Source organism: Oncorhynchus keta, chromosome 21, assembly GCF_023373465.1.
Source record: "Oncorhynchus keta strain PuntledgeMale-10-30-2019 chromosome 21, Oket_V2, whole genome shotgun sequence".
Taxonomy (NCBI): domain Eukaryota; kingdom Metazoa; phylum Chordata; class Actinopteri; order Salmoniformes; family Salmonidae; genus Oncorhynchus; species Oncorhynchus keta.
The window spans coordinates 32,573,485-32,695,380 of NC_068441.1; the positions used below are offsets into that span (position 1 = coordinate 32,573,485).

At 44.2% G+C, this 121,896-nt stretch overlaps 2 protein-coding genes across 13 annotated transcripts; one reads left to right on the plus strand and one right to left on the minus strand.

Annotated features, from left to right (window-relative positions):
• The first annotated feature begins 23,604 nt into the window (after positions 1-23,604).
• LOC127910527 (uncharacterized) lies at positions 23,605-46,088 on the plus strand. Its single transcript, XM_052474569.1, has 2 exons — positions 23,605-23,667; positions 45,312-46,088. Exons 1-2 carry the CDS (start codon positions 23,605-23,607, stop codon positions 45,945-45,947), a joined length of 699 nt encoding a protein of 232 aa, XP_052330529.1. The 3' UTR covers positions 45,948-46,088.
• A 6,528-nt stretch (positions 46,089-52,616) lies between these two features.
• LOC118400493 (SLIT-ROBO Rho GTPase-activating protein 3-like) lies at positions 52,617-121,488 on the minus strand. 12 transcript variants are annotated; one of them, XM_035797414.2, is made up of 22 exons: positions 121,026-121,487; positions 103,658-103,853; positions 92,766-92,928; positions 88,748-88,810; positions 83,012-83,197; positions 82,532-82,660; positions 82,034-82,255; positions 81,626-81,727; positions 78,509-78,706; positions 77,101-77,185; positions 75,139-75,166; positions 72,556-72,706; positions 69,198-69,258; positions 68,802-68,879; positions 68,185-68,319; positions 67,590-67,695; positions 59,696-59,923; positions 59,196-59,450; positions 55,955-56,122; positions 55,420-55,720; positions 54,957-55,072; positions 54,387-54,529 (listed from the first exon to the last, which is right to left on the minus strand). In XM_035797414.2, exons 1-22 carry the CDS (start codon positions 121,090-121,092, stop codon positions 54,523-54,525), a joined length of 3,045 nt encoding a protein of 1,014 aa, XP_035653307.1. In that variant the 5' UTR covers positions 121,093-121,487; the 3' UTR covers positions 54,387-54,522. The 12 variants fall into 12 exon arrangements, 8 of the variants coding, with proteins under 8 accessions (XP_052329680.1, XP_035653306.1, XP_035653305.1 ...); XM_052473720.1 differs by lacking the exon at positions 54,957-55,072 and having other exon boundaries at positions 52,617-54,529; positions 82,532-82,654; positions 121,026-121,486; XM_035797413.2 differs by lacking the exons at positions 54,957-55,072; positions 72,556-72,706 and adding an exon at positions 71,545-71,575 and having other exon boundaries at positions 52,617-54,529; positions 121,026-121,486.
• Between the last annotated feature and the right edge of the window lie 408 nt (positions 121,489-121,896).

Sequence of the window (121,896 nt, forward strand, 5' to 3'; positions counted from 1 at the left end):
CTATTTAAAGCTTGTGGCAATGTGATGTCTGTCAGGTGCCATCCAGAGTCTTAAACTGTATATAGAGTGTTGGGGCAATGCGATTTCTGTCTGATTCCTTCTGAGAACACTTTATCTTCCATAGCTGTTGCTAAGTGATAATTGATGCTTCCACATTGTGCTGTTTATTTTTGATTGTTTTCCAAATCTATGAAAGCAGATATACAATTTGTTGACACCCCAACACAGTACAGACTTGGATACACATTATCCAGAATGCCTGTCAATAAAAATGTCTGTTACATTCACTGGTCTGTTTAGCTTGGTTCCAGCAGATCATTTCATGCAGATTTGTTCGAAGCGCTCTCGTATTGTTACATCACCAACATTTCAAGAATAAGCCGTTCTAAAAACCTGGCCAAACTCTCTAGACTTTTGGCTCTAATGCAATCCCAATGCAATTTGAGGTTTAATGAGTGTCAATGGGGAGGACAATGTCCCTCAATTCCTCTTCCATCATGGCCGACAGAACTTTTTTTGTCCTCCCGCTAATGTAACAGTAAAGTATTCAGACCCCTTGACTTTTCCACATTTCGTTACATTACAGCCTTATTTTAAAATGGACCAAAAATCTAATAATCCTCAGCAATCTACGCACAATACCCCATAATGACACAGCAAAAACAGGTTTGTAGAAATGTTTGCACATTTAATATAAATTAAAGACAGAAATAGCTTATTTACATAAGTATTCAGATCCTTTGCTATGGGACTAGGAATTGAGCTCAGGTGCATCCTGTTTCCATTGATCATCCTTGAGATATTCCTACAACTTGATTGGAGTCCACCTTTTATTGTTTTGTAGAATCTAAAGTGGTAAAATGTAACATACACAAGTATTACTACTAAAACTAAGCTTTCATCTTACAACCGAAGTCCTGAAGATAGTTATTCTATAAAACATAATGTTGTTGATCCATCCTCAGTTTTCCCTATCACAGCCATTCAACTCTGTAACACCTCCTCCTGTTTCCATTACCCAGTCACATCCCCTTTTCCTTGGTTTAAAAACCGATTCAGTTGTTTTCTCTCTCTCTCTCTCTCTCTCTCTCTCTCTCTCTCTCTCTCTCTCTCTCTCTCTCTCTCTCTCTCTCTCTCTCTCTCTCTCTCTCTCTCTCTCTCTCTCTCTCTCTCTCTCTCTCTCTCTCTCTCTCTCTCTCTCTCTCTCTCTCTCTCTCTCTCTCTCTCTCTCTCTCTCTCTCTCTCTCTCTCTCATACATACATACATACATACATATAGCTCTCTCTCTCTTCGGATTGAGCTGTCTTTTGTTTTTGTAACTACATGTCACTTTGTCCCCACCTGTGAGTATTGTTTTGTTATGGTGTTTGACGGTGGGGAAAGGGGGTACCAAGACAAGTCGCCCATGGGCATACACTACCCGTAGGAATACTTTGTCTAAATAACCTAGTTAGAACTGGGCGGACCAGTTTGGTTAGTTAGTTAGTTGTATTGAAGTAGGCTAGTCTAGTTTAGGGGTGTTTTTGGATATTTGTTTCTTTCCTTGGGTCCAGCTCAGACCCTTTTCCTGCCCCCCCTTTACCGTGTGTGTTTAAAAATAAACCATGAGTGTTTGACGGTAATGTAGTCTGTGGTTTTTCGTTCTCACTGTTACTTTGTCACTATTATACTTTGCATGAGTTATGTTACGGGTCTCGTTACCATCCCCCCTAGACTGCCGGGCCAAAGGGATTCGTAACAGCCTGTTTTACAGTCACCAGCGGCTTCCTTCCTCTCCAGCAACTGAGTTAGGAAGGATGTCTGTATCTTTGTAGTGACTGAGTGTATTGATACAAAATCAATTGTAATTAGAATCTTCGCCAAGGGATATTCAGTGTCTGCTTTTCTTTTACCCATCTCACAAAAGGTGCCATTCTTGGAAAACCTCCCTGGTTGAATCTGTTTGAAATCCACTGCTCAACTGAGGGACCTAACAATTATGTGTGAGGTACAGAGATGAGGTAGTCATTCAAAAAGCATGCAACTTATTATGTGACTTGTTCAGACAATGTATACTCCTGAACTTATTTAGGCTTGCCATTATAAAGGGGTTAAATAGTTATTAACTCAATACATTGTATTTTCATTTCTTATTCATTTGTAAATTTTTCAAAAACATTATTCCACTTAGACATTATGGAGTATTTTGTGTTGACCAGTGACAAAACAAGTATACAGTACTTAATCCATTTTAAATTTGGGCAGTAAGACAACAAAATGTGGAAAAATTCAAGGAGTTGAAAACTTTCTGAAGGCACATACTGTACACAATATGTCTAAAAGTTAGTGGATACCTGCTCGTTGAGAATCTCATTCCAAAATCATGGGGATTAATATGGAGTTGGTCCTGCCTTTGCTATTTCCACTAAATGTTGGGACATTGCTGCGAGGAATTGTTTCCATTAAGCCACAAGAGCATTAGTGAGGTCGGGCACTGAAGTTGGGTGATTAGGCCTGGCTTGCAGTCAGTGTTCCAATTCATCCAAAGGTGTTCGAAGGGGTTGAGGTTAGGGCACTGTGCAGGCCAATCATGTTCTTCCACACTGATCTCGGCAAACCATTTCTGTATGGAACTCGCTTTGTGCATGGTGGCATTGTCATGCCGAAACAGGAAAGGGTCTTCCCCAAACTGTTATCACAAAGTTGGAAGCATAAAATAGTTAAATGTAATTGTATGATGTAGAGTTAAGAGTTCCCTTCACTAAGTGGTCTAAACCAAATCATGAAATACAGCCCCAGATAATTTTTCCTCCTCCACCAAACTTTACAGTTGGCACTATGCATTCAAGCAGGTAGCATTCTCCTGGCATCCGCCAAACCTAGATTCGATGGTGAAGCGTGATTCATTACTCCAGAGAACGCGTTTCCACTGCTCCACAGTCCAATGGCGGTGAGCGTTTCACAACTCCAGCAAACGCTTGGCATTGCGCAATGTGAACTCATGCTCGTGTGCGGCTGCTCGGCTATAAAAACCCATGTCATGAAGTTCATAACGAACAGCACATGTGCTGACGTTGCTTTCATAGGCAGTTTGGAACTCGATACCCCATCTGGTTTGTGCTTAATGAGACTATAATTTGTTTTTCAACAGGACAATGACCCAACACACCTCCAGGCTGTGTAAGGGCTATTTGACCAAGGAGAGTGATGGAGTGCTGGACCAGATGATCTGGCCTCTACAATCACCCAACCTCAGCCCAATTGAGATGGTTTGGGATGAGTTGGACCACATAGTGAAGGATAAGCAGCCAACAAGTGCTCAGCATACGTGGGAACTCCTTCAAGACTGTTGGAAAAGCATTCCTAATGAAGCTGGTTGAGAGAATGCCAAGAGTGTACAAAGCTGTCATCAAGGCAAAAGGTGGCTACCTTGAAGAACCTAACACTTTCTGGGTTACTACATGATTCCATATGTGTTATTTCATAGTTTTGATGTCTTCAATATTATTCTGCAATGTAATATGTATATGTAATATGAATAAAGAAACACCCTTGAATGAGTAGGTGTGACCACACTTTTGACTGGTACTGTAAGTATACAGACACTTTGCTATGAAACTCGAAATTGAGCTCAGGTGCATCCTGTTTCCATTGATCATCCTTGCGATGTTTCTACAACTGGATTGGAGTCCACCTGTGGTAAATTCCATTGATTAGACATGAGCTGGAAAGGCAATCACCTGTCTGTATAAGGTCCCTCAGTTGATGATACATGTCAGAGCAACAACCAAACCATGAGGTGGAAGGAATTGTCCGTAGAGCGCCAAGACAGGACTGTGTTGAGGCACAGATCTTGGTTAGAGTACCAGAAAATGTCTGCAGCATTGAAGGTCCACAATAACACAGTGGCCTGCAACATTCTTCAATGGACGAAGTTTTGAACCACCAAGACTCTTCCTAGAGCTGGCCGCCCGGCCACATTGAGCATAGGGATGTTTTTCAGGGACTAGGAGACTAGTCAGGATTGAGGAAAAGATGAATGAAGTACAGAGATCCTTGATGAAAACCTGCTCCAGAGCAGGTCAGGACCTCGGACTGGAGCAAAGGTTCACCTTCGAATCGAACATCGAGATCAAGTAATGACCCTAAACACAATTACCCTAAGCACACGGCCAAGACAACGCAAAAGTTTCTTTGGGACAAGTCTCTGAATGTCGTTGAGTGGCCCAGCCAGAGACCATACTTGAACTCAATCGAACATCTCTGGAGAGACCTGACGATAGCTGTGCAGCAACGCTCCTCATCCAACCTGATGGGGCTTGAGTGGCTCTGCAGAAAATAATGGGAGAATTTCCCCTAATACAGGTTTGCCAAGCTTGTAGCGTCATACCCAAGAAGACTCGCTGCTGTAATCTCTGCCAAAGGTGCTTCAACAAAGTACTGATTAAAGGGTCTGAATAAATTACCAAACATTTCTAAAAACCTGTTTTTGCTTCGTCCATTATGGGGTATTGTGTGTAGATTGATGGGGGAAAATGTGGAAAAAGTCAATGGGTCTGAATCATTTCCGAATGCACTCTGTCTTAAAGATCACTCTGAACATTGTGAATAACAATTGATGTCAAGTGTGTGTTCCAGTTGCACCCTATTACTTTTGACAAGGGCCCATAGTGCTCTGGTCAAAATCAGTCCACTATAGGGACCCTGGTAAAATGTGGTAACCTATTTGGGGAATAGGGGTCATTTGGGACCTGACCAAGTGAGTTCAAAATAGTGTATTATAGTCTTTAGAGTTAGTGGCAACCTTTTCAATAGTAGCATTTATCTCAACTACTGTATACTGAAGATACGTGTCTGTCGGCACATTGGACTGGGGAAATACACAAACATCTAACCTGGTCTCAGATCTGATTGTGCCATCTTCGGTCTGACAATGGCCATTATAGGAGTCGGCAAGAAGGACAAACAGATCTGGGACCAGGCTAAGAAAATACTGAATGTTGGGATGACATAAGCTTCTCCACACTTCTGAAAATATCAGTATCATCTCTAACCACTGAGCATATCTAGGAGAAGGGCCTTCCTTATTGTTCTCTCAAAAACAACACTAGAAAGGAGTCCCAAACCACACTATTTTAGTGCACTACTTTTGACCAGTGGTGACCATAGTGCTCTGGTCAAAAGTAGTACACTATATAGTGATAGGGTGCAATTTGGGACATAGCCTAGGACTGTCTCATTACTGCAACCGTGTCTCACAATGTGCTCTCCTCAGCACACATTCCTGATAAAATAAACATTTTGATTGGAAAATTAAATTTACAGAATGCCTAGTGGGGGGATAAGATGTTGGGTAATCTCGAGCCTTGTAGTCATATGGAACACAATACAATTCCCATTTTCCATGTTTTACACATTCCCCTTTTTAATTGTACTGTAGCTAAAAGCTGGCTGAAGCTTATTTCTTCCTTCATCCTGTCTATATCTAACAGGTAGTTAACCCACTGTTAGATAGGCCATCATTGAAAATAAGAATGTGTTCTTAACTGACTTGCCTAGATAAATAAAGGTAAATAATAATGAACAAAGTCAAAGAAAATGTAAAAATAATATTTGCTTAATATATCTTTCAAATGGTCCAGGCCAGTGTTTCCCGCATTCGATTCACTTAACAATTGAATACAGTCCTAGGGTGATTCCACACCACGATAGTAGCTGTGAGTGTGTACAATTATTGGGGAAGAAAAGCAATTAACAAATTGTCATATTACAACCTAAGTGTTGTGATAATTGCATTGTTTGCTCTATAACCTGTTAGTTCATATGCCTTGCCACCATGATATATAGGCCTAAGGCCGAGACAATAAGAAGACACAGTGGCAGAATAAATTCAACCACACCTTTGTTTGATCACAAAACTGGAGAGCAACATCCACATAGCATATTGCATGTAACAAACAGTTACAGTGACTTACTAATAACTACAGCATGGTCAAGCAACATTTTCGGACTTCTAAACAAGCATTGTTTCAGAACCACGGAGAGTGACCGCAAGTCGCAAATGAAACAGGAGCATTCTCACTATTCCAAGCACCATTTCAACTAGAATTTCAACTAGAATTTCAACATCATCACCTATGCTTAGTCTATTACAGTGACAACTAAAAGATACCCCAAAAATATTTTGTCCAATCAACATAAGGTAAATGTCCAATGAAACTGGTGTGTGTGTGTGTGTGTGTGTGTGTGTGTGTGTGTGTGCTCATGCTAGCTAGGTCCTTTAAATACATTTTGTTTTTCCATATTCCCTCTATCTTGTCTCCATCATCCCTATTCTGCAATAAAGGTTCTGTTTTAATGTCCTCTCGAGGAGGTTCAGGGCACTTGGAGCAAAAGATAGACATTTTACAATATATGACAGGTGGGATGCACATGCATCAGGTGCACATGGACTGCATCCCAAATGGCAACCTATTCCCTATATTGTGCACTACTTTAGACCAGAGACCTTTGGGTCCAGGTCAAAAGTAGTGCACTCTAATTTGCCATTTGGACACAACCATGATGAGTACAGCAGCTCACTGAGCTTTACTCTTAATTTAACACATTAACCTTTGATGCCTTTGGCAAACCCTTGCCATAACAAATAAACACATCTCTGGAGGGGCAGTAATGACCACTCCTCCAGGGCAGCACGCCTCATTAGTTGCTTGAGACAGATGGTAAACATAATGGAGTAGATAGCTAGCACACTCAAGATTTCATTATAAGTTACTAGATTTAAAATCATAATTTCTTAATGGAACCACACTGAAGACCACTGTCAGGACCTTCTTCGCCTGCATTGAGGATAACATAGTGCCACCGACGCGGCCCGCTCCCAAAGAATGTGGGCTCTCATTCTCTGTGGCCGACGTCAGTAAAACATTTAAACATGTTAACCCTCGCAAGGCTGTCAGCCTAGACGGCATCCCTAGTCGCGTCCTCAGAGCATGCGCAGACCAGCTGGCTGGAGTGTTTACGGACATATTCAATCTCTCCCTATCCCAGTCTGCTGTCCCCACTTGCTTCAAGATGTCCACCCTTGTTCCTGTACCAAAGAAAGCCAACATGACTGAACTAAATGACTATTGCCCCGTAGCATTCACTTCTGTCATCATGAAGTGCTTTGAGAGGCTAGAGGATCATATTACCTCTACCTTACCTGACACCCTAGTCCCACTTCAATTTGCTTACCGCCCCAATAGATCCACAGACGATGCAATCGCCATCACACTGCACGTTGCCCTATCCCATCTGGATAAGATGAATACCTAAGTCAGAATGCTGTTCGTTGACTATAGCTCAGCCTTCAACACCATAGTACCCTCATTATTAAGGTCATCATTAAGGTCAGGGTCCTGGGTCTGAACCTCGCCCTGTGCAACTGGGTCCTGGTCTTCCTAACGGGCCACCCCCATGTGGTGAAGGTAGGAAACAACATCTCCACTTCACTGATCCTCAACACAGGGGTACCACAAGGGTCCATGCTCAGCCCCCTCCTGTTCTCCTTGTTCACCCATGACTGCATGGCCACGTACGCCTCCAACTCAATCATCAAGTTTGCAGACGACACAACAATAGTAGGCCTGATTACCAACAATGAAGTGACAGCCTACAGGGAGGAGGTGCAAATAACCTCTCCCTCAACGTCAACAAAACAAAGGAGCTGAATGTGGACTTCAGGAAACCAAACCTCGTCCTCAGAGGGAGCATGCCCCTACCCACATCGACAGGACCACAGTGGAGAAGGTGGAAAGCTTAAAGTTCCTTGGCCTTCAAAACACTGACAATCTGAAATTGTCCACCCACACAGACAGTGTGGCGAAGAAGGTGCAACAGTGCCTTTTCAACCTCAGAAGGCTAAATACATTTGTTTTGGCCCCTAAGACCCTGAGAAACTTTTACAGATGCACAATTGAGAGCATCCTGTCGAGCTGTATCACCACCTGGTATGGCAACTGCACCGCCCGCTACCACAGGGCTCTTCAGAGGATGTTACTGTCTGTCCAACGCATCACCAGGTGCACACTGCCTGTCCTCCAGGACACCTACAGCACCCGATGTCACAGGAAGGCCAAAAAGATCATCAAGGACATCAATCACCCGAACCACTGCCTGTTCAACCTGTTATCATCCAGAGGCAAGGTCAGTACAGGTCAATCATAGCTGGGACCGAGAGACTGAAAAACAGCTTCTATCTCAAGGCCATCAAACTGTTACATAGCCATCACTATCCAGTCTCCACCCAGTACCCTGCCCTGAGCTTAGTCACTGTCACTAGCCAGTGACCACCCGGTTACTCATCACTGCACCTTAGAGGCTGCTGCCCTATGTACATAGACATGGAATCACTGGTCACTTTAATAATAGAACACTGGTTACTTTAATAATGTTTACACACTATTTTATCCATTTCATATGTATATACTTTATTCTAGTCAAGGCCATCCTATTCAACTATTGTTGTACATATAGTATTCTATCCACATATTCTTCAGATATAGTATATATTCTGTCCACATACTGTCCATAATGTTTATACATCCCATCATATATTTATACTCCAACTCCGACATTGCTCGTCTTATTATTTCTATATTTTTTAATTCCATTCTTTTACTTTTAGATTTGTGTCTATTGTTGTGTATTGTCAGATATTACTGCACTGTTGGAGCTAGGTATACAAGCACTTCGCTACACCTGCAATTACATCTTCTAAATATATGTATGCTGCCAATAACATTTGATTTGATTTAAATCGCCCAGTAACTGACGTGAATGATTGCAGTTGCTGATTTCACTGTCATTTTTTCAGTTACTGCAAACATGACACCCCATTTTCTCCAAAACACAACACAGTGGACGCAGGATATTTGTCCACATGATACAGCATGTTTTTAATGATTCAAAACTGTCAACACATTTTTGACCAAATGTGCAGTTACTGCTCTTTTGCTTTGTAGGGTAATATTATATATATATACAAAAATGTTTTACTATGGTCACGGCCAGGTGCACATAAGCCTGTTTTTTTTTATTTGATTTTTGTGCTATTTCTCTGTTGTCATAATCGTCTATTTGGCTGACGAGAGGGCAACGGCCAGCCCCAGATTTTCTGATGGGCTGAGCTGGGGTGGCACAAATTCAGATTCAAAATTAAACCTGTATCGTCAAAGAGAGTGAAACCTGCTCTGACTCTGTCAATCACTCAGTCAAAACAGAAAAATGGAAGGGTGGTGCCGAAAAAGAGAGACCAAAAAAGGGATGTTAACTGTGTGAAAATAAGCTACTTATTTGGTAAAAGTTCTGGTTCTGCTGGTCCGAGTGCTGTGTCTGTGAGAAATGACAGATCAGCTGCTGTGGTGCAGTCAAGGTAGGAAGAAAACAGAGAAATAAGGTGAATGCACCAATTTGTAAGTCGCTCTGGATAAGAGCGTCTGCTAAATGACTTAAATGTAATGTAAATGAGAAAGACATGCTAATGCTCTGATACGCAGCCTACCAGTTATGCCTAATATTTTGGCTGTATATTGTATTAAGTATATTTCATAGTAGGCTAATTAGGGAAGGGGGATTCGGGGGAACGTTTTGACACTAGGCTACTTGCAATATAGCCTAGCAAGTCATTAGATGGGAACAAAAACACACAAGAAAAAAAATAAGAAGAAGAACACGAGAAAGTAAGGAATCATACTATAGACAGGAATACTGATATGGTGATATATGTGACATAGTCATCAGGATATATGATAAACAGAGTAGCAGCAGCTTATATGATGATTGTATGTTAGTGGGGGTGTGTGTGTAGAGTCAGTATAAATGTATGTACATATTATGTGTATGATCAAATTATGAAATTAATGTTTGTGTGTGTTGGAGTGTCAGTGTGCGTGAATGTATAGGGCCCTGTGAGTGCGCATAGAGACTGTGCACATTTTTTAAATAAAATACAAGGGACAACTCAGATATTCCGTATAGCCATTTTGTTAGCTATTTAGTTAGCTATTTAGCAGTCTTACGGCTTGGTGATGGAAGCTGTTCAGCAGCCTGTTGTCAGAATTAATGCACTGGTACCACTTGCTGTGCGAAAGCAGAGAGAACAGTCTACCGGCTTAGGTCGCTGGAGTCTTTAACAATTTTCCGGTCCTTCCTTTCACACCGCCTGACATAGAGGTCCTGGATGGCGGGGAGCTCAGCACCAGCGAAGTACTGGGCTGTCCGCACCACCCTCTGTAGCCCCATGCAATCGAGGGTGGTGCTATTGCCATACCAAGCAGTGATGCAGCCAGTCAAGATGCTCTCAGTGGTACAGCTGTAGAATTTTTTGGAGGATTTGAGGGCCCATGCCAAACCTTTTCAACCTTGCTGTCATGCCTTCTTTTATGTCTGTTCGCCTTTTAAGTCCTCAGTGACTTGGCTCATCGCGCTCTAGTGACTCCTTACCCAAACCATTCGGATGCTACAGAACTTTTTTTGTGAGAAGACCAATTTTCGGGATGTCTCACGGTTTGATGTCTCTGATCTTAATGTTTTTCCTCATAATCCTGGACTATCGGACCACCATTTTATTACGTTTGCAATTGCAACAAATAATCTGCTCAGACCCCAACCAAGGAACATCAAAAGTCGTGCTATAAATTCACAGACAACACAAATATTCCTTGATGTCCTTCCAGATTCCCTCTGTCTACCCAAGGACGCCAGAGGACAAAAATCAGTTAACCACCTAACTGAGGAACTCAATTTAACCTTGTGCAATAACCTAGATGCAGTTGCACCCCTAAAAACTAAAAACATTTCTCATAAAAAACTAGCTCCCTGGTACACAGAAAATACCCGAGCTCTGAAGCAAGCTTCCAGAAAATTGGAACGGAAATGGCGCCACACTAAACTGGAAGTCTTCCGACTAGCTTGGAAAGACGGTACCGTGCAGTACCGAAGAGCCCTTACTGCTGCTCGATCATCCTATTTTTCTAACTTAATTGAGGAAAATAAGAACAATCCGAAATTCCTTTTTGATACTGTCGCAAAGCTAACTAAAAAGCAGCATTCCCCAAGAGAGGATGGCTTTCACTTTAGCAGTGATAAATTCATGAACTTCTTTGAGGAAAATATAATGATTATTAGAAAGCAAATTACGGACTCCTCTTTAAATTTGCGTATTCCTTCAAAGCTCAGTTGTCCTAAGTCTGCACAACTCTGCCAGGACCTAGGATCAAGAGAGACGCTCAAGTGTTTTAGTACTATATCTCTTGACACAATGATGAAAATAATCATGGCCTCTAAACCTTCAAGCTGCATACTGGACCCTATTCCAACTAAACTACTGAAATAGCTGCTTCCTGTGCTTGGCCCTCCTATGTTGAACATAATAAACGGCTGTCTATCCACCGGATGTGTACCAAACTCACTAAAAGTGGCAGTAATAAAGCCTCTCTTGAAAAAGCCAAACCTTGACCCAGAAAATATAAAAAACTATCGGCCTATATCGAATCTTCCATTCCTCTCAAAAATGTTAGAAAAGGCTGTTGCGCAGCAACTCACTGCCTTCCTGAAGACAAACAATGTATACGGAACACTTCAGTCTGGTTTTAGACCCCATCATAGCACTGAGACTGCACTTGTGAAGGTGGTAAATTACCTTTTAATGGCATCAGACCGAGGCTCTGCATCTGTCCTCGTGCTCCTAGACCTTAGTGCTGCTTTTGATACCATCGATCACCACATTCTTTTGGAGAGATTGGAAACCCAAATTGGTCTACACGGACAAGTTCTGGCCTGGTTTAGATCTTATCTGTCGGAAACTTTGTCTCTGTGAATGGTTTGTCCTCTGACAAATCAACTGTAAATTTCGGTGTTCCTCAAGGTTCCGTTTTAGGACCACTATTGTTGTAACGGTTCTCTTGTGGTGAAGGAGAGTCGGACCAAAATGCAGCGTGTAGATTGCGATCCATGTTTAATAAACAAAACGTAAAACACGAATCAATACAAAATACTACAAAACAAAGAAGGTAAAGAACGTAACGAAAACCGAAACAGCCTATACTTGTGTAAACTAACACAGAGACAGGAACAAGGACACTAAGGACAATCACCCACGAAACACACAAAGAATATGGCTGCCTAAATATGGTTCCCAATCAGAGACAATGATAAACACCTGCCTCTGATTGAGAACCACTTCAGACAGCCATAGACTTAACTAGAACACCCCACTAAGCTACAATCCCAATACCAACACACCACATACAAAAACCCCATGCCACACCCTGGCCTGACCAAATAAATGAAGATAAACACAAAATACCTCGACCAGGGCGTGACAATTGTTTTAACATTTAACATTTAACATTTAAGTCATTTAGCAGACGCTCTTATCCAGAGCGACTTACAAATTGGTGCATTCACCTTATGACATCCAGTGGAACAGCCACTTTACAATAGTGCATCTAAATCTTTTAAGGGGGGGGGGTGAGAAGGATTACTTTATCCTATCCTAGGTATTCCTTAAAGAGGTGGGGTTTCAGGTGTCTCCGGAAGGTGGTGATTGACTCCGCTGTCCTGGCGTCGTGAGGGAGTGTGTTCCACCATTGGGGAGCCAGAGCAGCGAACAGTTTTGACTGGGCTGAGCGGGAACTGTACTTCCTCAGTGGTAGGAGGCGAGCAGGCCAGAGGTGGATGAACGCAGTGCCCTTGTTTGGGTGTAGGGCCTGATCAGAGCCTGGAGGTACTGAGGTGCCGTTCCCCTCACAGCTCCGTAGGCAAGCACCATGGTCTTGTAGCGGATGCGAGCTTCAACTGGAAGCCAGTGGAGAGAGCGGAGGAGCGGGGTGACGTGAGAGAACTTGGGAAGGTTGAACACCAGACGGGCTGCGGCGTTCTGGATGAGTTGTAGGGGTTTAATGGCACAGGCAGGGAGCCCAGCCAACAGCGAGTTGCAGTAATCCAGACGGGAGATGACAAGTGCCTGGATTAGGACCTGCGCCGCTTCCTGTGTGAGGCAGGGTCGTACTCTGCGGATGTTGTAGAGCATGAACCTACAGGAACGGGCCACCGCCTTGATGTTAGTTGAGAACGACAGGGTGTTGTCCAGGATCACGCCAAGGTTCTTAGCGCTCTGGGAGGAGGACACAATGGAGTTGTCAACCGTGATGGCGAGATCATGGAACGGGCAGTCCTTCCCGGGAGGAAGAGCAGCTCCGTCTTGCCGAGGTTCAGCTTGAGGTGGTGATCCGTCATCCACACTGATATGTCTGCCAGACATGCAGAGATGCGATTCGCCACCTGGTCATCAGAAGGGGGAAAGGAGAAGATTAATTGTGTGTTATCTGCATAGCAATGATAGGAGAGACCATGTGAGGTTATGACAGAGCCAAGTGACTTGGTGTATAGCGAGAATAGGAGAGGGCCTAGAACAGAGCCCTGGGGGACACCAGTGGTGAGAGCGCGTGGTGAGGAGACAGATTCTCGCCACGCCACCTGGTAGGAGCGACCTGTCAGGTAGGACGCAATCAAGCGTGGGCCGCGCCGGAGATGCCCAACTCGGAGAGGGTGGAGAGGAGGATCTGATGGTTCACAGTATCGAAGGCAGCCGATAGGTCTAGAAGGATGAGAGCAGAGGAGAGAGAGTTAGCTTTAGCAGTGCGGAGCGCCTCCGTGATACAGAGAAGAGCAGTCTCAGTTGAATGACTAGTCTTGAAACCTGACTGATTTGGATCAAGAAGGTCATTCTGAGAGAGATAGCGGGAGAGCTGGCCAAGGACGGCACGTTCAAGAGTTTTGGAGAGAAAAGAAAGAAGGGATACTGGTCTGTAGTTGTTGACATCGGCGGGATCGAGTGTAGGTTTTTTCAGAAGGGGTGCAACTCTCGCTCTCTTGAAGACGGAAGGGACGTACGTAGCCAGCGGTCAGGGATGAGATGATGAGCGAGGTGAGGTAAGGGAGAAGGTCTCCGGAAATGGTCTGGAGAAGAGAGGAGGGGATAGGGTCAAGCGGGCAGGTTGTTGGGCGGCCGGCCGTCACAAGACGCGAGATTTCATCTGGAGAGAGAGGGGAGAAAGAGGTCAGAGCACAGGGTAGGGCAGTGCGAGCAGAACCAGCGGTGTCGTTTGACTTAGCAAACGAGGATCGGATGTCGTCGACCTTCTTTTCAAAATGGTTGACGAAGTCATCTGCAGAGAGGGAGGAGGGGGGGAGGGGGAGGAGGATTCAGGAGGGAGGAGAAGGTGGCAAAGAGCTTCCTAGGGTTAGAGGCAGATGCTTGGAATTTAGAGTGGTAGAAAGTGGCTTTAGCAGCAGAGACAGAGGAGGAAAATGTAGAGAGGAGGGAGTGAAAGGATGCCAGGTCCGCAGGGAGGCGAGTTTTCCTCCATTTCCTCTCGGCTACCCGGAGCCCTGTTCTGTGAGCTCGCAATGAGTCGTCGAGCCACGGAGCGGGAGGGAGGACCGAGCCGGCCTGGAGGATAGGGGTCATAGAGAGTCAAAGGATGCAGAAAGGGAGGAGAGGAGGGTTGAGGAGGCAGAATCAGGAGATAGGTTGGAGAAGGTTTGAGCAGAGGGAAGAGATGATAGGATGGAAGAGGAGAGAGTAGCGGGGGAGAGAGAGCGAAGGTTGGGACGGCGCGATACCATCCGAGTAGGGGCAGTGTGGGAAGTGTTGGATGAGAGCGAGAGGGAAAAGGATACAAGGTAGTGGTCGGAGACTTGGAGGGGAGTTGCAATGAGGTTAGTGGAAGAACACCATCTAGTAAAGATGAGGTCGAGCGTATTGCCTGCCTTGTGAGTAGGGGGAAGGTGAGAGGGTGAGGTCAAAAGAGGAGAGGAGTGGAAAGAAGGAGGCAGAGAGGAATGAGTCAAAGGTAGACGTGGGGAGGTTAAAGTTGCCCAGAACTGTGAGAGGTGAGCCGTCCTCAGGAAAGGAGCTTATCAAGGCATCAAGCTCATTGATGAACTCTCTGAGGGAACCTGGAGGGCGATAAATGATAAGGATGTTAAGCTTGAAAGGGCTGGTAACTGTGACAGCATGGAATTCAAAGGAGGCGATAGACAGATGGGTAAGGGAGAAAGAGAGAATGACCACTTGGGAGAGATGAGGATCCCGGTGCCACCACCCCGCTGACCAGAAGCTCTCGGGGTGTGCGAGAACACGTGGGCGGACGAAGAGAGAGCAGTAGGAGTAGCAGTGTTATCTGTGGTGATCCATGTTTCCGTCAGTGCCAAGAAGTCGAGGGACTGGAGGGAGGCATAGGCTGAGATGAACTCTGCCTTGTTGGCCGCAGATCGGCAGTTCCAGAGGCTACCGGAGACCTGGAACTCCAAGTGGGTCGTGCGCGCTGGGACCACCAGATTAGGGTGGCCGCGGCCACGCGGTGTGGAGCGTTTGTATGGTCTGTGCAGAGAGGAGAGAACAGGGATAGACAGACACATAGTTGACAGGCTACAGAAGAGGCTACGCTAATGCAAGGAGATTGGAATGACAAGTGGACTACACGTCTCGAATGTTCAGAAAGTTAAGCTTACGTAGCAAGAATCTTATTGACTAAAATGATTAAAATGATACAGTACTGCTGAAGTAGGCTAGCTGGCAGTGGCTGCGTTGTTGACTTTGTAGGCTAGCTGGCAGTGGCTGCGTTGTTGACACTACACTAATCAAGTCGTTCCGTTGAGTGTAATAGTTTCTACAGTGCTGCTATTCGGGGGCTAGCTATTTTACCTCTTGGGGATATCATTCGAAAACATAATGTTAACTTTCACTGCTATGCGGAGATCTTCTGTTGAATCTGACAATTAATCTTAATGGTTGTACAGTCGTCTTAAATAAAACTATGAAGGACCTCGGCGTTACTCTGGACCCTGATCTTTCTTTTGAAGAACATATCAAGATAATTTCAAGGACAGCTTTTTTCCATCTATGTAACATTGCAAAAATCAGAAACTTTCTGTCCAAAAATGATGCAGAAAAATTATCCATGCTTTGTCACTTCTAGGTTAGACTACTGCAATGCTCTACTTTCCGGCTACCCCGATAAAGCACTAAATAAACTTCAGTTAGTGCTAAATACAGCTACTAGAATCCTGACTAAAACCAAAAAATTTGATCATATTACTCCAGTGCTAGCCTCCCTACACTGGCTTCCTGTCAAAGCAAGGGCTGATTTCAAGGTTTCACTGCTAACCTACAAAGCATTACATGGGCTTGCTCCTACCTCTCTCAAATCTCTCAGATGTGGTCCTGCCGTACATACCTACACGTACGCTACGGTCACAAGACGCAGGCCTCCTAATTGTCCCTAGAATTTCTAAGCAAACAGCTGGAGGCAGGGCTTTCTCCTATAGAGCTCCATTTTTATGGAACGGTCATATGATTGAGTGTAGTCTGGCCCAGGAGTGGGAAGGTGAACGGAAAGGCTCTGGAGCAACGAACCACCCTTGCTGTCTCTGCCTGGCCGGTTCCCCTCTTTCCACTGGGATTCTCTGCCTCTAACCCTATTACAGGGGCTGAGTCACTGGCTTACTGGGGCTCTCTCATACCGTCCCTGGGAGGGGTGCGTCACCTGAGTGGGTTGAGTCACTGATGTGATCGTCCTGTCTGGGTTGGCGCCCCCCTTGGGTTGTGCCGTGGCGGAGATCTTTGTGGGCTATACTCAGCCTTGTCTCAGGATGGTAAGTTGGTGGTTGAAGATATCCTTCTAGTGGTGTGGGGGCTGTGCTTTGGCAAAATGTGTGGGGTTATATCCTTCCTGTTTGGCCCTGTACGGGGGTGTCCTCGGATGGGGCCACAGTGTCTCCTGACCCCTCCTGTCTCAGCCTCCAGTATTTATGCTGCAGTAGTTAATGTGTCGGGGGCTAGGGTCAGTTTGTTACATCTGGAGTACTTCTCCTGTCCTATTCGGTGTCCTGTGTGAATTTAAGTGTGCTCTCTCTAATTATCTCTTTCTCTCTTTCTTTCTCTCTCTCGTAGGACCTGAGCCCTAGGACCATGCCTCAGGACTACCTGACATGATGACTTCTTGCTGTCCCCAGTCCACCTGGCCGTGTTGCTGCTCCAGTTTCAACTGTTCTGCCTTATTATTACTGGACCATGCTGGTCATTTATGAACATTTGAACATCTTGGCCATGTTCTGTTATAATCTCCACCCGGCACAGCCAGAAGAGGACTGGCCACCCCACATAGCCTGGTTCCTCTCTAGGTTTCTTCCTAGGTTGTGGCCTTTCTAGGGAGGTTTTCCTAGCCACCGTGCTTCTACACCTGCATTGCTTGCTGTTTGGGGTTTTAGGCTGGGTTTCTGTACAGCACTTTGAGATATCAGCTGATGTACGAAGGGCTACATAAATACATTTGATTTGATTTGATTTGACAAACACTGCTGTAGCTCGGCCACCTTCCACCGCAGATGCGGAAGACCGACATGCAGTGGATTGAGACACAGCCCATGCTAAACGTGTTAAAATCAAACACAACTGTCACAGGACTATGTTTCACCAGTCACTTGTATAGTAAAAGTTGAGAAACACTGTACTATAGTTGTCTGTGTTATGTGTCAGTAGCACATAACATAGGCAACATGTTGTTTCCATTTAAAAAGCAGTCTCAAACTACGCCTTGTCAATGCTATACGTCCTGGCCCTTGTTCAAAGCATTCCACTTGATACTGTCCTTTGAACCCAAAGTCCAACTCATAGTGTCCAAAAGGCCTTAAAATGAATGATTTTACAATGTAGTTTGAAGTTTTAAACCATCAACCTTGACACATAAATATTCCATCCAGGTTCCAATCATGATTGTGACAATCAAAGAACGAACTGAGTTGATTCAGTCAGTGTGATGTGTCTGAGGCCATGCCTGTGTCCCAAATGTCACCCTATTATCTATATTGTGCACTATTTTTGACCAGAACCCATCCTACTATATAAGGGAATAGGGTGCCATTTGGGAAAGATCCCATGTCTCTGAGCTGATCACACAGTAACCTGGAGGTCAGTCTCGTCTCGGCTTCAATCAGCCTCTTTCCTTTGATGATGCAGCTTGCTAATGCATGCAGAGAAACACACTGAAACAGACTGGTATCCCCATAGGTTAATCATAAAATGCCCTTGAATTTTACAGCTGAGATGTCCATACCAAATATTGCATGGCTGGCAAAGATTTGTTAAGGAGTGAGACCATTCAAACGTTCTACCAAAGGCAGTAACCTTAGAGAAGAAAGTTACATTCAAAAGAGCTTAAGGAACATTGGAGAAGTGCATGCTGCCCTTATGTCGACTACTTTGTTAATTCATGTGAATAAAATAACACAGCAGTCTTGTATGCCTAAAGTGTAACACGAACCCACAAATATTGTGTGGCTTTGCAGCGGAACAAGGTGTTGAGAAAATTTAAGAAAGAACTGAGAGGAGAGAAATTGATTTATACTTGCCACTTAATTTCAATCAGTATACGATTACCCTTAAAAACGTAGTTTTTGTTGTACTTCCTCTCTTTCTAAACTCGTCAGTAGAACATCAGAAAATAGAGAGGGATATATACAGTGTACAGTGTATATACAGTATATACAGTGAGGGGAAAAAGTATTTGATCCCCTGCTGATTTTGTACATTTGCCCACTGACAAAGAAATGATCAGTCTATAATTTTAATCGTAGGTTTATTTGAACAGTGAGAGAGGAAAACAAAACTAAAATCCTGAAAAATGCATGCCAAAAATGTTATAAATTTATTTGCATTTTAATGAGGGAAATAAGTACAAGTCTTTAAAATTTGTTTTTCAACCACTCCAAATTGTTCTTGTTAACAAACTATAGTTTTGGCAAGTCGGTTAGGACACCTACTTTGTGCATAACACAAGTAATTTTTCCACAATTGTTTACAGACAGATTATTTCACTTATAATTCACTGTATCATAATTCCAGTGGGTCAGAAGTTTATATACACTAAGTTGACTGTGCCTTTAAACAGCTTGGAAAATTTCTGAATATGATGTCACGGCTTTAGAAGCTTCTGATAGGCTAATTGACATAATTTGAGTGAATGGGAGATGTACCTGTGGATGTATGTCAAGGCCTACCTTCAAAATCAGTGCCTCTTTGCTTGACATCATGGGATATTCAAAAGAAATCAGCAAATACCTCAGAAAAAAATGTAGACCTGCACAAGTATGGTTCATCCTCTGAGAAATTTCCTGACGCATGAAGGTACCAAGATCTGCTCAAACAATAGTACGCAAGTATAACACCATGGGACCATGTAGCCGTCATACCGCTCAGGAAGGAGACGCGTTCTCTCTCCTAGAGATGAACGTACTTTGGTGCGAAAAGTGCAAATCAATGGAAACAGGAGGAGGTGGAAACAAGAGGAGGTGTGTCTTCTGATTGATGACTGCATGGTGACTGATGATTGCCACCTGTGAGGAGGGGAGAAGGAGAGAATACACACACATAGGGTACCTGTATCCGTAACACAGGCGAATGGCAACTTCAAAACAGTTACAGAGTTGAATGGCTGTGCCTTGCTTGTTAGAATAATGTGGCCTGTTGGGAAATCAAAATCAGATAATTAAATCAGAACTAATGCTTCAGTGTATGGAGTGCATTACTGAACAATATAATGCTTAATGTAACTGTCCAGTTAAAATGTAACTTTTAGAAGTTCATAATGTTGTTGACTCATCTTATACTTGTATTTGTGGCCAAAGCATGAATTGGAGAAAAAATGATTGGTATATGCCCACGCCATTCTGTTGTTGGCATACACCACACCATTCTGTTGTTGGCATACACCACACCATTCTGTTGTTGGCATACACCACACCATTCTGTTGTTGGCATACACCACACCATTCTGTTGTTGGCATACACCACACCATTCTGTTGTTGGCATACACCACACCATTCTGTTGTTGGCATACACCACACCATTCTGTTGTTGGCATACACCACACCATTCTGTTGTTGGCATACACCACACCATTCTGTTGTTGGCATACACCACACCATTCTGTTGTTGGCATACACCACACCATTCTGTTGTTGGCATAAACCACACCATTCTGTTGTTGGTATACACCACACCATTCTGTTGTTGGCATACACCACACCATTCTGTTGTTGGCCTACACCACACCATTCTGTTGTTGGCATACACCACACCATTCTGTTGTTGGCATACACCACACCATTCTGTTGTTGGCATACACCACACCATTCTGTTGTTGGCATACACCACACCATTCTGTTGTTGGCATACACCACACCATTCTGTTGTTGGCATACACCACACCATTCTGTTGTTGGCCTACACCACACCATTCTGTTGTTGGCATACACCACACCATTCTGTTGTTGGCATACACCACACCATTCTGTTGTTGGCATACACCACACCATTCTGTTGTTGGTATACACCACACCATTCTGTTGTTGGTATACACCACACCATTCTGTTGTTGGCATACACCACACCATTCTGTTGTTGGCATACACCACACCATTCTGTTGTTGGCATACACCACACCAAAACAGAAAAGCTGCTTTTCGACATACTTATACTTATTTTAACATACTTTTCAACATACTTACTTATTTTAACTAGGCAAGTCAAGGACAAATTCTTATTTACAATGACAGCTTAGGAACAGTGGGTTAAACACCTTGTTCAGGAGCAGAGATTTAATCTTGCAATCTTTTGGTTACTAGTCCAACACTCTAACCACTAGGCTACCTGCCACCCCAAAGTTAATAAAATATTTTTGAAAGGAAAACTGAAAGGAAAACTCACTCATATTGTAATTAATTATACGTCATATACTGCATCATGCAGTATCAAATTCTAACTTAAGGCTATAGACTTCTTATTTTGCACTGCTGAGACATACATCGTGTGATAGAATCGGTTGAGTATTTTGCAGGGTGGTAGGGAGGCACCATACCAATGAGCATACCTATGGTGTGGTCTTGTACGGCTCAGATGGTAAAGCATGGCATTGTTGCAGCCAGGGTTGTGGGTTCAATTCCTGGGGCCAAACAAGTCAAATGTATTCACACATGACATTAAGTGGCTTTGCATCTGCTAAATGGAAATTATTATATTATGTGACCATGAAAACAATCAGCTGAAACTGACCTAGATGACTAAACAGACCACATTATCAGATGATTCCATTGTTTTGTTTTCACCAAACAATCCACATGGAAAGAATTTTCAATAACAACCAGTTCTGGTGACAACATTTTTTTTCTTCTATAGTTTCAAGTGCACATGCAAAACTGTATACTTTTCTTGATTGCCTCATGAGAATTAGTTTTCTCTAAACAAGAAAACCACAGAAACTAAATCTGACACAAGCTCAACATTATCCCTCTGGATGACAGCAAATACTGAGGATCAACTACATTAAACAATAGAGCAAAGACTAAGCCCTACATTATAGCAAGGGACTGAAAATGATGGAGACTGTGTCACCCCAATAAAAAGTTATACATTAACTGACATTGTCAGGGATTTGTAGAACAAAGTAAGGGATTGTGAGGATATTGTCTAGGCTCTAAGCCTAATATATTTAAAATTACATTTGAAAGATTAAATATAGCAAGTGAATGTGTTGCATATTGCCTTCAGTCAGTGGACATACAGCACAGAGCTTGTAGCTATTGATTCAGTGGTAAACAGAGAGATGATTTCTCTGTGTGTCTGTGGTTAGTTCCCATAATTCACGTCACAACTCAAAGACAGGGTGGTGGATTAGGATAGCACATTTAATAAATAACCTGTGCCTGCCAGGTTAGGGTTAAAACAAAAATGTGAAACGTTTGGCGAGGCCAGAGGAAAGGGTTGGTAAACCCTATGTAACAGTATAACTTTAGACCATCCCCTTGCCCATACCCGGGCGCGAACCAGGGACGCTCTGCACACATCAACAACTGACACCCACGAAGCATCGTTACCCATAGCTCCACAAAAGCCACGGCCCTTGCAGAGCATGGGGAACCACTACTTCAAGGTCTCAGAGCAAGTGATGTCACCGATTGAAATGCTATTTAGCGAGCACCACCGCTAACTAAGCTAGCTGTTTCACATCCGTTACACCTACTCTATGGCTCTACAGCTGGCACGTGCCTGGCAGGATGAGGGGAGGGGGGGGCGACAAGGAAGGAGGTGACAAGTGTCAAACACACCTGTCACTGTGCCAGACTCTCTACACAGGGGAACACATGGCACAGAGTGCAGAACAGAGAGCAACAACAGGAAGTGATTGAGAGCTACAGTGTCTCTCTAAAACAATACTTTCCTCCACCATGGTGCATCGCTTTGCTGTATATTTTATGTTTTACATTTTTTTTACCTTTATTTAACTAAGAAAGTCAGTTAAAAATAGCGGCACAATATTGTTTAGAATTAAGGGCAATGGTGACATCATTAAGGTTGCAATGACACATCTATAACCTGAGCGGAAACCAGATTACATACCCGAGAGAATGCTATAGACATCAAGAAAGACAGTCAGTTGATTATTGATTATGTTGATCAAGTTTTTCCAACACTTTTGATAAACAGGTCAAAATAGAAATAGGCCTATAGTTAGCGTCAGCTTGAACTCCCCTTGAAATAAAGGATGAACCGTGGCTGCCTTCCAAGCAATGGGAACCTCCCCAGAAAGGAGAGACAGGTTAAAAAGGTCAGAGATAGGCTTGGCAGTGATAGGGGCAGCAACCTTAAAGAAGAAAGGGTTTAAACCATCTGAACCAGATGGTTATTTGGGGTCTAGTTTAAGGAGCTCATTTATCACCTCGGACTCGGAGAAACTTTGTAGAGGGGCAGGGGGAAAAGAGTGAGAAGCATCGGGGATAGTCACATTAGAAGGGGTGGGAGATGAGGAAATGTTGGACGGGCAAGGAGGCATGTGTAACAGTATAACTTTAGACCGTCCCCTCGCCCATACCCAGGCGCGAACCAGGGACCCTCTGCACACATCAACAACAGCCACCCACGAAGCATCGTTACCCATCGCTCCACAAAAGCCTCGGCCCTTGCAGAGCAAGCACTTCAAGGTTTCAGAGCAAGTGACGTCACCGATTGAAAAGCTATTTAGAGCGCACCACCGCTAACTAGCTAGCTATTTCACATCCGTTACACATGGCTGAGTCAAATAGGAATCCTGACTAATCAAGTGGTGATTAAAGAGCTCAACCATGTGCTTCTTGTCAGTAACAACCTCATAATCAACATTAAGGGACATGGGCAGCTGTGAGGAGGAAGGTTTATTCTCCAGGGGCCTCATTTATAAAAATGTTCTTAGATTTATACTTGAACTTAGTCGTAAGATCATTTCTGACGGTGTGCTTGCGTTTCGATTCATAAAAGATACTGAGCATGAAAAACCTTGCTTACCCAGGTTCTAAGAAGCCCATTTATAACTTATGCACCTGTGATCTATAAATCTCAATTAACTTAAAATTGACGGCACCTGAAAGTGCCTAACAATCAGCGATTTCCTCTTACAGAATGCTTGCACAAATTAGGGTTTAGTCAGGAATAGCCATGGACCAAAAGAGAAAAGAAAACTTTTTGTAAGACGAGATCACGGCGATGGTAGAGGAGATTGAAGACAAGCAACACGTATTATTCGGTGGACTAAACAAAGCCGAACAGGTAGCTTGGGAGTGTGTTGCCACTGCAGTGAACGAGGCAGGGCAGCAAGACAGAACTGTGGCTGATGTGAAAAGTAAATGGTCTGACCTTAGCCATACATAACCAGCAGAAAAATCACTTACGTTAAGTCTAGACTTTGCATAGAGATAAGATAATTTCCACGTCAAAGTAAGGTTTTATAAATAACAACTTATGTGCTTTTTTGAGTAAGTCATACTCAAGATCAAAATTAATTTGTCCATTTTATAAATGAGCCCCCAGGTCTTTAGGCATTTTCCAGAACTTCTTGGGGTTAGACCCACAGAGAGAGCTGCTCCTTAAAGTAACTAACATGGCCCACATGATATTAGCATGTCAGCATTGTGTGCAGTAAGTTACTTCTCACTTTATTTGCTGTATTAAACATTTTGGCTTTATCTTCATTCAGTTGAAGATAGTGAGTTGAATAATTAATTCAAACACAAGACTGTATAAGTAAGATATGGTGATGCAGGTACTACTCTCATTCACTGGAGGCTGGAGGGGGTAGCTATAGAAGGATGGGCTCATTGTAATGGCTGGAATTGAATTAATGGGCCAGTATCAAACACAATCATTTGGAAAGCGCATGTTTGACTCCATTCCAATTATTCCATTCAAGCCATTCCAATGAGCCCGTCCTCCTATAGCTCCCCCCACCAGCCTCCACTGGTGTCATTCTTGTTTGATTATTTGTTTGTTTGTGGTTTAGGGAGATTTCGCATTCAGGACATCATTGTGACTGGTGGCATCTTAGTTGAGAGCAGCGGACTGCACTGGAGTAATTTCATTCTATCGCAATAAGCTTACAGCAGTCAAAAACTTGTTTTGGGTAGCAGACAATATATTTAGACATTGTTTTAATGAGACCGTGTTGGTTTTGGGCTTTCTGTTTCAGTGTAACCTTGTAATAGTGTCACGGTTTTCTTCTAACTCCTCCTCTGATGAGGAGGTGTAGCAAGGATCGGACCAAAATGCAGCGTGGTAATTTTGATACAGGTTTAATAAAGCGAATAAACACAAACAATACAAAACAACAAACGTAACGTGAAAACCTAAACAGCCTATCTGGTGCAAACTAACACAGAGACAGGAACAATCACCCACGAAACACTCAAATAATATGGCTGCCTAAATATGGTTCCCAATCAGAGACAACGATAAACACCTGCCTCTGATTGAGAACCACTTCAGGCAACCATAGACTTTTCTAGATAACCCTACTAATACACAATCCTAATACCTACAAAAAACCCAAGACAAAACACACCACATAATAAACCCATGTCACACCCTGGCCTGACCAAAATAATAAAGAAAACACAAAATACTAAGACCAGGGCATGACAGAACCCCCCCAAGGTGCGGACTCCTGGCCGCACACCTAAACCCATAGGGGAGGGTCCAGGTGGGCGTCTGTCCACGGTGGCAGCTGCGGCGCTTGACATGCACCCCACTCCAACAAAGTCTTAGTCCACCTGCATCGCGTCCTTTGATTGGCGACCCTCGCTGCCGACCTTGGCCTAGTAACCCTCACCAAGGACCCCACTGGACTGAGGGGCAGCTTGGGACTGAGGGGCAGCTCGGGACTGAGGGGCAGCTCGGGACAGAGAGGAAGCTCAGTACCGAGAGGAAGTTCAGTACCGAGAGGAAGCTCAGTACCGAGAGGAAGTTCAGGCAGGTAGTTGGCTCTGGCAGATCCTGGCTGGCTGGCGGTTCTGGCGGATCCTGGCTGACTGGCGGATCCTGGCTGACTGGCGGATCCTGTCTGACTGTCGGATCTGGAAGATCATGGCTGACTGGCGGATCTGGAAGATCATAGCTGACTGGCGGATCTGGAAGATCATAGCTGACTGGCGGATCCTGGCTGACTGGCGGATCCTGGCTAACTGGCGGATCCTGGCTGACTGGCGGATCTGGCGGATCCTGGCTGACTGGCGGATCTGGCTGCTCCATGCTGACTGGCGGCTCTGGCTGCTCCATGCTGACTGGCGGCTCTGGCTGCTCCATGCAGACTGGCGACTCTGGCTGCTCCATGCAGACTGGCGGCTCTGGCTGCTCCATGCAGACTGGCAGCTCTGGCTGCTCCATGCAGACTGGCAGCTCTGGCAGTGCTGAACAGGCGGGAGACTCCGGCAGCGCAGTAGAGGAGGAAGGCTCTGGCAGCGCTAAACAAGCGGGAGACTCAGGCAGCCCTGTAAAGGAGGAAGGCTCTGGCAGCGCTAAACAGGCGGAAGACTCCGGCTGCGCTGGAGAGGAGGAAGGCTCTGGCAGCGCTAAACAGGCGGGAGACTCTGGCAGCGCTGGAGAGGAGGAAGGCTCTGACAACGCTAGACAGACGAGGCGCTCTGTAGGCCTGATGCGTGGTGCTGGCACTGGTGGTACTGGGCAGAGGACACGCACAGGAAGCCTGGTGCGGGGAGCTGCCACCGGAGGGCTGATGCGTGGAGGTGGTACTGGATGGACCGGACCGTGCAGGCGCACTGGAGCTCTTGAGCACCGAGCCTGCCCAACCTTACCTGGTTGAATACTCCCGATCGCCCTGCCAGTGCGGCAAGGTGGAATAGCCCGCACTGGGCTATGCAGGCAAACCGGGGACATCGTGCACAAGTCTGGTGCCATGTAAGCCGGCCCAAGGAGACGCACTGGAGACCAGATGCGTAGAGCCGGCTTCATGCCACTTGGCTCGATGCTTACTCTAGCCCGGCCGATACGAGGAGCTGGTATGTACTACACCGGGCTATGCACCCGCACTGGAGACACCGTACGCACCACAGCATAACACGGTGCCTGCCCGGTCTCTCTAGCCCCCCGGTAAGCACAGGAAGTTTGTGCAGGTCTCCTACCTGGCGTAGCCATACTCCCTGTGAGCCCCCCCAATACATTTTTGGGGCTGACTCTCCGTCTTCCATCCGCGTCGCCGTGCTGCCTCCTCATACCAGCGCCTCTCCGCTTTCGTCGCCTCCAGTTCTTCTTTGGGGCGGCGATATTCTCCAGGCTGTGCCCAGGGTCCTCTTCCGTCCAATATCTCCTCCCAAGTCCAGAATCCCAAGTCCTGTGATCGCTGATCCTCCTGCCGCTGCCTGTCACCACGCCGCTTGGTCCTGTTGTGGTGGTTGATTCTGTCATGGGTTTCCTCTAACTCCTCCTCTGACGAAGAGGTGTAGCAAGGATCGGACCAAAATGCATAGTTGGTGTTCATGTTCTTTAATAAAGGAAAAACTCAAACATGAACATAATACAAAAACAAAAAACGTGAAAAAACCGAAACAGACTATTTTTTATAAAAAATCATTTATTATCTTCAATACCATTCATTCTTTACAACTCATAATTTACATACATACTCAAATGATGGAATTTTAATTAAACTAATTAAACTAAACATAAACCCCAAACAAAACCCCAGGGGAGCATCTTCCCTCCCCGTCACCCTACAAAATACCTTTCCCTATCTCCCCGTCCTTAATCTATCCCCTTACAAATCTAAATGACACCCAGCCCTAAACCCCCCTTCCACCTCTCCCGAGCAGCATGCTGCCCCCACTTCCTCTCCTCCCTCTTCATACTCCCCCTCAAATCTCCTTCCACCCTCCTCACTAACCCTTCCACCCCTCAATCTCTCCCTGTCTTCACCATGTTCTGCCTTGCTTCCCACAGCCCCCGTTTAAAGAGACTCATGAGAAGCCAGAGCAGAAACCTGTCCCTATCCGCCCCTCTCGCTCTCCCTACACCCCTCTCTAACCTGGCCCACGTCAATACAAAATCCCCTTTACCAAACCTAACAACACCCGTGCCCTAGCCCATACTACTCCGGCAAAGGCACAGTCCCAAAAGACATGGCGCACAGTCTCCTCCCTGCCACAAGAGGATCTTGGACAGGTGGGGGATTGCACCAAACTATACCGGTACAAGATGGAACGTACCGGCAAGCACTTATGGAGGCTCAACCCCCAGGTCCTTGAGCCTGTTGTCCAGACCCCGCGCCTGCACTCCCTCCCAGACCACTTCCGAGATGCCCACTACAGGCGCCGGACTCCCTGCCTTTCTGACCTCCTCGTACAGGTGCCTGTGATCTAAACCTACTCGGGCAACTTCAACCTCAGGGTGCGCACGCAGCCACTTGGCCGCATGACCAAAGTGCCACGGCAGCTGTTCCGCCCGAGGACCCGTGTTAGACCACACCATTATGCTTCTCGCCTGATACGAGAAGAACACCCGCAGGAGGTAACCGGACGGGTGTATCACTGGCTGAGCAAGCTCCGTTAACAAGAAAGAAACAAAAATTGTGTCCTGGTACCCCCTACCTCCCTCCCCAATGGGACAGATCATGCGTGCCCTGGCGACCCACTCGCACCTGCCACTCCACATAAACTGAAACACAAGCCTCACTAGAGGCCTCCTCAGACATGCCGGCAATGGGTAGATGTACGCCAAATACAAAAGAGACGGCAACACATCCACCTTTAGGACCAGGACTTTGCCCATAAAAGACAAATACCTAGCCTTCCACATTGCTAGCTTCCTCTGTACCACTGCGATACGCATGTTCCAGTTTAGCGTCGCTGAGCCGGAGGTCTCAAAATGGACCCCGAGAATCCTCAGGGCCCCCTCACAGAGAGATAACCCCCCAGGCACATCCGTTCTACCGCGCCATCTTCCGAAAAACTTGACGGAAGACTTTGCATGGTTCAGAACTGCTCCCGACGCTCGGGTGAAATCCCCAAAGATGGCAAGGGACCTTGTCAGGCACGAGTCCTTGCACAACAGCAAGGAAGTGTCGTCGGCGTACTGCGTCATCTTAACACGCAGCCCACCACTTCCAGGGATCAGCAAGCCTTCCACCCCTCTGTCTGCCCTAATGGCAGCCCCCAGAGGCTCCATGTACAGAACGAAGAGGAGAGCCGAGAGTGGGCACCCCTGCCTGACCCCAGACGAGAGGTCAAAAACGTCACCCAAGTGACTATTTACACTAACTCGGCACCCCGCTCCGACATATAATGTACGAATCCATCCTATAAACTTCTCCCCAAATCCTAATCGACCTAACACTCTGAATAAAAAGGATCTATTCACGCGATCAAAGGCTTTCGCCTGATCTAGCGCTGCTACCATTAAAGGCAGTCCTCTATCTTCAATCCAAGCGATGAAGTCCCTGATTAACTGTAGGTTCCATCTAATAGAGCGGCCCTCTACCCCGCACGTCTGATTCTCATGGACGACGTAGGGAAGGGCTGTGCGCAACCGGTCTGCTAAAACCTTTGCTAGTAGCTTGTAATCTACACACAGCATGGTCAACGGCCGCCAGTTGCCAAGGTCTGTTACTTCCCCCTTCTTATATAAAAGTGACAGCACACCAACAGCCATTGATCCCCCCGGGACCCCCGTCTCAAGGATGGCCTTCAAGACTTCGAGGACCACTGGTCCAAGTATACACCAAAACTTGAGATAAAACTCAGCCGGCAGCCCATCCATCCCAGGCACCTTCCCCTTTCCCATTCTCCTAAGAGCGCTCTCAACCTCTTCTAGTGAGATCTGGGCCTCCATCACTTCTCTAATGTCCTCCGGCAACCGCCTGGACAAGTGTTCTAAAAACACATTTCCCTGCTCTACATCTATTTCCCTTTCCTTAAATAAACCTTGGAAATGATCAGTTGTCACCCTGACCATATCCTCTGGTTCTCTAACTATACTACCATTTTCTTCCATAACACCATGCATTACCTTCCTACTCTGTCTGGCCCTAACCAACTTAAAGAACATAGCAGAACAAGTCTCATTATGTTCTAAAAAGCCACTATGCGCACGCTGCAGGAAAGCTTGAGCCTTCCGCTCCTGCAACTCCCTGAGCTGCGCCTTTAGGGTTGCGGATCTCTCCCAGTCTCCGGTTGCCTGCCTCGTATTCGAGTTCAATTAACCTTTGGATACGATCCACCTCCCTCCTCTCCTCCCTTTTTTTCCTCTTGCAATACCCTATTATAAAAGCCCTAATCCTCACCTTAACTAAATCCCACCACTCTAACACCCCCTCGCACATGGACCGGAGGCCTTCAAGCCTCCAAAAGAAACCATAAAACCCGTCAACAAAAGCCTGCTCCTCCAGCACATCCCGATCTAACTTCCAGTACCCCCTACCAAAGAGGCAGACTGGCGACCCCACCTGCAGGAGCACCCCGTCGTGATCCGAAAAGAAAACAGGCAACAGCCGCCCAGACAACTCAGGTGAACCTCCTGTAAAAAAACAAAAATCAAACCCCACACCCTCCAAATAACTAAAAAGTGCCCTCCTCTTAACAAAATCCCTTAAACCCCTTACATTTAAACTAACAAAAGTAAAATTAGACCCAATGAAAAAATAAAAACATGTAATACACTCAAATTCTAAACCCAGACAGAAAAAAAAAGAAAAAACAGGAGACTCACCCGATGCTCCCCTGCTCCATATCTACCGGTGAGAACACCATCCATACTCCCGACACCCCCCCTTCTTTCTCCATCTCACCATCCCAGGATGCAGGAATAGTGTTTGGCTCCGGGGTGCCCTGCACCCTGGGTCTACCCCCACCATCCTCCCCCTCCCCAGTGTTGCAGCTGGTTTGGAAAAAAAATCGGGGAGGCTGAGTCCCCAAACAAAAAACTCCCCACCTCCTCCTGTACCCAGTCCTGAGTCTTGTTAGGTGTGTCCCCACCCAACAGAAGTTGAGGGCCTGGGGAAACCAGCAGCAACCCAGAGGTTTCTCCCACCCCCATCACTCTCTTGGCCATCCCTCCCTCTCACTGTCGGCCAATCGCACTCTCCTCTTCATTCTCTTCTTTGGTGATGGCGGCAGTGGAGAGATACCACCCTCCCCCCGCCAGCTCCTCCACCATACCCCTCATCTCTTCCACCAGGGCACTTTCCCCCAGTCCACTTACTCTTCCACCGTCTCCTTCTCCACCACTCCTCCTCGCTTTCTTCTCTCTCACGCTCCTCCACTCGGTTGCCTTCTTCCGCCGCTTTTCCTGGTTCTCCTACTCCCGTGCCTTCCGTTTCCTTCTCTCTTCCATCTGCCGCTTCTTGCTCCTCCTCCTTCCTTGTGGCCTTCCCCTCTGGACCTGTACTCTGGTCATGAGACGTGCTTCCTTCCCCTCCTCTTCTTCCCCCATACCCCGCCCCAGCTCCCCCCCCAGCCGCAGACGCATATGACCTCTGACGGGCCGGGCACCCCCGCTACAGGTGTCCTGACGAGCCACACCCATGGCACGTCTTAGGCTTGTCACAATCCCTCGCCTCGTGTTCCTCAGATCCACAAAATCTGCATTTTCTTGTACTGCACGAGGCGAATATGTGACAGTAGGCCATACAGTGCCTGCAAAATGGGGGCTGACGTGCATAAAACAACGTCCCCCTGTCAGCCCCTAGGGAGAACATAGCAGGAGGATGGAGGTAGCCACCATGTCCCTTTGGGTCCTCTCTGAGGAGGGCCTGGAAGCCTCTCCTCCCATTCCAAAACCCAAGGGAGTCTTTGAGGTGCCTTGCTGAGGAGACGTAATCCATGTATCTCCCCAGAAAAGCCTCACCTTCGTCCTGTTGACAGTTACAACCCTAAAGTTATTCTTCGCCAGGCTTGTTATTTCATAGTGGCATATCGGCCTCTCACCTCCCACTGCTCTTGCCCTTCTCAGGATATCATCGTGTTTTTCCTCTGTATATAGTGCCACGTCGTATGCTCCCTCCAACGAGTTGCCTTGGAAACAAAACACGTCCTTCACCGTCAGCTTTAGAATCCCCATCAATATTATCCTTCCAAAAGTTTCCAATCCTAAAGGCTCCAACTCCTTTTCCTTCCAAGCAAACCGAATCGTGTTGGCCAGCCCAATCCCAGGGACCGACCGTGTTGATGTATTTAGCACCATCTCCGCAAGGAGAATGGAGCTCGTTCTCTTCTCTTCCAAAACAAGTAAAAAGGAAAAACCAAAGTGACCGAGCCTATTCTGGTGCAAACTAACACAGAGACAGGAACAATCACCCACAAAACACTCAAAGAATATGGCTGCCTAAATATGGTTCCCAATCAGAGACAACGATAAACACCTGCCTCTGATTGAGAACCACTCCAGACAGCCATAGACTATGCTAGAAAACCCCACTAAGCCACAATCCCAATACCTACGAAAAACCCCAAGACAAAACACACCACATAAAAAACCCATGTCACACCCTGGCCTGACCAAAATAATGAAGAAAACACAAAATACTTAGACCAGGGCGTGACAAATAGAGAATAGACTTCATCCCTGTCAAAATTGTTTATCAGTTTCTCCTCACATGTCTCCAAAGGTTCTAGAATAGACGTGTCTGTCTCTCTGACTGCCTTGTCACCCCCATTCTTGACATTTTTACAGCAGGAAGTAAAACAAGAGAGACAGCAGAGGACATACTTGAACTTTGCAACCTTTTGCCACATTTCAGGCTTCAAACATAAAGATATAAAACTGTATTTTTTGTGAAGAATCAACAACAAGTGGGACACAATCATGAAGTGGAACGACATTTATTGGATATTTCAAACTTTTTTAACAAGTCAAAAACTGAAAAATTGGGTGTTGCAAAATTATTCAGCCCCCTTAAGTTAATACTTTGTAGCGGCACCTTTTGCTGCGATTACAGCTGTAAGTCGCTTGGGGTATGTCTCTATCAGTTTTGCACATCGAGAGACTGAAATTTTTTCCCATTCCTCCTTGCAAAACAGCTCGAGCTCAGTGAGGTTGGATGGAGAGCATTTGTGAACATTACTTTCAATCAGTTTCATTATACTTTCAAGCTTAAGAAACAAACACGTAGCTTCCTAGTACATGGGGAAATTAAAAAAGGTTTATGAATGACTTTTTGGAGGGTTACATTCAAAGGTTGTGGGCCTCACCACCTTGTAGGGGCTTCATGGGTGTCCGGTGTGCCAGTGCAGCTGATGAGCTTACTCTACTGTACTGCACCTGGTCATTCACATGATGTAACCATCCCAAAAAATGTTTTAAATTTACTGGAAGCATTTTCTCCTGAATTATCTAGCAGTTGCAGATTATGCCAAAGGCATGAACTGTTTTTAAAACTGTGATTTATTTGATATTAATCATATATCTCCTGACTCACATCACACATATGTGGCTTTACCTGTATTTTAAACCTAAACTAAACTATAGTCTGAAAGACAAATGAGATGTCAAGCTTGTGTGTGTATCCCTAAGAATCCAAATCCAATCCATTAAGTCTAGTGGGAGCTTTCTCAGAAAATATAAAATATTAACCCCGAATGCTTTGGTAGAGCAAAGCCAAATACAAGACACCGCAGGGCTTATAATTTGTTTAGTATTCCAGTCTTGTTCTTTACATATGAACTAGCCTACATTAAACACAATTTTTCTTGAACAGAAAAGTGATTACATACAAGTCTTGAGTGTGTGCGTTACCTTCTGGAGCAACACAATATTTTGTGCTTGGGTGGCTTCTATACTTTAGCTTCCAGTGATGTGTGATACCAGACCTACAGCCCCTTAGGCACTTCCTGCTCTACACAGGTACCTCTGTGCACTGCCTCTGCCTTGAACAAGTACAATTGCAGCTTTGAAGCATTGAAGCTGGTTGGCTTTGGTTGGCCTGTCCATTGACATGGCCTCTGTCCCTAATGGCAGCCTATTCCATTTATAGTGCACCAGTCATAAGGCTCTGGTCAAAAGTAGTGCACTATGTAGGAAATAGGGTGCCATTTAGGACCCATCTATGATCTGTGTCACTACATGCCAGAGCAATATGGTTCTGGCGCTGTAGCCACAACACTCTGGACAGTGTCACTGGTGAAATGCATAAAACTGCTGCTAAACAGACTTATATAAGAGATGGTGAGAGATAGAAAGAGAGAGAGAGAAGGATGGAGGGTGAGACAGAGGGAGGGAGAAAGAAAGATGAAGCGAGAGAGTGATCGGGGGGTGGAGGAGAGATGGAGAGAGATGTACTGTTGGGAGATAGATGGAGGTAGAGAAAAGTCCACATGCATTCCAAACAAAAGTTCTGGAATGCAATGAAAGGTCAGAAAAGATTGTGTTTATTGCTGCTGTCCAAGTAAATATGCCAGAGAGAGCCTTTGATCTCGAGACTGTTCTTCTACGTATTTATGAGAACACTAGCTTTCACTGCTGTTTACCTATCTTTCCTAATATACTGTTCCTAAACTTATGCAATCTCAATGGTGATAATGCTTAATCATCCAGACAACCTCTCTATCAGAGGTATGAGAGAGGAATGACGTCTGACTCATCTCAGCCCGGACATGATACCCTACTTTGGTCTGCTCTCTGCTGCTTCACTGATAAACCCTTACTCTGTATAGACCTGGGCCAGTTAAATGGAGATGACCTGCTGGTTTTAGATGTTGATTACTGTCCTCTCAATAAACCAGTGCTCCCGCTTCACCAGAGGAACGAAGTAAGTCTGTCCCATCCCAGCCATGATGATGCCCTTTGTGGTCTGCTCTCTGCTACTTCTCTGATAAGCTCCTATGTTTATGGCATCCTGTGGCCTCCTGTAGATGTCATGCTGGGTTTAGGATGTCGATTACCATCCGCACAATTAAGCAGAAGTTCATTAAGTGGTTGAAGAAGTCGGAAAGTGGATTGTGGAATGAATAACGTTATGGATAAAGGGGCATCATGTTATATTATTCATGGGGGATTGTAATAGAATCAATTGAGTAGGTGTGTGTGATGGAAAGGTCACACAGGTCAGTTGATCACAGGTTAAGGTCAGGGGTCAAGGGTCACAGGTTAAGTGATGTTTTATCTCACAGCCATACATGGTTCAATCCAGACAGACAGGTAAGGGCACAACCACTCAAACGATTTAGCAATGGATGAGCTGTCTCACCTTGTTATCCCACATTCCAGTGTTTAATTGCTAAATTGTAATTATTTTGCCGCTATGGCCTATTTATTGCCTTAACACCCTAATCTTAAAACATTTGCACACACTGTATATAGACTTTTCTATTGTGTTATTTACTGTATGTTTGTTTATCCCATGTTTGTTTATCCAACTCTGTGTTGTCTGTGTCACACTGCTTTGCTTTGTCTTGGCCAGGTCGAAGTGGTAAATGAGAACTTGTTCTCAACTGGCCTACCTGTTTAAAAAAAGGTGAACTTTAAAAAAACATTTAAAAAAATTATTGGTTTGTCTCTGGGAAAGGTAATTTCCCCCCCGCCCCTGACAATCAAACTTTCAATTCTGCACACCTTACCAGACACAGGCATCTGTTTTCATTTACGTCACAGTTGACGAAAATAAAGGAGTTCTGGAGTCTAAAGAGATAAAACAAATGGTTAGCTTTGTGTTTAATTAGTGTCAGTAGATTTGAAAGAAAAGTTTTGAAAGATAATGCAAGACATGAGCACGGGAGGATTAATGGACAACTCAAATGTTTTGGTGATGACAGGAAACTTAGTCCAAATAACATGTTTTTCAGTTCGCTGACATTTCTTAGATTCACTTAAAATGAACATACTTTGTCAAATGCATGAAAGTGCTACTATAAAAACACAAATACTGACATATCTGAATCAGAATATGAAAACTTCAAAAACATTGTAATGAATTATTCTGTGAAAGCAGCTGCAAAGCCAAACGGTTAAATCAAGGAGACTTCATGACTTCATATAATAATAAAACAGAATTGAATAATATCTCTAAAAGAAGGGTGAACAATCCTAAATGATTGTAATGTAGAAACACACATTTTCCCTTTAGTGTGTCGTTATTGCACGAGCCTGGAGTAGATTCATGAGAAGCAGTGGTTATGGGTCAGTAAGGGGCATAGGAGTCAGAGTTCAGAGTGTAATGGGACTAAGTGTGTAACCATATTCTGATCTCTCATACCTCAACCCTACTGTCCTTCTCCCATCCTCCCATCCGTGGGGCTGGAGTCACTGGACTAGTCTGGTCTGGTCGCAGATCTGTTTGTACTGTCGTGCCAACTCATGTCCTAAAGTCAAGAAAAGGCGAGTGTGTGAGGTGTGTGTGTGGTTTATTTTAGAATGCATTGTTTGGAATTATAATGACCCAAACGAAGCTGGGCGGGTGGTTAGTCAGCTTTGACGCCTTGCTCAATTAGAACGTAATATTTTTTTGCAATTTATTGCTTGTACTGTAATCACGTGAAATAATAACAATGTTTGAAATGGAAGAGGTAAGGGTTGAGGCTTTACCATACATGCCAAATTAGACTGATTCATCCACTTATGGAAACAACATCACTATCAGCGAAGATAATTGGAGATATGGACTATCCTGCTAGCATACAGTCACTGCTCTACATGTCCCGTCCTTTCCACCCGCTTCGCTCTGCTTGCTTCACCCGCTTCTGTTTTCCGCTTCATAATATGTCTTGCCAACTCCTATCGTATGTCTTCCAACTCCTATAGTATGTGTTGTCAACTCCTTTAGTATGTCTTGCCAGCTCCTATAATACGTCTGGTCAACTCCTATAGTGTGTCTTGCCAACTCCTATGGTTGTTGTCATGCCATACATATGAGACAACCACCATATAGAGGTGGTATATAACACAAACAGATCTGAGACCAGACTAGTGTCTCCAGTCACACGGATGAAAGGACTGAGGTACAAGGGATTAGTACTGTTTAGACACACATTGTCCAATTACACTCTGCCCTCTGATCGCTATGACACTTGACTCTTGAGGAATGTACAGTAACAGATCTGGGACCTGGCTATCACTAGACTACTGCAACCTGATGCAACACAGCACAGGCCACTGTCTATCGCTCTGCTACCCATACAAAGGAAGGGGGACAGAACAGAGGACAAACAAACATCTCATAATGCTTTCATAAGCCAGATGGAATTCCCAAGCAAATGTGGGAAAGGGGATATAAACTTCCATCTGCATTTGATATAAAATGGCAGAGACAGACGATACCCGTGAAATCAATGTGATGCAGGGGACTCTCCCATCACTATGACGTGGTGACAACATGTGAAACTGTATCCGTATCAAATCTAAACCCTTGTGTGTTTTTAGCTCTACATAGCTGTTTATGTAGAAAAAGTATGGGTCCACGTGATGTAACCTATATTGTAAACAGAGCACAGAATGTCCATTTTACATTGGAGCCATCAGCAGACACTCTTATCCAGAGCAACTTACAGGATAAAATAGGGTTAAGTGCCTTGATCCAGGGCACATCAACATATTTTTCACGTAGTCGGCTCAGGGATTCAAACCAGCAACCTTGTGGTTACTGGCCCAACTCTCTTGACCCCTATGCTGCCTACCACCCCATAACTTGGACAGGACACAAACTTCACAGTTATTAAAAGATGGAGGATGGGGTTGAGGACAGTGGTTGAGGGCGAGGTTGAGGACGAGGGTTGAGGTTGGAGGTTGAGGTCAGGGGTTGAGAACGGTGGTTGAGGTCGGGGTTGAGGACGAGGGTTGAGGATGGAGGTTGAGGTCAGGTGTTGGGGATGGGGTGAGGAGGTTAATGAACTGTCAAACAGGTAAACACTTTACATTAACATGAACTTAAAAGGATTTAGGAAGAGAATCATGAGAACTATTAATTATCTGATTAGGCCCGCAGTTGACATTCGATGGGGTTGAGGTCAGGGTTCTGTGCAGGTCAGTCAAGTTCTTCCACACTGATCTCGACAAACCATTTCTGTATGGACCTTGCTTTGTGCACAGGGGCATTGTAATGCTGAAACAGGAAAGGGCCTTCCCCAATCTGTTGCCATAAAGTTGGAAGCACAGAATAGTCTAGAATGTCATTGTAAACTGTAGCATTAAGATTTCCCTTCAGCGGAACTAAGGGGACTAGACTGAACCATGAAAAACCGCCACAGACTAATATTCCTCCTCCACCAAACTTTACAGTTGGCACTATGCATTGGGGCAGGTAGTATTCTCCTGTCATCCACAAAACCCAGGATCGTCCGTCAGACTGCCAGATGGTGAAGTTTGATTCATCAGTCCAGAGAACGCGTTCCCACTGCTCCAGAGTCCAATGGCAGCGAGCTTTACACCACTCCAGCCGACGATTGGCATTGCATATGGTGATCATAGGCTTGAGTGAGGCTGCTCGGCCATGGAAACCCATCTCATGAAGCTCCCGATGAACAGTTATTGTGCTGACGTTGCTTCCAGAGGCAGTTTGGAACTCTGTAGTAAGTGTTGCAATCGAGGACAAACAATTTTTACACGCTACGCTCTTCAGCACTTGACGGTCTTGTTCTGTGAGCTTGTGTGGCCTACCACTTGATAGCTGAGTTGTTGTTGCTCCTAGACATTTCCACTTCACAAGAACAGCACTTACAGTTGGCAGGGGCAACTCTAGCAGGGCAGAAATTTGATGAACTGACTTGTTGGAAATGTGGCATCCTATGACCGTGCCACATTGAAAGTCACTGAGCTCTTTAGTAAGTCCATTCTTTCAATGTTTGTTTATGGAGATTGCATGACTGTGTGTTCGATTTTATACATCATTCAGCAACAGGTGTGACTGAAATAGTCATATCCACTAATTTGGAGGGCTGTTCACATACTTTTGTATATATAGTGTACGTTGTGTTGTATGTTGTGTTGTATGTTGTAACTAAGGACAGGAGTTGAACATTAGCTATATATATGCTGTAGAGCAATGCATCAGATTACTTTTTATTCAATTCATCAATGTGTTGTCCCTGTCCAAATAATCAATATATTCAATAAATTAGACGTGAGGGATACTGGACATATAGACATGCTGATGCCCCTGTACTGATCCTTCTGTGGTTCCTGCAATACGCTACTGAAAGGAAGTGTCACGTTAACTCCATTAACATGACACCTGACCTTGGGCTCACACTGGGTTAACACGCCCGAACACCGCCCAAACAAGGAGGGGAGCCGACTTCAGCGACGTCGATCGCCGAACACCACCCGAACAAGGAGAGGAGCCGACTTCAGCGACGCCGAACACCGCCCAAACTAGGAGAGGAGCCGACTTCAGCGACGCCGAACACCGCCCAAACTAGGAGAGGAGCCGACTTCAGCGACGCCGAACACCGCCCAAACTAGGAGAGGAGCCGACTTCAGCGACGCCGAACACCGCCCAAACTAGGAGAGGAGCCGACTTCAGCGACGCCGAACACCGCCCAAACAAGGAGAGGAGCCGACTTCAGCGACGCCGAACACCGCCCAAACTAGGAGAGGAGCCGACTTCAGCGACGCCGAACACCGCCCAAACAAGGAGAGGAGCCGACTTCAGCGACGCCGAACACCGCCCAAACTAGGAGAGGAGCCGACTTCAGCGACGCCGAACACCGCCCAAACTAGGAGAGGAGCCGACTTCAGCGACGCCGAACACCGCCCAAACTAGGAGAGGAGCCGACTTCAGCGACGCCGAACACCGCCCAAACTAGGAGAGGAGCAGACTTCAGTGACGCCGAACACCGCCCAAACTAGGAGAGGAGCAGACTTCAGCGACGCCGAACACCGCCCAAAGTAGGAGAGGAGCAGACTTCAGCGGAAGTCGTGACAACTGTTTCAGCAACATTGAAGGTTTTAAATGACATCCACAGAATCTGTATGATTTAAAGCTGGTTCCATATTCGGGTAAAACAAAATACATGGTATTTTCAAATGCCAGGCATGTTACTAATCATGTCATTGCTACATTGGCTGGACATACTATAGAGCAAGTTAAAGTGTACAAATATTTGGGTGTGTGGGTTGATGATAAGCTGAGCTTCACTGTGCATGTAGAGAACTACACACCCTCCTTTTGGAAAAGCTGACCACGACTCCATGTTGTTGCTCCCAGCCTATAGACAGAGACTAAAACAGGATTCCACGCTTCAAGATTGCTTCAATTACGTGGATTGGGATATGTTCTGCAATGCGTCCAACAACAACAACATTGACGAATATGCTGATTCGGTGAGCGAGTTTATTAGCAAGTGCATCGGCGATGTCAGCAACTATTATAACATTCCCAAACCAGAAACCGTGGATTGATGGCAGCATTCACGCAAAACTGAAAGCGCGAACCACTGCTTTTAACCAGGGCAAGGTGACCGGAAACATGACCGAATAGAAACAGTGTAGCTATTCCCTCCGCAAGGCAATCAAACAAGCTAAGCGTCAGTACAGAGACAAAGTAGAATCTCAATTCAATGGCTCAGACACAAGAGGCATGTGGCAGGGTCTACAGTCAATCACGGACTACAGGAAGAAATCCAGCCCCGTCACGGACCAGGATGTCTTGCTCCCAGGCAGACTAAATAACTTTTTTGCCCGCTTCGAGGACAATACAGTGCCACTGACACGGCCTGCAACAAAAACATGCGATCTCTCCTTCACTGCAGCCGAGGTGAGTAAGACATTTAAACGTGTTAACCCTCGCAAGGCTGCAGGCCCAGACGGCATCCCCAGCCGCGCCCTCAGAGCATGCGCAGACCAGCTGGCCGTTGTGTTTACGGACATATTCAATCAATCCCTATACCAGTCTGCTGTTCCCACATGCTTCAAGAGGGCCACCATTGTTCCTGTTCCCAAGAAAGCTAAGGTAACTGAGCTAAACGACTACCACCCCGTAGCACTCACTTCAGTCATCATGAAGTGCTTTGAGAGACTAGTCAAGGACCATATCACCTCCACCCTACCTGACACCCTAGACCCACTCCAATTTGCTTACTGCCCAAATAGGTCCACAGACGATGCAATCTCAACCACACTGCCCTAACCCATCTGGACAAGAGGAATACCTTTGTGAGAATGCTGTTCATCGACTACAGCTCGGCATTCAACACCATAGTACCCTCCAAGCTCGTCATCAAGCTCGAGACCCTGGGTCTCGACCCCGCCCTGTGCAACTGGGTACTGGACTTCCTGACGGGCCGCCCCCAGGTGGTGAGGGTAGGCAACAACATCTCCACCCCGCTGATCCTCAACACTGGGGCCCCACAAGGGTGCGTTCTGATCCCTCTCCTGTACTCCCTGTTCACCCACGACTGCATGGCCACGCACGCCTCCAACTCAATCATCAAGTTTGCAGACGACACAACAGTGGTAGGCTTGATTACCAACAACGACGAGACGGCCTACAGGGAGGAGGTGAGGGCCCTCGGAGTGTGGTGTCAGGAAAATAACCTCACACTCAACGTCAACAAAACTAAGGAGATGATTGTGGACTTCAGGAAACAGCAGAGGGAACACCTCCCTATCCACATCGATGGAACAGTAGTGGAGAGGGTAGCAAGTTTTAAGTTCCTCGGCATACACATCACAGACAAACTGAATTGGTCCACTCACACAGACAGCATCGTGAAGAAGGCGCAGCAGCGCCTCTTCAACCTCAGGAGGCTGAAGAAATTCGGCTTGTCACCAAAAGCACTCACAAACTTCTACAGATGCACAATCAAGAGCATCCTGGCGGGCTGTATCACCGCCTGGTACGGCAACTGCTCCGCCCTCAACTGTAAGACTCTCCAGAGGGTAGTGAGGTCTGCACAACGCATCACCGGGGGCAAACTACCTGCCCTCCAGGACACCTACACCACCCGATGTTACAGGAAGGCCATAAAGATCATCAAGGACAACAACCACCCGAGCCACTGCCTGTTCACCCCGCTATCATCCAGAAGGCGAGGTCAGTACAGGTGCATCAAAGCTGGGACCGAGAGACTGAAAAACAGCTTCTATCTCAAGGCCATCAGACTGTTAAACAGCCACCACTAACATTGAGCGGCTGCTGCCAACACACTGACACTGACTCAACTCCAGCCACTTTAATAATGGGAATTGATGGGGAATTATGTAAATAGCGCTCTGGAGCAGGTTTTCATCAAGGATCTCTCTGTACTTTGCTCTGTTCATCTTTGCATCGATCCTGACTAGTCTCCCAGTCACTTTACTTTTGAACAGATTGCCTTGGTACAAAGACCTTTATGTTGACAGAGTGAATTAGAGGGATTAAGGGTGTTTCACACTAATAACCACCACAATGTTGTCAGTCATTTATCACTCGATTTAACCCAGTGTGATTTAACTGTTTACATAGCTCTAATCACACACACACAGACAGACAGACAGACAGACAGACAGACAGACAGACAGACAGACAGACAGACAGACAGACAGACAGACAGACAGACAGAAATTGAGCATAAAGGAGAGAGAAAGAGCACATGACAGCCTGTGAGTGGATATCAAGGGGGTAATGCACGACAGCATGGACATAGACAGGGGTTAATGGGCCTGAACCTTAATGCAGCATTCCATCACAGCTTGCCTAACATGTTGTTCCAAGGCCAGACTTTTTATTTAAAAGTTGAAATTTCGGTTCCCAATTTGTCTCATGATAGTGAACAACAAAAAATATCTAGTTAACAGAAGAAAGGAAGACAAAATAAGGACAAAAGAAGGACAGAAGAAAAAGGAAAAGAAAGAGGACAACAAAGTGAAACAGTCAGCACTTCTATTGCAACTTCGTATTTCGTCGTCCTAACGTAGTCTACACTGCTATCTGCCCAGCAGCTAGCCAGCTAGCAAACGTCCACTGTCTACCGAATAGCAGCACTGTAGAAACTATTACACTCAACTGAACGACTTGATTAGTGTAGTGTTAGCTAGCTACATAGTTGTCTTTGCTGTCTTCGTATCCAAGATAATTGTGTAGTTTAGAGCGTGTAGTCTTAGAGTGATTATCTTAATTTACCGAGGTTAGCTAGCCAGCTATTTGTTGTCCATAACGTAGGAGACACTGCTAGCTAGCCAACAGCTAGCCAACGTCTACTGAAAAGAACTTCCGCACTCAACAACCCGGTCGCATTCCGCTTCGCTCCACAGGTAGTATCACATTTTCATTTCATTTCATTTCAGCACAACGGTTTGATTTGTTTGATCGCAGCTAGCTACATAGCTAGCTACATAGCCGTCTGTGTATCAAAGATAATTGTGTAGTCTAGAGCGATTTTCTAGGTTAGCTAGCCAGCTATTGTCGTTCTTTTAACGCAACGTAACGTAATCAACACTGCTAGCTAGCCAGCTAGCCCCCGAATAGCAGCACTGTAGAAACTATTACACTCAACGGAACGACTTGATTAGTGTAGTGTCAACAACGCAGCCACTGCCAGCTAGCCTACAAAGTCAACAACGCAGCCACTGCCAGCTAGCCTACTTCAGCAGTACTGTATCATTTTAATCATTTTAGTCAATAAGATTCTTGCTACGTAAGCTTAACTTTCTGAACATTCGAGACGTGTAGTCCACTTGTCATTCCAATCTCCTTGCATTAGCGTAGCCTCTTCTGTAGCCTGTCAACTATGTGTCTGTCTATCCCTGTTCTCTCCTCTCTGCACAGACCATACAAACGCTCCACACCGCGTGGCCGCGGCCACCTAATCTGGTGGTCCCAGCGCGCACGACCCACGTGGAGTTCCAGGTCTCCGGTAGCCTCTGGAACTGCCGATCTGCAGCCAACAAGGCAGAGTTCATCTCAGCCTATGCCTCCCTCCAGTCCCTCGACTTCTTGGCACTGACGGAAACATGGATCACCACAGATAACAGTGCTACTCCTACTGCTCTCTCTTCGTCCGCCCACGTGTTCTCGCACACCCCGAGAGCTTCTGGTCAGCGGGGTGGTGGTACCGGGATCCTCATCTCTCCCAAGTGGTCATTCTCTCTTTCTCCCCTTACCCATCTGTCTATCGCCTCCTTTGAATTTCATGCTGTCACAGTTACCAGCCCTTTCAAGTTTAACATCCTTATCATTTATCGCCCTCCAAGTCCCCTCTGAGAGTTCATCAATGAGCTTGATGCCTTGATAAGCTCCTTTCCTGAGGACGGCTCACCTCTCACAGTTCTGGGCGACTTTAACCTCCCCACGTCTACCTTTGACTCATTCCTCTCTGCCTCCTTCTTTCCACTCCTCTCCTCTTTTGACCTCACCCTCTCACCTTCCCCCCCTACTCACAAGGCAGGCAATATGCTCGACCTCATCTTTACTAGATGCTGTTCTTCCACTAACCTCATTGCAACTCCCCTCCAAGTCTCCGACCACTACCTTGTATCCTTTTCCCTCTCGCTCTCATCCAACACTTCCCACACTGCCCCTACTCGGATGGTATCGCGCCGTCCCAACCTTCGCTCTCTCTCCCCCGCTACTCTCTCCTCTTCCATCCTATCATCTCTTCCCTCTGCTCAAACCTTCTCCAACCTATCTCCTGATTCTGCCTCCTCAACCCTCCTCTCCTCCCTTTCTGCATCCTTTGACTCTCTATGTCCCCTATCCTCCAGGCCGGCTCGGTCCTCCCCTCCCGCTCCGTGGCTCGACGACTCATTGCGAGCTCACAGAACAGGGCTCCGGGCAGCCGAGCGGAAATGGAGGAAAACTCGCCTGCCTGCGGACCTGGCATCCTTTCACTCCCTCCTCTCTACATTTTCCTCCTCTGTCTCTGCTGCTAAAGCCACTTTCTACCACTCTAAATTCCAAGCATCTGCCTCTAACCCTAGGAAGCTCTTTGCCACCTTCTCCTCCCTCCTGAATCCTCCTCCCCCCCCCCCTCCTCCCTCTCTGCAGATGACTTCGTCAACCATTTTGAAAAGAAGGTCGACGACATCCGAGCCTCGTTTGCTAAGTCAAACGACACCGCTGGTTCTGCTCACACTGCCCTACCCTGTGCTCTGACCTCTTTCTCCCCTCTCTCTCCAGATGAAATCTCGCGTCTTGTGACGGCCGGCCGCCCAACAACCTGCCCGCTTGACCCTATCCCCTCCTCTCTTCTCCAGACCATTTCCGGAGACCTTCTCCCTTACCTCACCTCGCTCATCAACTCATCCCTGACCGCTGGCTACGTCCCTTCCGTCTTCAAGAGAGCGAGAGTTGCACCCCTTCTGAAAAAACCTACACTCGATCCCTCCGATGTCAACAACTACAGACCAGTATCCCTTCTTTCTTTTCTCTCCAAAACTCTTGAACGTGCCGTCCTTGGCCAGCTCTCCCGCTATCTCTCTCAGAATGACCTTCTTGATCCAAATCAGTCAGGTTTCAAGACTAGTCATTCAACTGAGACTGCTCTTCTCTGTATCACGGAGGCGCTCCGCACTGCTAAAGCTAACTCTCTCTCCTCTGCTCTCATCCTTCTAGACCTATCGGCTGCCTTCGATACTGTGAACCATCAGATCCTCCTCTCCACCCTCTCCGAGTTGGGCATCTCCGGCGCGGCCCACGCTTGGATTGCGTCCTACCTGACAGGTCGCTCCTACCAGGTGGCGTGGCGAGAATCTGTCTCCTCATCACGCGCTCTCACCACTGGTGTCCCCCAGGGCTCTGTTCTAGGCCCTCTCCTATTCTCGCTATACACCAAGTCACTTGGCTCTGTCATAACCTCACATGGTCTCTCCTATCATTGCTATGCAGACGACACACAATTAATCTTCTCCTTTCCCCCTTCTGATGACCAGGTGGTGAATCGCATCTCTGCATGTCTGGCAGACATATCAGTGTGGATGACGGATCACCACCTCAAGCTGAACCTCGGCAAGACGGAGCTGCTCTTCCTCCCGGGAAGGACTGCCCGTTCCATGATCTCTCCATCAAGGTTGACAACTCCATTGTGTCCTCCTCCCAGAGCGCTAAGAACCTTGGCGTGATCCTGGACAACACCCTGTCGTTCTCAACTAACATCAAGGCGGTGGCCCGTTCCTGTAGGTTCATGCTCTACAACATCCGCAGAGTACGACCCTGCCTCACACAGGAAGCGGCGCAGGTCCTAATCCAGGCACTTGTCATCTCCCGTCTGGATTACTGCAACTCGCTGTTGGCTGGGCTCCCTGCATGTGCCATTAAACCCCTACAACTCATCCAGAACGCCGCAGCCCGTCTGGTGTTCAACCTTCCCAAGTTCTCTCACGTCACCCCGCTCCTCCGCTCTCTCCACTGGCTTCCAGTTGAAGCTCGCATCCGCTACAAGACCATGGTGCTTGCCTACTGTGAGGGGAACGGCACCTCAGTACCTCCAGGCTCTGATCAGGCCCTACACCCAAACAAGGGCACTGCGTTCATCCACCTCTGGCCTGCGCGCCTTCCTACCACTGAGGAAGTACAGTTCCCGCTCAGCCCAGTCAAAACTGTTCGCTGCTCTGGCCCCCCAATGGTGGAACAAACTCCCTCACGACGCCAGGACAGTGGAGTCAATCACCACCTTCCGGAGACACCTGAAACCCCACCTCTTTAAGGAATACCTAGGATAGGATAAAGTAATCCTTCTCACCCCCCCCCCCTAAAAGATTTAGATGCACTATTGTAAAGTGGCTGTTCCACTGGATGTCATAAGGTGAATGCACCAATTTGTAAGTCGCTCTGGATAAGAGCGTCTGCTAAATGACTTAAATGTAAATGTAAATGTGAAAAACTCACAAATCAAATCAAATTATATTGGTCACATACACATATTTAGCAGATGTTATTGCGTGTGTAGTGTAATACTCCTGTGTCCTGGCGACTCTCAGATCTAATGGCCATATTAATGCAGTGTAATAAGTCAATACTGCATGAAGAAGTTTGAAGTTTACTGCTGCCTGTCAGACCCGCGTCAATAAGCTCCTTATCAATTAATTACATGTAAAGTGCCATGTGCTGACCTTGTGGAGGAGGAGGGGTGAAAGAGGAGGACACGGAGGAAGAGAAAGATAGGAAGAGGAGATGAGGAAGAAGAAGAGAAAAAGAGTAAGAGGAGAAGGAGGATGAAGACAGTACTGACTCATATTAGCAAGCAGCGAGGCCCCTGGAGCCAAACAGCCCTGGGACCGTGTAGTAGGGAGGGCACAGAGGACAAACCTTATCAAGATGTGAAAGGGTGAAAATATTGGAGCTTTAGAAGGGGCAGAGAATGTGATGTAATGCTGTTTTTTTCCCCAACTACAATCCACAAAAGATTGTAAAGCCGTAACTGGCTTTTCATAGTGTGCTGCTAATAATGCCCTGAGGTTTGTCCCCTAGTGCTGGGGTCTATCATCAAATAGAATATTCACTTTCTAGAGAAGAATGTTGTAGATGGGAACAAAATATGACATCTTGTGGTTCTGCTGAAACAAGAAAAATAGAATTCTCAATATCTATCAAACATCTACTGATCTTTGATCTTTGAGAACAGTAGAACAACATGAGTAGCTCACAGGGACGGGACCACAATTCAATTAAACACATCAGAGGTTTGATATTCACTAAAACAATCTGAGAAGAAAAATGGTCGTCCATCGAGAAGTAATCCTTTGAACTTTTATCCACTTAAAATATGAATAATGACGTCTCTCTCTCTAGCAGTCACCATGTGTTGTCAAAACATGGTTGCAAAATCCCTCTAAAATCCCATCCCTCTAGGACTGTTTCATATGAAGAAAGAACATGATGTATCTCTTTAATATAATTTAAAGTGGCATGAGATTCAAGATATAGGGTTATTTTCCTGCACCAAACCTTCAAAACTGTGTATGAAATCTTAAATCCCATGGCGTGACATGCCACCTCACAACCTGGCTGAGAAGTAAATCGGGCACAGGCAACAGTATTAGTGATTCCTAAATTGAGTGTCAACCAGACCTGGGCTCAAATACTTTGAGCATTTTAAATACTTTGAGCATTCACTTGAGTCTGCCTGAAGTGCCAAATGGGCGGGGTTTGCAGTTTGGGGACTTTTCTATTGGTTTACCCCAAAGCCAATTCCTCCTTTGACCGCCTTTCCTTCCATTTCTCTGCTGCCAATGACTGGAATGAAATGCAAAAATCACTGAAGTTGGAGACTTATATCTTTCTCACTAACTTCAAGCATCGGCTGGCAGAGCAGCTTACAGATCGCTGCAGCTGTACACGGCTCATCTGTAAATAGCCCATCCAACCAACTACCTACCTCATCCCCATATTTGTTTTTGTTTGTTTTTTCTGCTTTTTTGCACACCAATATTTCTACTTGCACATCCTCATCTGCACATCTATCACTTCATTGTTAATTGCTAAATTGTAATTACTTCGCCACTATGGCCTATTTATTGCCTTTCCACACACGGTATACAGATGTTATATTGTGTTATTGACTGTACATTTATTTATCCCATGTGTAAATCTGTGTTGTTGTTTTTGTCACACTGCTTTGATTTATATTGGCCAGGTCGCAGTTGTAAATGAGAACTTGTTCTCAACTGGCCTACCAGGAGGAATGATGACAATCTGTTACAATCTGTCAATTAACCTATCAATACATGCAGGAGATATAGGTGAGTGTCAGCATATGAGCCTGTGTCTGTGTTCACTTAGTTTAGATGATCGTGGAAGAGATAGGTCTGGACCACTGTCTCCCCCTAGAGTGCCTCAGGCGGATTGAATTCAATTAAATGAAAGCTGTAATCTGTAGTGGTGAAACTGCCACATACATTTGCAATATTTCAACGAACACCGTTTTTCCCCCAAGGAGAACATTGCACAATAAAACAGCAGAGTATGTTCTATGATTTTTTTGTATAACCATGACGCAGGATGCTCCTCTGCCCCGTTTCATTAACAGAACAAAAACAATAACAAATGCGCCTGGGGTGAACAGTGGCGCTGTTTTACCAAATGCACCTGGGGTGAACAGTGGCGCTGTTTTACCAAATGCACCTGGGGTGAACAGTGGCGCTGTTTTACCAAATGCACCTGGGGTGAACAGTGGCGCTGTTTTACCAAATGCACCTGGGGTGAACAGTGGCGCTGTTTTACCTAATGCACCTGGGGTGAACAGTGGCGCTGTTTTACCAAATGCACCTGGGGTGAACAGTGGCGCTGTTTTACCAAATGCACCTGGGGTGAACAGTGGCGCTGTTTTACCTAATGCACCTGGGGTGAACAGTGGCGCTGTTTTACCAAATGCACCTGGGGTGAACAGTGGCGCTGTTTTACCAAATGCACCTGGGGTGAACAGTGGCGCTGTTTTACCAAATGCACCTGGGGTGAACAGTGGCGCTGTTTTACCAAATGCACCTGGGGTGAACAGTGGCGCTGTTTTACCAAATGCACCTGGGGTGAACAGTGGCGCTGTTTTACCAAATGCACCTGGGGTGAACAGTGGCGCTGTTTTACCAAATGCACCTGGGGTGAACAGTGGCGCTGTTTTACCAAATGCACCTGGGGTGAACAGTGGCGCTGTTTTACCAAATGCGAATCTCAGTTTCAAGAAACGTTAATCTGATGCCAGGTTATGGGAGATTTCACTGATCAGATAAGTGTGATTGTTTTGGACTCAAATGAACTTAGAAAACCAACAATAAAAGGATCAGAATGACAGAAGTGGGGAACAAAAACAACTTTGCATAGATGACGTTCACTATTTGTCGTATGGGATGAGCCCCCTCCTCTACTCCTCTGTTCTTTATACACCCCACCTCTTCTCTGTCCTGTCCTCCTCCCATCTCCTCTGACCTTTCCCAACCCCACCTTTCCTCCCCATAACTGTCAGAGATTTCCTTTTTTGCTCTGTCTGTAATTTCCATGGCAACATTTCTAATTCTAAGAACCTAGTAAATGCCAAAAAGCAAGTGAGAAATCCTATTTTCAAAGAAAGACCTTAATCACTGATGCCATGTCAGTGTTACAACGTGACGAACGGGTTAACAGTAGGCCGGATCACAACACATGCTTAAGAACACAACACTTAAACAGTACGTGGATAAGACCCAAAGCCTAGACGTTTCACTTGGCATATCGATTGTGCCTTGGCCGATCATACCCCCTCATCAATTAGCTAAGTCCTTTGAACTGTGAGAGCCACACACAACCGGTTGGAACAGCCTGGTTGTATACTACCTGGGTGACGGCTCAGTCTTCGTCTCTCTGGGTGGGTGGCCTGCGCCTTACAGCTCTCACACACACTGACCTTTCCTCTGGCCGGGACATAATCTGATTGGTTCCTCACAGTCATCTCCGTGACCATACATACAGTGGGGCAAAAAAGTATTTAGTCAGCCACCAAATATGCAAGTTCTCCCACTTAAAAAGATGAGAGAGGCCTTTTTCATCATAGGTACACTTCAACTATGACAGACAAAATGAGGAAAAAGAAATCCAGAAAATCACATTGTAGGATTTTTAATAACTTTATTTGCAAATTATGGTGGAAAATAAGTATTTGGTCACCTACAAACAAGCAAGATTTCTGGTTCTCACAGACCTGTAACTTCTTCTTTAAGAGGCTCCTCTGTCCTCCACTCATTACCTGTATTAATGGCACCTGTTTGAACTTGTTATCAGTATAAAAGACACCTGTCCACAATCTCAAACAGTCACACTCCAAACTCCACTATGGCCAAGACCAAAGAGCTGTCAAAGGACACCAGAAACAAAATTGTAGACCTGCACCAGGCTGAGAAGACTGAATCTGCAATAGTTAAGCAGCTTGGTTTGAAGAAATCAACTGTGGGAGCAATTATTAGGAAATGGAAGACTTACAAGACCACTGATAATCTCCCTAGATCTGGGGCTCCAAGCAAGATCTCACCCTGTGGGGTCAAAATGATCACAAGAACGGTGAGCAAAAATCCCAGAACCACACGGGGGGACCTAGTGAATGACCTGCAGAGAGCTGGGACCAAAGTAACAAAGTCTACCATCAGTAACACACTACGCCGCCAGGGACTCAAATCCTGCAGTGTGAGACGTGTCCCCTTGCTTAAGTCAGTACATGTCCAGGCCTGTCTGAAGTTTGCTAGAGAGCATTTGGATGATCCAGAAAAAGATTGGGAGAATGTCATATGGTCAGATGAAACCAAAATATAACTTTTTGGTAAAAACTCAACTCGTCGTGTTTGGAGGACAAATAATTCTGAGTTGCATCCAAAGGACACCATACCTACTGTGAAGCATGGGGGTGGAAACATCATGCTTTGGGGCTGTTTTTCTACAAAGGGACCAGGACGACTTATTCGTGTAAAGGAAAGAATGAATGGGGCCATGTATCATGAGATTTTGAGTGAAAACATCCTTCCATCAGCAAGGGCATTGAAGATGAAACGTGGCTGGGTCTTTCAGCATGACAATGATCCCAAACACACCGCCCAGGCAACGAAGGAGTGGCTTCGTAAGAAGCATTTCAAGGTCCTGGAGTGGCCTAGCCAGTCTTTGGAGGGAGTTGAAAGTCCGTGTTGCCCAGCAACAGCCCCAAAACATCACTGCTCTAGAGGAGATCTGCATGGAGGAATGGGCCAAAATACCAGCAACAGTGTGTGAAAACCTTATGAAGACTTACAGAAAACGTTTGACCTCTGTCATTGCCATCAAAGGGTATATAACTTTTGTTATTGACCAAATACTTATTTTCCACCATAATTTGCAAATAAATTCATAAAAAATCATATAATGAGATTTTCTGGATGTTTTTCCCTCATTTTGTCTGTCATAGTTGAAGTGCAGCTATGATGAAAATTACAGGCCTCTCTCATCTTTTTAAGTGGGAGAACTTGCACAATTGGTGGCTGACTAAATACTTTTTTGCCCTACTGTACATAAAGTGATTACACCAGGCCAGACTCCCTTTGAGTGGTGCGAGGAACCACAGCACAGCACAAGAAGGGGAACAAGACAAAAGCCCAAAAGCACAACCACAGTATTTCTTTGATCAGGATGCTGAAGGGCAAATTAAATGCCTCTGATTGCTTTTTTTTAGGTAAATTAGTATGGAAATATGAGGTATTTAACTTCAGAGTGTGGAACAATCTCCGAAATGGTTTCCTTTCATCCTCCAACTTCATTTTAAGCCATTTTAATTGGGTTCTTTGAATGTCTGAGTAGTTGGTAGATACATTTAGATATTGTCAGCACTTTTTTTATGGGCATTGACCTCCACATGGAAAGTCTTATCCATTTTTACATGCCTGCTTCGACCACTTCATAGGGAGAACTGATCTGAAATTGTAAGGACCATTCCCGGACATGAGAAGCAGGTCAAACATTTAATCTGAAAAGACATGGAACAAGACAGGAACAGCATCAGCACACAGGTATACAAGGACATAAGACAATCAATGCTGAAGCGGGGAGAGTAGCGGGGGAACAGACAGATATAGGGGAGGGAATGACAGAGGTTATTGAGTCCAGGTGAGTCCAATAATCTCTGATGCGTGTGATGGGGGAAGGCAGGTGTGTGTAATGATGGTGGCAGGAGTGCATTATGCTAAGGAGCCTGGCGCTCGAGGCAAGAGCGGGAGCAGGCGTGACAGGAATAAGTGAACCAAAGAGGATATGTCATCACTAGCCTACGTACAGTATGTAAACATGATTTGATTTGCTTTCAAACTCCGGAAATATGTTGCTGTTCAAGTGTATGATTTGTTATGGAATAATAGTCCAATACCAATTTCTCAAGTTGATGAATCTACAGTAAGATTAGGACTACATCCCAATTATCTCTTCTTCCTCTAAAAGTGTGCACATGTTCACTTCCCTTCACTGACTCTGGATAAAAGTGTCTGCTAGATGACAAAAATGTAAATGTAAATTATTTGAAAGGAAATGACTGGTATAAGATATATGGTGGAAACTCCCACAAGCCAACACACATCCACCAATCCAATGCTTTTAGTTTTGTTGGAAGTACTGACACGTCAGGTTTAGTTGTTCTGGGATTTAGCTGGACTAAAATCTTTGTGTAACACAGTCGCCACCTTGTGACAGATAATGAGACATGGGACAATGCAAATGCCTCAAATTACTATGGGGGTAAAACACTAAGTGTTTTTTCTATCTTCACCACTAAGAGGAGCTACAAAACCATTTACCAATTGGATTCTGCTGTACTGTTAAGACAGATAGATATACATGCAACATTTTACCACTAAGTGTCAGTGTGTTAGAATTTCAACAAAAGAGTACCAAAAGGGCATTTCGGATACAGATTCCCCACATTTATTATCTTGTTCTGTTCCTGCCTTTGCAAGGTTAATGATAATATATATCCTGTTTCTAGCATACCATGTTATTCATACATACAGGTAGTTTTCAACGTTATGCATATTATTTTCCATTCAAAATATCTATAACACTTTAAACATGTGTTTTGCTGAATAATAATCCCTCATATAATACATACAGGAACACATACCACCAAGCAAGCAAGCCCATCTACATACTGTATAACTCCAAAGCAGGACTATAATAAAACTGTGGTTACACACAATGTGCCTGAATTGAGAATCCAATCTAGTTCACCAAGTAAGAGATCCAGTCCACATGTAACAGCACAACTAACCCTGTCAGGGGTTGATTCTCCTATGTCTTCAAACATGTAACTGTATATATATATATATATATATATATATATATACAGTATGCAGGATCAACTAGTACAGGCTCATAGAATATAAAGACATACACACACAGTATGCAGGATCAACTAGTACAGGCTCATAGAAAATGACCAGACCAGATCAGTGCATCTTTAGTAGACTGGGTCGAGTCATGACAAGGTGTGTGCTCTTTTCTTGAGGTACCACGGCTAATCTGGGGGAGAGAGATAGAGAGAGAGTGAAACAGAAAGAGAGAGAGAGCAAGAGAGAGAGAAAGACAGATCAAGATTGTATTAAGTCTCCCTATTTGCAGACGAAGAAGGCGCTAGTCTTAGACTACCAGCTCAAAAACACCAAACTTCAGTTTGAGATGGTTTGTTATTCAGACAAACTAGCAGGCTACAACCACAGATGGCTATAACAGTAAACAAAGCGTTATCCAGTGCATCCATTTGATCAGGTTTGTTCTGTGGCAGTTCTGTGCCAAATGGAGAGAGTAGAAACATACTTTATAATGATTATCATAGTACAGTTCATGTTTCTTCTGAGTGATTCAGAATCTCAACCGACAAGCAGACAGTTAATACTGGTGGACATCCGGCTGTCAATAAACCAATTAATCAGCCTTCATCCTACATGTTGAATCCAACCTCCTACTAGTTAGTGGTCGATATTGTTCCCACAGAGACAAGGTCTCAATGTGTCCGTTGTCACAGCCAGAAGGAAATGAAGAAGATGCTGATTATGAGCAATCAGTCGGTGGTCTGCAGAATCACTTCCTTCTGTACTGTATCTCTTGGGATGTGGCTGTGATCAGACAGTGCCCTGTCCAGTCAGTTACTACTATAGCTCCTGTACAGGGCTATGGCTGCAGCTTACTCCATTCTTACTACTATATGCCTATCCTGACCTGTGGCTGTGTGCTGCAGCCTGCTCAGTCAGTTGTCTCTATAGTTCCTGGGCTCTTTCTGTGACTGCAGCAGCCTGCTTAGCCAGGCTACATGTGACCCTGTTTGTCTGAGGACGAGGAGGAAGTGGAGGGGGACGGGGATGGAGCCTTGGGGAACACCCTGTCTGTGGGAGTGATAGATGCTGGACTTCCCAGGCCTGAGGAGCTGGAACTACTAGACCTGTGCTGCCCCTGTCCCCCCTGTCCCTGGCCATGTCCCAGGTGGATGGGAGCAGGCCGAAGGGGTCTGACCGGAGGCGGCCTGAGGGGGGCGATGGGCCTCCGTGCAGTCAGAGCCGGTTTGAAGGTGCTCATGGTCTCGGAGGACGAGGAACTGCTGCTACGGCGCAGGGCGGCGTCAGGGTCTCTGATGGCCATGGTGTTGGTGTGGAGGGGGCTGCCAGGGGTCTCAGAGGGTGGTCTGGACCCACAGGAGGAGAGGTGCTGCTGCTTCAGGGGCTCCAAGGTGTCCAGGACCACGTCGGGAGCATGCTTAGCCACGTTCTGCCGCTCAAGCTCAGACAGCTCATGCAGGGCGGTATTCATGGTCTTCTCTATGTCCTGTAATACACATAGTTTCAGCACTGATATTAATCCAGTGTCTGACATCCTGCAACACACTCTATCTTGGCTGTCCATAGTAGTAGATGATGACAATTCACACACACACACACACGCACGCACGCACGCATGCACCCACACCAATAGAAAAAAGAACGGCCCATTCAAACATCTGCTCTTATTGTTTATACTCAAACAAAATACTGACAAACCAAGTCTTCCCAATAAAAAACAAACTGTTTCTTCTTGAAAGCAGGGACAAATGGACAAATTAACACTTCAGAAATGGTTCCAATATTCTCTCTCTAATGAAGCAAACAATGGGAGCCATATTTACATGTGGAGCTAGCAGCAGCTAACAGACTGAACAGTAATTAGGAGATGAGAGACAGAGGGAAATGTGGGCCTCTCTCTCAGATGTCCTTACCACTGCTGCCTGACTTTGTCCCTCTGAGTACTGGCTGGGATCCATAAACTATGCTGGAAATATTTCTCCCTCTGTCTGTCGGTCTTTTCTGTCTGTCTGCCTGTCTCGCCATCTCTCTAAACAACAGACAGGAGAATATCCTCATTAGCTTCGACTGCACAACTCCGAGCATGGCTGGACTGGCAGGAAATAGTTATATTAAGAATAACAAGGGAAGTTTGGTCTTACCTGACTTCACCCACTGAATCAATTGCTTTGATAATTTTTAAGTCTTTATTGCAGTGATTAGATTCTCACCTCTGTATACCCTGATAAATGCTCTTTTGTTAAATAAATCCACAAGCAACGAGAGATGAGTGGGCAACCTTCTTTTTTAAATTGGTTAGTTTATTTTCTGGTAGTCAGCACCCCATCATTAGGCCGGGTGTGCGTTTTGTTATTCATTTACTTCATAGACTCTCACCTCTGCCAGTGATTTCTGGTCGCCAAGGCTACCGTGGCGGGTGGAGCCGGGGGAGGGTCTGAGGGTGGGGCCATCACGGAAGCACTTTCTATCTGGATGGTTGATACTTCCTGTGCTGCTGAACGTGCTGAGATGGCGTTTCTCTGGACTGTCCATGCGGCCCCTGCTGACAGCCATCTTGTGAGGGCTGCAGGGGCGGGGCATGACCCTAGGGGGCGTGTCCATACCTCGGGTGGGGCTGTGAGTGTCGGCGGTGCTCCTGTGGTGAGGGATAACAGCACTGTCTGAACGAACCCTCACCCTGAAAGGCCACAACACAGAGAGCAGACAGACTCTCAAGACAGCATCAAGGACAGAGTGCAAAAATAAATTATAGCTCATTCAATACAAATACACTAAATGAACCATTATTTTGTAGCCTCTTCATGGAGGAAAACATCTCATCCTGCATGTGTCTAGAAAACCTGTTAACCTGCATTACATCAGATTCTGTGAACTGTGAGCATGAATCATCATAAAGTCAATGTGTAGCCACCTTCCAAGAGCATCTCCATAGTGGTGTTCAGGGGTATGTTGTCTGTGTTCGCAGGGGGAGCTTCGGTCACGGTTCCTGGATGAGGTTCGGTCTCTGTCCTCCTGGTGGGGTCCACTACTGGCCTCACTCTCAGCCTTCCAACTCAGACTGTCTGAGAACGCATCTTCCCTGAGGTAACAGAGAGACAGAGAGCAGACGGGGGGTTTATTCATTTGTTTTTTGTATGCTGGCAAAATGCATAAACAATTATACAATTTCATTAACGAGTCACTGCAAATCATCTGGATACCCTTACACCAGAGATGATCTGAAATTATTATGTCAACAAACAATCCTTCGGGAACAAAATCTAACTCCAGATGTTGGACCTCTTCAAGTTATTATTAACAAGTACAGCACCCATTCCCCAGTTTCCCCGGGCCCCTGATTTTTTATTTATTTCACCTTTATTTAACCAGGTAGGCCACTTGAGAAAAATGTCTCAACTGGGACCTGGCCAAGATAGAGAAAAGCAGTGCAACAAAAACAACACAGAGTTACACATGGCATAAACAAACATACAGTCAATAACACAATAGAAAAGTCTATCTATATACAGTGTGTGCAAATGTAGTAAGATTAGGGAGGTAAGGCAATAAATAGGCCAAAGTGGCAAAATAATTACAATTTAGCAATTAAACACATTCTAGATGTAATTTTAAATTGGAGATGCTTAATGTGAGTCTGGAAGGAGAGTTTACAGTCTTACCAGACACCTAGGTATTTGTAGTTGTCCACATATTTTTAAGTCAGAACCGTCCAGAGTGGTGATGCTAGACGGGTGGGCGGGGCGTGCAGTGATCGGTTGAAGAGCATGTCATTTAGTTGTACTTGCATTTAAGAGCAGTTGGAGGCCATGAAAGGAGTGTTGTATGGCATTGAAGCTCGTCTGGAGGTTAGTTAACACATTGTCCAAAGAAGGGACAGAAATATACAGAATGGTGTCATCTGTGTTGGATCAGAGAATCACCATCAGCAAGAGAGACATCACTGATGTATACAGAGAGAGACATCACTGATGTATACAGAGAGAGACATCACTGATGTATACAGAGAGAGACATCACTGATGTATACAGAGAGAGACATCACTGATGTATACAGAGAGAGACATCACTGATGTATACAGAGAGAGACATCACTGATGTATACAGAGAGAGACATCACTGATGTATACAGAGAGAGACATCACTGATGTATACAGAGAGAGACATCACTGATGTATACAGAGAGAGACATCACTGATGTATACAGAGAGAGACATCACTGATGTATACAGAGAGAGACATCACTGATGTATACAGAGAGAGACATCACTGATGTATACAGAGAGAGACATCACTGATGTATACAGAGAGAGACATCACTGATGTATACAGAGAGAGACATCACTGATGTATACAGAGAGAAGAGTCGGCCTGAGAAATGAACCCTGTGACACCCCCATAGAGACTGCCAGAGGTCCGGAAAACAGGCCCTCCGATTTGACACACTGAACTCTATCTGAGAAGTAGTTGGTGAACCAGGCGAGGCAGTCATTTGGGAAACCAAGGCTGTTGAGTCTGCCGATAAGAATGCTGTGACTGACATAGTCGAAAGCCTTGGCCATGTCGATGAATACAGCTGCACAGTAATGTCTCTTATCGATGGCGGTTATGATATCGTTTAGGACCTTGAGTGTGGCTGAGGTGCACCCATGACCAGCTCGGAAAACAGATTTTGCAGCTCTTTCAGAACATCAGCTCTCTGGATTTGGGTGAAGGACAAATGGGGAGGCTTTAGCAAGTTGCTGTGGGGGGTGCAGAGCTGTTGACCAGGGTAGGGGTAGCCAAGTGGAAAGCATGGCTAGCAGTAGAAAAATGCTTATTGAAATTCTCGATTATCGTAGATTTATCAGTGGTGACAGTGTTTCCTAGCCTCAGTGCAGTGGACAGCTGAGAGTAGGTGCTCTTATTCTCTATGGACTTTACATTGTCCCAGAACTTTTTGGAGTTTGTGCTACAGGATGCAAATTTCTGTTTGAAAAAGCTAGCCTTTCCTTTCCTAACTGCCTGTGTATATTGGTTCCTAACCTCTTTGAAAAGTTGCATATCGTGGGGGCTATTCGATGCTAATGCAGTACGCCACAGGATGTTTTTGTGCTGGTCAAGGGCAGTCAGGTCTGGAGGGAACCAAGGGCTATATCTGTTCTTAGTTCTAAAGTTTTGAATGGAGCATGCTTTTTTAAGATGGTGAGTAAAGCACTTTTAAAGAATAACCAGGCATCCTCTACTGACGGAATGAGGTCAATATCCTTCCAGGATATCCAGGCCAGTTCGATTAGAAAGGCCTGTTCGCTGAAGTGTTTTAGGGAGCGTTTGACACTGATGAGGGGTGGTCGTTTAACCGCGGACCCATTACAGACGCAGGCAATGAGGCAGTGATCGCTGAGATCCTAGTTGAAGAAAGCAGAGGTGTATTTAAAGGGCAGGTAGGTTAGGATGATATCTATTAGGGTGCCTGTGTTTACGGATTTAGAGTTGTTCAATGATAATTTGTCAGATTGAGGGCATCTAGCTTAGATTGTAGGATGGCCCGAGGTGTTAAGCATATCCCAAATTTAAGTCACCAGGATCAGTTGGAGATAAGTGTGCATGCATCCCAAATGACACACTATTCCCTTTATAGTGCACTACTTTTGACTAGTGCGCTAGCTCTAAACAAAAGTAGTGAACTATGAAGGGTATAGGATGCAATTTTGGACGCACCCTGTGTCTTTCCCTAATTAGGGTTTAATTCTGTCATCTCCACGGTGATGGATGGTGATTGGCTGTCGGGTAGGGTTCCGGAAGGATAAATGACCTGTTACAGAGTGACCTTAATGTTCCATCCTTGTCATGCGGAAATGTTAGTTCAAGAGACTGAGGAGAGGACATCTCGTTGAATTACTAATTGGGGATTTATTTGCTTTGAAGTGCTTGATGCTTACTGTATGCCAACTGCTGCATTGACACAGTATCAGACTAATGCACTTTGGGCACAGTTCATGATTATTGACTATTGACATATCAATTCACTGTTATTGACATGGACTCACATAACCTGGAGGCCCCATGGTAGGGGTGCACAGTCTGTCTCTCGTCTACTGACGATTACAATAGAAGTGCTTATCCTAAACAGAGGCATGTAGCATTTGAGCAGTTACACAGAAATATTGTACTTACATGTCCTGCACCACAATGTACTGATGTGGGATGAGTCCGTCCACTCCGTTGTGTCGTCCCTCCCACCAGTCATCAGAGGCTCTCAGGTACAGCAGCAGTGATGCCCCCTTCTTAAAGGACAGCTCTCTGGGAGTACGCCCCACGTAGTCAAACTTAGCGATGGCCTCGATCTGCTCCAGTTCATCATCACTGGTGTGAGGTCCTGTACCATTGTCCACTTCATCAATGGCACCTGGCCCACTTTGGGGACTGTCACTAAATGGTGTAGAGAGAGAGATAATATTATATTGTAGATAGATAAATACATTGATTGATAGATTCAGATGATAAAGAAGAACATAGTATAGTGCTTTGGACTAAACTAGCCCAACAAGAGGGTGAAGTCATTTGAAACACAGAACTGGGTCCAGTCTTCTAATCCCCTTCTCTACATTGGTTCATCTCAATCTTCTCTCCCATCCAAGCAGAACCAAGGCCCAGTATACTATAACATCACTAACCAGTACTCCTCTCCTCCAGCCATGCACTTCTCATAGACCGGTCCGTCCAGCTCACGGTGGCTCGGGAAGATGACCTCGTTGTGGATGATGATGGTCTTGATGACCTCATTAACGTGTGTCTGACAGGCCACAGGATCGTGACCATCAGGTATGGGCATCAGAGTCGGGCCGAAGCAGGTAGCCAGGTTATAGGGATCCATCATGTTCTCATCACTGTACTGGGATAGACTGGAGAGAAACAATGGGGAATTACAGTTTTCTTTTATCACAAAACTCAAAAAAGCTGATTTTTTTCTTTATGCACATTTTCAAGTACAACACACAAAGTCACACAGTAACTTTTTCACCAAACCTAAATCAGTCTTTCATCTAGAAATACCTTTCATATAAAGTCACTGCCTTTCACAATGCAATGCTTACATTACTTTTCATATGATTCTCTTCTCATTTCTCATCATAGATTCCAATCCAAGATGGCATAGCAGTTCAGACGTCTTTTGTCCTCGTCTTGTCGTGTCCCGTAAATATATATATTTACAACTTTTTTTCACATACATTTTATTTTTATTTTCCATCAACTCATCTTCAAAACACTCTCCTGCAACCCGCCTCACCAATTTATATTTATAAAAAGTATTATTTACCTCAAATCTGTAATCCTCCAAGAAGCTAGCCAGAAACTCCAAGAAGCTAGCCAGAAACTAGCCAGAAGCTAGCCCAGAAGCTAATCCAGAAGCTAATCAGAAGCTAGTTCAGAAGCTAGTTAGCTTCTTTACTGGCAAATCGTTAGTATTCAGCTAACCACGGTTTGTGGTCATCAGCTATCCTTTAGCTCGAAAATCTATCGCCAGTTTTGTACGGCGCAGCGCGGCTCGGAACGGAACATACCGGACCAATTTTTCTCTCCATGTCCCTGGATTTCAACTACTCTCTGGACATTCATACCTGGATCTCACAGCAAGCTAGCTGCTATCTGTGTGACTATCGGCTTTCGTCGATTCCGGAGCAAACATCAATTATTCTGGAGCTAGCCAGCTCCGTCAATCACTCCCGAGTTCCATTAATCACTCCTGGGCTGCAGTCACCTATCCGGACCCGTTTTACTGCCTACGCGGAGCCCCCCCCCGGGCCTTCACAACTGGACTGCCGACGTTATCTACCCAAAGGAGTTATCCGGCTGGCTCCTCCGTCGCGACGTTACCTGGACGCCCATCTGCGGCCTGCTAACCGGCAGCTGTCTTACCGGCTGCTATCTGAATAGACAATCGGACAATTTATTTATTTTTATTATTATTATGTTTTCTTCTTGGGCCTCTAACTATATCTATTGTTTTTATTTTTGTTGTTGTTGTGTGATTTGGATTAATCCCCTCTATCACACGGAACGCCACTAATCTACTGACGGAACACAAGAGGTGGCTAATAACAGAGCTCCATCCTATGCTAGCTTGCTACCGATGGCCTGGCTAGCTGTCTAAATCGCCGTGACCCCCAACCAACCTCTCCACTCACTGGAACCTTTTGATCACTCGACTAAGCATGCCCCTCCTTAATGTCAATATGTCTTGTCCACTGCTGTTCTGGTTAGTGTTTATTGGCTTATTTCACTGTAGAGCCTCTAGTCCTGCTCACTATACCTTATCCAACCTATTAGTTCCACCACCCACACATGCAATGACATCTCCTGGTTTCAATGATGTTTCTAGAGACAATATCTCTCGCTTCATCACTCAATACCTAGGTTTACCTCCACTGTATTCACATCCTACCATACCTTTGTCTGTACATTATACCTTGATGCTATTTTATCGCCCCCAGAAACCTCCTTTTACTCTCTGTTCCAGACATTCTAGACGACCAATTCTTATTGCTTTTAGCCGCACCCTTATTCTACTCCTCCTATGTTCCTCTGGCGATGTAGAGGTGAATCCAGGCCCTGCAGTGCCTAGCTCCACTCCTATTCCCCAGGCGCTCTCTTTTGACGACTTCTGTAACCGTAATAGCCTTGGTTTCATGCATGTTAACATTAGAAGCCTCCTCCCTAAGTTTGTTCTATTCACTGCTTTAGCACACTCTGCCAACCCGGATGTTCTAGCTGTGTCTGAATCCTGGCTTAGGAAGACCACCAAAAATTCTGAAATTTTAATTCCAAACTACAACATTTTCAGACAAGATAGAACTGCCAAAGGGGGCGGTGTTGCAATCTACTGCAAAGATAGCCTGCAGAGTTCTGTCCTACTATCCAGGTCTGTACCCAAACAATTTGAACTTCTACTTTTAAAAATCCACCTTTCCAAAAACAAGTCTCTCACAGTTGCAGCTTGCTATTGACCACCTTCTGCCCCCAGTTATGCCCTGGAACCCATATGTGAATTGATTGAAACCCATCTTTCTCCAGAGCTCGTGCTGTTAGTTGACCTAAACTGGGACCTGCTTAACACCCCGGCCATCCTACAATATAAGCTTGATGCCCTCAATCTCACAAATGATCAATGAACCTACCAGGTACAACCCTAAATCCGTAAACACGGACACCCTCTTAGATATCATCCTAACCAACCTGCCCTCCAAATACACCTCTGCTGTCTTCAACCAGGATCTCAGCGATCACTGCCTCATTGCCTTTGTCCGTAATGGGTCTGGGGTCAAACGACCACCCCTCATCACTGTCAAACACTCCCTAAAACCAGAAAGGTAGCGTCAGTTTGTTTTCTTCCTGTATTGACCACAGATCATCCCGTCTTCAATTTTATCGATTATTTACTTTAAAAAATACCTAAAGTTGTATTACAAAAGTAGTTTGAAATGTTTTGGCAAAGTTTACAGGTAACTTTGGAGATATTTTGTAGTCACGTTGCGCAAGTTGGAACAGGTGTTTTTCTGGATCAAACGCGCCAAATAAATGGACATTTTGGATATATATCGACAGAATTAATCGAACAAAAGGACCATTTGTGATGTTTACGGGACATATTGGGGTGCCAACAGAAGAAGCTCATCAAAGATAAGGCACAATTTATATTTTTATTTCTGCGTTTTGTGTCGCGCCTGCAGGGTTGAAATATGTTTTCTCTCTTTGTTTACAGAGGTGCTACTCTCAGGTAATAGCATAGTTTAGCCTTTTTGAAATCTGAATCGTTGGCTGAATTCACAACACGTGTAGCTTTAATTTGGTATCTTACGTGTGATTTCATGAAAGTTAGATTTTTATAGTAATTTATTTGAATTTGGCGCACTGCATTTTCTCTGGCTTTTGGCCAGGTGGGGACGCTAGTGTCCCAAATATCCCAGAGAGGTTAAAAGTGCTTTCCTCACAATCTTAAATAAGCATGCTCCATTCATAAAATGTAGAACCAGGAACAGACATAGCCCCTGGTTCACTCCAGACCTGACTGCCCTTGACCAGCACAAAAACATCCTGTGCCGTACTGCATTAGCATCGAATAGCCCCCGCAAAATGCAACTTTTCAGGGAAGTTAGGAACCAATATACACAGGCAGTTAGGAAAGCAAAGGCTAGCTTTTTCAAACACTGTTTTGGGACACTGTAAAGTCCATAGAGAATAAGAGCACTTCCCAGCTGTCCACTGCACTGAGGCTAGGAAACACTGTCACCACTGATAAAGCCGAGACAATTGAGAACTTCAATAAGCATTTTTCTACGGCTGGCCATGCTTTCCACCTGGCTACCCCTACCCTGGTCAACAGCCCAAACCCCCACAGTAACTTGCCCAAGCCTCCCCTATCTCTCCTTCACCCAAATTCAGATAGTTGATGTTCTGAAAGAACTGCAAAATCTGGATCCCTACAAATCAGCCGGGCTAGACAATCTGGACCCTCTCTTTCTAAAATTAACCCCTATTTACTAGCCTGTTCAACCTCTCTTTCGTATCGTCTGAGATCCTGCTGCGGTCATCCTCTCTTCAAATGGAGAGACACTCTAGACCCAAACTGCTACAAACCTATATCTATCCTACCCTGCCTTGATAAGGTCTTCGAAAGAAAAGTTAACAAGCAGATCACCGACCATTTCGAATCCCACCGTACCTCCTCCGCTACGCAATCTGGTTTCCCGAGCTGGTCATGGGTGCACCTCTGCCACGCTCAAGGTCCTAAACGATATCATAACCGCCATCGATAAGAGACAATACTGTGCAGATGTATTCATCGACCTGGCCAAGGCTTTTGACTCTCTCGGCAGACTCAACAGCCTTGGTTTCTCAAATGACTGCCTCGCCTGGTTCACCAACTACTTCTCAGATAGAGTTCAGTGTGTCAAATCGGAGGGCCTGTTGTCCGGACCTCTGGCAGTCTCAATGGAGGTGCCACAGGGTTCAATCCTCGGGCCGACTCTTTTCTCTGTATACATCAATGATGTCGCTCTTGCTGCTGGTGACTCTCTGATACACCTCCAACGCAGACGACACCATTCTGGAAACATCTGGCCCTTCTTTGGACACTGTGTTAACTGACCTCCAGATGAGCTTCAATGCCATACAGCTCTCCTTCCGTGTCATCCAACTGCTCTAAATTAATGCTCTTCAACCGATCGCTGCCCACACCTGCCTGCCCGCCCAGCATGACTACTCTGGACAGTTCTGACGTAGAATATGTGGATATCTACAAATACCTAGGTGTCTGGTTAGACTGTAAACTTTCCTTCCATACACACATTAAACATCTCCAATCCAAAATTAAATCTAGAATCAGCTTCCTATTTCGCAACAAAGCATCCTTCACTCATGCTGCCAAACATACCCTCGTAAAACTGACTATCCTACCGATCCTTGACTTCAGCGATGTCATTTACAAAATAGCCTCCCACACTCTACTCAGCAAATTGGATGCAGTCTATCACAGTGTCATCCGTTTTTCCACCAAAGCCCCATACACTACCCACCATTGTGATCTGCATGCTTTCGTTGGCTGGCCCTCGCTTCAAATTCGTCGCCAAACCGACTGGCTCCAGTTCATCTATAAGTCTCTGCTAGGTAAAGCCCCGCCTTATCTCAGCTCACTGGTCACCATAGCAGCACCCACCTGTAGCACGCGCTCCAGCAGGTATATTTCACTGGTCACCCCCAAAGCCAACTCCTCTTTTGGCCGCCTTTCCTTCCAGTTCTCTGCTGCCAATGACTGGAACGAACTGCAAAAATCACTGAAGCTGGAGACTCATATCTCCCTTATTAGCTTTAAGCACCAGCTGTCTGAGCAGCTCATAGATCACTGCACCTGTACATAGCCCACCTGTAATTAGCCCATCCAACTACCTCATCCCCATACTCTTATCGATTTGTATTTATTTTGCTCCTTTGCACCCCAGTATCTCTACTTGTACACTCATCTTCTGCCCATCTATCACTCGTGTTTAATTGTTATATTGTAATTATTTTGCCACTATGGCCTATTTATTGCCTTACCTCCATTATCCTACCTCATTTGCACACACTGTATATAGACTTTTTCTATTGTATTATTGACTGTATGTTTGTTTATTCCATGTGTAACTCTGTGTTGTTGTTTGTGTTGCGCTGCTTTGCTTTATCTTGGCCAGGTCACAGTTGTAAATGAGAACTTGTTTTCAACTAGCCTACCTGATTAAATAAAAATGTAAAATATATATATATATATATATATATATATATATATATATATATATATATATATATATATATATATATATATATATATATATATATATATTTTAAATGGTAAGGCTTCACATGGTCAACGAAGATGGTCTGGACTTCATTAGACACAATAGCCTCCCTTACTCTGATGTCCACCTCTTTGATGGGGCCCATGCCCATCTCTCTGACATCTTTGATGGGGCCCATGCCCACCTCTCTGACATCTTTGATGGGGCCCATGCCCACCTCTCTGACATCTTTGATGGGGCCCATGCCCACCTCTCTGACATCTTTGATGGGGCCCATGCCCACCTCTCTGAAATCTTTGATGGGGCCCATGCCCACCTCTCTGATGGGCTCCCTGTCTATGAGCTCTTTCATTTCTTCCTCTCCCTTGCTGTCTATCCTACTCCATGTTGAAAGAAATTGCAAGTGTTCACACACCCCCTTTTATATGATGACCAATTGTGGGATGGAACACTGATTAGGTTTGTTGAAAAAGTTTGTTAGTTGTACAATTGAAAATGTGATTAATGTGGAGAAAAAACAGTCTTTTTGATTATCTGTTTTGAGTTTTGTATTATCTGTTTTGATTTTTTTTTTAAAGTAAATCATTTCAATTTTATTGCATGACATAAGTATTTTATCACCTACCAACCAGTAAGAATTCCAGCTCTCATAGTCCTGTTAGTTTTTCTTTAAGAATCCCTCCTGTTCTCCACTCATTACCTGTATTAACTGCACCTGTTTGAACTCGTTACCTGTATAAAAGACACCTGTCCACACACTCAATCAAACAGACTCCAACCTCTCCACAATGGCCAAGACCAGAGAGCTGTGTAAGGACATCAGGGATACAATTGTAGACCTGCACAAGGCTGGAATGGGCTACAGGACAATAGGCAAGCAGCTTGGTGAGAAGGCAACAACTGTTGGCGCAATTATTAGAAAATGGAAGAAGTTCAAGATGACGGTCAATCACCCTCGGTCTGGGGCTCAGTGCAAGTTCTCACCTCGTGGGGCATCAATGATCATGAGGAAGGTGAGGGATCTGCCCAGAACTACACGGCAGGACCTGGTCAATGACCAGAAGAGAGCTGGGACCACAGTCTCAAAGAAAACCATTAGTAACACACTATGCCGTCATGGATTAAAATCCTGCAACGCACGCAAGGACATTGCTCAAGCCAGCACATGTCCAGGCCCATCTGAAGTTTGCCAATGACCATCTGGATGATCCAGAAGAGGAATGGGAGAAGGTCATGTGGTCTGATGAGACAAAAATAGAGCTTTTTGGTCTAAACTCCACTCGCCGTGTTTGGAGGAAGAAGAAGGATGAGTACAACCCCAAGAACACCATCCCAACCGTGAATTATGGAGGTGGAAACATTATTTGGGGATGCTTTTCTGCAAAGGGGATAGCATGACTGCACCATATTGAGGGGAGGATGGATGGGGCCATGTATCGCGAGATCTTGGCCAACAACCTCCTTCCCTCAGTAAGAGCATTGAAGATGGGTCGTGGCTGGATCTTCCAGCATGACAACGACCCGAAACACACAGCCAGGGCAACAAAGGAGTGGCTCCGTAAGAAGCACCTCAAGGTTCTGGAGTGGCCTAGCCAGTCTCCAGACCTGAACCCAATAGAAAATCTTTGGAGGGAGCTGAAAGTCCGTATTGCCCAGCGACAGCCCGGAAACCTGAAGGATCTGGAGAAGGTCTTTAGGGAGGAGTGGGCCAAAATCCCTGCTGCAGTGTGTGCATACCTGGTCAAGAACTACAGGAAACGTATGATCTCTGTAATTGCAAACAAAGGTTTCTGTACCAAAAATTATTAAAGTTATGCTTTTCTGATGTATCAAATACTTATGTTATACAATAAAATGCAGATGAATTACTTAAAAATCATACAATGTGATTTTCTTGATTTTTGTATTAGATTCCATCTCTCACAGTTGAAGTGAACCTATGATAAAAAATGACAGACCTCTACATGCTTTGTAAGTAGGAAAACCTGCAAAATCAGCAGTGTATCAAATACTTGTTCTCTCCACTGTATAGACGTACTGATTGATGTACAGACGTACTGCTTGATGTACAGACGTACTGATTGATGTATAGACGTACTGCTTGATGTATAGACTTACTGCTTGATGTATAGACTTACTGATTGATGTAAAGACGTACTGATTGATGTTTACACTTACTGATTGATGTTCAGACTTACCGATTGATATATAGACTTACTGAATTATATATACTTACTGGTTGAGGAATGCAAACAGATATCTCATGACGATGATGACGGGGTGAGAAAGAGTTACAACGATCTGCTGAAGGTGATGAGCTCTCTCTGCACCAGAGTCTAGTTCTGAGAGATAGAGAAAGGGGGGAGAGAGACAGAGGGATACAATCATTCCGATGTATACAATATGAAATGTATATCTACTTTACGATAGTAAACATATTTACTATATAAATCCAATCAATTATTAGATCAATTACTATCTAAACCATGAGTGGGCAAACTACAGAGGTTTAAGTAAAAAAAACATTTTGTTGGGGGTTAGAAAACTCTCCAGGCCACTCTTGAACGTCTACAACCAAATAGAAAGCATGTAGAAATGATAATGGACCTGTATATTTTACAATAACTGCCCTTTTTCTGGCATGCAAATCGATTTTGACATACGAATCAGTCCCCAAAAAATCTGGCCGGCCCTCTGTTGAATTTTTAAATCCCGATCTGGCCCTTGAAGCCCAAAAGTGTTCCCATCCTGATCTAAATCCTGCATCCGCCCCAGTGGAGTACAGTAGTCTGATGGTTGCTATGAGGTCATAGTACATTAGTAGTACTTACTGATGGTAGACATGAGGTCGAGGAAGTGTTCCTTGGGGAACAGTGGGTTCTCCAGCCCCCTGAAGTACAGCTTCAGAACTCCCGCCACCGCCATGATGTCATGGTCACTCTGGTCGTTGACCAATGGGTCCTCACCTAGGGGCATCACATGATATGGTACAGTCACACAATCTGTCAATCATCCAGTCACACTGCTTTAATCTTGTTGAATCTATATAACCCAAGTCATGCTGAAAAAGTACATCTGTAAAATTGTGAATGTACATCTGCTTTGTAAACTGTGTAAGCTTGTAAGAACACAGTCAGCTGTCATTTAATACAAAATAACACCTCATTAACTAGTCTATAGGAAAACATTTGCCTAAGCTCTCTCTATAAACATATTAGTTAGCTGACAAAAATAATGAAGATATATTTGTACGTTTGTCACTACAGTATTTTCATCCAACTATAGCATTCCTGTTAAGAATGTGGCAACTACTGCGGCTGTACATCTCAAATAGCTTGTCCATGACAGTGGCATACATGACCAATGTGCTCTCTATGTATCTGTCTGCACTTTACAGTCCTAGAGCGAAGATCTGTGGCAGCCGTGCTGGGGCCTCGCTGGGACCGACCTCTCTCAAAAGAATTTTTTATATCGTTGACTTCGACCTGGGAGCCGGGAATCCTGAATATGCCTTGCTGCTGAAGGCCTGTTGGAGCAGAGCACCCCAAGTCAGCATTAAGACTGAAACATCTCCGGCAAACACACACGCAGGCAGGAACGCATACAGAGACACACAGACATGGACACACACAAACACACACTAAACTGAAACTTGAGTGTAGTATATCCACAGCCCAAACATCAGAAACATATTCTGTCTGTCCACTACATGGTAGTTTCAATATTCAATATTCCAATATGAGAAACTACATCACATAGATCCAGAATGGAGGCTATACAGTAGTATATTCAACTACATGGACTACATACAGTATCTATCAATTAATTCCTGTGTTCCTCTTACCGTATAGATTGATGTAGCGGACACAGCTCTCAACCACCACTGGTATAGCCTGCTCTGAGTCCTAACAGAGAGGCAGAGAGAGAGGCAGAGAGAGATTGAGAGAGGGAGAGGGAGTGTTTTACAGGTATGGAGAGAGATGGATTGAGAGGGAGGGATTGAGAGGGATAGGGGGGAGAGGTAAGGTAAGGTGACTCAACAGATTATGAGAGTGAACAAAGCACATTAATAAATGAATTATCTGTCTAGGTACACAGAATGAATTATGTATAATCATGGCAACTACCATAGAGATACAATATGATTGTGTTCTCTTTAATTCTGTGTAAAATGAGTCTATTAACCAACTAATTGCATGAATAATGAACAAAGATAAGTACATTACCATATAACCATTTCATAAGACCATTTACACAATTTAAATATTAACTGAGAGACTTTCAACTCTCTGACTGAGCAAGCACATATGGCCTGCAGAGGGCATCAGTGATTGTGGTGTTCTTCTGATACCCTCTGTTTCCTCACAAGGTTACCACCATACTCATAAACACACTATACACTAAGTGTACAAAACATTAGGAACACCTTCTCTTTCCATGATAGATTGACCAGGTGAATCCAGGGGAAAGCTATGATCCCTTATTGATGTCACTTGTTAAATTCACTTCAAATTCACTTCACTATTATTTGACAATGTAGAAAATTGTAAAAAATAAAGAAAAACCCTGCAATGAGTAGATGTGTCCAAACTTTTGACTGGTACTGTACATTATTCATTGGTTATCACGTGATAAAGGACAGAGGGACCAAGCAGGCAGAGAGATGTTGTTTAGTTAGTGTACACATACAACTAGAGGTTGACCGATTAATCGGAATGGCAGATTAATTAGGGCCGATTTCAAGTTTTTATAACAATTGGAAATCGGTATTTTTGGACACCGATTTAGCCGATAAAAAAAAAAAGTTTTAAATGATAAAAAAATATATCTTTATTTAACGAGGCAAGTCAGTTAAGAACAAATTCTTATTTCAATGACGGCCTAGGAACAGTGGGTTAACTGCCTCGTTCAGGGGCAGAACGACGCATTTTCACCTGGTCAGCTTGGGGGATCCAATCTTGCAACCTTACAGTTAACTAGTCCAACGCAATAATGACCTGCCTCTCTCTCGTTGCACTCCACAAGGAGACAGACTGCCTGTTACGCGAATGCAGTAAGCCAAGGTAAGTTGCTAGCTAGCATTAAACTTATCTTATAAAAAACAATCAATCATAATCACTAGTTAACTACACGTGGTTGATGATATTACTAGATATTATCTAGCGTGTCCTGTGTTGCGTATAATCTGACTGAGCATACAAGCATTCAAGTATCTAAGTATCTGACTGAGCGGTGGTAGGCAGAAGTAGGCGCGTAAACATTCATTCAAACAGCACTTTCGTGCGTTTTGCCAGCAGCTCTTCGTTGTGGGTCAAGCATTGCGCTGTTTATGACTTCAAGCCTATCAACTCCCGAGATGAGGCTGGTGTAACCGAAGTGAAATGGCTCGCTAGTTAGCGCGCTAATAGTGTTTCAAATGTCACTTGCTCTGAGCCTTGGGGTGGTTGTTTCCCTTGCTCTGCTCTGCTTCTAGGGTGGCTGTTGTCGTTGTGTTCCTGGCTCGAGCCCAAGGAGGAGCGAGGAGAGGAACGGAAGCTATACTGTTACACTGGCAATACTAAAGTGCCCATAAGAACATCCAATAGTCAAAGGTTTAATGAAATACAATGGTATAGAGGGAAATAGTCCTATAATTCCTATAATAACTACAACCTACAACCTATAGCGTCTTACCTGGGAATATTGAAGACTCATGTTAAAAGGAACCACCAGCTTTCATATGTTCTCATGTTCTGAGCAAGGAACTTAAACGTTAGCTTCCTTACATGGCACATATTGCACTTTTACTTTTTCTCCAACACTTTGTTTTTGCATTAGTTAAACCAAATTGAACATGTTTCCTTATTTATTTGAGGCTAAATTGATTTTATTGATGCATTATATTAAGTTAAAATGTGTTCATTCAGTATTGTTGAAATTGTCATTATCACAATTGTTTTTTTTTTTTTTTTTTAAATCGTCCGATTAATTGGTATCGGCTTTTTTGGTCCTCCAATAATCGGTATCGGTGTTGAACAATCATAATCGGTCAACCTCGACATACAACCCAAACATATTCACCCCTCGCCTGATGCTTAGATCTGTTGGTGCTGTCTTACCAACTCCTATAGCCATTGGCATTGGTAGAAAGCACAAACACATCTGGGACCAGGCTACTCTTCATCCCTTCTATGACAGAATAACCAGAATACCTGGCTGCGGGTTCGGGTATTCCGTCTTCCCCTGGGGCAGGCAGAAAGCAGTGGCAGCAGCAGGATGAACAGAACAGAGAGGAAGAGAGGCAAGAAGAACCACAATAAGGTTAGAGAAGCAAAGGGAAACAGATAGGACCTCTAGAGGAAGGAGTAAGAGGTCAAGCCTGAGGGAAGGATTGGGGAGGCCCGACAGGAGAGACCCAAGCTTGGGTAGGATGGGGCTGGGGGGAGGGGAGGGTTGGGGGTTCTGGTGAAGGCAAGGACGATGGGCCTTGGACTGTGGACAAGTGGCAAGAGAGGCTCAGCTTTTACACCATGGTTGACTGGGGCAATTTTATTATCTCTGAGAATACACCTGAGATGTCACTTGGAGGTACTAGGACCATGACAGTCTGACACTAACAGCCCCAGTGGACTCCACTGATGTGTACACTCTGTCAGTGTGCCAATGTTGGATCCTGACTTATGCAGAGGAAATGGCCCAGTGTGTTTATTTCCATAGCCTGACATGTTTAGTCCTGGGCCAACTGGCCTGTCACCAAAATGTGTTTAATGTCTAGAGTTCAGGGTTCAGGTGCTATAACATGGGCATTAATGTCATAAGCAAACCCCACACGACCAGAGTCTGACTACATTTGATACATAAACAACCTTGAAACTTAGCTTTGTGGAATTTACTCTTCTCCAGACCAGAGAGACAAACACTACCTTTCCTAGCTGTCAAGCCAATTCACTGCCCAGTCAGACAAATCCCTATAGGAATGAATAGAGAGGAATCTCAGTCGTTTAGTCTATTTATTTAAACAGTTGTTGTGCCCAGCACAGGGCCATGAAAGAAGGGAAGTCAGTGAGCTAAGCTGAAGTTGGAGTAGACGAGAGAGCAGTCAAAGACAGAAAACAAAGGTAGAAGCCCCAGAGCTGCTAGTAAAGATTGCTGACATTTAGACACACAGAGAGAGACCACATAGAGTTCAGTGAGGGGCCACATAGGGGCCAGTCAGTCAGTACCTTGATGAAGGCCTCCATATTGCCGTTAAAGAGTTTATGATTAAAAACGGAGCAAGGTCTAGGCTTCCGCATTCTCCTGGGTTTAGCGGGAAGAGTGGGGGGGCTGATGATGGAGGAGGAGGTTGGTGAAGGGTGTGCAGATACACATGAACTATGATGAAAAACAACAAGGACTGAAACATGTATTTCATTCTGTATAATCAGTGGGATGTTTTTCTAGATACAGTTGAAGTAGTACTTTTACATACACCTGAGCCAAATACATTTAAACTCAGATTTTCAAGTCCTGACATTTAATCCTAGTAAAAAATTCATGTCTTACGTCAGTTAGGATCACCACTTTATTATAAGAATGTGAAATGTCATAAAAATAGCAGAGAGAATGATTTATTTCAGCTTTTATTTCTTTCATCACATTCCCAGTGGGTCAGGAGTTTACATACACTCAATTAGTATTTGGTAGCATTGCCTTTAAATTGTTTAACTTGTGTGAAAGTTTTGGGTAGCCTTCCACAAGCTTCCCACAATAAGTTGGGTGAATTTTGGCCCATTCCTCCTGACAGAGCTGGTGTAACTGAGTCAGGTTTGTAGGCCTCCTTGCTCACACACCATTTTTCAGTTCTGCCCACACATTTTCTATAGGATTGAGATCAGGGCTTTGTGATGGCCACTCCAATAACAGGACTTTGTTGTCCTTAAGCCATTTTGCCGCAACTTTGGAAGTATGCTTGGGGTCATTGTCCATTTGGAATACACATTTGCCACCAAGCTTTAACTTCCTGACTAATGTCTTGAGATGGTGCTTCAATATATCTACATAATTTTCCTGCCTCATGATGCCATTTGTGAAGTACACTAGTCCCTCCTGCTGCAAAGCACCCCCACAACATGATGCTGCCACCCCTGTGCTCCACGGTTGGGATGGTGTTCTTCGGCTTGCAAGCCTCCCCTTCTTCCTCCAAACATAATGGTGGTCATTATGGCCAAACAGTTCTATTTTTATTTCATCAGATCAGAGGACATTTCTCCCAAAAGTACGATCTTGTCCCCATGTGCAGTTGCAAACCGTAGTCTGGCTTTTAATGGCGGTTTTGGAGCAGTGGCATCTTCCTTGTTGAGTGGCCTTTCAGGTTATGTCGATATTGGACATGTTTTACTGTGGATATAGATACTTTTGCACCTGTTTCCTCCAGAATCTTCACAAGGTCCTTTGCTGCTGTTCTGGGATTGATTTGCAATTTTTGTACCAAAGTACGTTAATCTCTAGGAGAGAGAACAAGTCTCCTTCCTGAGAGGTATGACGGCTGCGTGGTCCCATGGTGTTAATACTTACGTACAATTGTTTGTACAGATGAACGTGGTACCTTCAGGTGTTTGGAAATTGCTCCCAATGATGAACCATACTTGTGGAGGTCTACAATTCTTTTCTGAGGTCTTGGCTGATTGATTTTGATTTGCCCATGATGTCAAGCAAAGAGGCACTGAGTTTGAAGGTAGGCCTTGAAATACATTCACAAATACACCTCCAATTGACTCAAATTATGTCAATTAGCCTATCAGAAGCTTCTAAAGCCATGACATAATTATCTGGAATTTTCCAAGCTGTTTAAAGGCACAGTCAACTTAGTGTATGTAAACTTCTGACCCACTAGAATTGTGATACAGTGAATTATAAGTGAAATAATCTGTCTGTATACAATTGCTGGAACAATTACTTGTGTCATGCACAAGTAGATGTCCTAACCGACTTGCCAAAACTATAGTTTGTTAACAAGAAATTTGTGGAGTGGTTGAAAAGCGAGTTTTAATGACCCCAACCTAAGTGCATGTAAACCTCCGACTTCAACTGTATATGCAGAGCCATATCTACAGCCACTATATACAGTACATGGCTCTAGATAGCTGTACATGTCCTATTCCTTCCCCTCCTCTCACAGTACAAACCATAATATTATTTTAACACACAAGTGGAGTTGCAGAGGAAGTATGCTTTGACTTTATCACAGCTGTTTCATCCTAACCCTGAATAACCTGACTTGAATGACTCTGGGCAACTTATCAAATAAGTCAGTTCATAAAAACATGATTACAGTCCAAGCACATGAGTAATAACACAGAGAATTCAATATAAACACTGTAACAGGCCTGTGAGCTGAGATATTAAAACTTAATGTCTCATAACTCTGCTACTACTGTTCATTCTTCTCCACTCGTTGATTTATGACTGACGTCTGTGGTTAATATACAGTACTGTTCTGATTAGCAGATACCTGTACAATACTGCAGTGTTTAACAAGGCCACTTATGGCCACTGTAGTGACTGACAAGTGACAGATCGTCTTACAGCCAGCTCATCTCCCCATAGCTGCCTCATTGCAAACTCCAGTTTGCTCAAAAGTCTGTTTATTCATCAAGAGACAGACCACATCCCCTCTCCCTATTTGGAATTCCAACCCTGATTTTCCAGAGGCTTGGGACCTGAACTGATATTCACTTTAACATGACGTCATCTCCTCTATTTCCCAGAAAACAGGAAGGATTTGACATGCTTTTATTCCACCTTTTTTCTGCCTCTTTTCTTACCGTGTTGTTCCATATTCAGCCCTTTCCCCTAAAAGAAAGGAGGGAAGAAATGGAGAGAGGGGGAGAAATAGAGCGAGAGAAAATTAGAATGCGTTTGTGTGTGTGTGCATGCTTGCGTGCATGTGTCTGTGAGAGAGAGAAAAGACAATGCTTGGATACATGGTTGAGTACATTCTGAGCCAGACCTGGTTGTCTACAGAGCTGGCAGATGGGACAGACAGAAGCGAGGGGCGAGGGAGAAAGGGCATTATGAGAACATGGGCACCTATTCAGACGGGCTCAATGGTGCGGGCTCCATGACCGCCTCTCTGAATCACATACAGCCAGCCAAGCAGCGGTCATTTAGCGGTCGCCCTAGAAACCGTAGATAGAGAGCCGGAGGGGGCGGACCCTGCCAACTCAGAGCGGAATGTCAAAGAAAGCAAGCATATCCAGGGACAACCGGGAAGGAGGAGGGAAGGTTGAGTGTGAGGAAGGCCACATTTGTCTGCATTGGGCTTGTGCAATATAGTAGTAACTGTGCAGTAATTATATACTGTAAGATGATACACTATATGATACACCTTTATATACATGAGTATATAGACACCCCTTCAAATGAGTGGATTTGGCTATTTCAGCCACACCCGTTGCTGACAGTTGTATAAAATCGAGCACACAGCCATGCAATTTCCATGGACAGCTCAGCGGCGAAGTGGTAGGCCACACAAGCTCACAGAACGGGACCTCTGAGTGCTGAATCGCGCACCGCATAAAAATAGTCTGTCCTCGGTTGCAAACTGCCTTTGGAAGCAACATCGGCACAAGAACTGTTCATCGGGAGCTTCATGAAATGGGTTTCCATGGCCGAGCAGCCGCACACAAGGCTAAGCGTCGGCTGGAGTGGTATAAAGCTCGCCGTCATTGGACTGTGGAGCAGTGCATCCGACGAATCTGGGTTTGCCAGATGCCCGGAGAATGCTACCTGTCCCAATGCATAGTGCATACTGTAATGTTTGGTGCAGGAGGAATAATGTTCGGGGGTTGTTTTTATGGTTCGGGCTAGGCCCCTTAGTTTCAGTGAAGGGAAATTGTAACGCTACAGCATACAATGACATTCTAGACGATTCTATGAGGAAGGCCCTTTCATGTTTCAGCACGACAATGCCCCTGTGCACAAAGGGAAGTCATTACAGAAAAGGTTAATAGAGATCGGTATGGAAGAACTTGACTGGCATGCAGAGCTCTAACCTCAACCCCATCAAACACCTTTGGGATGAATTGGAATGCCAACTGCGAGCCAGGCCTAACATCAGTGCCCAACCTCACCAATGCTCTTGTGGAAGGGTGGAGGCTGTTATAGCAGCGTAAGGTGGACCAACTCCATATTAATGCCCATGATTTTGGAATGAGATGTTCGACGAGCAGGTGTCTACATACTTTTGGTCATGTAGTGTATATCATCTAGTTATGGTAACAGAGGGGTTGCATACTACAGAAGAAACAAGAATACAAGATTATATGATATCCCCTGATAACACTATTTGATCAGTGACTCGAATGGTTGAATTCAAGGAACATGTCATGTCTAATAAAACAGCTTCCAGCAACAAAGCCTGTCTGTCTGTCTGTCTGTCTGTCTGTCTGTCTGTCTGTCTGTCTGTCTGTCTGTCTGTCTGTCTGTCTGTCCGTCCAACCACAACTAATCCCTGGAAATACTGGAGTTGGCTGCTGCTGGACCATCATACAATTTTCTGAAAGAAATATGGCTAAAGATACTATATGGTTTCTTACTGGTGGTTGATATGGCAGTTAAAATTCCCACTAATTAACTACACAATTTCACAACAATGTTTGAACCATATGAAGACTCAAATTGGCAAGCTGCTGCTAGTGATAAAGGGAAGGTAATGACCCTATGAAGGGCATTGTGCTCCAGTAGTGACACAACAACGTTGTAACCATGTGAAGAAGTGTTCTCACCTTCTCCCAGAGTCTGCTTCAGTAGATCATGCTTGGCCTGTAGTTTCACGATAAGGTTGCTGCCATTCAGGTACTCTTTGAATTTCTATACAAGGCAAAAGAAAAGTAGAAAATATGACATTTAGCAGGCACTTTGATCCAAAGCTACTTACAATACCTTCACAAAGTACTCTCAACCTTGACTTTTTCCACATTTTGTTGTGTGACAGCCTGAATATAATATTGATTACATTTAGATTTTGTATCATTGATCACATAATACCCCATAATGTCAGTGTCAAAGTACAAATTAATAAAACATGAAAAGCTGAAATGTCTTCAGTCAAAAAGTAATCAACCCCTTTGTTTTGGCAAGCCCAAGTAAGTTCAGGAGTAAACATTTGCTTAACAAAACAATCATTTGCATGGACTCACTCTGTGTGCAATAATAGTTGTTAACAGTATTTTTGACTGACCTCATCTCTGCACCCCACACATACAATTATCTGTAAGGTCCCTCAGTTGAGTAGTGAATTTCAAACACAGATTCCACAACCACAGAGACCAGGGAGGCTTTCCAATGCCTCGCAAAGAAGGGCACCGATAGATAAAAAAGCAGACATTGAATATCCCTTTGAACATGGTGAAGTTATTGGTGAAGTTATTTAAAAAAGTTAAAAAAAAAAAAAAAAACTTCCTACCACTTTTACATTACAGAGTATTTTGTGTAGATTGTTGACACATTTAAACACATTATTTTGTATGTGATCCCTACAGGAATTGAACTCATGACCTTGCAAATAACACACTCTTACAAACTGAGCCACACAAGACCACACTTGTGATTGTAGACTACAGTGACTACTGCTTTATGTCATTACATCAAAGGGTTAACTTCTGAATTAATTTGCATGACTTGTATCACCAAAGCCTGATTCCAATAGCAGTAGAAAGAATTCATAACCAGGTTGCCTGTCTGAATTCCACAGGGCATAATACTGCAAATTGATGAACACTGGAGCAAGCCGCTAAACTACTCTAATATCAGTATGCAATGCATTCATAAACATAGCAGACACTCTTTCTAAAGTTACTTCCAGTATATTTACAGTGAGTGCACTCATTTGTATTATGTGTTTGTGATCCCTGCGGTAATTGATACAATGACTGTAAAAATAAGGAGACAGGACACTATAGTGTTAGCATTAGGAAGGTGTTAAGTAAGATAAACCTGGATATAGTGCAAAAGCATACTGCGTACAGTAGAACATCCATCTACAATGACCACAGTGATCTTACCAACTGAGCCACACAAGACCTTGTCAGAGCCCTAAAGCAAATACTTAATACCAGTATGCATTCATGCAAATAAAATTGAAAAAGCATTTCTAATGCATTTTAAGTAGTGTTGGTTGTCAGAGCCACTCACAGTGAAGTAGAAGCCCTCGGTCTCCTGTTGATTGGCTCGTCTCCTAGCAACGTTGACTTTGCTCATGTAGGAGTCGGACGAGGCAGACTTGACCGACTCAGTGGACTGGCTGTGTTGGAAAGCCTCAGACACATCAAAGTCCTCCACCGTCAGCATGTCCTGCAGTGTCTGCATGGTGGCATCCAGAGTCTTCCTCACCTATGAAAGACAGAAGGGAAAGAGAGAGTCATTTAGCTGGGTTACAGCTTCAATATTTATTGTGTTTTCCCTGTACACAATAGGCAGATTTCCATTGACCCAAGTTAATTCGACAAAAGCAATATTTTCACCATGTGTAATGGATATGGCTGATTTAGGATACATTGTCTGAAGATCTGGAGATTTTTTTTATCCGTTCGACAGGGGTGGACTTTTATTTTGTCAAACCTTCCTTATTGTGGATGTTCTTTATGGGAACTGTGTTTTTTTAATAAAAGACGATTGCCAAATATTTTTGAAGGCACGTTATTTTACAGTGTAACTATAAAGCGCCAATTGAAATCTAAATGCCTACTGCTTGCAAAATAAATGTTTGAACTATAGAAATCATGTTTCTTGACTTTCAAGAATGCCTGACTTACTACGCCTTGTTTTTCTGGTTGGCTGGATGCAAGTTTCATCATCCAATTACTTCAGATCTACAGGAGTGCAAATGTCACCATGACACGGACCATGGTGATGCGTTGGCACATGAGAATATGAAAATTAAAATATTTGTAAATTATTGCATTCTATACATGCTGGCTTTCACAGGCTACCTGAGACATGAAACAGGTAGGTTGGAGGGCATACCGGCTGTGGGCAATTTATTAATGCGCAATTCCCCTAAATGGGTAATGGAAACAATTCAACAACTACATTTTTATTCGACACTGAAGGTTTTTGAGATGTTTTATATATTTCTTTTAGGTGTGACGTCATCAACACAAGATAGTTCAATGGAAACACACCCTAGCAGGCTATTGTCACATATATTTTCTATACAAACTTTCTTAATGTTGACAAAAAATCCCTGGACAAGTTAATGGAAACATAGCTAATGAAACTTCAAAGATTGTAATGGGAAATGGAATGGTATAATGCTCTTTGAGGGAAACATTTCAAATTGAAGAACTAAATATCACACGTGGGTTGTTCTAAATCAATTTGGTGTCTTTGAGTAGTCTAGCTTGGTGAAAAAAGAAGTTTAATTTCATATAATTTTAACATTGTTAAACACTGTTAACTGCCAAATAAAGTTATAGGATTGACTAACAGGGTTGACAACGTCATCTTAAATCAGCCATAAATTCCCTTCTTGACAGAGGGAATGGAAGCTTGTTGTGTATGTATAACAGTGAGGGGCAATTGAATGCAAGCTTTACTAAAACATTTCAATTGAAAAAAAATGTATTGCCTGTCTATGGGTAACAGGTTTGACATGTTATGCTCGACCCACTCAGTTTTCCACTTCAGAATACCAGCAAATGGCCAGAGAGAGTAGAACTAGTTCACCTGCTTTTAAACTATGGTTTGACTATTAGATGTGAAATGTATCTTTTGAAAATACATATTTATAAAAGGAATAGTTTCACCATATTAAAATGAGATTTCAGTTCATGTAACAGGGTTGAAATTAAAATGAGATTTCAGTTCATGTAACAGGGTAGAAATTAAAATGAGATTTCAGTTCATGTAACAGGGTTGAAATTAAAATGAGATTTCAGTTCATGTAACAGGGTTGAAATTAAAATGAGATTTCAGTTCATGTAACAGGGTTGAAATTAAAATGAGATTTCAGTTCATGTAACAGGGTTGAAATTAAAATGAGATTTCAGTTCATGTAACAGGGTTGAAATTAAAATGAGATTTCAGTTCATGTAACAGAGTTGAAATTAAAATGAGATTTCAGTTCATGTAACAGGGTTGAAATTAAAATGAGATTTCAGTTCATGTAACAGGGTTGAAATTAAAATGAGAGACATTCTTTTTTCTGTTCTTTTTTCCCTTCAAATGAATCACTAACATGAAATAAATAATAATCTTAAATTGTGACTTTGTCAAAGCAACAAAATAACATGAGCTTTACAATGATGGGGAAAACTTTGATAAATGTTGTGTTTAAGTGGGGTAATATCTTCCTAGAAGTCACAGAGGGTACACAGAGGGACATGTCAAAATTATGAATTCTGGCACTTTATAAGTCTTCATTCATATTCAAATGTTTTCATGTGTTCTATATTAAAGGGCATTTAATATAACAAGCTTTTAAAATTCAATATTTGTGGACAATTTCTACTTATGTAACAGTTCTCTTCCATTGAAGGAGAGGAGGAACAAAATGCAGCGTGGTTAGAGTTCAAAATGTTTAATCAAGACCATACACGAGAACACTACAAAATACAAAACAACAAATGTGAAAACCAAAACAGTCCTATCTGGTGCAATGACACAAAGACAGAAGACAATCACCCACAAAGTACCCACAGAATATGGCTGCTGAAATATGGTTCCCAATCAGAGACAACGATAGACTGCTGCCTCTAATTGAGAACCAATCTAGGCAACCATACACATACAAACGACCTAGAAAGGAAACAGTCCCATAAACATACAAAAACCCCTAGACAAAACACATAAATCCCCCATGTCACACCCTGACCTAACCAAAATAATAAATAAACCAAAGATAACTAAGGCCAGGGCGTGACAATTTAAAATATCAAAGGGACGCAAAAGGTACTCGTTTGATGGAATTACCCTTATACTTGTATGGATTCTGCACAGACACCAACCGCATGCATAATATATATAATGTAAAGTTCAGTAAGCCTGGTAGGGGACATCTGGTTGCATGTGTGAAGATAAATATAAATATAAATTGTGTTCTGTCCATGTGAGAGATACAGAGGAAGTGGCTGAATGAATAGAGCACCTCCATATTCATAGGAGCGATATGGTGAAGCAGCAGAGGCATGCAGGCATGCAGGCAGACCGCAAATGTTCCACAATTTTACCTACTGAACATGGTCCAGGTGGTGAGTTCACTGACTGATAATGAGACAGGTTTTGGGTTAGGGCCAGGGTTTTAGAGCTCACCTCCTCGTTCTCGATCTTGAGTGTGGCCAGGCGGGACTGGAGCTGGTGGTGACGCATCAGGAGCTCTGTCTGCACCGGCTGCTGGGCACTCACCTGACACACCTAGTAGGTAGTGAGGGAGGGAGGGAGGGAGGGAGGGAGGGAGGGAGGGAGGGAGGGAGGGAGGGAGGGAGGGAGGGAGGGAGGGAGGGAGGGAGGGAGGGAGGGAGGGAGGGAGGGAGGGAAAGAGAGAGAGGGAAAGAGAGAGAGGGAGAGGGAGAGAGAATTTACAGTAGTGTTTGTTTGGGATGCCAGAAAGGAACTGACCCAAAGATGCTGGCATTGCTGATGCAAGCCAAACAGGACCAGACAGAGGAAACACAGACATCGTGGGAGGCACAATCACCCCTCCAATCACCTTTCCCTCACCTCGTCGCCCATGTGTGGCTGGTAGTCGAAGCGGGCGGGCGGGCAGAAGATCTGGCTGTGCATGTCCATGACCCTGTGTTTGTCCCCCCTGACATCCATGGCATCCACAGCCCCCTCCAGCTGGTCCAGGCCCTCGTGGCGGGATGTCTCCATGCTGTACTCTGCAGACAGGTAGGTCCTCAGGGTCCGTGCCAGGCTGGCATGGTAGCCCAGGTCACAGCACTGGGGAGAGTCATGGACAGCATTACCACCATTGGGAATCCTTAATGTTAGTTACAGACCAATGATGTGTTATAAGATGCTACTATGCTTCAATTGATCAAACTACTGTATTTATTTTTCATTGCAATCAATTGAACGGTAACTTAGAATAATGTGTTACAAGGTGCTAATATGTTACAAGATGCTACTGAGCTTTTGTGTATCAAATGGATGCATTTTTCCTGTGTGTCTAATATTCTCACTTTGTTAGAATCAGCATGTTACTGTACCACTCACGTCTATCATGTCAGAGACATCGTAGATGTAATATTTGGCCACCAGAGCATTGGTTGCCACCAGGTTCAACATATAGTCATTCCGTGCCTTAGTGCACTTCAGCTTGTTTTCAGAGTACTTGGCCTGTCTCTGAGAAGAGAGGGAGAGAAGAGAGAGAGACAAAGACAGACAGATGGAGAGACAGAGAGAGAGCGAGTCATCAGTCAGTATACCATAGAATAGCGATTTCTCTCTAAATGGATTTGTATACTAAAGATGTAATACAGTTTGTTCCATTTAAAGAAGTCTAATTTTATCAAAAAAATTAGCATGTGCCATGAGACAATAGAGGTCTAGTCTTACCATGGCAACAAATCCACTTAATATTTTTGCTCATTAGTGTATACATTAACTTATTACATTTCAAAGGCTAATGCATCCAAGTTCTCTGAGCTTTTACATACATTTGGACACATATACACACACAAGCCCAAGCCACACCTTCTCCTTCATCTTCTCCATCTTCTTGACGGAGCTGCGTCGCTGTTGGCGGTCGTCATGGCGCAGGAGGCTGGTGCTGACATCATTGGCCTTGCCGATCTGCTTTTCTCCCTGTTTCTCCGCCTCCTTCAACTTGCTCTCTGCACTGATGCTCTCTGTGTGGTACATGTGGTATGTCTTCATCACCTGCCCAGGACACAAAACATACTTAAAAAATATACATTAAAGTTAACTACATGCACACTAAGTTCACCAGAAGGTTCTGGGTCTAGACGTTTACATTGGTCATGAGGGAAACTCCCTATCTCAATGGAGTAACCACACAATAAACACCAAACTCACGATAAGTGTGAATATTTTGTATAATTTATCATTTCCGCCAGTAGTTTGAAAGTAGCGCAAGTAGGTCCCAGAAAATTGTGCACAGTTGTGTATGGAGTCATCCATTTCATGATATGTAACTGCAAATGTTCTACCTAAAATAATTATAATAATTTTCGCTGCAATTCGTATGATATGTTATGAATTTTAATATGTACAATATGTTGTGAAAAAGTGCTTAAGATCCCATTCAATCACGTTAATGTTAATGGAAGATTGGTTAGACATGGATATCTAAAGAAGATTCAGCATATAAATCCACCTGTATATTGTACACTGAATAAGAACACAGAAAGACAGCTACTGTCAGATATGTTGTGGATGTATGACTGAGTGCTAAAACTAGGTTACCTGTCTTGATTTCCTTTCCCTTCACATGCAAAAATATCATCCTCTTTCTTACAGGTCTCCTAACAACTCTGATTTAAGTAATACATGTGAGGAGAGAGCAAGTGAAATCAATCAACAGGAAGTCTGTCATAGCCAAGTTACAGAGAACCTTTCCTCTAGTTACGTAACAGAGAACCTTTCCTCTAGTTGAGATAGAGAGAACCATTCCTCTAGTCTACACTTGAAAAAAAAAAGGTTCTACAGTTATACTTATAGGATACCTCAGATGTGCTTATGGCACACACTGTTAGGTACTCACATAGTACTGGTTGTTAAAGAGAACCTTTCCTCTAGTTATGTAATAGAGAACCTTTCCTTTTTCCTCTGACTGCTGCTGGGTGTGAAACAAGAGAGGAACCCTTGATTCTGACTGGAAGCCAGAAAAGGCTGGAGACATGTTAATGCAAAGCTCTCACATTGTGCATAATACATCAATACAGTGCATAAAACATGTACAAGTATATTCAGAGCCTTCAGAAAGTACTCACACCCCTTGACTTATTCCCCATTTTGTTGTGTTATAGCCTGAAATCAAAATGTATTAAATACATTTTTGTCTCACACATCTACACACCATATCCATCTACACAATGTTTTTATATTTTTATGCAAATGTATTGAAAATGAAATACAGAAATATCGATTTTACGTAAGTATTCACACCCCTTTGGGTGACAGCTGTGAGTATCTCTGGGTAAGTCTCTAAGAGCTTTCCATACCTGGCTTTCCACACCTGACTTGTGCAACATCTGTCCATTATTATTTTCAAAATTCTCCAAGCTCTGTTAAATTGGATAACTATTTCCAGGTCACAGATTTTCAGAACTGTAACTCGGCCACTCTGCTTGGTAAGCAACTTGTAACAGTTCTCCTCCTCTTCTGAGGAACCCAAGCCACGGGTCCCGAATGGACGGGAGATTCCGGCGGCACCGGACGGACGGGAGATTCCGGCGGCACCGGACGGACGGGAGACTCCGGCGGCTCCGGACAGGCGGGAGACTCCGGCGGCTCCGGACAGGCGGGAGACTCCGGCGGCTCCGGACAGGCGGGAGACTCCGGCGGCTCCGGACAGGCGGGAGACTCCGGCGGCTCCGGACAGGCGGGAGACTCCGGCGGCTCCGGACAGGCGGGAGACTCCGGCGGCTCCGGACAGGCGGGAGACTCCGGCGGCTCCGGACAGGCGGGGACTCGGCGGCTCCGGACAGACGGGAGCGGCCCGGACAGGCGGGAGCGGCTCCGGACAGGCGGGAGACTCCGGCGGCCGGACAGGCGGGAGGCTCGGACAGGCGGAGCCCGGACAGACGGGAGACTCCGGCGGCTCCGGACAGACGGGAGACTCCGGCGGCTCCGGACAGACGGGAGACTCCGGCGGCTCCGGACAGACGGGAGACTCCGGCGGCTCCGGACAGACGGGAGACTCCGGCGGCTCCGGACAGACGGGAGACTCCGGCGGCTCCGGACAGACGGGAGACTCCGGCGGCTCCGGACAGACGGGAGACTCCGGCGGCTCCGGACAGACGGGAGACTCCGGCGGCTCCGGACAGACGGGAGACTCCGGCGGCTCCGGACAGACGGGAGACTCCGGCGGCTCCGGACAGACGGGAGACTCCGGCGGCTCCGGACAGACGGGAGACTCCGGCGGCTCCGGACCGGGAGACGGCGGCTCCGGACAGGGAGGCTCCGGACCGGGAGCGGCCCGGACAGACGGGAGACTCCGGCGGCTCCGGACAGACGGGAGACTCCGGCGGCTCCGGACAGACGGGAGACTCCGGCGGCTCCGGACAGACGGGAGACTCCGGCGGCTCCGGACAGACGGGAGACTCCGGCGGCTCCGGACAGACGGGAGACTCCGGCGGCTCCGGACAGACGGGAGACTCCGGCGGCTCCGGACAGACGGGAGACTCCGGCGGCTCCGGACAGACGGGAGACTCCGGGGCAGACGGGAGAGCTCCGGACAGACGGGAGACTCCGGCGGCTCGGACAGGCGGAGGGAGAGCTCCGGACAGACGGGAGACTCCGGCGGCTCCGGACAGACGGGAGACGGACAGGAGAGACTCTGGCAGCTCCGGACAGACGGGAGACTCTGGCAGCTCCGGACAGACGGGAGACTCTGGCAGCGCTGGGCATGAGGAAGACTCTGGCAGCACTGGACAGGCGGGAGCACCTGTAGGGAGGAGACTGATACAGCCTGGTGCGGGGGGCTGCCACCGGAGGGCTGATGCGTGGAGGCGGCACCGGATAGACCGGACCGTGGAGTTGCACTGCAGGTCTCGAGCACCGAGCCTGCCCAACCCTACCTGGCTGAATGCTGAATGCGTAGCCAGTCCAGTGCGGCGAGGTGAAATAGCCCGCACTGGGCTGTGCTGGCGAACCGGGGACACCATTTGTAAGGCTGGTGCCATGTACCCCGGCCCAAGGAGACGCACTGGAGACCAGATGCGCTGAGTCGGCTTCATGGCACCTGGTTCGATGCCCATTCTAGCCCGGCCGATATGAGGCGCTGCTATGTATCGCACCAGGCTATGGCTGCGCACCGGGGATACCGTGCGCCTCACGGCATAACACAATGCCTGCCCGGTCCCCCTCTCTCCACGGTAAGCATGGGGAGTTGGCGCAGGTCTCCTACCTGACTTCACCACACTCTCCGTGTGCCTCCCCCAATACATTTTTGGGGCTGCCTCTCGGGCTTCCAACCGTGCTGCCTCCTCATACCGCCACCTCTCAGCTCTCGCTGCCTCCAGCTCTGCCTTGGGGCGGCGATATTCCCCAGCCTGTGCCCAGGGTTATTTGCCGTCCAGGATCTCCTCCCATGTCCACGAGTCTTGAGATCGCTGCTGCTGCTGCCCGTTACCACCCTGCTTGGTCTTTTGGTGGTGGGTGATTATGTAACGGTTCTCTTCCTCTTCTGATGAGGAGTAGGAGAGGTCAGACCAATTTGCAGCGTGGTATGTGTCCATTTTAATACGAAAAACTGAACACTACAAAAATACAAAATAACAAAGTGAAACAAACGAAATGGTCCCGTGTGATAACAAACACTAACATGGAAAATAATCACCCACCACTCAAAGTGAAACCAGGTTACCTAAATATGGTTCTCAATCAGGGACAACGATAAACAGCTGCCTCTGTTTGAGAACCATACCAGGCCAAACACAGAAATCCCAAAACATAGAAAAAGGAACATAGACAATCCACTCAACTCACGCCCTGACCATACTAAAACAAAGGTCAGAACGTGACAACTCCAGTGTAGATTTGGACTTGATCCATCCAGTTTTCTCCTATCACAGACATTAAACTCTGTAACTGTTTTAAAGTCAACATTGGCCTCATGGTGAAATCCCGGAGTGGTTTCCTCAATCTCCGGCAACTGAGTTAGGAAGGACACGTATCTTTGTAGTGACTGGGATGTATTGACACACCATCCAAAGTGTAATTAATAACTTCACCATGCTCAAAGTCATAGAGATATTCAATGTCTGCTTTTCTTAACCATCTACCAATAAGTGCCCTTCTTTCCAAGACATTGGAAAACCTTTGTGATTGAATATGTGTTTAAATTTACCTCATGACTGAGGGACCTTGAAGATAATTGTGTGTGTAGGGTACAAAGATGAGGTGGTCATTCCAAAATCATGTTATACACTATTATTTCACACAGTCCATGCAACTTATGTGACTTGTTCAGCAAATTTTTACTCCTGAACTTATTTAAGCTTGCCATAACAAAGGGCAATACTTATTGACTGAAGACATTTCAGCTTTTCATTTTTAATTAATTTGTTAACAATGTTCTGAAAATAATTCCACTTTGACATTATGGAGTATTGTCTGTATTGTTATTGCAAACATAGGCATCTCATTTCACAAATGAGCACCTTCTCACACACACACACACACACACACACACACACACACACACACACACACACACACACACACACACACACATAGATACACACCCACCCACACACACACAAAAAATCTAACAGAAACATAACCTGGGGCATTACGATGTGTGACAGTCAACGGGCAGGAGGGGAGTGTGGTAGGGTGGGGTAAAATGGAAATAGAGTCGTATATATACTGACATGAAATCATGAAAGTGAGAAAGGGTAGGCTTTGAAGGTTCAATGTGGTTGGTGTGGGTGGTGGCGTGGGAGCGTTGATGTTAAAGCATCAAAGACAGGCTTGTGTGAGTGTGTTCAAGCATACGTTATTGTGTGTGTGTGTGCATGCGTGTGTATGCATACTCTTCTATGTATGTACACAGTCAATTTATGGACAGAAAAGAAGCATGACTATTAACTTTAATGACAGATCTGTGTGTGATTTTGTGTAGCATGTGCTGAATATGTGACTATGTGATGATGGTGTGACACCTTGGCAGTAAGCAGCCCTCCACTGCAAGGGAAGTGAGTCGGCTTGGAGCAGAGCCAATGCATATAGAGTTTCTCCTTCAACTGCAACTTCTCTCACGGCGGGAGTAAAAAAAAAAATAATGTCCTCCGGTGTAGAACCAAATGACCTGTGTAGCAAGGCTGTAATGGAGATACCGAGTCAGTTGCACAAATGTGTCTTCCACATATAACCTAACTTTCTGAATCAGAGAGGAGTGGGGGCTGTGTTAAATTAACATCATCAGCACCCAGGGAGCAGTTGTTGTTGGGGGTTAACTGCCTTGCTCTAGGGCACAAAGGCTCGGTGATTCGAACCAGCGACATTTCAGTTACTGGCTCAACGCTCCTAACCGCTGATAAAGCTATTCTGCTCTGGGCAGGTCCTGTTCTATCCAGACACTACAGAGCAGAGTCTGAGAGGGTCTGAGGTCGGCCAAGCCAATGAAAGGATGAAAGGAGAGATGCTGAACAATACAGACAGATTGGGGGAGAAGGAGAGAGAGAAAAAAAGAAAGATAAATTGAGAAAGAGAGAGAATTACATTTTGTTGTTGTTTACTCACAGTGTAGAGCTCGTTCGTGACTTTCACTAACTCCTCGTGCATCTGCACCCCGATTTCTTTGCTCTGGGACAAAAAACAGGAACAAAAGGCATGTGAATAAATCTCACAGGTGACTGGAAGAATATCTTGAACAGACCTGTCTTTGCATCACTGAGGCATGAATACATCCGTTTCCCTTGGGTATGTGTCTGTATGGGAGATATGTGTTTCCCTTGGGTATGTGTCTGTATGGGAGATATGTGTTTCCCTTGGGTATGTGTCTGTATGGGAGATATGTGTTTCCCTTGGGTATGTGTCTGTATGGGAGATATGTGTTTCCCTTGGGTATGATATGTGTTTCCCTTGGGTATGTGTCTGTATGGGAGATATGTGTTTCCCTTGGGTATGTGTCTGTATGGGAGATATGTGTTTCCCTTGGGTATGTGTCTGTATGGGAGATATGTGTTTCCCTTGGGTATGTGTCTGTATGGGAGATATGTGTTTCCCTTGGGTATGTGTCTGTATGGGAGATATGTGTTTCCCTTGGGTATGTGTCTGTATGGGAGATATGTGTTTCCCTTGGGTATGTGTCTGTATGGGAGATATGTGTTTCCCTTGGGTATGTGTCTGTATGGGAGATATGTGTTTCCCTGTTGGGAGATATGGTATGTGTCTGTATGGGAGATATGTGTTTCCCTTGGGTATGTGTCTGTATGGGAGATATGTGTTTCCCTTGGGTATGTGTCTGTATGGGAGATATGTGTTTCCCTTGGGTATGTGTCTGTATGGGAGATATGTGTTTCCCTTGGGTATGTGTCTGTATGGGAGATATGTGTTTCCCTTGGGTATGTGTCTGTATGGGAGATATGTGTTTCCCTTGGGTATGTGTCTGTATGGGAGATATGTGTTTCCCTTGGGTATGTGTCTGTATGGGAGATATGTGTTTCCCTTGGGTATGTGTCTGTATGGGAGATATGTGTTTCCCTTGGGTATGTGTCTGTATGGGAGATATGTGTTTCCCTTGGGTATGTGTCTGTATGGGAGATATGTGTTTCCCTTGGGTATGTGTCTGTATGGGAGATATGTGTTTCCCTTGGGTATGTGTCTGTATGGGAGATATGTGTTTCCCTTGGGTATGTGTCTTGGGGATATGTGTCTGTATGTGGGAGATATGTGTTTCCCTTGGGTATGTGTCTGTATGGGAGATATGTGTTTCCCTTGGGTATGTGTCTGTATGGGAGATATGTGTTTCCCTTGGGTATGTGTCTGTATGGGAGATATGTGTTTCCCTTGGGTATGTGTCTGTATGGGAGATATGTGTTTCCCTTGGGTATGTGTCTGTATGGGAGATATGTGTTTCCCTTGGGTATGTGTCTGTTTCTGAGAGATGACTGAACAGTGTGAAATGTTGTTTCCCTCTATTTGTAAAAAGGCCTTATAGAATACTATGCAGTGTACATGCAGGCAGCTAAGAATATACATGTCTAATGTCTCCTACTGACCATATTCAAATCACACATTCACGATTCCAACTCAGTTACTGTAACTCGCAGGAGCGGAGTGTCTGTGATGGACAGTGACAGAATGTACAGCCAACAATCAGAGGATACGGAAGGCAGCTCAAATAGAGTAGTTTAAGAAATCCTGTAAAAGTAGTGTTAGGTTCTAATTTCTGGTACAATAATCCACATAGACTCTAAGAAAACTCAAGCTACTGTAGATTGTCGCAGCTGCAAAAAGCACACATACAGGTCACAAGCACATATATTTATAACTTCCGACTAGGCCCCAGTTTCCAACTTCTTCGTCTAGGATGAACAATCAGTCTCTGCAGGAACTGAGTATGTTCCTCATGTTGGTTATCATGTATCAGCGTCCAGAATCCCGAGCCTTCACACTCCTAAGTGCCTTTCACAGGTCTTCTTATCAGTCTGGCCTTGAGTTATGGGAGTACACATTCCTGGTCTCCTACAGTCCACTAGATAATTCAACTTCTCATACACAAAGAGCCTAAACCCAACACTACTTTCAATCCCTAAGAATACAGTATATAAACACTAAAAATTCCCTCAGAGACAGGGCCCCTTGCCCTCAGAGACAAGGCCCCTTGCCCTCAGAGACAGGGCCCCTTGCCCTCAGAGACAAGGCCCCTTGCCCTCAGCCCACATACAATGCACATAGATCCTTCTATCTAACCCATAACATGAGAATTACTACTGCTAGGCATATTACACAATTATAAACAGATCAAAACGGGCTCCAGTCAGAAAGTTGTCAACAGTAGGAACAGTTTTCCTCTTCAGTAATACATTACAGACAGACCCTTCAAGTGAAAGCACAGGTAAGTGTGTTGTTAGTGTCGTATATAGGGTGGAGTATGTCAGTGATGGTAGGTTGTCACGGCCATGGTTGTCATTGTTGTTATGCCCAGCAGCTGAAATTTCCTCTGAGAGATAGGCGCTGCTATGGCAACACCACTACATTTACACCTATAAGGACAACTTAAATGGTTAATTCATTAGCAGAAGCCCTATTTTTAGGTTAGTTTATTCATGTTGCACAACAATTGCTTCTACATTGAAATGCAATGGTGTGTGTGTATATGTCACATAAAGCAGACGGTGGTGCTGCTATCAGCCTAGGCAATGTAACAAACTTTACGCCACACCTTGAAACCTTTTGCTGAGGAAGACATTTGATCATTTTTCAGCAGGCAGTTACTCAGCCACCTCTCGGCAGCTCAGCCCACCAGGCAGCTCAGCCAAACCCAGTCCACCAGACAACAGTAACCCAGCCTCATCACAGCTCACCCCTGACAGCATATCCATCCCAAGACGACATAAATAATGTGAGACCACCCGGGTTCCTGTGGATCAATACTGATCTGTGCTTTCCCCAGCAGACCGTTCCATCATACTGTAGTCCCTGAACCAAGGCCACTTTCTGCTCTGCCCTCTGCCTCTCTTTCTCAGACATGCTTTATAGCTCTGATTGGTCTAATGTGTACACTTAAATGCCCAGTGCAGTCAAGAAATTAGATTTTTCTGTGTTCTATATGTATTTCCACACAATGAGGTTGGAATAATACTGTGAAATTGTGAAAATGACAATGCCCTTTTAGTGTAAGAGCCGTTTCAAAAGACCGCCTAAAATGTCAGGCTGTTTTGGTGGGATGGAGTTTTGGCCTGACAGGTGACATTACCAGGCAATAAATGAGTTAATAAACCAATAATAAAGAGAGTTCCAAACCTCCCCTCCCACTCAGACCACTCTCAGACAGTCCTAGTTTGAGTAATTACTCTTTGACAAGAAGCTATTGTTTTTAATTTGTTTAAATCTTTTTAATTAAAAGCAATCACAGTAAGGTACCTAATTGTTAATCAGAAATGATTTGACATTGAGATAAAACAGTTGCATTGATTAACAGGGACAATTCATGCAGCAATATATCCTTCTGTCATTTAGGGATATGGAAATTACAGGATAGATACTGAGATTACAATTTACTCTGAGAATGAGACCATCTTCTATGTTGAAACCATGTAGTTTGTTTACCACTTAAGAAATAAGAACATTTGGTAACATACAGTAAATGGACAGACACACGTGGTGCAGAGGAGAAGGTGGAGGAGGAGAAGCTGGAGAAGGAAGACATGGATGAGGAAGCTGGTGATACAGAGAAAGGGAAGGAAAGGTATATGAAGGTGGGGAAGATGAAGAGGTAGCACATATGGCTGATCTCCCAGCTGTAGGTCTGACCTTCAGATGTAAAGCAGATTGATGCTAGCCCAGCCAGACGACAACACAGTGGGGGTATAGCCAGCCAGGCCCTCAGTTATCAGGTCTCAAAGTTTGTGTGTGTGTGTGTGCGCGTGTGCGGGGGGGCAGTGGATGGCAAATTAATTGCCCGACCGACACTATTATAACTGTGGGAACTCTTTAAAAAAATCTTAAATTTGTTATGCAGTAGCACTCTACTAAAAGTTGTCAGCAGCATGTCAAATTTTAAATTTCAAGTAAACAAACATTCTTTCCTGACCTTCTTGAAGAGTCTGAAGACATCCTCTCCGACGTGTGCTAGGCGGACAATGACGTTATTGTTGTAGAGGTCGCTGAGGGTAGCATGGTCTCTGCTCTCTCTCCTCGTCTGGTTCAGAACGAGGTACCAGCAGTTCACTGTCGACAGCAGGTTCTGGTCCTTCCTGGAAGAACAAGTTAGAGGTCACAGGTCAGAGTGTCATCCAAAAGGAACATCACAGTGTAGGTCAAGTGTCTCGTTAACCCTAAAAGCAATTTTGGGTGTAGAGTATGGTTGAAAATAAGTACTTTTTCCCCCCCAGTCATTCAAACCGGTTAACAGTTGACCTCCACAGTATGGAACCATTACTATTCAACCAATAGAATAATTTGCAGTCACTATCATTTAGCTTTTGGAATCTACCAGCGTAGGTTAACAGATACTATAGTGTAGAAATGAACAGCAGATTGAGTGAGGTGTTTATAAATGAAAGCCTAGAGGTGAGAGAAAGCCTGGGTGTGGAGGTGAGATAAACGTTTAACACATTCTGATAGTTTCCTGTAGAAGAAGGAAGTAGAACACGCTGAAAGAAGGAAACTAACTCTCACTATCAGTCAGATAGGCGTCTTTGGCTGAGCGTGCACCTCTCTTTATATAACTTCACATACGGTCAGATAGGCATCTTCTGCTAAGCAGGCTGAGGTAATATTGTGTGAGCGAGAGATATCTTTTCTACTATGATCTTTTGCTAAGCATGCATCTCTTGTCCTATAACTTCACAATCAAAAGCCTATTTGGTAAGGAACCTCTTGTCTTATCTACTAAGACATCAATAACCACAGGTTGAGTAATGAACAAGTGACTTGGGATGAGTCTGCACAACAAGGGCTCCTGACTCCAGCGCCTCTCTCTCCAAACAGACAAGGGAAAAGATGTCAAAACAGAGAATGAAAGAATAAGGAAATAAGTTCCTGGTTTAGAGAGGTAAAAAAGACTAGCTTTAATGTGATGCTCCAGGTAGCCTAGACGACTCCACAGTCCACACCTCTGGGGCTCTGACTCTTTATGTCCAGGATCCTTTGATTAAAACTTCCCCATATCTTCTCAATCTGTGGTGGAGGATGTGAATGATTGATCCTAGACATACAACCTGCTGCCAGGAACTCAATTGCGGCCCAACTCTGCTCTGAATCAAAAGTAAACTATCTTGGCAGAATTATAGAGTCAAAGAAGTTGTTATAGAGCTGTCCATTGCAGATAACAGATCACTAGTACTAGGAGAGGAGCACCACTGCAGTGATATTTACTGCACTGCAGCACTGGCACAACACTGCATGGGAACTGGAGATGCAGTGCACATCTGTTCATTAGTCGGTAGAGGTGACTTACTGCCTGACAATCCTAACTGGCACCCTATTCCCTATATAGTGCACTACTTTTGACCAGATCACTATAGATCCTGGTCAAAATTAGTTCACTAAATAAAGAACAGGGTGTCATTTGGGACACAGTCCCTGTTTCCTAGCAGGGGGAATAAGTCACTACAAGGCTTCTGATGAAACATAGATAGACGATTGGCAATTATTCTGTATCACAACATTAGATTAGAATCATATTGCATAATTCAACAATACCGGGAAGACAGAGAAAACAGCTTATTTATAGACGCTGACTATTTCCAACCAACATTATGCGAAGATGAAAGATCTTTGTTGAATTTATGGACTTCATATGTCTTCAAGTTTATTTAGAGTAAACTACTCTAAAAATACAATTACAATTGTCAGTGATGGAGGCTGGAGGGAAGGAGCGAGGCATGGATGGAATTATTAATTGTGGAGATTCAAACAGCCAAGTGAGTGCAGCACTCAGTGAGTTCTCAATCTGTCTGTGAAAGTCAGAAAAAAGAATGATGAGAGAGAGAGAGAGAGAGAGAGAGAGAGAGAGAGAGAGAGAGAGAGAGAGAGAGAGAGGATGGATGGGGATACATAGTCAGGTCAAGTGCAAGTGTGTGTAGGGATGGCTTGGCCAAGTTCAGCCTTAACGTCTGCACTTACTGTACTGTGGTCACCCTCTGCGGGGTCAATGCATCCAGTTTTCAAGGGAATTGGAAAGGGAGTCCGTGACGAGGTTTACGCTTTTGGATGTTAATAAAGCGACACTCCATCTTAACTCCTCCTCCACATTTATTGGATTGGTTCAACAGTGCAGAGGAGGTTTTTTTTTTCTCGTCAGGACCAGAAAGAAACTTATTTTACACCTGCTACGTTATACTGTGACTATACTCATTGAAATGATACTACTGATTGAGTATTCCTTGCTAATAGCACTGCACTATACACTATACTGTATATAATGATTTAACTGTAATAATCGACAATATGTGAGTGAATACGGTATGACCCCTGTTGGAAGATCTACTTTTTAAAATGAGTCTTGAGGGGTATGTCAATATAAATTACATCTTAGTCTTGAGATGTACAGGTATGTCAATATCATAGGGTGCCATTTGAGATGCTGCCATTGCGAAGGACAGCTTAGTCTGAGGAGTATGTCAACGTAAAGGAGTGCTTGGTAGAGCTTCATGTGAAAGGCACTACAGGCTTTGTTAGCTCAGTGAAGCAGCAAAGAAGGTGGCGCCTTACACAGAACCCAAACCGGCTGCGTGCGTGCACCATCGTGCATAAATTTGGCACATGGGTACCTGCGTCTATAAACCAATGGGAGAGGCGGGACTTGCAGCGCGATCTGCGTCAGAAATAGAAAGGAGTTCTATTTTAGCCCTTGGCATCGCAGACGCTTGTTGGCGCGCGCGAGCAGTGTGGGTGCAATAATTGAATAACACGGCTTTCTAAATGTATTTTGCGACGCTCGCGCACGCAACGTGTCCGGTCTGGTCAGCATGGGGCGGCAGGGTAGCCTAGTGGTTAGAGCGTTGGACTAGTAACCGGAAGGTTGCAAGTTCAAATTCCCGAGCTGACAAGGTACAAATCTGTCGTTCTGCCCCTGAACAGGCAGTTAACCCACTGTTCCTAGGCTGTCATTGAAAATAAGAATTTGTTCTTAACTGACTTGCCTAGTAAAATAAAGGTTAAAAAAAAAAAAAAAATGTTACTGTATGGCTGCTGTCTTGTGAGCTCAAACCGAACTTTGCTATTTTGTGATTATTTTGATGTTTATATTTACTTTTTTTTGCACAAAATGTCTCAGCTATGATTTCTTATGATCGACAAAAACTTTTGAACATAAGATCGGCAGATAATCACCTCAATTGCAGCTTCATTTTTCGACCCATCTGTAATTCCAACGCTATTTTCAGGCTATCCAAGAGGAAAAGCAGGTGAAAAAGAGCCAGGCGAGGGGAGCCCTGGTGAGATTCAGGCAAAGGGAAAATTGGCCACCTCTTCCCTACATTCTATTGGCCAATGTACAGTCTCTTGATAATAATATGGATGACCTCCAAATCGCGGATTTTTAGTCAACACGACTCTCGTAACTGCAATATGGTCTGCTTTTCTGAATCATGGCTTTCAGACAAGATACCCACATGGCTATCCAACAGAATGGATTCTCCATTCAACGAGCAGCCCGGACATCAGATTCATGGAAATCGTGAGGGGGAGGGATACGCCTCTTCATCAACAGTAAATGGTGTGCTGACTCTAGCAAAGTGGAAGTTTCGACAAATTGTTCACCCATCTTGGAATACCTGATGGTCAAATGCCGACACTTCTACCTCCCGAGAGAGTTTTCACCTGTTATCGTGACTGCTGTATATATTCCACCTCAGGTCAACAAAAACAACCAGCTGGCACTTAACAAACTGTACGATGCTATAAACAAGCAGGAAACCATGCACCCGGAGGCTACTTTCCTTATTGCCAGTGATTTTAATTTCACATTCTTAACACGTGTAATACCCAACTTCCATCAACACGTCTCCTAGACTATTGTCCTAGACTATTGTTAGTCAACCCACAAGCAAGCACATGTGGCAGTCCATTATGGAATACAAAAGGAAGACCCAGCTATGATCTGCCCAATGATGCCTCGCTGACCCAGCGGATTGGGTGATCTTGCTCTCCGAGGCCGATGTGAGAAAGGTTTTTAATCCGGTCAACACTTGTAAGGCCGTGTGGTATTCCAAGGTGTGTGCTAAGAGCATGCGCAGAACAGCTGGCATGCATATTCACGGTCGTTTTCAAACTCTCCTAAGGCTACCTGCCACAATGACTACCGCCATGTAGCACTCACATCTGTAATCATGAAGTGCTTTGAAAGGCTGGTTATGGCAGACATCAACTCCATCATTGCTGCAACAGACCCATAGATGACACAATCTCAACTGCACTCCACAGTGCCCTCACCCACCTAGATAAGAGGAATACTGTACATCTGTGAGAATGCTAGTCATTGACTTCAGCTCAGCGTTCAACCTCAAAGTCCCCTCCAAACTCATCATCAAGCTAAGGACCCTGGGACTAAACACCTTCCTCTGCAACTGGGAACTCTGCCACGCTGACCCTCAACATGGGGGCCCCACAGGGGTGTGTGCTCAGTCCTGTCCTATACTCCAGGTTACTAACGACTGTGTGGCCACGCACGGCCAAGGTGGGAAATGCCCTTTTTGGTCAAAGTGGCTGGTGGATACCGACATCTTTACCCTATGCTGTACCCCACCTCGCTTTTACAGCTGTAATGTTGACACACACACACTTACATTTAGGATTTTATTTATATAACTGCTCCCAAATGCTCTGTCCCCACCAGTCAATGTCAATCCTCAATAAGTTCTACAGCTGCACTGTTGATAGCATCTTGACTGGCTGCATCGCTGCTTGGTAGGGCAACCGCACTGCCCTCGATCGCATGGAACTACAGAGGGTGGTGCAGGCAGCCCAGTACACCAGAGCTCCCTGCCATCCAGGACCACTTTATCAGATGGTGACAGAGGAAAGCCAAGAAAATTGTTAAAGACTCATGCCACACAAGCCATAGACTATTCTCCGCTTCAAGCAGTGCTGAAGCAACATGTCTGACACCAACAGGCTCCTTAACAGCTTCTATCCCCAAGCCATAAGACTGTTAAATAGCTAACAAAATGGCTACATGGACGATTTGAGCTGACCCTTCTATTAGATTTGAATTATTACACTGACTCTGCACATTCACTCTATGCACACTCACACTGACACTCCAACACACACACACTCTATAAACACATATACAATCATCATTTAGAGTACGCTGCTTCTACTTTGTGTATCATATATCCTGATGCCTAGTCACCTTACTCATATACATATCTAACTAACCCTTCCACTCCAGTATCAGTGCACATTGTAAATATGATATTTGCACTAACCCTGGAACTGACTCTGTATATAAATTTGAAGTCGGAAGTTTACATACACCTTAGCCAAATACAGTGGGGCAAAAAAGTATTTAGTCAGCCACCAATTGTGCAAGTTCTCCCACTTCAACTATGACTGACAACATGTGGAGAAAAAAATCCAGAAAATCACATTGTATGATTTTTTATTAATTTATTTGCAAATTATGGTGGGAAAAAAGTATTTGGTCACCTACAAACAAGCAAGATTTCTGGCTCTCTGGTTTTGTCCATTTGGAAGACCCATTTGCGACCAAGCTTTAACTTCCGGACTGATGTCTTGAGATTAGAGGTCGAGCGATTATGATTTTTCAACACCGATACCGATTGTTGGAAGACAAAAAAAAGCCGATACCGATTAATCGGCCGATTTTTTTTTTGATTTTTTATTTGTAATAATGACAATTACAACAATATTGAATGAACACTTATTTTAACTTAATATAATACATCAAAATCAATTTAGCCTCAAATAAACAATGAAACATGTTCAATTTGGTTTAAATAATGCAAAAACAAAGTGTTGGAGAAGAAAGTAAAAGTGCAATATGTGCCATGTCAGAAAGCTAATGCTTAAGTTCCTTGCTCAGAACATAAGAAAATATGAACGCTGGTGGTTCCTTTTTACATGAGTCTTCAATATTCACCAGGTAAGAAGTTTTAGGTTGTAGTTATTATAGGAATTATAGGACTATTTCTCTCTATACCATTTGTATTTCATATACCTTTGACTATTGGATGTTCTTATAAGCACTTTAGTATAGCTTCCGTACCTCTCCTTGCTCCTACCTGGGGTTGAACCAGGAACACAACGACAACAGCCACCCTCGAAGCAGCGTTACCCATGCAGAGCAAGGGGAACAACTACTCCAAGTCTCAGAGCGAGTGACGTTTGAAACGCTATTAGCGCGCAACCCGCTAACTAGCTAGCCATTTCACATCACATCGTTACACCAGCCTAATCTCGGGAGTTGATAGGTTTGAAGTCATAAACAGCAGAACTGCTGGCAAAACGCACGAAAGTGCTGTTTGAATGAATGCTTATGAGCCTGCTGGTGCCTACCATCGCTCAGTCAGACTGCTCCATCAAAGCATAGACTTAATTATAACATAATAACGCACAGAAATTCGAGCCTTAGGTCATTAATATGGTCGAATCCGGAAACTATCATCTCGAAAACAAGACGTTTATTCTTTCAGTGAAATACGGAACCGTTACGTATTTTATCTAACGGATGGCATCCATCAGTCTAAATATTCCTGTTACATTGCACAACCTTCAATGTTATGTCATAATTATGTAAAATTCTGGCAAATTAGTTCGCAATGAGCCAGGCGTCCCAAACTGTTGCATATACCCTGACTCTGCGTGCAATGAACACAAGAGAAGTGACACAATTTCACCTGGTTAATATTGCCTGCGAACCCGGATTTCTTTTAGCTAAATATGCAGATTTAACAATATATACTTCTGTGTATTGATTTGGTGTTGGTGTTTGGTGATTTGGCATTGGTGTTTATGGTTAGGTACACGTTGGAGCAACGACAGTCCTTTTTCGTTTTAATGACTCCAACCTAAGTGTATGTCAACTTCCGACTTCAACTGTAGTTTACCTACATTCTCGTGCTCTCCTTATTTCTATTTCTCGTGTGTTTTTGACCTTTTTCATATGCATTTTTGAGTCCTGCTGAATTGGATTACTGCTTATTGTTGGGAAAGAGCGAGCAAGAAAAACTTTTCACAGTACTTGTGCACGTGACAATAAAAATTCAAGCTTGAAACTATATAGCCCTCAAACTCAACTCTGGACCTCGAAGCCAGTTCTACTGCATTTTTCCATTGTTTTTCATTGTAATGGAATTACACTGAGACTCTGATTTTTCACTTTAAAATGTATGCCAAACAAAATCCATGGATTTCAAAGTCTAACAAACCATACAACTCTAAGCACAAGGTACAGAGAACATTTTGCAAAAAAAACTTTGCTTTAACCTCTTGAACCTATGGGGGCGCTGTGTCATTATTGGATAAAAAGACGTGCCCGTTTTAAGCGCAATATTTTGTCACGAAAAGATGCTTGACTATGCATGGAATTGACAGCCTTGAAAAGACAGAACTCTGACGTCTCCAAAACTGCAAAGATATTATCTGTGAGTGCCCCAGAACTAATGCAACAGGCGAAACCAAGATGAAGTTTCATACAGGAAATGCCCCAGATTCTGAAGGCGCTTGTGTTCCAATGTCTCCTTATATGGCTGTGAATGCGCCAGGAATGAGCCCGCGCTTTCTGTCTATTCCCCGAGGTGTCTGCAGCATTGTGACGTGTTTGTAGGCATATCATTCAAAGATTGACCATAAGAGACTACATTTACCTGGTGTCCCGCCCGGTGTCCTGTGTGCGTAATCTGTAGGTCCATGCGCGTTCAATTTCTTCAGAAGAGAAAGTAAAAATCCATCGTGGCAGTTATCGTCAATAGATATGTGAAAAACACCTTGAGGATTGATTCTAAACATCGGTTTGCCATGTTTCTGTCGATATTATGGAGTTAATTTGGAAAAAAGTTCGCGTTTGAATGACTTATTTTTTTTATTTTTTCCTTACCCAAACGCGATGAACAAAACGGAGCGATAAGTCGACACAAATAATATTTTTTGTAAAAACGGAACATTTGCTATCTAACAGTCTCCTCATTGAAAACATCTGAAGTTCTTCAAAGGTAAATTATTTTATTTGAATGCTTTTATGGTTTTTGTGGAAAATGTTGCATGCTGAATGCTAACGCTAAATGGTACATTAGCCATCAATACTGTTACACAAATGCTTGTTTTGCAATGGTTGAGAAGCATATTTTGAAAATCTGAGATGACAGTGTTGTTAACAAAAGGCTAAGCTTGAGAGCAAATAGATTAATTTCATTTCATTTGCGATTTTCATGAATAGTTAACGTTGTGTTATGCTAATGAGCTTGCGGATAGATTTACACAATCCTGGATACAGGTTTATTTTTCGTAGCTAAACGTGACGCAGAAAACGGAGCGATTTGTCCTAAACAAATAATCTTTCAGGAAAAACTGAACATTTGCTATCTGAGAGTCTCCTCATTGAAAACATCTGAAGTTCGTCAAAGGTAAATGATTTTATTTGAATGCTTTTATGGTTTTTGTGGAAAATGTTGCCTGCTGAATGCTAACGCTAAATGGTACATTAGCCATCAATACTGTTACACAAATGCTTGTTTTGCAATGGTTGAGAAGCATATTTTCAAAATCTGAGATGACAGTGTTGTTAACAAAAGGCTAAGCTTGAGAGCAAATAGATTAATTAATTAATTCATTTAATTTCATTTGCGATTTTCATGAATAGTTAACGTTGAGTTATGGTAATGAGTTTGACCTAGATGGGAAAGGCACAATAGTTTCTAGTGGCTATCCTGTTCTCTCTCTCTCTCTCTCTCTCTCTCTCTCTCTCTCTCTCTCTCTCTCTCTCTCTCTCTCTCTCTCTCTCTCTCTCTCTCTCTCTCTCTCTCTCTCTCTCTCTCTCTCTCTCTCTCTCTCTCTCTCTCTCTCTCTCTCTCTCTCTCTCTCTCTCTCTCTCTCTCTCTCTCTCTCTCTCTCTCTCTCTCTCTCTCTCTCTCTCTCTCTCTCTCTCTCTCTCTCTCTCTCTCTCTCTCTCTCTCTCTCTCTCTCTCTCTCTCTCTCTCATACATACATACATACATACATACATACATACATATAGCTCTCTCTCTCTTCGGATTGAGCTGTCTTTTGTTTTTGTAACTACATGTCACTTTGTCCCCACCTGTGAGTATTGTTTTGTTATGGTGTTTGACGGTGGGGAAAGGGGGTACCAAGACAAGTCGCCCATGGGCATACACTACCCGTAGGAATACTTTGTCTAAATAACCTAGTTAGAACTGGGCGGACCAGTTTGGTTAGTTAGTTAGTTGTATTGAAGTAGGCTAGTCTAGTTTAGGGGTGTTTTTGGATATTTGTTTCTTTCCTTGGGTCCAGCTCAGACCCTTTTCCTGCCCCCCCTTTACCGTGTGTGTTTAAAAATAAACCATGAGTGTTTGACGGTAATGTAGTCTGTGGTTTTTCGTTCTCACTGTTACTTTGTCACTATTATACTTTGCATGAGTTATGTTACGGGTCTCGTTACCATCCCCCCTAGACTGCCGGGCCAAAGGGATTCGTAACAGCCTGTTTTACAGTCACCAGCGGCTTCCTTCCTCTCCAGCAACTGAGTTAGGAAGGATGTCTGTATCTTTGTAGTGACTGAGTGTATTGATACAAAATCAATTGTAATTAGAATCTTCATAAGGGATATTCAGTGTCTGCTTTTCTTTTACCCATCTCACAAAAGGTGCCATTCTTGGAAAACCTCCCTGGTTGAATCTGTTTGAAATCCACTGCTCAACTGAGGGACCTAACAATTATGTGTGAGGTACAGAGATGAGGTAGTCATTCAAAAAGCATGCAACTTATTATGTGACTTGTTCAGACAATGTATACTCCTGAACTTATTTAGGCTTGCCATTATAAAGGGGTTAAATAGTTATTAACTCAATACATTGTATTTTCATTTCTTATTCATTTGTAAATTTTTCAAAAACATTATTCCACTTAGACATTATGGAGTATTTTGTGTTGACCAGTGACAAAACAAGTATACAGTACTTAATCCATTTTAAATTTGGGCAGTAAGACAACAAAATGTGGAAAAATTCAAGGAGTTGAAAACTTTCTGAAGGCACATACTGTACACAATATGTCTAAAAGTTAGTGGATACCTGCTCGTTGAGAATCTCATTCCAAAATCATGGGGATTAATATGGAGTTGGTCCTGCCTTTGCTATTTCCACTAAATGTTGGGACATTGCTGCGAGGAATTGTTTCCATTAAGCCACAAGAGCATTAGTGAGGTCGGGCACTGAAGTTGGGTGATTAGGCCTGGCTTGCAGTCAGTGTTCCAATTCATCCAAAGGTGTTCGAAGGGGTTGAGGTTAGGGCACTGTGCAGGCCAATCATGTTCTTCCACACTGATCTCGGCAAACCATTTCTGTATGGAACTCGCTTTGTGCATGGTGGCATTGTCATGCCGAAACAGGAAAGGGCCTTCCCCAAACTGTTATCACAAAGTTGGAAGCATAAAATAGTTAAATGTAATTGTATGATGTAGAGTTAAGAGTTCCCTTCACTAAGTGGTCTAAACCAAATCATGAAATACAGCCCCAGATAATTTTTCCTCCTCCACCAAACTTTACAGTTGGCACTATGCATTCAAGCAGGTAGCATTCTCCTGGCATCCGCCAAACCTAGATTCGATGGTGAAGCGTGATTCATTACTCCAGAGAACGCGTTTCCACTGCTCCACAGTCCAATGGCGGTGAGCGTTTCACAACTCCAGTCAGTATAAAATATATAATTGCTGTTCATCATACAGTCCTGATATACACAATTACAGGGTTACCAGACAGAGAGAAGCCTACACACATACACACACTCGACAGTACCCACTTAAAGTGCTGGTGTTCCCTGGAGGAGCGTATCTTGGCGGAGAAGCGCTCAGCCAGTTTTTCCAGGCCTCTAGAGTACTCCAGCTGCAGCTCGGCCTTGCGGCGGAAGAAGTCCTGCAGGTCCTGCAGCAGCTGTAGCCGGGATTCCGACTGCTGTTCAAGACAACGGAACTGCTCCACCAATTGGTTACGGATCTCTGCCAATTAGAAAGGAGGAAAGGACAGATTCAAAGAGGGGCCATGTGAAAAGGTAAAAGTGTCTTGCGGTCGTAAGGGAAGGTAAATGATACATTTCACAAAAATAATGGTGGGGGAGACTAGGGCTAAAGGTCTTGGCTGATTGGCTGACGCAGGGTCAGTAGTAATAGCTAAATAACTCAAATTATAAACCACATAGAAAGCTGTTATTCAATTTGCTAATGCTTGGTTAGTGTTTCTACATATCTGAGAAGTTTTAGTGTAGGAGTACCCATCAATTATTTGTTGTTTTAGTTTTGAGGCCTGAAGTGAATATTCTTGCCACATTTTTTATTGACCTGTAGAACATTCCCCATTTACTATATCTAATCATATATCCTTTTAATCAGTAAGAAGAGGTCTTGTGATTGGTATAGTTGATGACAATAATTATTGCTGTACTTTCTCAAGACTCAGATTAGACTCAAATTAGTAATTGTGTGTCAGTTGTAACGCATGTTACAAATTACCCCTTACCTAATGTCTATGGTATTTTATTTACACATTCACATAATGACTTAAAATGTCACTTTACATAAAGTTTCCCAGTACAACTAAGATAATACCTTAGAAAAAAATGTAAAAGTCAAATCCATACTTTTGAATGGTAATATCAAATACGGGCGATTCCATGCCAGCGTAGCCCAAAATTATTTTTGTGATCTCAGATTGTTCAGGTAATTCTCACATAGAAACGTCATTGGTAGGAAGGATGGTTGACATGCTTTTTACATTTGTATCACGAACTATAACAAAATTATGAAAGTGGCCATTTGAGGCCCTTTTTAGACCTAGACGGGGAATGTGTGTGTCTGTGTGAATGGCGATTGTTCTATGCTCCCGGCTGGGGTGTCACGGCCTATGCTGTTTTGTGCTGCGCTCGCCATGATTGCTGTAGAATACTGTAGCCAAGTTGCTGGCCAGCTCAGGCCAGAGCCTGCAGCCAGCAGAGAGAGAAAGCAAGAGAGCAGACTATATCAGTATCACCTCACACTGTGTCAGCCGAGATAGATCACACACCTAATAGGACTCAAGCCACTGTAAGTCACTGTGGCACAGGTGTGGCTATGCTAACACCAGCGCTTTGGAGATACAGATGTTTAGTAACTACATAACCATGGTTACTATACAAAAATGTATTAATATTCATTTTGGTAACTTCTTCAAACATATTATAGTGTATTGAAGGAGTTTGATCTATATATGCTGCTTAAATATATTATCATTTTTAATATCGATGTGAGACTGCAAGGGTTTTTACGTTATTGGGTCTATATATTCTACACATTTTGCCATGTGGCTGAGAGAACAATGTGTGGTTTTAAAGCAAGTTTCCTGCAATTATACACATCTTGCCATGGCTTATGATATCTGAGTGACTCAAACATTATAACAAAATCAATTGGGGCCCCATGCCATGACAAAAATACTCCTGAATGCACCATTTTGGAGATTTTAGATTCTCCCTGAGAGCCAAGCTATTATTTTGGTGATTATCAGTTCTCAAATATGATATTATTGAGAAATGTATAGGTCCATTATCTTTTCTACATACTTCATATCTGGTTTTAGTCATTTAGATTTACACTAAAAACGTTTTACCAAAACCCTTTATTTTTAAAATATTTAATTTCATTTTAAGAAAACATTATTTTACTGTTTGGACATAGGTGGCCCAAATAAACACTTAAGACAGCCTGCCCAAGACAGCCTGCCCAAAAAAATTGTGATGTCAGACTACAAAGGTTTTTACATTCTATGTAATTTTAGGTAAAAACTCTTTGCATTTTTTCCATTGTTAGGCTATTAATTGGAGCAGTGAGTTTCCAAACCTCACAAATAGAAATTGCAGAACGCATATTTTAATTAAAAGATTCTGTACTTTTTTAGGATGACTGTCACATTGGTATGAAGAGATTCGGGAGACATGCGCAGGAATGCGTAATACGTGATTTTATTATACCCCAAATTATGGCGTGCCGTGTAAAGGCACAGGGATGAAGACCAAACAAACATGTAACAAAAACACAGGGTTGAAACCCAAACAAAAGAGCGAGGAGTACCTAGAATAAATAACACACGTGCACAATGATTAACACACGGAACGAGACCACAAGGGCACGCAAACCAAAACACACAGCACAGGTACTCACACGCACCAATGGACATTATAACAATAATCAACAGCACCATGGTGAACAAAGGGAACATATATACAAATACAATCATTGGGAATAGGGACCAGGTGTGCTCAATGAAAGTTCCAGAGGGATCCATGACAATGACAAACTCTTTTTTTTGTGGTCCCTCGCAGCACAATGTGTAGATCTCAGAGGCCTGACCTACATTCCATTCTCCATCCTATCTGCCTAAATCAGCAGACATGCATCTCACATGTAGGCTGCTACTGCAGCTATGAGCAGTCAAACACACACTCAAACAGACACACAAAGACGCACACATATATGCATGTGGACACAGACAGATAGACAAAGATGCACACGCAGCTCTGTAAAATCATGTCCACACATCATCCAACTAATACTGTAAACAAAACAAAAACAAGAAAATCTGTATTCTACATTTTAGATTCTGAAGATGAACAAATGGTCCAATGCAGTATTCCCATAATGTGGTGGTGAGCTTTTCTCTTCATACCCTTAACAGAACATGTCCAAAAATATGGAGATCATGACTGAGCCACTCCAAGTCTCCAGCATGGCAGCCTTTTTTTCATCATGCACTACTCAGCAAACAGACAGGAAGTCTGTAGAAATATATCAATGAAACAGATTCTTCTGCCCCCTGCATATGAAAGGCACTTTTGTTTACTTCTCAATGGCATTTTTGTATTGATGAATAAATTGTGTGTGTGTGTGTGTGTGTGTGTGTGTGTGTGTGTGTGTGTGTGTGTGTGTGTGTGTGTGTGTGTGTGTGTGTGTGTGTGTGTGTGTGTGTGTGTGTGTGTGTGTGTGTGAGCAAAAGTGTGTGCCCTCACTCTCTCAGCCGCCTTGTTGGAAATGTATCCACATGGTCTCCATGGCTGCCTAGTTGCCTGGATACAGGACCCTGGAGGCATCTCCACTGGCGTGGCCAGAGTTCCTCTTCTGTGTTCCAGTATGTTCTGTGTTCTGTTCCCACCCAGCAGCCCTTCTATTTATTAGAATATTGTGCTAGGACCAGGGGAGAATGACTGCCCCCTCTCATTGAAGCCACTGAAGTTTAAGGCCGACCGCAGTACTTCAGGCATTGTTAGCAGAAAACAGGATCCCCCATTATAGTGAATGGAAATCTCTTTGTGTATATAAAAAAAAGAAGACAATCATTGTACCAATAATTGGTTCTAATACACCAGATGAATGTCCTTGAACTGAAGGAGTTGTAAGGTTCATTTAGTTGCTCAAGGCAGCCTGCAGTACCCCGGTCAGCCTTCAACTTGAGGTACTCAATGAGACACTTCCTAGAGTAGTTCAAACTGTGCATGTTATGTGTCCATTAGACACCATCTTAATCTACTTAATTTGGCTTCAATGTGCAATTAAGTCTTCACATAGGAATGAATGGTGTCACATGATCGATGGCTTTGTCCATTCATATATACAGTCATGGGTTGGGACAAGGCAACTTTCTGTGGCTGTGTCTCAAATGGCACCCTTTTCCCTATGTAGTGCACTATGTTTGACCAGGGCTCTGCTCAAAGGTACAGCATTACATAGGGAAAAGGTTGCCATTTGGACAACAGCCAGAGTCTCTCAATAGACAATTAATAGCCTGTATCTGCTGCTGAAAGGAGCAGTAATGAAGTGTCAGGCAGCCTCGCAACCCTACTGTGTAAAAAAAGAGTATCAAACAGCATGCTTTTTTCTTATTATGTAGCCGTAATGCTTTCCCTACCTATCAACTATTTTATCTGTTTTGGGGGCAATTTATGATAAATTAGTGGGAAATCAAATCATGTAATCTATGTATATATCCCAAATGGCATCCTATTCCCTACATAAGGCTCTGGTCAAAAGTAGTGCACTATGGACCATAGGGTGCCATTTGGGATGTACTCCATGTGAAGATCAAATGACTGGTTGATATTATAATGTGATCAGTGTGTTAAAGATAATAGCCTCATGATGTTTCCCTTCCTAGAGCCCTAGCTCTAGTTATGTATAGAACAGCAAAGGCTATGGAAGGAGGGTACACTTGATAGGCACTATTCTCTAGATGCTGCTGGCCTCTACAGAGTTGAAGTACAGCCCTAAAAACACTTTCAGAATCAATGCACAGGTGAGAACTGAAACACACATGAACCACACTAGATGCACTAACTGTAAGTTGCTCTAGATAAGAGTGGCTGCTAAATGTTACTCAAATGTAAATTGTAAATGTATAACATAGCAAAATACTATTCTACAATACTATTCTGCAAGACCCACTGGTTGATGCTTATTTATAAAACCCTCTTAGGCCTCACTCCCCCCTATCTGACATATCTACTGCAGCCCTGATTCTCCACATACAACACCTGTTCTGCCAGTCACATTCTGTTACAGGTCCCCAAAGCACACACATCCCTGGGTCGCTCCTCTTTTCAGTTCGCTGCAGCTCGCGACTGAAACGAGCTGCAACAAACACTTACACTGAACAGTTTTATCTCAATCTCTTCATTCAAAAACTCAATCATGGACACTATTACTGACAGTTGTGGCTGCTTTGCATGATGTATTGTTGTCTCTACCTTATTGACCTTAGTGCTGCTGACTTAGCCCAATAATGTCTGTACCATGTTTTTGTGCTGCTCCCATGTTGTGTTGCTACCATGTTGGTGTCATGTTGTGTTTCTACCATGCCGTGCTGCTGCCTTATGTTGTTGTCTTAGGTCTCTCATTATGTAGTGTTGTGTCTCTATTGTTGTGATGTGTGTTTTGTACTATATTTATTGTATTTATTTATTTTTTATTTTTAATCCCAGGCCCCCGTCCCCACAGGAGGCCTTTTACCTTTTGGTAGGCCGTCATTGTAAATAAGAATTTGTTCTTACCTGACTTAGTTAAATAAAGGTTAAATAAATAAATACAACCATAAGGCCCTAACAGCTGCATTATTGTAAGAAAGGTGAATAAATACCTGTAATATGGGAGCATTGACTTTACTTCAAGCCTGCAGGAATACAGGTACGTACAGGTATGTATGTAATGTAATGTAGGGCTCGATGTTTCTACCTTAGAATAAGAAAATGTGATCTGATTTAGTCAAGCCAGGCATCACGGTAGTTTGGAGCAATGTTTATTTTATTCAATGGTGAGTTCAGACTAACATCTCTAATTGGTAGCTGATGTGTTTTGCCAAAATGACTCAGATGTTCCAAAGCCCATGGCACAGTCAGTGAGACTTCATTAATGAGTGCACAAAGCCTGTCTGCCTGTCAAATGCTAGGGCCCATAGGGCTCTGGTCAAAAGTAGTGCACTATGTGGGTTATAGGGTGCCATTTGGAACGGATCCACAGTGTTTGTTTTCGTCAGTAAAAACTGAGTGGCTACAACTCTGGTCTGGTGGGTTTCACAAGGATTTGAACCCAAATATGAATTACTCCCAGAAACCTGAGGGTAAGTTTAAAAACAGAATGAAATATGAAAAAAAAACAGAAAGAAAGCCTCTGGTTGCTTAAGACAAGTCAGTTCTCTGGACTGAGTAGAGGGTGGATGTTTACAGCTGTTGTTTTACCACACACACAGTTGGATTCGTACGGATATAATTACATGTATTTTTGTGTGCAATGTGGATGCTTGTGCCGCAGGTACAGTACATATATACAGTGTAGATATTTTGTCCTTTAGCTAATGTGCTTACTTATATGGAGGTATTTTCCCAAATAGAAAGTGATTTCTATCACCATGGCCGTAACCAGTGTCTCTGAATTGGTCTTTCCATTACTATAATTGCAGACACCTATTAAGTCAGTCCAGTGTTGCATCCCCCCCACCTCATCACCACCATCATCATCATAATTGTTTTATTCAGCTGTTTAGTGTTTGGGCAAAAACCAAAATGTGCACTCAGCGGGGGCCCCAACACCAAGTTTGGGAAGACCTGAAATAGGGAGTAGCAGATTTGTTTAGAGATACATTAATACAGTAATGCACTTTTCTCCTTCCCACAATTACTGTAGTGGCTAGTCCTGTTCTGTCTGTCTGGGGCTCAGCTGGTGCAACATCGTGACCGCTGTCTGGTCGCCATCCAACCCTGCTGCCTGTCCAGACTCCTACACAAACCTGAGGTCTGCTTATCGTGAAAATAGCTTTGGCTAGTAATAACCCTGCTGCAGAGCAATGTTCCCACTAAACTGTGCACGTGCGTGGCAGCCCACTTCCTCCAGGACTGCCACGCAGAAGAAATGCCATGCTGCGGAGACACATAAGAGATTGGCGCCAAAGTTCTGACACATTTTAACAGACCGAACACAGTGTCGGGAAATGGCAGTGAGTAGCGCGGACAAAATGGAGGAAATGGAGAAAAAGTTGGTGAAGCAACAGCTGTGCTGGAATGAGAACAATATGGGATGAGAGTCAAGGATCTGAATGGTCGGTTGTGGAAAGAAATAGGAAGAAGAGAGATCATGATATTGAATGCAGTGGAGCGTCTAGTAAAGAAAGCATGAAGAGGGCCAAGGTAGGAAGCAAGAGTAATGATGTGTTGGAGTGGAAAGTGGTGATAGTGTTTGGTGAGATCACAAGGCCTCACTTATCCGACTAACTAATGCCGTAGAGAAAGAGGTAGGTGAAGTGAAATTAGCTTGGTTAATTGGAAATGGTAGATTGTTAATATTGTGTTGTAGCCGGGCTCAGCAAAAGAAGATTCTAAAAATGGAAACGCTTAATTGGAAGAAAATGAAAAGCCATGTCCCTGGTGCTTATGCTAGATTGAAGGATAGTCATCTCTGGAATCCCAATATCTAAGTCCATAGATGATATTAAAGAAAATGTGAAGGAAAAGGAGTGATTGAGGCCAAAAGGTTGATCAGCAGAAAAGAGGGTTAAAGAAGTGAAAGCTTATCAGTGATGCTGAGGTTTGAGAAAGTCTTGCTGAGAAAAGTACAGATAGGATTCCTTAGTTTCAATGTTCAAGAATTTGTCCCATATGCACTGCAGTGTATTAAATGCCAAAGAATGGGACATGTAGCTGCGGATATAAAAGATGTGCCAAGTGTGGGGGGGCACATGATTACTGTGAATGTGGAAGCAATGTGAAGGTTAAGTGCTGTAATTGTGGGGAAGAACACAGTGCAGCATTTGGTGGATGCCATGTACAGAGAGAGGCTAGAGAGGCTCAGAGGTATAGCACCATTCATGATGTATCATATGCAGAGGCCGTAAAAACGATTGGTAGAACTACAGTGCAGACTGACGGAGCTTACATGGACAGAAGTGGACCTAATGTCGGGGATGGTGCTTCTGATGGTCTGGCAGGGTTTCGAGGCCCGTTCAGAAATCTTGTGCTCATAAATGTGTGGTGTCAAAGGACACTTTGATAATGAATGAAGTTGACTTCATAGTTTTTATTGGTAAGGTTATCAATACGACTCGGGTTGTGGAAAGCAGAAATGCCAGGTTGAAGGTTATTGTGGAGATGGCAAAAGAGATATTGTGAGTATCATATGTTACTGTTGAAATGGTTGTTGACATGCTGAACAGGGTGGAGTGTTTCAGCATGATATAGATCAAGTTTAATGGGTTGGGATGTTTTTTGGGGGTGAGGGTGTGGTAGAAGTTAGGGATTTATTTAGTTTAGATTTTTTTTTCCATGGTAGTACAGAATTGGGCAGATCATGATTGATCGTGCACTGGACTGCCATGATTTCATAGATGAAGAAGAAGATAAGATATTTAACTTCACTGAGTTCACCCCATTAGTTTGCACTACATAGATCAAAGTTTTTTCTGTGATTGTCATGACTCCCACCGAAGGTGGCTGCCTGTTCGGGCGGCGCTCGGCGGTCGTCGTCGCCACCAGTCTAAGTCCTGCCGTCTCATCCCATTGCCCGGTCTCCCTACGGCCCCACAGACTGCGGAGGCCCTGTTTACCCACGTCTCCCGGCACTACGGGGTGCCTGAGGACATCGTTTCTGATCGGGGTCCCCAGTTCACGTCCAGAGTTTGGAGGGCGTTCATGGAACGTCTGGGGGTCTCGAACAGCCTGACCTCGGGTTTTCACCCCGAGAGTAATGGGCAGGTGGAGAGAGTGAACCAGGATGTGGGTAGGTTTCTGTGGTCGTATTGCCAGGACCGGCCTGGTGAATGTGCGAGGTACGTCCCATGGGCGGAGGTGGCTCAGAATTCCCTCCACCACTCCTCTACTAACATGTCACCATTCCAGTGTGTGTTGGGCTACCAGCCGGTCCTGGCCCCATGGCATCAGCGCCAGACAGAAGCTCCTGAGGTGGAGGAGTGGGTGTAGCGCTCGAAGGAGACCTGGAGACCCGTCCAGGAATCACTAAAACATGCTGGTGGACGGCAGAAGAGGGGCTTTGACCGGCACCGCAGTGAGGCACCCGTTTTTGCACCGGGGGACTGGGTCTGGCTCTCGACCCGAAACCTGCCCCTCCGCCTGCCCTGCCGGAAGCTGGGGCCGCAGTGTGTGGGGCAATTTAAAGGTTACAGCTTCCTTCTTACTATCGTATTAACCCCTCGTTTCATACGTCTCTCCTCAGGCCGGTGGTGGCTGGTCCCCTGCAGGAAGGTGAGGTGCCGGAGGTCCCTCCGCCCCCTCTGGACATCGAGGGGTCCCCGGCGTACACTGTACGTTCAATTCTGGACTCGAGACGCCGGGTGAGGGGCCTGCAGTACCTCGTGGACTGGGATGGGTACGGTCCAGAGGAGAGGTGCTGGGTACTGGTGGGGGACATCTTGGATCCATCACTAGTGGCTCCCCTGCCTGTTCGGGCGGCGCTCGGCGGTCGTCGTCGCCGGTCTACTAGCAGCCACCGATCCCCTTTTCCTTTTCTGTTTGTTATGTCTTATTGGTTGCACCAGTTTCTTATTTTGTTTTGATTCAGGACTATTTAAGCCTGTTAGGCCCGTCTGTTTTTGTGTGGGTTTGTTTTCTGTTAGTCGAGGTTGTTGCGTGTAGTGTTCCTGTCTGTTTGTGCCCTGTGTTGGGTTGGACAATTTTTGATTATTCGCCTGCTGTTTTGGGGGTTCATATTGGAGGCCGTAATAAAGTCCGGTTTCCCCATTATCCTCTGCTCTCTGAGCTTGACTCCACACCCACCACTCAAGGCTTTGTGACAGTGATTAAATCAACATTATAACAGCCCCTTTTCAATGCAACAAACAAATCTAACTTTGCAAGATTGAGTCTGTGATTTTGTTGTAGGCAGTGCCAGAGAGCAACGGAGTAGAATTCTATTGGCATGGGTAGCCGACGAGCTGTATTTCAGTTAATGCGCATTTCAGATCAGTTCAGATAAGAGCACAGTGTGCACATTTTATTTTTATTTAACTAGGCATGTCAGTTAAGAACAAACTATTATTTACAATGACAGCCTATGAACAGTGGGTTAACTGCCTTGTTCAGGGGCAGAATGACAGATTTTTACCTTGGCAGCTCAGGGATTTGATCTAACAACCGTTCAGTTACTGGCCCAACGTTCTAACCACTAGGCTTGCCATGTGTTGATGTTCTTTGCTAGTTAGCAAGTTATTTGCTAGTTAGCAAGTTATTAGCCCAGTTTGGCAGTGAGGCAGTTTCCTGTGAACGCTTGTCTTGGGTGACCAGTAATAACTATAGTACTGTATGTCTTTACACACTCTTTGGTTGAATTCACAAATTCAAATTATTTGTGAGTCTGTGGGGAAAAATGTATCTTTAATGTGGTCATACATTTGGCAGGAGGTTAGGAAGTGCAGCTCAGTTACCTACTCCTCTCTCTCAATTCCACCTTAATCTGTTGCTGATTTTCACATTGATTGTTGATGTTACCATAGCAGCAGACATAAAAACCAGAAGTGCAGAAGGAGAGAGGAGAAGGGAGAGAGTGAAAGCATAGCACACAGAGTGGGTGGCAGGCTGCAGTATAGGTGGGAACGGGGGGGGGTATCATTGTTGCTAGCCTGATCCCAGGTCTGTTTGTGCTCCCTTGTCAACTCCTATGGTAATTGTCACGTCAAACACCATAGGAGTTGGCAAGACAGTACAAACAGGTATAAGACCAGGCTACATTATTCCAATTAAACCATGTCTCATGACAGTGTAAGTCATAGCATGTTTTCATTATGAATAATACTGATGAGCAGAAGGGTGTTAACTGGCCCAGACAGTCACGGAATACAGATGTACTGCAATACATGCATTAATTTTTTTATTTTACTAGGCAAGTCAGTTAAGAACAAATTCTTATTTTCAATGATGGCCTAGGAACAGTGGGTTAACTGCCTGTTCAGGGGCAGAACGACAGATTTGTACCTTGTCAGCTCAGGACTTGCAACCTTCCGGTTACTAGTCCAACGCTCTAACCACTAGGCTACCCTGCCACCCCATTATGGGGTGGAGACAGACAGGAGGAACACAAGCTAGACAGACACAAACACACCCCCTTCATTCTTCTTCCTACAATGATCAAAAGAAACAAAACTGCAATAATGTCTTCCTCTGTGGCAAGACTACTGTAAATAACAGGCACCTTTACTTACTAACATATTGCGCAACTGTGCTGCAACACCACAGTCGTTTTTACGATCCAAGGCGCCAACAAGGCAGTTTGTTTGTCGTAAAATGTGTTGCTCTTACTTTATCTTCCAACCTGAAAGATCTTTTGGTAAAAACAGATCTACAACACCAATGTTTCCTGAATTGCCATGGCTTCTATGTGCTTATCTATCTATGAAATGTATGCATGCATCTAATTAGATCAGACCAAATGAAGCATTTAAGCGTAAGACCTAAATGGATTGACTCCAAAAGAGTCTAATGACATTAGAGGGAGTGTTCTCTAGGCACGGAAATGACCCATGATCCAGGTCAACTAACCCTTATTCAGTTGAGTAGGAGTGTGGGGAGGGGGGTGGTACTAGCAGATAGTGCTACTGAGGGTAGACAACAGTGCCTTGCTGCATGCAGTACTTCCAGAGGTTTGTTTAACGTCGTGTGACTGGAGTCGAGCTGGTCGACTGAGGTTCTTTGGAATGCATGCAAATATGTGTATGGAAGCAAACCAAGGTTAGCTAACAGACTGCAGCTGGGTTCCACTTCCAACACACTAGAAACTGTTTTCTCAATTCTGGCTAGTATAGTGAGCTAGTGCTACAATAGGAAATGAATATGAAAGCAGGCTAAGTAATTCCATAATCATTAATTGTCAAAATACCATATACTGTACATGCACTCATGCAAAGACATCGGTGCACAGAACAAGGGACTGTGGTCTATTCCAGTCTAAACTCCTTACCTGCTCCATAATCACACTGTGCTGTACTATACTGTATAATCACACATTACACCATTAATGGCGGTTGGTAACGTTATGTCGGTTGGTCCTTCAACAATGTTGAAGTCAAATTCTCCCAAGAAAGTAGCCTGGTCCCAGATCTGTCTTTCCAACTCCTATGGTCAATGTTGGAGCTGTGACATTGACCGTAGGAGTTGGCAAGACAGCACAAACCGATCTGAGACCAGGCTACCAAGAAAGAACACATAATTGTCAAGAAATCTGCTGCAGGTCCATAAATGGAGGACTGACAGCTGACTGCACTACAGTAAATGCTGTTGAGTCAGCTACCTACTCAGCACTATTTGACCTCGATGCCAGAGTGTAGCTCTTGTAGCCCTTCTTACACCCAACTAAACTGATCCCAGACAGCCTGGCAAATGAGCTGTCAACTTAAAAGCCTTTCCTGAAACTGAGACGTCCTCTCACACCCACAATCACACACACGTACACAGACATTGATTAACGCAGGCATGCGCACACACATTCACGAGCGTACAAACACACACTCAAGGAGTCAACCAAGACTTCAGCAAATTACATCAACATGCTACAGTGTGTACCTCCAGGTCTCATTAAAAAGCAGCGAGAGCAGCTCAGATTGTCCATGATGCACTACGGTCATACCCTGCCCCCACAAGGGGTGATAAGAGGGTTTCAGTGTTTGCTGCAAGTACAGTCTAAAATTGGTAACAATATTTCAATCCAAGTGTGATAATACCCTACACATGTCTGGTATCTACTTCACACAGCATCTCACACTTTGGTGGAGAGAAAAGATCAATGTATATCCTTCTTTAGTACAAGGTAGATTGACAGAGGAAAAGTGTGTAGATTGTTGTTGGTTAGAAACATGTCTAACAGAGGGTCTTTCCATTGTGTCATCTATCAAACTATGTCATTCTGGACTTCATCAGACTGTTATTGTCTTGAGTGCTATATTGTCTGCTCAGCTGTTCTTCCACAAGCTTCTTCAATAAACATGTTGGAGGGTAGAGGATTCTATATGTGATCCTGTGTGGCTCAGTTGGTAAGAGCACAGCTATAGCAATGCCAAGGTTGGTTGTAGGTTCAATTATTATAGGGATCACATACACTTACTAAAAATGCATGCACTCACTGTACTATAAGTGGCTTTTTACATGAATAAGAGGGTGTACTGAACCTTCATCCTCTTAATGCGTCACATTGGAGCAGCCATCAGCTTTAGAGGAGTGCAGTAGAGATATCTACAGCTAGCTACACTATATTAAACTCTGCTGGGTTGACTTTAGATATTTTTTTATTTAACCAGGCAAGTCAGTTAAGAACAAACTTTTATTTACAATGATGGCCTACCCTGGCCAAACCCTAACCCGGACGACTCTAGGCCAATTGTGCCCCGACCTATGGGACTCCCAATTACAGCCAGTTGTGATACAGCCTAGAATCGAGCCAGGGTCTGTAGTGACACCTCTAGCACTGAGATGCAGTGCCTTAGACCGCTGTGCCACTCAGGAGACCACAAATTAGATATAGCCACCATCTTTCTTCTACAGTCGCAGGCGGAGTCCCAAATGGCACCCTAAAGTAGTGCATTATGTAGGGATATAGAGTGCCATTTAAGATGCACTCACATATTTAGCAGCAGCAGTCAGACAATAAAACCCTTTCATAGTTCCATAATTTATGCTGACAACATATATTATTTATGGTGTTTCTGAGCTATTTGCTGATAGAGAGATTCCCCAGCCAGACCCTCTATAGTTCCAGCACTAACACGTTTCCTATTCGTGAGTGTAAAAAAAAATGTTTTACGTTGCATTACTTACTCTGGGGCCTAACATGATAGAATGTTACTGATTAACAAGGCCCTCCCTGGTCACTGTCATCCCAAAACATATTTGAAAGATCTCTTCTCATCCCATCTCTTTCTTTGAATAGATGGATATCGTATGAATTCTACTGAAATGACACTGAAGTGAAAAGATGGTGGCTCAATCCCAAATCACCCACTTCCCGTATGCCCTCCATTTGTGCGTTCACACTCGCCTCCGCAATATGCGCAAGTGTCCCAAAGCTTAGGGAGTGAAAACGATCGAGGGTGTATTGGCTAACTAGACCCTTCGATAGCCACTTCAACCAAGCCATCATGAATGCAGGTTCCAGAGCGAAGTGCTATCCCAACACACACAGCAATATGTTTGGAGTTTGCGCAATTTCATACTAAAGAATTGAGAGATGTGCCAAATTATACAGTATTACATGTGCTATGGTGTCCACCCAGTCTGCCCAAAGTGCGGGGAAACATATGATTATGCAGCTTTCTCGCAGCGACATGAGGAATTTACATGTTGTGGTGGTCGTCTTCAAAGTTGTTTCTGCTGGTCGCAAAAAGCTAAATTGGCATAACATGAGCTGAAATAAATGTAAAGGGCTTTGAAAATAAAATGCTTGTGTTATGCTCCATGCTCTGTTGACATTTCACAGAGATACACTTGTTTTTGTGAGAAATCCTATAAAAAGAACAGGAATTTAACATTAATTTGAAAAGCGTATACTAAAATGTGAAAATACTACATGTCATGTCTCAAAATCAATATCAATTTTACCTCTATATTGTTTAAAATCCTGCGGATTTGAGAAGAAAGATGACGAATTCAACAGGAAAGTGAGCCTGTTAGGTAGCCTTCATTCTCGCAAAGCATCCAGCCTAGCTGACACAATGCTCGGCAATGTTCTTTAGTTTTGACCACTTTTTTCTCTGGCCATTGATTTAGTCACCCGAGTTTTGGCCATCCTACATGGGTAAAACATCCTACATGGGTAAAACATCCTACATGGGTAAAACATCCTACATGGGTAAAACATCCTACATGGGTAAAACATCCTACATGGATAAAACATCCTACATGGATAAAACATCCTACATGGGTAAAACATCCTACATTGATAAAACATCCTACATGGATAAAACATCCTACATGGGTAAAACATCCTCCATGGGTAAAACATCCTACATGGATAAAACATCCTACAAGGGTAAAACATCCTACATGGATAAAACATCCTACATGGGTAAAACATCCTACATGGGTAAAACATCCTACATGGGTAAAACATCCTACATGGGTAAAACATTCTACATGGATAAAACATCCTACATGGATAAAACATCCTACATGGGTAAAACATCCTCCATGGGTAAAACATCCTACAAGGGTAAAACATCCTACATTGATAAAACATCCTACAAGGCTAAAACATCCTACATGGGTAAAACATCCTACATGGATAAAACATCCTACATGGATAAAACATCCTACAAGGCTAAAACAGCCTACAAGGCTAAAACAGCCTACATGGATAAAACATCCTACATGGATAAAACATCCTACAAGGGTAAAACATCCTACATGGATAAAACATCCTACATGGGTAAAACATCCTACAAGGGCAAAACATCCTACAAGGGTAAAACATCCTACAAGGGCAAAACATCCTACAAGGGTAAAACATCCTACAAGGGTAAAACATCCTACAAGGGCAAAACATCCTACAAGGGTAAAACATCCTACAAGGGCAAAACATCCTACAAGGGTAAAACATCCTACAAGGGTAAAACATCCTACAAGGGTAAAACATCCTACATGGGTAAAACATCCTACAAGGGTAAAACATCCTACAAGGGTAAAACATCCTACAAGGGTAAAACATCCTACAAGGGTAAAGCATCCTACAAGGGTAAAGCATCCTACATGGGTAAAACATCCTACATGGGTAAAACATCCTACATGGGTAAAACATCCTACATGGGTAAAACATCCTACATGGGTAAAACATCCTACAAGGGTAATTGAACAGATTATGATAGAGACATGAGGTTTGGACCTTTGTTTTTCTTAAAGGATTATCTACACAATTAACATATTATTTTACCCATTGGTCAAAATATGCGTTTTGATTGGACACCCTACAGGTATGTTCGTTTGTGCCTGATTTCAGGGCTTGATACATAAAACAATTGAAATACCTCCAATGTTTAACTGTTACCGAGGTTTACTTCTTGTTAAATGGCAAGGGGGATTAGAATTTCATTATTATTTAAATGTGCATCACAAGTGTGTCCCGAAGTTGATGGATTTATTAATTAATACCCTCGCCACTCTATTGATAGCCCCATAGAACCACCCTGATCTCACGAGCTTACATTCTGCTATCTGTGTAGCAAACAGAATGTAAGCATGCGTGATCAGGATGGTTCATACGAGGTTACTCTATTTAAGTCACCCCTAGGAGTTGTCACCAACACGTGGCACAGAGGGCATTCAGAATGAGTTGGTAGTGGCGAGGGGCTACTTTGGGATTCACCAGGTCATGCATTAAGATGATGATCCACTGTATAGGTCAGAGAAGGCTGTGATCAGGTCAGAGGTCATGACCTTTAGTCTCTGAGACCCTAGGCTACTACAACAGACCAGCTGGTGTAATTATGACCTCAGCTCTGAAAGTAGAGTAATCTATTACATTCTATAAATGAAGGAAAAACGGGCCACACAAACACACTTTCTATCCCTCTCCCTTGTTAAGGACAAATTAACAATATAGTTCTTTACATATTGTGGACCATGTTGTTACTGCATAATGTGGTGTTATGCATTTTCACTATTCCGTGGGAAAGTGTCCATGCACTACTGCCCTACCAAGCAAAAGAGCAGTAACTGCTCATAGAGTGAAACTGAGAAAAATGACTTCAAAGTTTTTTTATTGTCCAGCCAACTGAATTGTAGGCAGAACATTTGAGATGTGGTTGTCTGTTGTTATTTTTTATTCATATTGACCCTGACCTCTAACATGACATTTGTCCCTAGATGGCAGTTACTGCCTTCTTGCTTGGTACACCCACTGGAATACGTTTCCATGACGATTGTTTTTAACGCAAACTTGAGTTAATATATGTATTTGTATGTAGCTGTCCTTGTCATATAGTTTGATACTTGTATCAACGAAGAACAATAAATAATACCAAGGTCAACCGTAGACACAGCAGCAGAAAGCTCAGTGAAGCCAAGGTAAAAGGCAGTAAGTAACTGACGTGTGTGATGGCAGTTACTGCCTTTTCCCTTGGTTTCACCTGAACTTTTTGCAGTTACTGCAAACATGACCCCCCATTTTCTCCAATACACAACACAACGGAGGCCGGATATTTGTCCACAAGATAAAGCATACATTTAATGTTTAAAAAAGTAAATAACTAATTTTTGACCAAATGCAGTTGTCTCTTGTTTGGTAGGGCAGACTAGATCGACACACCTAGCAAATATGTAAGGTGCATTATGCAGATCTTTTACTGAAATGGTGTTGAATAGGAGTTATTATCTGATGAAAATATATGTTTATCTGGTTTCAGGGATCTCTTGACCATGGGAATTCACACGACAACAGAAAACAGCCAATTGCGCGTAAAAAAAATGCTTATATTCATGGTGGAGTAAAAACATGTTGTTGATGCCATCAATGTCGTTCACTCCCGAATTCCAAGTTATGCAATTCTACTCTTGGCTACTGCTGCTCCCTCCAGATACATTTAGGCTAATGAATTAGTCTAACCTGAACGTCAAAACACAAGCAAATACCAACCCAGACATGTGTAATTTGATGGGATCTCTATGTACCAACCTTTCACTTGAGTCTCGTAATCCCCAATAATCTCCTTGTCCTTCTTGACTCTCATATGGGATGACATGATTCTTTAGGAATGATTTATGGAAGCCTGTAGACTTCGCCTTAATAAGACACCACAACGTAGCCTACAAATCTCTTCGGCAGATGCATAGAGCAGGATGGGCTTCATGCGTTTCAAAGAACTTCAGTGTCCCAAATTGCACTTGAGGTTGCAAGGCGATCAATGCGACTTTGAACTGCAAAACAAATAAGGATAACTCCCCTCTGTCGTCAACATAGCATTTTAGAATGTCTGTAAAAAGAATCTGCATTTACTGCATGTTCAATATATGATATGTTTCAATATAACCACTGCCTTGAAGCAGGGTGTATGCGCAAGTGCTGCATCGTGCTATGTTCAATGCGTCTTCCAGCCGCCCTTTTTCCTGCAAGTTCTCGGTCTGCTGCAGCAAGCCAGGAAGAGTTGGATGCTAAAGTCATCTCAGACTCCTCCCACACTCGCCTCCTCTCACACACTCTCAGTCTCTCACTCACACATGCACACTCCCTCACGTACACATGCATGCAGACACACTCCCTCACATACACACACATGCAGAGAGGGTAATTACATTACAGTGGTTATGCACATTAATCTGACAAAGATATTTAGCAGTGTTGCTGATACAAGTTGACAGATTTCAAAATGATGAGATTGAAAGAGGCACATCATCATTAGCACACAGACACTGGTGACCTGGAAAGGCTGCTTTATAGACCACAATTCAGACCTCTGAATATGTCCCTCATAACAGACGAGGGCTTTTTTGTTATCTGATGTAGGCCTAATAATATCACTAACCTCAACATGGCTGATGTTTTTAAC

What these genes read in the sequence shown, in the direction of transcription:
- LOC127910527 (XM_052474569.1), top strand. Translation starts at nt 23,605, where the DNA reads ATGGTAGAGGAGATTGAAGACAAGCAACACGTATTATTCGGTGGACTA. An exon ending in GACTAAACAAAGCCGAACAG is followed by an intron (nt 23,668 to 45,311) that starts GTAGCTTGGGAG and finishes CTCTCCATCAAG; the next exon opens with GTTGACAACTCCATTGTGTC.
- LOC118400493 (XM_035797411.2), bottom strand. Translation starts at nt 121,092, where the DNA reads ATGTCATCCCATATGAGAGTCAAGAAGGACAAGGAGATTATTGGGGAT. An exon ending in TTACGAGACTCAAGTGAAAG is followed by an intron (nt 103,854 to 121,025) that starts GTTGGTACATAG and finishes TCTAATTGGCAG; the next exon opens with AGATCCGTAACCAATTGGTG. An exon ending in AGCCACACATGGGCGACGAG is followed by an intron (nt 81,728 to 82,033) that starts GTGAGGGAAAGG and finishes ACTACCTACTAG; the next exon opens with GTGTGTCAGGTGAGTGCCCA.